Genomic DNA, 144179 nt, shown 5'->3' on the forward strand with positions numbered 1-144179 from the left:
AACATGATCATTTTGAGCTTTTATGAAATGAAAAAAGCTGAAGTCTTATGAGATTTCTTCCCTTTTATAAAGTGTGATTCCATCTGTGCAGGATTGTACTGTTCTTCCACAGCTACAGACTGCCCCCTGGTGGAAAGTTTGTCCATAGCATGTGTTTGCATTGTATTAATTTCCTGTATAGGAAGGTTTGTTCACGTTTTTTATTGTGTTGTAGTGAGGGTGACACTTTACAGCGGCTCCATCTCAGATCACATGTTGGTCTGGGTTAGGCAAAAAGCAGTAACTGTTAAAATCTCAGCAATTATGAGTCAGATAGATAATATTTCAGATATGTGATCCACGTCAGACCATAAGAGATGTTGTGTTTCTTTGATATCATAACCCATGCAATTTCTCTGTGGCTGTGCAGTCAAATATAATCATCCAATTGGACCCTCGCTGGGAATACCCATTCTAATATCCATCCTAATTTTAATTTCTAACCACAAGAGTAAACCCAAGGCTTCTTTCACTCCGCAGCAGCTGCAGCACTTCACAGTTCTATCAGTAATTATAACTGTTTCATTGCCAGTGTGTGTTGCTATCAGTATGTGAGGCACATTCCACTTCCATCAGCCCTCCTCCCTACCAATTTCTGTCATGCTGTGAATTGCAATAGATCCCGTCACTTCCATTTGGCTTGTTATGCCACCTTAATGACCAAAGAAATTGGTCGCGTAACATTCAAATGACTCAGACACAAAACAGACACATTAAAGGAAGATAATGCTGATTTTGCTTTGAAAAGCTTTATTTATAATAACATTTAAAAAGTCATCCAGGGGGCAAGCGAATAAACAATAATCAGATTAAGATAATTTGCTGCTCTTGGCTCGGAGGTGAATACAAATGAGTCAAACAGGAGTTGCTTTAGTGTTCCGTGGGTTTACATGTACTTGCTCCTAACAGCAAAGTATGCAAGCACAGAGTAGTAACAATGCACATCTCTATCTCTAGCTGTCTCTAGACCACTGACCACCAGACCACATCTACCAGCATTTCCTGTGAGCTGCAGCACATGGTGAGAACACGCCACCATGGTGCTGTTCACAGCCTTTCCCAAGTACACAAGTGTAAGACTTGTTCTCACAGGGGAGTTGCTGCCAAGAACGGGTCACTTATTATGCTCTGTGTTCTGCGTTCGAGGCAATGTGGATTTGGTGTAAATTGTTTGAACTGTATTGGAGGACATTTTGTGACAGTCCAATTATACTGCAACTATGGCTAATGGGCATCTGCCAGAGTAGAAGGGGCATAAAGCTGCAGGCTAGGTGAGATGAAGTCATGACATGTCAAATTAAACATTAAATTGACCAATAAGTTGGATCAAAACATGAGGGTACAATCATTCATTTTTTAAAAACATTTTTAGCATTTTATCATGTAAAATCGCACACTGGTGCACAAATTAATTTAAAGAGTAAACCAATACGATCCCGACTGCTGTGATCAACATATATCACCATGTTACTGAAAGTGACATCTTTACGTAATAAAAGAGACAGAAAAATGTGCATGATGTGAGGAAGAGAGAAAAATGTGACAAACTGCAGCTGAGCATCAGAAAACAAAAACACACACAAGTTATTTCACTGTTCAAAAATATTTTCTTCTCTGATAAGATGTCGACTAGGAAAGTGAAATTCAGCACAGTGGCTGTGGGCTCGTAGTCATGCGTTCACCACAAAGGCTTTTTGAGGCTGGTCTTTCAAAAAATTCTATGAGAATCTCAATCCCTTTTTATTTGCGAGTTAGCTTTAATCATGTCTGGTAGCAGCAAGAGACTGACCTTTATGATACACTAGCTTTGGAGACATGGTGTGATAACTGGCACATTTAAGTCTTTGACAACAGTTCCAGGCCCCGATGTCTTCAGAAACAACAGCATAATAACTGAAGTCGATTAACCCATTTTAAAAAATGGTAATAACAATGTTTCTTGCCCTCATTCAAAGTGTAAATTCCCAGGTCAAAGTTCAATGGTAAGCCAGTTTTTTAGGTAACCAATGCAGCTTCAGTATCCATCTGTCTGTCCACTGCTTCGCCCTTTAGTGGGACATTTTTGTGCGTATCAAGTCTCACAATTACCGCTTTTATTCTAAGCTGTATCTACAATATCACACTGGCAGCACAGCAGTTCTGTATCACACAAACTGTATCTATGAGTGTGTTTGCTGGACTAATTCTGATAGTTTAAAGCTGTAGTGCAGAACTTCTGTGCGAGAGTAATTACACAAACACTGTCAATGCGTGCTTATGATGTATGAGGATGAGTTCAGCCCCAGGAGTACTCTTTTTTATTTATTTTTTTTTTTACCTTAAATGTTCCAGTGTGTGGGATTCAGGTGCATCTATTGGCAGGGATGGAACACGTTATTCATAACTAATAGCTGTTGTGATTCTGTTACCTTAGAATGAGCTGTTTATATCTACATGCAGAGCAGGTCATCTCCCACAGAGTCCGCCATGTTGTTCTACAGTAGCCCAGAACAGACAAATCAAACATTGGCTCTAGATAGCGCCTTTTGCGTCTTTGCATCGGCCACCATAGTTTTCCTCTATGCTTCCATTGGTTGCAATCTGCAACCTCACCGCTAGGTGTCACTAAATGCTACACACTAGACCTTTAATCCCTCTTCTACACAAGTTTGTTTTTTATCAGGACCATCCATTCCAGAAACTTTTCTTGGATGTTACTTAGGATTTTCTGCCATACTCCTAGCCACTGCTCCACTGCGATGGTCCATCCCTCCCTTGATGTAAAACACATCACTTCTGGTTCACCAGTCCACACTGACATCAGACACTGAACTCTGGTATACTGCGAAATAAAGAAATCTTTCTCTGGCAGCGAAGGACTTAGTGTTGTGTGAACTTGTTTGGCAAGGATGTAAATGTAATATACTTTCATGTACATGTACAAATCCTGCACTCCAGCTTTAAAGTGATATGTTATATGTTGGCCGTGAGAAGGTGGTAGTTCAATGCCCACCATACAAAAGGCATGAGGCTTAAAGTCGGACTTCAGAGTCCATGATGTAGACAAACATAAACACAGTGACTACTTTGCAAACTATTCCTACAAAACACAGAAATATCATGGCACATTTATCAAAGTGAAAAAAAAAAGCTCTAACGTTTCACCCAGTTAAGCCCATATTTGTAAGTAAATTAACTTTAACATTGCAGCTTCAACATTCCATGGAATGTAGCACTATATCAATAAAAATCAATGGTAAAAAAAATGATCACACAATCCATCCTAAATGTGGCGTATAAGACTTGCAGGTCTCGTGGCGAGTTGGCCAAGGCACTCAAAGGCACCATGACTGGTGGTAGAGGGGCCAGACAGACCAGGAGACGCAGCAGGAGCCAGACAAAGGTGATGTGGCCTACACACACAGGCACCACGCGGGGACAAACCCCTAGTCAGACTCTCTGTCCCTGGACTGACGCTTCATCTATAACCACTGCACCTCGAGGGAGCGGACATGACAGTAGCTCTTATCAGTGCTGACACCACGCCATGTGGAATTTAAAACATAATGAAGATGGCAACTGAGAAAAATGACTTCATATTTACAGCTGACACACACACATACAGTGCTGCATCCACCACCATACATAATCACACAGGTTCACACTGTAAAACTAAGCTGGTACACCTCCCATCCACTGACCGCCTACGTCTCCTCATTGCCATAATTTCAGAGAAGATTCTTCCCACCAGATGATGACAAACAGCATCCAGAGAGACATCCAGCAGCCACATCGGCAGCTTGCATTCATTTAAAAAAAGATTCTCCAGTTGCTGCCACTATAAATTATTATTGCAATATTTAATACTAAATAGGGTTTTATTTTTCAAAGATTATTCATCAGTATAAAATGAGCCATTCTCAATGGCTGCCAAGGCCCATAGATGCAACTAACATGTAAGCATTACAACTAGTGCCCCTCAGCAATATCCATATAACCTCTGATGTGCATAGTCCTGAAAAATAGCCTACAAATCTCTACAAATTGTGTGTGCTATTAATGTTTATTCTCACTCCAAACTAAGCTTTGTTAATGCACAGAGTCTGATTGGAATAGGCCACACATGACAGTACAGTGTGCTGCACTGGCTCAGCTAATGCTGCATGTTCTTCATGTTTATAATAACTGGAGAGAAAACAGTGACATCTAGTGCTCATATTCAGCAATATTCTTCGAGCTGATTTAGTTGATCAACAAAAAACAATTTACCACTTTTGATGGACCTAAACAGGACATATCTTTGGTCAGTTTTGTAGTTCTTGTTGCAGCGGGTACAACATATATGCACAAACTACTCTGAACCCTTGAATTCCTGGGGAAGAAAATGGTGTAAGAAAGAGAACACATGCAAACTCAAACAGCAAAACCCCAACTCTGTACACTGTGTTTTCTAATAAAATCACTCTCTCTCTGCTAGTGAACGGCTTTGAGCTGTGACTTTAAGATTCAGAGTAGACCCAGCCCCAAACTCTGTGGTGTGAGTGCATTCATTGGTTTCACTCTCATGTGTCTGTGTGTGTGTGTGTGTGTGTGTGTGCAATAATCAACTCTCAGCTTGTTGTGGTCACAGCACCACTGAGCTGTGGGGTCTAGCTCTGAGAGAAGTACTCAAGGACGAGGCGGAGGTGTCCCAGGCGGTCTTTGAGTGATGTCAGGGACAGGACAGTTGTTTGATAGGCAGGGTCCAGCTGGAGGACAGACAGCAGCCACCAGCACCAGGCCGGACCATCAGACGAGGCCTAGAGGATGGTTACAAAGAATTAGAAAGATATATGTGTCTCATGAAAATGGATAAAGTACCACACCATCCCATTAGCCTGTTCAGTACGAATCACTTGACATTACTGCTTCCCATCTTTTCATGCATCTTGTCATCTTGTAATGTAATGGTTTGGATTTCTACATTATGCTTGTCTAACATGCTAGCCAATGTTTTCCATTCCTTCAACTGCAACTATCCCTATGAACATAATGTCTGTTTTTATTGTTGTTAAGTTAATGGTACCACTAAGCAGTAACGGCAGCCTGGGAACCAGACAAATCTGCAAGCTTATGCTTTATTTGCTTTGACAGATTTGCAATTTGGCCTGGCGATGTCAGGCTACAGTAATGGAGCTCTGAGTGCAGTTTGAAAGGAAAACACTGCATTAGCATAAAACAATAACAACTTTTATTTTCCCTGTGAAGAATTAAGGCTCGTCCACACTAAGAACGATAACTATAACAATAACCAAACATATATTGTTTTAAAAGTCATTCTAACTCAAGTGGATGGCGGAGTCCACACAAAAAGTATAACAACAACAGTGGCAAACGGTGTCATTGGGATGCCTTTCAGAGCGATGAGCGACTGACAGCTAATCAAAATCAATGTCATGTTCAACATGGCCGATGACATTACTGAGAGACTCTTCATTATAGTTCAATAATAACACCCCTGTTTGATAAACGAAACAGTCTTTATAAAGACGCTATCACCAAGGACATCTGGGAAGCAATCTGGCTCACCCTTAGAGACAGTAGTAAGCGTTTTATTACTATTATTAATGGAGATGAAGAGACAATTATGAATAGCTACGGGTCATCAATATCCATTTCCTAAGCTGCCAACGCAGCTGGGGCATACAGCGCGTGCTTGGTGCCATTTTTAGCAGCTCATATGGTTATTGTTACAGTTATCTTTCTTGGTGTGGATGGCTCTCTATTTATTAAAAGCTAGTTTTAAATACTTTTTTATTACTTCCTAACATTAACAGATGGATGATGCAGGGACAAAACAGAATTCAAAGCAAAACAAAAGAAAAAAATAGGCTTTTCTTGAGGAAATGTTTGGTAGGGCTGCCCCCTGAAAGTCAAAGAGTCGAATCATGAGCCAAAGACCCTGCAGTCAACTGAGATTCTACAAACCGTAGTGTAAAACTTTGTAGTGTGCTTCTGGGGACATTTTGGTCCCCAGCTGCAGAGTTTAGCTGCAGACTGAGCGCTCTTAGCTTGCACGCTGCTCTCTGGTACAGGGAGCTGCAGACCCAGACCCAGGGTGAGTCTAAGTGAGATGGAGACGGCTGCCCAGAGGAAGAGAGGCTTTGTCGGGTCAGGCTCAGAGTAAATATTATCTTCTGCCTTCTGCTTAGAAGTTATGAATTTACAGCTCACAGGAACTATCTAGTGTCAGAAAAAAAATGTTGTAGCACATTTGCAATAGTGTAGTTAGCATGTATTAGCTCAGAGCGCTAACTTGGCTTGTTTGCTGTACTACATGAATGTCGCTTTCACCCTTAACGTCCCACTGAACCCCGTTCTCAACCTCTTTAACCTCCCGAGACCCAGCATCCTCATATGTCGACATCACATTTGGGTTTACTTGACTTTATACTTAATTCTTCTTACCTCAGACCTGTTGTCCTCATTCATGGACACTCTTTTGTGCCATCTAGTGGTAGTAAAAGGACAATACACTAAGCCGATCCCGACTCAAAAGTGGACAAGGTTCAAAACCTGGTCACATTTTGGTTGAAATTTTATGGTGGTTTAGTTTTGTTTGTAGTTTGATATGGCAACAAATTTGACCAATTTTAGCAACAGTGACAAGCTAAGACTAATTAGAAGTACTCATTTGAGGACATTGGGACTTTACTGTTGTCTCGTTTGAGGTCAATGGGACTTAATTATTGTTGACAAAGTTTCGTGTTTTTTACTTATTGGGTCCTACTGATCCCAAATAGCTAGGAGAAATAAAAAATGCACACAAAACAAACAAAACACACTTCTGCTAAGACCCCTACCTGAATGTCTTCCTCCTTATCTGGCATGGTGCCATACTGTCTGTTGATCTGCTCGCGAATGCGGCTGCCGAGGCGCTGGTACCAGTCCTGAGCCTGCTGATACACACTGTCATGGAGATGCTCCAAAAGCTCCATCTCACTACCATCAACCTGAACGAGGGAGGACGCAAAGACAGGAAACGGGTCAAGAGAGAGAAGAGGTCCAGTGATCACATTGTCATATTTTCAGTGTGTATCTTCTTGAAGTGCTAGTGTAGTTAGTGATCTCTGCATACTGACCTTGAGGTCCTCCAGGTACTCGATATCAGCAGTGTGGTAGCCATCCCGCTGACCTCTCTTAAGCACCCTGAATCTGCTGCCACCCACTGTGTCCACAAAGGACCGCCCATCAGGCAGCAGCTCCAGACTGAGGATCTCCAGCATGCAGCCATAGTCTGCAAACCTGAGGGCCATTATTTCATACACATTTATTTACATCTTAATGTGATTGTTGCTGTATTAGTCAAAACAAAACTGAGTAGAATTTCTTATATTCATCGTAGTGCATGGACCAGGGATAGGCAACATGTGGCCCCGGAGCCACATGCTGCTCTTTAGCCCCTCTCCAATGGCTCTGACCAAATATTAGGCGACATGGAAATGAATGACGGATATTTTTGAACATTTTATTTGTCATTTATCATTGTTGTAGGCCTACAGTGATTCTTACATGATCAAATTGTAAAAATGTGTAACCTATAGGCCTCCAACAAATTTAAAAATTGTTTTACCTTTTTTTCAACTAAAATGTGAGCCATAGCTATGTCTACAGCCTGGCGCCTTTTCACTAAATTTTGCCAGACATCAAGAGTGGTGGCTTGTCTTGAGTCTCCTTAGCGAAGCTAGCTGTGGATTCCAAATCCAAACGGAAAAGTCTTGGAAGAAAATATTGATTTTAATAGTGCATACAGATTAGTTTACTTTCTTTTCAAAGATATTTTTTGGGCCATTTTGCTTTAAATAGACAGGATAGGTAGGCGTGAAGGGGGGAGAGAGAGAGGGGATGACATGCAGCAAAGGGCCACAGGCTGGACTCAACCCGGGCCGCTGCGGCAACAGTCTTATACATGGGGTGCCTGCTCTACCACTAACCGACACCCCAAGATTAGTTTACTTTCTCTGCAAGGTACCAAATATTCACAGATACTGCAGAGTAGCTACCTTATGATAAAACATATTAATGATTAGACCTATTAGTGGTGTTGATAAGCTAATTTAGATTTAATAAGCCTGGTATGCCTTTATTAAAAGGTTCAAATATATTTTGAGGGTTCAGACAGATTTAATTAATTTTTTGGACCAAAAATGGCTGTCTTCTGGTAGAAAATGTTGCCCCTGACATAAATACATTACTGTTGAGCCAAAAATGTATTCAAACTTTTTATATTTTGTACCTTTTTTTCTAGGGACCATCACATAAAATATGAAATAGTTCATGTACACACATTTTGTATCTAAAAATGGCATGGAAACTTATATAAAAACAAATTCAAACCTTAGGGATAGGGATAAAATGGCTTGGAAATCACTGAGGTCATCAAACTCTTACATCAACCACAGAGAGCTAGGCAGGCCTGCTACCTTTTATTCGCTGACTTTAAAAACATGTTAACAACTACTTTATCTACATTGTCAACAAGAAATGCCTCATCTTGGTGTAAGCTCAGCAAAGCATCTTCTCATTGCCATTTATGTCATTATGTGAGTGGGAAACAATAGTAAAGTTTTAATGAAGGATTTTTTTCTGCAATTTTTTCTGCAAAGCTTTATAAACTTGCACAATCAAAATAATGAGCTGCAGAAACAAAATGCTTTCCTAGAACATTATTCTGCAAAATATTAGCATATTTTAATATTAGTTTAGATAGATATTTATCAGTAATCATGTTAGGAACCATGACAACATAAAGTAAAACTAGGAGCAAATATCTGGTGGAGGATGGAACTGTCCAGCAGATCTCACACCAGATTGGTGACCATGCTGCTATTGCTCGCCCACTCAGGGTCACTTATGACTGGGTTAAACTTTGCCCACTGTGCTGACAATCCCGTCAGGCTCCACCTCGCCTGCTGTGAGCTTCACGGTTTGGGAAATGTCAAACACAGTCTCTCAATGCCAGTACAGTCGGGTCAAAATAACTGCCCACTTGCGTAGATGCACAGGGTCTTCGTCTCACCTGGCTTAAAACTGGCTATACTTTTATGCCACTTAAGTTTAATATCTACGCAAATCCAAATTTTCTGATTAAATAAGATGCTATGGATAATTAAAACAAAAAAAAAAGTAACTGCATACCCCTTGCCATGCTCATAGCTGCACATGCCAAACTTCTTGGTGCCAGTCTCCATGCAGCGACGCATCATCAGCCGGTATCGAGGCTCAAAGATGTGCAGGGGGCAGGGCACTCCAGGGTAGGCCACCGTGCAAACGAATATAGGGATGTCTTTAGTTAGACTACAAAGGAAAAGACAAGGTGGGAAAGAGAAGACACAAAAATAAGTTGGAGGCAGGGAGAAAAAGAGAACTGTGGGAATACTGTAAATTGCAATTAGAGTTGCCAGAATGAGTCACAAGTGTAGACTGTGTGAGGTGGGTGCTTACTTGGACAGTTCAGCCATCTCAGCTTCATGGACCTGTTTCCTCTCGGCCAGCTGTGAGGGAAAAAGGCGGGTCATGATGTCCTGAAGCAGAACTGTGGGGTTGTACTTCCTGTTTTTAAAGTACTGGGAAGAGAAATGTGAGAGCAATCAGCCATGATGCCAACATTATGACACTTATATGCAATGATACATAATACATGTTGCAGTAAAACAATTCAGCGGATTACAACAAATAAAGTATGTAATTAAGCCCTGCAATGCATCATGAAATATAGGTTTATTAATGAGGATCCTATTTTAATGTGGTCTCAGCTGTATGTGCATGAAGATAAATGCATACACATAGCTGGTATGACAATATTGTTATTACAGATCATTCATCACATCCAAAACACTGGAATGAGGAACCAGGAAGTTCTATTGTCCCATAGCTTTATGCGACAGGGTTCCCACACTTTCTAAAGATCAAATTCAAGGACTATTCAAAGACAATCCAGGCCTGATTCCCTTTAAAATTCAAGGACCCAACATGACATAGTTTTAAGTACTGTTACAACACTAAGAATTTTTATTATGAGAAGTAGCAGGTTGTACAGAAGCTCGCAGACAACAATTAAAAAGACAGAGAGGCTTGAATGTGTGAAGACGTCTCAGCTGTGCAGTGTGACAATATCAAAAGAACTTCAACTTGCATTCTTGCAACAAAAATATATATTCAAACGGTTTCAACAATTCGTATTTATGTCTGTTTTCAAAAACTTGCTTTCTTGCCTCAAGTTCACAAACTTCCAAGCGTTCCAAGCACCAGTGGGAACACTGATGTGAAATTGGTCGCAGATGAGGTGTATGAAAAGTCAAGTATGATTAGTAGAAAACTATTTGTTCCCACACTTCCACAAAGCTGCTGCTACATCTCAGCATGCCTCGGCTAAATTTGGTGTTACAGCCACAGAGCGGAGGCAATAACGAGGCATTAAAAATCAAGCATCTTTTAAAAGTGGTCAAAAACAGGATCTGGTGCCCATTTTCTCCCTATTAAGCTTAAAATAGATGTATCGGAGTGTCTGTAAGTGGTTACCTCTTGTAGTGGCTGTTTGCAGAGTGGACAGCGGAGGTTGTGATCCAGACTCCGCTCTATGCAGTTTTTACAGAAGGTGTGACCACAGGGAGTAGTGACTGGCTCGAAAAACAACCTTCAGAGGACAGAGGAAGATGCAAGTTAAAACTACAAGTTAAAACAGCTTAGCCGAGGATGGAGGTTGAAGCTATCTGTGCAGTAGTAGCTTTAAGTCTAGTTGGTGCTTTGCCAAACAGAAAGAGAGAGAATAGAATCAACCTGACATAGGACACTACAGCAGAACCAGCACAGACAGCAATGCATTATTGATTAGAGCGGATACTCCAGGACACTGACCTGATGCAGAGAGGGCACTCAAAGTCTGACACAGTAAGAACGCTCAGAGTTTTCTCTCTGCTGCGCCCACTTTCACCTAAGACACACAGAGAGAAGAGACTTTAAAGCTTTATGACGAGTTTGTCCCGCTGAGGAAGAAAAAGCAATTATTATGCAATTTCAAACCATCTGGTGGGTGTTTCAGTAAAAGCTGTTTGTAGTGACAGTGACAAAGATGATTCATGATGAGGACAATGATGATGAAGATGGCAGTCGATTTATAATAAACGTGTGTGTGCTGGTGTGTGCATACCCATGCCATGCCCATCTTCCTTCCTCATCATCATCTCCTCGTCCTCCTCGGCGGCAGGGAGGAAGGAAACAGCTTGGCAGAGGCTGAGGCAGCACTCAGTACCCGTGTCATGCTTCACCTTGGAGCCCTACAGACACACAGTTGCATCAGTTAGGATGTGCAGCGTGTTTACACTTCGAGCATTAAAGTGCACGTAAGAGCTGTTAACATTCTCCTCGCCTGCTGTGCAGAGCTCACCTGGTGTGACTCTCTCCTTCCTTTTCCATCTCCATCATCCCCACGATGTTTGAGGCCCTCTGGGTGAGTAGGCCCCTGGGAGCCGCTGAGGCTGGTGATGGGGCAGGGCCCTTTCAGGTACTCAGACACAACTTGCAAGATGCACGGCACCTCGTCCGGCACTGCCATGCCCTCCGCCTCCAGGATCTGCCATTTGAATCCAATCATAAAGGTATTTAGATAAATATATTTGTTTTCAGTGCTGCAAACTAAAATCCAATAAAAAAAGTTATTAAAGGCAGAAATTGGAAGTATGTAATGCATGTAATCTAAAAGTATCAATACATCTACTATTACTAACACCACTACTACTTATGATAATAATACCATTAATAATAAAATAATAAAATATAGGTAGGAAGAATAAATCCACAGTGTCAAAACTCCACACAGACTGAAACTTTACTTACAAGAAAAACTTTTTAAGCAAAGAAAAATTAAAATCTAATGGAAAAACTACATAATTTGGCTCCTCATATGAACTACAATGTGAAATGGAAAAATCACACACTCAGACCAGATTCCATCTTTTTAAAATTTATTTAAACTCATCATTTATCAAACTGAGTTAATCGATCACCTCACAGAGCTGTAGCTGATGTGCGCAGGTCAGTTGTGACCTCATGGAGAAATCTGTTTATACCGCGGCACTAACAAGGTGGCAGCAGCTCAGTCCATAAGGACTTGGGTTGGGAACTGAATCAAGTCCCTGTTGGGACCAAATACAGAGTGTGGACTGATAACTGGAGAGGTGCCAGTTTGCCTCTTGGGTTCAGTGCCTTTGAGCAAGGCACTGAACCCCAACTGCTCAGGACGCCTGTCCATGGGCAGCCCCCTCGCTCTGACATCTCTCCACTTAATGCATGTATAGGTCCTGCTTGTGCATGTGTGTGTATTTCGGGCCTGTGTGTATATGACAGCCAAATTGAAACATGTTATTTGTCAGTCTGTATCTCACAGCGCTGCTATTTTCTCAAAAAAAGAAAAGAAAAAAGGCAGATGCAACTGTATAATCCCACATCTTTCACTGAAATTCTCGGTGTAACTTTACACTAAATAATTAATGAGCGGTCATTGACAAACCTTCTTGATCTGGCTCTTTGCAGGAACAAAGTCAGCTTGAAGTTTTAGGCAACGATGGAACTGGATGAGGGCGTCTGTCTGCTGACCCATTTCCAGCAGTACATTCCCTTTACGAAAGAAGCCCTGCACAAACAGAGGAGTGACATCAGCACATCACTGCCCGCAGGAGCAAATGACACGTCTAAATCACTCACCACAGAGAACATAACAATCTGACACTATTAGTGTCACTAATCCGTTTATCTGAATTAAATTGTAGCATGATAGCACTTATTAATTCCTACTTTTGCTGTTGGCTAAATGTTAAATGGTGAAAATTTTAAGTGATATAACACATCTCTGGAAAATAATGAAGCAATATCAATGATTACATCAGTGTGGATTTCTGCATTTGCAGTGAGTGATGAAATGACGTCATGACATAAGTAGCTGTTTGCATAACTTTGTAAATGACATAACATCAATACAAGCAGAGAAAATCGCTCTCTAAAGGGGGTCAGCTTCGCACACTAGGTTAAAAACTAAAATAAAATAAAAATGCATGTTACAAAACCAACAAGTGGAGAACATGTTGGGTTTAATTCAGCACAGGAGTGAACTGACGTAGGAGCAGCTTTAAATCTGGCATTGTTAATAGAGAATTTTAACAGATTCGTTTGTGTTGAAAAAGTCTCTCACCTCAGTCCAGTTGGGACGAAGGCAGCAGAGGTAGTCGAGGTCCGTCAGAGCGTCAGAGAAACGCATCAGGCCCCAGTTAGCTTCAGCTCTGTACAGTTTCAAGCTCTGATCGTCTGGGACTAAGAATGCAAAAAAGGAGAGAGGCGAGAGAGTAAGAAAAAAAGAGAGGAGATATAATTTGCTCAGACTCTATTTAAACATGTTTCTACATAAAAACATTCACCATGTCATGACAGGCATGGAGCAACCTGCATAACAAGTGGTTCTGCTTGCTTTGAAACATAAAAGGAAAACCAAACAGTGCACAGCAAGGCGTTACTGATCTGCATTAAAATTTGCACAAGCCTGTAAGAGTGTTACAGGTCTCAGATTGGCACAAATATCAGTTAATGGTGAGTTCAGGTGACATGAGAGAAAACTGCAACAGTATCTAAAGACATATTTTTCTTCAATGAAGCATCAGGTTAGATTTGTACACAGAGAAGTTCAAACTCCTAAAGTTAACACTGAATTGCAATTGCATAAATGTCGTCCATTTCTGTTGATGTTTAACTGTGCTTCTGCGTCAGGTAAAATAAATGTTTCATTACACCCGTCGACACCAGTATGTGCACGTGTGCATTCAAGGTTCAAAGCGTTACCTAAAGCTGTTGCTCCAGTCAGGCCATGTTTATTGACAGTGTACAGGTCTTAATGATTACATAAAGTGTTTGACAATGCCCACATTATGATATAACAAATTAAAAAGTCAAAACACGACCTCAGACCTCCAATGACAAGAGAAAAACTGATGTAAACAAATCTGCCCGGAGATCATTACACAAGAACCGAGAGGGCGGGAGCAGCAGCGTTTAATTGGGTTGGCAGGGATGGCAAACATGTAGGTAATTCAACAGTATGCTGATTCACTGTAGCACAAACACTCCCACGATCCCCAGGACACCTACTGACTAGATAAACTCATCTAGGGCAGAAATTGTCCCTCTTACCTCCTTGCTGCTGCGTGAGGAAAATAAGGTCAAATGCACACACAGAGGCGAGTGCAGAGGATCAGTGACTGTACAGATAAGGTCGTAGAAAAGATTTGTTTGCAGGGGTGTTTCTAGGAAAATGTTACAACACACACTCTTAGCCCTTCCCTCCTTTTCCAACCATGATTTGACAACAGAAAGGTACAGAAAGCTTGCTCAAAAAACAGGAATTGCCTCAGCTTGTGTCCAGTATTATTTTCCAGTCAACAGCTGTTACAGCTGCTATCACTGCCCCTTACACTGTGTGTCACAGAGAGACGCATGTTAAACCAGACTAATGCAGGTTAACTTCATTTAAAGCGGCACAAAACATTAGTGTAAGTGTTTGCCCTCCTGCCTAAATGGTTAAATATGCAAAGTTCTTGCTGTAGAGGAAGGAAGGAGCATGTGGAGACTGTTTACTGACCCAGTTATAGGGGAGACTGGGGTTGGTTGGCACACTTTTCACTCTCTGCTGTGTTTCTCTGACATAATCTATGTTAGAATAGTCAAACCAGCAGCAAATGAAAGGTTAAAGTCTTGGCTTTAAAAATGTTTAATGTGCATAAATGGTTTTAAAAATTAAGTGATTTGTGATTAAAGTGAAGTTGTGCTTTTGTGCCAACCAGGCCTATCACAGGGTTGGCTGGCAGACATTATGGACGTTAAGGACACAGTCAATAGAAACAGTTTGAACATTTAATTCAAACAAGAACCAGAAAACATTAACATCCAACAGAATAAGTTTAAATTTAAGTTTATTTCCTTTATTAATCCCCCTGAGGAGAAATTCAATAATTCTTCCTTTCAAAAAAGTTAAGCAATCCATTAGTAGGCATATCTAATTACTTTTACCACTGACCATTCATAGTGATAAAAAAATCAATGCAAACATTGTTTTTAATCTTTAAAAATAGTTGTAGTCTCTAAAATACAGGCACAATTACAACTGTTGATTTTTTTTTTCAACCTAGACTCACAAGTCAGTCTTTAGATGCTTTGCTTAACTAAAGACTGACTTTCTCCCTGATTTTGTGTTTAGATGGGCGGATACAATTTCAGAGGTTAAAAATCTCCCTACGTTGCAGAACCAATAGTAAATCCACAGGGCGGTCCTGCGGTGGCTCGCTGAACTCTTGTGCTCGTAAACATAGTCCAACTGCGTTAAAAGTTTTAAACAAAGTTACTGTAAGACCTTCATTTCCACAATCTTGTGGACTGAGCACACGTTTGATAAAACGGAGGTAAATCTCTTGGCAACCATTTTCAAGCTCGGACGAGAAAAGGGGGAGTGCACATTTCCGGGAGGGCGTGTCCTTTTAGAAAATGCAAGAGGCGTTGCTTTGTTGCTGGCCGTTTTCTCGGGTGTGTTTTAAGCACACTTTAGAAAGGAGTGTCCCCAGACTATCAGAAGGTGGAGATATCTGATTGTCTGGTGGCAAGACTAGTGCCAACCAACCCTGCTCACATTGGACCCAAGTCTGTGATCAAATTATGTGAGTCAGCTGCCATCATTATCACAGACTTTCAAATCTTACATCAAAATAAAGCTGGTTCCTTTGTCTATTAACCAGGAGTAACACTTTTCCAATATCTCTGTCTAACACAGTTTTATAAAAAATTTAGTCCACAGACCACTTTTTCACTTTCAATACTATTTAACTAAAATGTCACTCTCACCAAAACGTTGACTTTCAGATGTTTCAACATAGTAGATGAGTGCAGGTGAAAAAAGAGAGAACATCTTTATGTTATTTTTTTGTGTCTGAGCTATGTGCCATCCAACCCCGGTCTCCCCTAGACTACATTCAGGTCATCAATAGCCTGAGACATTGGATATGTGCTGAAGACACCAACTTTCCTCTTGTATTTCTCATCACACCTCACTGCTGAGCACCTTATGAGCGGATCAGGATGCACCACCAGTCATCATCGCTGGGCACCAGTCCAAACTGTGTGCAGTGCGTAAAAGTGGGACTCCAAACTGCCTGCCTCCTTATCAAAGTATCATCTTAGGTAACTGTTCAAACAAGCACACCTGCGGGCATTCCCTTTAACACTGAACCTACATGCACACTGAACCTACATGCACACTAAACTAACCTGTGTATTGTTTCTGCTGTTGTAATGATGTTGTGCCGGTACCCCTTACCTAAATGCAGCCCCTCGTTCGCGATGCGTAAAGCTTCCGAGAACTCGTTGGCCTTGAGCTTCTCCAGTATATGGCACTTGGTCTTTGTCTCGTCGGGGCAGCACTTCTCCACCACGCTGATGAGCAAGACATTGTTCTTCATGCTTTTCACCTCTCGTTGTTTTAACCTCTCTTTGCACGACGGGCATTTGGACGGGAGGTAGCCCCCGACGCATCTCCGGCAGAACGTGTGGCCGCACGACATGGTCACCGGCTCGCACATCAGGAAGAGACAGAGCGGACACTCCAGCAGATCCATGGTGGATGGGTTATGTCACCAGAAACAACGTCCCGCGGGAAGATCTGTTGCTTTTGTCGTCAAAGCAATGCGGACGGAGAGGCTCGTCTGTGTAATAGTATTGCATGGACCATTTAAATAACACACTTGACAGCTAAGCAATACAGTAAACGTGTCCCTTCTTGTGATCACATCTGCCCGAACCCGACCGGTTTGTGTCTAGCTAGGCTACTGCTAATCTGAGCTGTCATATGCTCACTTTACAAATTCCCTTTGCAAATTAAAATGCGCCCATTGACACTATCTATTTCCAGCCCAAACTTAGTCTTTGGATTGGCACACATAACGCCTTCCCTTTACGAGCAGGTTAAATCAAACAAAACTCAGCTTCCAGTGAAACGCGCCGTTTTCCTCGCGCTCCTTAAAGTCCTTAAACGCAACACGAAGCACAGCAGAATATGTTCGCATTAATATTATTCTTTTTTAATACTCCGTGGCCGCTTTTAACCCCTTGCGACGTATCCACAGCCACAAAGCTGGGTTACTGTGTAACACCATTACATTACATAAATAAAGACCACGTGACGCAGCAGCGCGCCATCCGATTGGACGACAGGATGGCTTTCCGCCCTGTTGTGAAACCCAAGGATGCCGAGTTTCATAACATAATTCCTGCGACAAAAGTTGTTGGCATTTTTAATCGGTGTTACAAAAACATCTGGGCGGGACACGAGTTAATAGACATGTACTTCAAGTCACTGGAGTATTAATAATTCAACCCAAGACGGCAGGATATGGAAATGACCCTGTCGCTGTGTAGGGAATCCCAGCAGAGGATAATAACAGGCAGGGGGCGGGGTGGCAGGATCATGACATGAACCACGTCGTGCTCATCCTCGGTTTTATGCTTACATACCCGAAAGATTAAGCAACGTTTAAACATAGCAACATTTTGTTATGTTACAGAAGGAGCTAACAAGTCTCTGTGGACGTGCAAACTGCACACACAGGCGTCACTTGCTGTTGACGTTGTCTGTGGTGTTACACACACATGGCAGGACAATGCTGCAGAGCAGAGCAGTGGATAAAATAAACCTCTGAACATCTGTTACACAAGTCAGTGCATGTAAGGTGGAACCTGTCCCTGGGAAGCCATTCTGGGTCAGTGAAATGAGGCTGGAGTCTGCAGTCGGCCACACACAGACACTTCTTTGACTCACATTATTACAGCCTGCTGCCTGTGTAACAAACATCCTTTGTAGAGCATGTGCATAAGGGAACTGAACTTTGCTGTACGCAATGCACACGTGCCTACGTGAATCTGTCTTACATCACATTAGTCATAGAAGTATGTATATTTCAATATTAAAATACAACCCAAAACTTTGGCTCTGTGTTTCAATATGGAAATTAGGATCCCTCTAAGTAGATGCGTGCTTTGTCATCATTAAACAAGAGCTGCAGCTGCTGCTGCTGGAGGAAACTGTTACACAAACAAGGCCACAAAACACTGGTTATTATATTATATAAGCGCTTCCACAAAAAGCTGGAGTGAAAGGCTTTAGGGAGGGGTGACTGTAACTACGGTCTGTAAAAACTAACCTTTCCACTTTTACTACAACAGAAGTGTTCAAGGTGTGTGACAAGACTAAGATGCTTTGTGATCCTGATGAAATGTCTACATAAATAATGGATTCCCTTCAACACTGATGGTTTAATGAACACTTTCATCACAGCTGTACTGCAATAGGAATTTTCTTTATTGGATTTATTACAAAAAAAAAAACTGATCGGTGTCATATTTACATTCTCCAAATATCTTCACAGAAACTCTTAATAATATCTACATAATGGCTTTTAAAATAAAATACCATTCAACTCCAGGCCCAGTGAAAACACAGCAAACATTTTCATACTTAGACTCTTAAGTACAGCATACAAAAAAACAAAGAGAAACAGTGAAAAAAGAAACACAACTACGCATCAGAAAACTTAAGCAATTTCATCAATAATACTGCACATGGCAGCATCCTTGTCCCATATTTTGTCCCTCTTAGAAGCTGGGGCGCTCTTGTCCTGGTTACCTGCTGCCATACAGCTGGCACCTGCTTCCTCTACATCCATTGGTTCAGTTTTCAGTCTAGGGGCCTGCCCAGATGAGCAACCAACACTAGCCGCTGCAGGCACACTCCTTGTCCCATCGCTAGCACCATCCGAACCCTCCATCTGTGGTAAGTCATCAGGTAAGGACGCAAGGCACCCCTGGATCATCTCCACTACCCTCTCCAGATGTTTCTGGAACCTCTCAGCTGTCTCTAGCCTCTGTCTCTTCTGCACCTCCATCATCACCCTCAGTGTCTCCCTGGCTTGATGCGGCCTGTACTCATTTATCAGATGGTGCATATGAACAAACAGAAGCTTCAAGTCCTCAAGCTTCTCTTCACGCTTTATACTGCCGGGGCTTTTGATAAGGATGTCCAGAAGGTCCAGAAAGTTCACGAGAATGGACATGTTGAGCTTCTTAAGCTCCCTTTTGTGGTCAAACTGCATAGGATGGAGCCTCTCAATACCTTGGCTCTCTAGTGGCCGGATGATGAGGTCGTCACACTGGAACTGGTTACCAAACATCATGTAGTTGTCTCTGATGGGTGGAGGTGGCTTAGGAGCCAGACCTTTGCGGATGTTTTCATCTGTGTATTCTTTGATGTACTGCATAGGCGGAGGGGGCAGTGCACTGACCTGCTGTGGTTCACCCATGATGCTGATCTGAAACAGTAACAGTAAAATGTTAATCTACTTGCCAAGCAAAACAGTCCCTTTTTAAAATAAGAAATAAGTTAAAATGTGTGCACCAGTTGTGAGTTGAGGACCACTTAGGGTTTCCTCTGTACATGTTAAAAAGTAACACGCATAGTAATACGTTCATAGCTTACAGCAGTAACAGAGTCAGTCTAATGCTTTACAATAGGTGGTGATACTATCACACAAAAATACTGTATTAAAAGTATTTAAAAAGCTAGGTGCGTACCAGTTGTGCAACACTGGATTGCTTTAGTCAAGTCCAGCTATATGAATTAAGGGTATATGCACTAATTGTATTAAAGCAGTAATGTGTATGTAAACTTAACCTTTATAACTGTGGCCAGTCCAGTGTTTTTTCCATCTTTAAATACTCCTATACTGAATATTTTGATTTACTGTAATGCTATGTGTTTAATGAGATTCTCATGGTATTGTATGTAAAAGTATGGACATACAGATTAAGCTGTAACTGCAGCTTTCACAAAACAAAGAAGAAAAAAAACACATTTTTCACTTACTGTGTGATTCATTTTGCACAACTGGAATTATATATCTTATTCAGCTAATGTACCAGTAAAGTTACCTTAAAGACTGTGACCTATTTAAATGCAGTTATTATGTTCAGTTACTTCGTTAGTTTCCACCTCTGCAAATCGAGGCAACATTTGACTCCACCATCGGAAATCAACACCAATAGAGCAGTTGCCTCCATTGCTCCATCATAGTACACAGGGTTAAACATGCACTATCACTGCTACTGCCATTATTTCATTAATATTTTATTTTTTACTGACACTTTAACTGCGCTGACACCTTCTATTGCTGCTGCTTTTAACTTTTTATGTGTGTATGCATTTCTAATTGTTCTTACACCGAGGAAAGCAAACTGAATTTCATTGTACATTCTGTGTAATGACAGTAAAGACTGATTCATTGATTCATTCATTCAGAAGCGGCAAGATATTCCCCGTGTGAAGTATGAAAGAACAAAGTTAGCCTGCTAGCTGTCAGTACGGGTGAGGGCTAACATAACAAGCGAGCGATGCTAGTTACGTTAGCAACTGTTTGCCATATAACTTGTAATCAAATATCATCATTTACTATCTAAAACGTGTATTTACGTAAATGGATGCGTAGCTCCTCTCCTCCTCTTGTCTACAATCAGACGTACCGCTAGTCGTTAGCAGAACCACTGCGCTCTAGAGAAATACGCAGCTAACCAGCTATGTAGCTAGTGCTACATAGCAGTAACGTTACTTCTGCTAACCTCTGCTAACTAGTTACGTCGGAACCGCAAACTGTCTAACAAAATAAGCGCATTAAAATACAGCAAATGTACTTATACACACCTCTTAAATGGTTCCTCTGTTGGTAAATGTAGACTGTAGATATGAAATGTCACAGAGGTTTCTAACCGGACTATTAGCTCATGACTAGCTTAGCTCCTTCCATCCACTGACATGAACGTTTGTCTGTGTCCCATTTTCATTGGCTGAACTGTCCTCGTGACATTTGTTTGGCCGCGCGGATTGGACCGTACCGGAAGAGCGAACTAAAAGCTGATTGGTCGTAACAGTCGGAAGTATGATAAATGATTTGTTCGCTAATACAGCTAATATAAAAATAGTTTTGTAACGTTTGTTAAAGCAAGACTGTTCAAAAAATAGTGTTGTTAGAGATATAAAGTGAGAGGTAAGCTTCTTTTCACGGTATAATTTGTGGCTTGGTGATTAGAAATAATTTCTGTCCCTTATGATATCAAAAAGTGCATTTAACTAACCTACGTACCTACTGAAATAACTTCTGACGCAGGTTTTTAAACCTCATTCATACCAGTATTCTACGCCAAAGACTTTTCCAGCAAAATTGCCTTCTTATAAAAATGTAAAAACCATGATTTTAATAATAACCGGCAGAACACAACCATCATCAAAATTAAAACAGTTGCCTGAGGTAAGCAATTACACAACATAACTTTTAAAAAAGCCAACTGACATTAAACTAATCTAAAATGCAAAATTAGCTAAATCCATGTTACAATAAAATGTGAAAATGTATTAGCTGTCAAGAAAAGCCATTCTGTAAAAATGAATAGCCTATTAAGAGACAAAAACTAAAATTGTGTGTAGCAGTCCTGGTTTTACATAATGTATAGGTATTAAGGCCATTTCAGTTCACATTTAGAATCTAATTTATTTAATTTTCTGACTTTCTTTAAGCAGTCATTCATATGATACAGCTTAAAAGAGAGGGGGGATTTTTCAGATACTGCAGTCTAGTGGATATATGAAGTATAAAGTCCATCATTCTGATTCTGCCAATTTTCCAAAACAAAATTAAAACTTTGCACATTTTTAGAGCTATTGTTAATGATATTGTAGACTTTAAAATACTCAGACAGGACTACATTTATTAACATTCTGCAGTCCACATCAGACAGGCTCTCTCAATAAGAGGCTCATACGTTACTTGTACATTTAGTCAAATATTTGAATTTTGTTCTGATTTCATAATGGAATTCAATGAGTATATGTGATGTAAAAAATATTGCACAGTTTAAAATTCAGGGAAAATAATAAAAACCTTATATAAGCTAGAAATACTGAAACCACTGCTGAATGTATTAAAAAAAAATCCTCAACCCTGATTTTCTGACATTGTCTTCATGTTCTACATATTTTTTCTAACAAAAAAGCGCCCCTCAGTGAAAATTGATGCAGACCAGATAGTAGTCCATTCTCATCCAAAATTCTAATGCAGACTAAACTGTAGGAGTGCTTTTCCTGATGGTGGTGCTGTAGCATCCATATACTGTAAATCTCCCAGGTTTTGTGAGAATTGCTTCTTGAGGATTGCTTCAGTCTTTAAACTCTAACTTTGTAATAATAATAATACTAATAATAATAATAAACTTTATTTATAATGCACTTTACATTCCAAGGAATCTCAAAGTGCTATAAAACAAATAATAAAAACAACAGTGTAGTACAATCAACTACAATTAAAACAGAAAAGGGCACTCAAAAGTGATACAAAAGAAAAGAACACATGATCAAAGCATTACATGGGATATATAAGGATGAAAGTGACATGAAAAAAGTGGTCAACGGAAAGCTTATAAAATTATTAAATTATAAAGCTTGTAAAATTCTACTCTCTAACTCAAACTACTTTGTCTAAACAAGATCCCAGAACCACCTTTTTAATCTTCATGATTACTGGAACACAACTCTAACACTGCTTGAAGCTATAATCAGCATTATTTTTCTAACATAGTCTCAACATTCCCAGCATGATTACAATCTGTCTCTATGTGTCTGTGAGCATCATATGGGAGAGAATAAAAAAACACAAGGAAACTGAAACCATCTCACAAGTGCTGTATAAAAGCAGGGACAGGTGTGATGACAGTGGGGCTTTTTCAAAGATGCAATTTATACATATACACAGGCAACACAGTAAAACACCTCCCTAAAATCTTCATCATGGCTGTAACAATGTGAAAACCCAAAACCTCAGTCTTAGTACACAGTTGTTACGTAATTTTTGCCAAGTGTGTTTTAAAAGTTCAGCAGTTTTGATAGTGAAATTAATACCCTTATTTTTGTTAAATTAATACTCCTGTCTAATGTTTATAATTTTACCTAAACTTTGTGTCATTACCAGGATATATTGTCACCTTCAAGGTGTAAATTTGGTGTTAAATGTATAAAAGTGCAGAGATTAAATAATGACCCTCCCACTACTGCACAGCTCTCACTGACTTATTGCAACATAGTGAAAGTACATGTGAGCGCTTGTAGTGTGTGTGTGTGTGTGTGTGTGTGTGTGTGTGTGCTTGGGTGCCTGTGTGTGTGTGCATAAGCACAACCCATTTCATGCCGTAAGGATGTGGTTTACCGAGTGCAACAACTTTATGCCGGAAGCTCCACAGTTTCAGTCAAGTTATCATCCACTGTTTTCTTTTCTGTCACTGCGAAGTACTCAGTCTCTCTCCGTCAGCCAAAAGCCACCATTGTTTTTCATATTGTTGTTCATAGCTGTCACCATGTTCCCCAGGGTGATTTTGAAGGGAACTATGATTAAAAAATCTCAGCAAAAGAAGAGAACATCACCTTGCAACTACAAGGAGAGGTTTTTTGTATTGGACACCCAAGACCTGAAGTATTCTGAACGCAGACCGGGGGTAAGTACGCACCTTACACATTAATACACTAGATTTAAATTTGAAATGAAGCAATCTGGATGCTTGGTTTGTAAATATGGCGTATAAGGAAACAACTACAATATGAATCATATCAATGGTATGAGTAGCACACTGAAAGTAAAGATCTTGATCTTTCAGAAAAAGCCCATGCAGAAAGGCTGCATCGAGCTGTCCAGGATCAAGTGTGTGGAGATTGTGTGTACTGACGTCCCCATACCATGCAACTATAAGTACCCTTTTCAGGTGAGCTCATATACAAAGATGAAATATATTGTTATATATTTAGTAGTGTATAGTATAACCGTTAATGACATAACACAAGAATATAAGTAGCATTTTTCTGAAATGCAAATGTCTCTACAGGTTTTTCACAACAACCACTACCTCTACATTTTCGCCCCAGACAATGATTGCCGTCAGAGATGGGTCAGAGCTCTTAAAGAGGGTGAGCAATTTTAGAATATCATGCTTCAGACAATGATAGCAGCACAACATGTAAACTTGTAATTCATAGACTCGATTTCTGAAACTACATTTACATCATTCTGTCTGATACAGAGACAAAGCATAACGACTTGGTTACAAAATACCACCCGAACTTCTGGATGGATGGAAAATGGAGATGCTGCCAACAAACAGAGAAACTGGCAACAGGTTGTCATGTGTATGACCCCGTGGGATATGGTGTGTATTATTTCATCTTGTCTCCTTGTTTCATTTATATTTCCATAAGCGTATTTGATCCCGCCTGACATTGTCTCATCCATATGAACTTGTGGTAAAGACAAAACTTGATCTACATTTAGTAGTGTTTCATATTTTAGCATCCTACAAAATCTAGTGTTAAAGTGTTATTTGTACATTTGGATGCACCTAAACATTCTCCAATCGCATTTTTCTGACTCCACAGCTTCTAAAAAGCCGCTTCCTCAACTCCCGGAGCCAGAGGTATCCCTTTCTAAAGCATAAATAATGTGTGCTGTTGAAATATTATTGATGTGTTAGTCAATACTGCTCAAATTAGTGGGGGTAAACAAAATAACTTCTTGATATTCATTCTGTTGCTTGTACCATTGCACCTCATCACAGATGATTTTTAGCTCCGTTGGTTTGTTAAGTAAGGGCGTTTACATCTATTTCATATTTGTCTGCTCTGTGTCTTTTTAAAAGTAAATGTAAAGTTGAAAAACCCCTGCTGTCTTTATTTTCAGCCCCTTTGTGTGAAGATACACGGCTGTAAAGAATTTTAAATATAACACAGTAATTGCTCTTGTCACAAAATATGTTGCTCAAACAGAAGAGTTTGTGACTTTGAAATTCACAGATGGTTTTCTTTTCTTTTTCTCTGGTAGATGGCAGTGCATCATGCAGGACAGAGGATTGTCATCGCTCTGCAAGACTACACACCGCTTGGAGATGATGACCTGCCCCTACAGAAAGACCAGGAGTACACTCTGATCAACAGCTCCCACTCCGACTGGTGGGCTGTACAGGATGACAAGGGGTAAGGCACATAAAGATGCCCACCTCAGGCTTAGTAACAAAATTCACTTAACATAAAAGCACAAATGATAGCACTTTATCTATTGTAAGGATGAATATGAGTCTGCGATTAATGAATATTTTTTCCTGACCCCTCATCAGGAACACAGGCTTCGTACCCAGTACTTACGTGGCTGAAAAATCCGGCAGCAACTTTGAGAGATTTGAGTGAGTTTGATTTAATTGTGTTTCCCATTGTTAACATGTGGATATATGCAAATCCATTCTGCCCTCTATACAATTAATTTACTTGTCATTAATTTGTCGTCTCACAGATGGTACAACAAAAACATAACCAGAGGGGAAGCAGAGGATTTGTTAATGAAACAGGTAAAAACAATGTCAGTGTTTCAGGATCCAGGTGATTATTCCATTTCCATCTGTTTGTGCCTCCAGCCGAGTTTTGACAGAACAAAATAACTTCTGCAAATAATAATTGTGATGACAATTAACAGGATGTCGCTCCCACGTGACGCAGTGCACTTTTGCTGTGACTGTACCACCTACAGCAATCTCGCATTTGCAAAAATTAATGCAAATGCACCTGCATGCACGACAAGAATGTGACATGACATGGGACGTGAAAAATGCCTCACAACCACAGTGTTTCCTCCAATGCTGAATTTCCTGCTGTGAAGTTGCTAAGTTTTGCAAGTGGGAGGTCGAGAGCTATCCAGCATTTATTACCCAAAATGACTGTTGTAACTGCAGATTGAAAAAAAAAAAACAATGTCTGACACTACAAATGTATTATTTACCTTTGATGATTTTATCTGGTTTCCACTCTTTACTTTTAGGGGAAAGAAGGTGCATTCATGGTGCGTGACTCGAGGCAGGCAGGAGTCTACACAGTTTCAGTCTTCACCAAAGCACCCGGGTAATTTTATTTCCTTCTTACCCTTTTAGCTGGTAGAAATAAAATATGATTAGTAGATAATGTGGTGCTAAATATACATACATCTGATATACTTGATAGCATGTGACTGAGCCTTTGATTAAATAATAAGATGTTCCAGAGCCACAGCTTGACACGCTGGTGTATATTTAGAATGAACATGACCTGAAACCAGTGGCATTTTTTCCTCATCTTACACTATTTATTATAATTTACAGTGAATGTTTCACCCATGTTGCATAAGCATCTCTTTGTTTTCCTTTAGATCTAATGGGGAGAAGAATCCAAGAGTGAAACATTACCAAATCAGACAGACAGAAACGGGAGAGGCCACATTTTACCTGGCAGAGAAATACCTGTTCAGCACCATTCCTGAGCTCATTCATTACCACCAACACAACGCTGCTGGTAAGTGTGTCGACCTCTGGCACGGAGCAGTGTTAAAATGAAAAGACCAGGTGCCACAAGGAAGCTTGGTTCATTAAAAACTCCTGTCTCAAAAAACATTGTGACAAAGGGCAACAGAATGTGCTCAGATGCCTTATATAAGATTAGTAATTAAAGGGGAGCTCCACCTAAATTAAGAATGCCAATATGTTTTTTTCCATTGTCTACAAAGGTTCAATCAATATTTGTCTACTCTTCCTAAAAGGCAGAAACCAAAGACCTAAATCTAAAACTTGTGATGTCGTCAAGTATAAAGTCTGGAGCTGCTTCATAGACAATGAATGGGGGACCGATTTTGTGGCAGAGTAGAAACAAGTCTCCTCAGACCTCTGATGAACAACAGAAAGTCGCCATCTTAAGTACCCATGATGCCTATATGAGTCATGTGACATACTACACCAAATCCACATCAAATAATGGTAAAAAATACATTACATATTACTTGTATACACCACTACCATACCAAGACTACATGTATATAAGGTGCAAAAAGGCACATAAAGAAAATATTGGTATATACAAAAAGGAGACTATGTGTATACAAATCATGTATTCCCTGTAAGTTAACTACTCTAAGGTCTCTTGCTAAATAGAAATGGTATAGACATGCTAAATACATACAACAAACACCGCTGTGAATCATTTGTCAAAACACAGCAAGAAAATACATTAAAGTATTACTCATACTGTATACACAAATTCAGGCCACATATATATGAATAAAGGGTACATGAAGAAAATCAGTGAGCAGTATATACATATATACGAATGCTGTGCCCCCAATTATCCCAGCTGGCATTCTAATATTTATTCACTATTGAATCAACGTCATATACCATATTTGATTCATTGCTGAATTATGGTTTGATTTTGAAAGATGAATCAATGTTGATTTTGCAATGTTGTTTCAGTGTTGTGTCATAAATTTTAAACGTTGTTTTAAAATGGTTTCGACATTGAAATGGGTCTTTCTGAAATTTCAATGTTGATTTATGAGAATTTTGTTGACTTTTTTACAACCATTGGAATTTAATGTTGTTTCAGTGTTGTTTTAATGTTGAAACAGATCTTTCTGAAATTTCAATGTTGATTTACAGTATGAGAATTTTGTTAACTTTTTTTTTACAACCATTGGAATTAAATGCTGTTTCAGTGTTGTTTTAATGTTGAAACAACTGACCTAACCACATTTCAACATTGAAAGTCGGACGTGTGCCAGCTGGGAATTAGTATTACAAAAGGACTCTGACTTTAGCTGTTATACGTGTGCTACCTATCTAACATTATGAATTGTTCTTACCGAGTTACACTGATTTTGTGCACCCACAAAATGTTTATTTTAGCTTTATTCTTATTCATGAGCTTTATTCTATTGTAGTGTTCCCAGTTCTGACACTAAAAGTATACCCATATACACAGAACATTCACCTGGCTGCTCTCAGTGTCATCTCTAACATCTTTTCCAACTCATTGTCTTTGGAGCTTCTCTAGACTTTACACTTTATGACATCACAAATTTGAGTTTTAGCACTTATTTTTGGATTTGGTAGATAGTTGTTCATGTTTCCTATTATTTTGGACTGTCTTAGCATAATAATAACGTGTTTGAGTTTTGAAAATAGGTGTAGTTCTTCTTTAATATGTCTGTGTGTCATCTGTGCAGGTCTGATAACCCGTTTAAGACACCCTGTCTCTCAAGATGGAGGCTGCTGTCAGGAAATTGCCGATCCCTCGAAAGGTTAGAGGATGTACTGTTGTGTAAATGGGTCAGTTCAGCTGGTTGAACTGGATCTCACACACACACACACACACACACACACACACACACACACACACACACACAAAAACTTATTGCAGAAGAGCTTGTTTTTGCTGACCTCTAGTGGTTCTCACAGAGGCATACTCAGGGTGTGTTCAGTGCTCCCTGACAGTTATGTGACTGTTTGGTGTTGTGCAACAAACCGGGCACTTATATAACTCTTTGATTACAATCAATAAATCAATTTTTCTTATGTTATCTGAACTCAACTACATTATCAGTGTTGCTCACCACCTGTTTGCCGCTCGACAGATCAGTGGGAGGTGGACCCTGCGGAGCTGACACTGGGTCAGGAGTTAGGCAGTGGCCAGTTTGGGCTGGTGCTGGAAGGGAGATGGAGAGATAAGAAGGTGGCAGTGAAGATGATACGAGAAGAGTGCATGTCAGATGAGGAATTTAAAGAAGAGGCAAAGGTCATGATGTAAGTGCACTTCATAGAGTTGCTTCATATTGGTCAGGTGATCGAACCACTCAGCTTATGTGTGTGTCTGTGTGTGTTTTAACAGGAGGTTGTCCCATTGTAAGCTGGTTCAGCTGTACGGTGTGCGCACCCAGTGTACTCCCATGTGTCTGGTGTTTGAGTTCATGGAGAATGGTGCACTGTCAGACTACCTGCGAGCCAGGAAAGGGTGTCTATCCCAGGACACAATGTTGGGAATGTGTCTGGATGTCAGTGAGGGGATGGCTTACCTGGAGAGCTCCAACTTCATCCACAGAGATCTGGTAAATCAACAGATAGAGCTTTTTATGATGTGCTGGTGCTGTGTTAGCAGAGTTAATCCATCTGTTCCTCTTTCTTCCACAGGCTGCCAGGAACTGTCTGGTTTCAAAGAACAATGAGGTGAAAGTATCTGACTTCGGTATGACAAGGTATGCTATCCACTGTATTGTAAGGAACTTTTAAAGCACAAAATTTATTTTGTTTTTACTGTAGCTAAATGTCACTTTAGTGCTGTTTAAAGGTGAGTGTCTGCTCTCTGTGCTGTAGATTTGTGCTTGATGATCAGTACACAAGCTCCCAGTGCTCCAAGTTCCCTGTCAAGTGGTCGGCCCCAGAGGTCATCAAGTACTGCAAGTTCAGCAGCAAGTCCGACGTCTGGTCATTCGGTTTGTTCATCTGTCTATCTCTGTGCCTTTCAGTTGTTGACTTGCTGTCTTTGGAGTCAACATCCTTCATTTGTCTGGTTTTGAAGGGTAGGTTCACCCCAAAAATCAAGGTACATATTATTATATTCCTCATACCCATAGTGCTATTTGTTGATCTAGATTGTTTTGGTGTGCATTGCCAAGTGTTGGCGATGTCAGCCTCCTCTCCGACACAATGGAAATAGATGACACTCGGCTTGTGGTGCTCAAAGCACCAAAAAAATACTTTCAAAAAGTCAACAGCAATGTCTCTTTCCAGAAATCCTGGCCTGATTACTCAAGATAATCCACAGACTTTGTTGTGAGCAGTTTCATGTAGGAACTATTTTCTGTCTACTGAACTACACCCACCAACCGTATCACCATGCAGATGGAAGCGTGCATCTACTCATGGACGAGAGGCCCTTGCTCATGCCAGCATAAATATTAATGGCGTCGTCCTCAGCTGAGTTGTAGCATTAGCTAGCTCAGTGGTGCTAGGTGAGCTAACAGTAGATGCATGCTTCTGTCTGCACAGTGATTCGGTTGGTGGGTGTAGTTCATGAAACTGCTCACAACAAGGTCTGTAGATTATCTTTAGCAACTGGGTCATGATTTATGGAAAGACACATTGATGTTGAGTTTTTCAAATGTTTTTAGGTACCGTACGCACCAAAAGTCAAGTGCCATCTACTTCTATTATATTGGAGAGAAGGCCAACACTCGGCAACTCACACCAAAACAATGTTAATTGATAAATAGCACTACAGGTATGAGAGAAACTGTGTACTTTAGATTGCAGGGTGAACTGCCATTTAATCATTCATATTGTTTTCAGATTTTGTGTAGTTTTCACAGAAAAACAGCAGGTCTTGGGAGTTCTGCTGACTAGCTGACAACACACCACAATCATCTGTGTTTCCCTGATAGTACACTGACTCTGGTGTTCTGTGCTATAATGTACTAAACTGGAAACCTAATAAGACTACAGTAATTTGAAACCACTTTTAGAAACAAAAAGAAGACATTTCAATACACAGATGTTTGTAACTACTGAAGAAAAAAATGATGCAAGAGTAAAAAGCACTGGGCCTTCTTTTAATTGATCATAGTCATTGATTTAAATCCATGTGCATGTGTGTACAAGTGCCAAAAACTGTATTGGTAGCAATTTTCATGGAGCAATGCCAACTCTTGGATTTGCAGTGACCTCCAAGAAGTTAAATTTGTTGGGAAAATTGTGAAATAGGAGTTTAAACAGGCCAGCAACATATTGACCTGGCTTGGACAGTTGCCCAGGACAAGTGTTCTGAAGTTGTGACTTGCTTGTATCTAACAGATGCTGAAAATAAATAATATAGTAAGAAACTGTTTTTAAGAACCAAAGATGATTTTGCAAGACTGCATGTAGCTAAATAGTAGTGCTGAATGGATAAACACATGGCTCTAAAATCAGTTTATGATTAAATCACTTGAAGCTTGTCATAATCATTTAAAATACTGTGTGCAAAAGAGCTTGTATAGAACCACCACAACCATGCAAATGATTAACCAAACACACGGACAGATTAGAGGATTAACTGACCACCAGCCAGTCTCCCTATAGGTGTGTTTATTCAATAATAACTGTGAGTCTCCCTGTCCACCCCTGTTCAGGTGTGTTCATGTGGGAGGTGTATAACGAGGGCCGTCTTCCTTATGAGAACCGCACAAATGCCGAAGTGGTAGAGTCCCTGAATGCAGGCCTGAGGCTCCTGAAGCCACGCTTGGCCCCAGACGCTATTCACCTGCTCATGGAGTGGTGCTGGAAGGAGGTGGGGACAGGAATTTGAATGTAGTAAAAGAACTGCCGACATACAAAACACACAGACATCACAACTGTTTGCAATAATGCTTTTGTTGTCACGTTTTCATTCTCAGAAAGCAGAAGATCGTCCATCCTTTGCTCTCCTCCTGCACGAGCTGGCCTCCCTCGCAGACCTGTGAACCAAGATGTGATTTGAGATTGAAAATATGAAAATAGCTCTATTTATTTTATTTATTGATTTATGTCCAATTGCATGTCAAATGTTTTTGTTTTTTTTTAAAATTTCTTTAAAGTTATTTCATGTAAGGTAATTACAAAACACAAGACACTTTCATATTCCTAGATTTTGCAGTTTATCTGTTTCATGCTGTACCTGTATACCTCTGTAGACTGTCTACTCCTGAGAATCCTTACACAGTTCATTCAGACAACTTACTGCATGTTTATGATTATGTTTTAAATACTCCATAAGGTCTCTGTACATTAAATAGGTGAGACGGCTGTGTTGTTTAACTCACTGTTAGTTAAATGGATCCTTTGTCATTCTTGTCGTTTTAATTTTCAGGACTACAACAATGACAGCTTTCAAAATATGACCAAAAGTAGGTGTCACAAATTGTAGGATTTAATAATTCAGATTTTGAACACAGTTTGACCCCACATCTTTCCTTTGACAATTAGTCATTACCTGTAAGCTTAAAAGGCAGCTGTAAAAAGCCTGTTTGCCTCTATATGGAGAATAGCATCTATAGCCAACTTAAATTCAGGTCATTTGCAATGGATTCCAATTGTGTTTTCAGGCAGACATTATGAAAATGTCAAAAGAAACTGTTCAAACAACTGCTGCAACATAACCCATTCTGCTGCTGTTCAACTGTGTGCTCCAAAAGGTCATGGTTTTGGCATAATGTGGCTACAGATAGGTCAGCTTTCTTCAAAGTTACCACAAAAATGCAGTTTAGATGTGGTTACACATAACTGGAACTATTGCTATCAACAAACTATTATTACTGGTACCAGTGTAGCAAGTGTGTGGGATTACAGCGTACCAGTTGAATAATCTGTTTCAGTCCGTCAGTCAAACAAGCAGGCATTCTGCTGTGTGGGTGTAGTGGCCAAAGATGGAACTACAAGGCATGCAATGCTCTCTGGTCCAAATATACCTACAATACACACTGTCCCAAAATTTCTACAAGCACCAAGTCAGAGGTGGATTGAAATATCCATTACAAGAGAAAAAAATATGTTGAAGAAAATGTACTTATTCTAGCCTATTGTCATGAGGGCCAGCTGTCAGAAAAATTCAAAGCATAAGCCTGGTTCACAGGCGCATATGTAGTGGTAGGAAGATTTATAATTTTAGTCTTAAAGGGACAATTCACTCCAAAATTAAAATAAAAATACTTCTTTTTTAAAAATATCATGGTTGGGTTACTCAAGATAATTCACAGACCTTGCTGTGAGCAGTTTCATGTGGGAACTATTTTCTGTCTGCCGAACCACACCCGCCAACTGTATCACCATGCAGATCGAAGCGTGAATCTACTCATGAATGAGAGGCTAATGCTCATGACAGTGCAAGATGTAAATAGTAATGGCATCATCCTCGACTGAGCTGTAACATTAGCTAGCTTAGTGGTGCTGGGTGACTTAGCAGTAGATGCACGCTTCCTCTTGCGCCATGATACAGTTGGCGGGTGCAGTTCAGCAGAAAGAATATAGTTCCCACATGAAACTGCTCACGACAAGATCTGTGGATTATCTTGCTCATGATTTCTGGACAGAGACATTACAGCTATGTTTTCTTAATGGTTTTTTGTGCTTTGAGCACCACACGCTGAGGGTCATCTAAATTAGTTCTTTTATGGAGAATGTGAAGGTATTTCACTCTATGTTAACATTTAAGAACTCAGGGTTCCCTTTTCCCAAAGTCAATGGGTTGTTGGTTAGATGGCTCAAATAAGGTCTGCGGTTAACACAACCTTAAGATACTTTTATGTTTTGATCTATGATTTAAAATACATGGGTAAACACCTCACTTGTAAATTTTTAAGCGATTATGTGTTCTTAAAAAGGTGGTTGCTAATGGGTGGCTAAATGTGCCTACAGAGCGTCATCATACTAAACGCAGCCTCGTTGCGGTGGTGACGCTTAAGTCATGCGTTAGATTTTTACTTCTGGTGATTGTATTTACACTTCAAAAATCATAAAAGTGTTTTTAATCTGTCAAGATTGTCTTGCTAAACAAAACCTGTAAGTGTCATAAACTGGGAACCAGGGCGATGCTACATTACGCCTACAAGAAAACGTCATCCCTGCACCACTCTATTACCAAAGTGCATGTACTTAATCCAAATATCAGATAGTTTACAATGTCCAGCTATGTGAGTGGAGGTAGTGCATCAGGATCTGTATTCCAGCCTTGGGCTGTCAAGTCATGTGGGTCTTGATAATCATGCTTAGTTTGTCCAAATACCGTTCTTTGACCACAAAAGCAGGCACAAGTAAAAAAGTGCATCCCTCACAAAATGGCGCCCCTGTCCAAAAAAATATACATATTGTAACATCAACATTATCTTCTCTATATTCGAGACTAGGCAGACATCTTTATGCCACGTCTCTAGAACTCGTCAACTCACACCAAATGGTAAATGGATGGACCTGCACTTGTATTGCGCTTTTCTAGTCTTAGGACCAATCAAAGCGCTTTTTACTCTACAGGTCACATTCACACACATATTTAAACACTGATGACTGAGACTACCATACAAGGTGCCACTTGCTACTCAGTTTTTAACACACTCCCACATTGATGGAACAGCCATCGGGAGCAATTTGGAGTTCAGTATCTTGTTCAAGGATACTTTGACATGCTGGCTAGAGGAGCTGGGGATCGAACCACCAATATTCCAATACCACCGCAAAAACAATCTAGACTGACAAATAACACTGCACTTTGAAAATGAATTTGTTTTTTAAAATCTTGGTATTAAGCATTGTGTCGCCCACTTAAAGGAACAGTTTGACAATTTACTTTAGAAAGGAGAAACATTGTACAACCCCAATTCCAAAAAAGCTGGGACACTGTGTAAACTGTAAATAAAAACAAAATGCAATGACTTGCAGACATAAGACTAGAATGAAAATAAAACAGTCAGTCAGCCAGCCAGCCACTTAACAAACAATGAAAACATCTTAATAGTAGCCTAATAATTGAACATGTGGGTAGCAAATGGGCCTCCAGTGCATGCATGATATCATTATACATTATATATTTATTTCACACATTTGAAATGATCAAATATCTTTTTTTTAACAAACAAAATCACAAGCTTATTAAGAGTAAAATTTCAACTGGCCCTGTATGGCCCCAGACATCTTGCCACCAGGGGTCAGAGATGACTATTATTTAATTTTGCCTGGTTTCATAATACATTTGTTTTCTGTTTTAATTGTAACAGTATTATCTCTGACATATGGGCTATCTTAAAAAAAAAAAACATTTAAAGCATCAGACAAATAAACAAACAAGCAAAAGCAATACCACCATGAGCACCACAGATAGGCATTCACTATAGTTTCAGTGGCAGTAATATAAAGAGTATATTTTCACTTTCTTTCTGTCTTTTGAGGACAACACCCTTTGGGCTATTTCTTTCAAGTTCACTAGATGACACCTTCCCCTTATCTCTCTCTCTCTCTCTCACACACACACACACACACACACACACACACACACACACACACACACACACATAAACACACTACTTTTAATATTTGTAATAAAGTGAAAATAGTGTACATTCTCCACTGGCACAAACTGAAATATACATACATACATACATACATACATTTAAAAAACGTACTAGTGTGGGCTCAACATGTCGGGGCCCCTCATCATCACCCATCGCTCCGCTGTGACTGTCCCTTTAAGAAAATGCACTTGCAGCCATTTTCTGCTCTTTGTGTGGGGTGGATTAGCACTGGGTAGGTACGGGGCGAAACTAGAGCATCAATCGGCACAGAAGACGAGGGAAGAAAAAAGATCAGCAAACATTACATCGCCGTCGCACAACGCGACACCGGCCGCCCGCCTTTGGATATCGCCGGACGGGCATGCAATTGACAGGTATGTGGTAATGTAGCGATGGATGCAGCCGCAGCGCTAAAAATGAACGGGGCTGGTGATGTGCGCTGGGTAGTGATGATGGCTGGAGACTGGGGGGCTGTTTTTTTTTTTTTTCCTTCCTCCTCTCACTGTGCATCACTCCCGTCACTTCTCTGCCCGTGCATTAATGAGATAATAAGGTTGATGGTTGGGGAAATCGGCCACCGTGAGCCGGATGAAGCGTCCCGGTTTTTCCGCGTATTATTCTGACACATGAATGGGATCCCCGTTAGCTTGCATCGGCATCGTAGCTCTCACTGAGATGGGTGGGGTGAGGAGAGGGTTTCTGTGTAGCAAGTGCACTGATGAAAGATGGATCGCGGAGTAGCTGGGCGATTTTCTGACCTGATAACATCGTTTTCACCGTACAGAGAACAGAGATGTCTGCTGGGATAAGGAGGGGAGCGAATTCGATGCTCCAGCCGGCTCGATTTCACATCCCTGCTTTCACACTCTTTCATCATTTTGTGCCTTTTTCCTTCCCCTGTATCCCCCCCTTTGACCCATCCGACCAGCAGGGCACAGCATGTAAATGCATTAGAGACGTTTCCACAGCCATGATGGCAGACAGGCCTGTTACTGATGCACAAATGACAGGTTCACCTACTTCCGTTTCACACCAAGGTCTGAACACTGCTCTTTCATCTCATGCTCAACTCTCTATTTAGATTCCTTATCGATCCTGTGATTATTATCGGCCCATCTAGTGACTTGCAGTAGAAATCTGACTGTGCTACTGTTGCAGACTCACTGAGTTGTAAATCTGTATGCCAGACCCTCACCACCGAGCAGTGATGTAATGACAGGCTGTGGATGCTCTGCTGCTGCTAATACTGATCCACACTAAATGAAAAACCCTCAGTACATTTCTAGTCAAGCCACTTTTTATTCACACAGCACCAATTCACAATTATTTCTTAAAGGGTTTTACAATCTGTGCAACATATGACACCCTCTTTCTGTAGACCTTTGGTTTTTGGTTAAACCTTTGGTTAAACCTTCAGCAACAGAGGAGGGATTCATCTCCGAGAGCAGGACAGGCATGCAGTGAGGTGTTGTAGATGTGTAGATAACTGGTTGCTCATGGTGGAAGTTCTTCTCAATCTTTTTTCAGCCAAGGACCCCTTTACAAGCAAGAGTATACACGAGAGACCCCCAGTGTAGTATGTCTCTTAAAATAATTTGGTGTAGTCTATATTTATGCTTTTATAGTCTGAGTTATGTTAAAGAACAACATGAGAGAATAACTGTAGATTTGTTAGATTAGAATTAGAATGTAAGTAATCTATGAACTATTTTAGATTTAAAAATCAAATTATTCATGTAGTCTTGATAATCTGATGAATCAGAAAGCTTTTCATGGACCCCTCTGGCAGAGCACCACTTTGAGAATCACTGGTTTATGCCACTCAGCCTTGAGGTTATTTCCCGCAGTGATATCACTGTAATATCTGGTAGACTCATTCACTGATTAGTCGAGCGGTAGAAAATTATGAATCATAAACCAAGCAAACATGCCAAATAATCCCTTGTTTCCTGCTCCGTAATATGAGGATTTTCCTTCTTTCTCTGTTTTGTATCATTGTAAATGGAACGTCTTTAGGTTTTGGACAAAAAAAAGACATTTGAAGACTTCATGTTGAACTCTGACAAATCGTGACGGACATTTTGTGATAGTTTATAAATGATGGGAGGTTCGACTCCTTTAACTGACTTGAGTTTATGTGAGTCGCTCACTAAAGAGAGTCAGGTTGTCTAGTCAAGTAAGTAACCAGATCAGCTTGGTAAACACCCACTAGCCCCAGCACCCATAGAGCATGCACACCAGAGACCGGGCAAGCTGGCTAACTCATGGTTATCCCTCCACCAACTTGAATGGAGATAAAATAATTTAACCGTGCGGCTCTTCTAGACTTTGCAAATGTTATCGGACCAATGGATCAATTCTAATCGTGAAACGAGTCATTTCACTAGGTTTGTGGCACTTAAAAACTTGCATCCTCCATTTTACTGCTTCCATAATTTGTGCGAGACAAATTATTTTTTGGCCCCTGTTGGACCGGGAAGCTATCAGAGCTTACAGACTGTTGGATTTCATGACCAAGCAGAACTGAGGCTTCAGCGGGGTCAAGGTATAAGGATACTAGGATATTTAAAAATTCCAAAAGTATGATTTTCGACGCTGTCAAAAATACAGGCACTCCTCTTTCTTTTAAACTGAGGTCAGTCTCAGCTGGTGGAACATGGAGTTAAGCTGAGACAAATGGCGACTGCGAGTGGTGGGGATAAAGTTACAGGACTGGTAAGAAACCAGCCAGCAATGGCGGAGAGAGACAGCAGAGAAAAACAGCGGTAGAGACAGTTCGCACTTGCTAGAAGCAGGTTGGAGGGGTAAAGCCGTTAAAGAGTTAGTGAACATTAGGACTTGTCACTCCCGTGTCAGTAATAAGAGTCATTTGTTTCGAACAATTGATTCATGACTTGCATAGCACTACACTTTATATAGACAGTTATTCAATAATGAAAATAAGCAGTGTTATCAGCCCTTGTTATATCTCCATAATACTGCTATTGGAATTAGTTTTGTTGTAACATCTGTTAAGTATTTTTGGAGTTATATTGTACCATAATACAAAGTTTAGAATAGCTACTTCCTCATGAGCAGCCATTAGCAGCTGGTGGTATTGTTGCTGTTTTTGGTTGAGTAAATTCAGAGACAAAGCCAGAGAGACAAAGGCCTGTAGACATAAATAACCAAGCAGCCAAAGAAAAGAGAAGTAGAGGTAAACAGTGCAAGCTGAATTCTGCATGCTATCATAAGTACCACAAATCTATGAAGAAACTTTGATTAAAAACCTAAAAGAGTGTTTTGCGAATTCAAGGGTTGGTAATGTTAGTTTAGATTTTTGTTTACCATCTTCTCTACCTGTGTGAAGCTTGGTTATGTGAGCCATGCTTGTGTTCCCCCCCTCCATTGCATATTCATGTGACGGTCATTGTTGTTGGTCTAAAAGGAGAGTGTGACATCATTGGGATCATGAGACGACAGCAGTTTTGCGGCGCTGGTCTTTGAAATGACAATCAGTGTGTCGAATACCTCAGCTAGCCAGCATCCCGCACGTCATGACACACTGTAGACTGCACAGATGCTGCTGGAACACACATGTGACCGTTGTATGTGTTGGTCAGTGAACGTGTCGTAAGTGATCATGTGGGTGCCCGTGTCTAAACGCTCCTTTTTCCACGCTTATCGCATCTCATCTTATTGTGAGGATGAATATATATTACAAAGCTAGCCTTGGGGGGGAGATCCCATTGAGTGGTGTGACCCTGGAGTTGACACACTTTCTCTCTCTGTCTTTCTCTCAGGCAAGATGTATTACACACACGCCTAGCAGCACATACTAGTCATGCTTTTCTTCCACAAATGCTGCTTTTTTCGCCATTTTGGTACTTTTCCTACTCTGCTTCATTCCCATTCTTCTTTTTCGTTGCAACATTTTGAGCGCTTCCTCAAACCCCTTGGATCCTCGTGGTTAAGTGTTGTCATGAGGAGATCCGACCCAAGCTCATTATGTATAGTGGCTTTAGTTATAATGTCAGGAATAGCCAGGGGGAGTTTTGCTATGCATATCATAGACGTTCAAGTCCAACAACTGTATGGGATGTCTAAAAAGAAATGCCTTGTGTGGTCTCATTTGGTCGTTCCGGTGTAAAGCAGGCCTACAGCTAGGTTACTAAGTGTCCAGAAGGGAATGAAGGGGCCCTTTGCTTTGTAAAGATGCACACACACAGACACACCAACTGTTGAACAGAGTCGGGTACAGGGTGGGAAAGTTTATTCAGCCAACCCAGGCTTCAGTCCCCGTCTGTATTCCCAAGCACAGATGGGAGTTTAGTTGCACTGAGTATGTTTGTCTGCGTGACAGAACCCCTTGTAGCGAGCTGCATGTTTCATTTTCTATAAGATGAACAGTTAAAAATAACCGTGAATGTGTGTGAATCCAGGTTGTAAACACGGCAGTGGAAAGAATACAGGAAAAAAACGTTTTTCATTTTTAACTTAAACATCACGGTGTTGCAGCAGCACAGGGATTAAGTCTTCATCAGTGTACATTGGTATCATTTAAAATCTGCTGGTCCTCTTTTAATGTTTTAATGTTCGTACTTGCAGTGTATCAAAATTAGTCACGTCTTCATTGTTACACAGACTACTGAGGATTAAGGACTACAACTCCCAGCACGTCAGTGGTATTATGTCCTAAAGAATTTGACAGTATCAGTCAGGCTATGCACATAATGGCAGAACAGGAGACAGAACAACACACAGATTTGACAGAAGACTCCAGTAGACCTCACTATAAGGTCTACACTATCACTATGGGGCGGCAGTAGCTCAGTCTTGCGCCTGTCATGGGCAGCCCACGCTGACATCTCTCCACTGTGTGTAATTGACAACAGAGTGAAAAACTGAATTTCCCCTCGGGGATTAATAAAGTATATTAAAAATAAATATAAAAATAAACAAACCTTATTACCATCTATATGTCTGTGCCAGTACACTGAGGTGTCGTTCACTGATGCATCATTACAGGTTTGATGACTAAGCCATCTGTCTCAAGACTGGTGGTTTACCTCATGCAAATATAGCCTCTTGGTATGTTAACTATAACAGTTTGATGTGACAGGAAACTCCACCCTCCTTCTCTTCATGCCGTTTGTGATCGTATAGTTTCAGTGTACCTGCACATGTGCAGTGGGCATTATTAACAACGTGTCTCTTTGGCTGTAGGTGTTGGTCTACGTGTTTTATAACGTCTTTGTCATTGTGATTGCGATCAATTTTGTGTAAATATTTGAAAGTACATAATGATATTGCACACTGACTGCGTCAAAATACAGCTGCTTCGACATATACATGTGTTGACTGCCGCTTGAGTGTCATATTACTATGTAAGGAAGTAGATAGGTTGCCTATTTGTTTATTTGATCCTGTCTGTGGCTAACTTCCAGGACGAATAAAAAAAACTTTTTGACTATAAGATCTCACAACCCAGCTTTATTCTTATTGAATCTGAAATGACTGTATTCATTATCAATTTTACAACTTGATGCAGCACTTTACTTTCTTTTATTGCAAGCTCATTGTCTACCTTGAGAAGAGAGACAGCCACATTTAATTTTATCTGCCTCTTTTCTCTTTGTTGTTTGGCCCCTGGCCCTCTCAGCTCTGGCTGTGCTCTCTCTGGCTGTGAATATTAAGCTGATTATCGGTCCTGTCAGCCCTGTCTGCCAGGTCAGACGTAAAACACACATTTCTGAGAGGCACATGATACACGGGTGGGCGCATACACACTGCTTTGGCTGGGTTGGTGTTTTATAATAAGGAAGAGGGTACGGCAATGGCAGTATTGTTTCAAGGGGGTCTAGTCATTTATTCCAAGGTGAGATCAGACGGAAGACAGTCATAATAGCTGTGGATTTTTAAGCAGTATGCATGGAGTCTATGTACATTGTGTGTTCATGTATATCACTTAATCTCAATTTTATTTCAAATACAAAATATCAGCTAGCCTAAAGCTTCTGTGAAAACACATTTGCCAGTGGATCTATTGCCTGTGCAAGATAGCACATTTTGTGTTTGTCAAAAGTCATTCAGTGCTAGATCGTTCTGTGCCTCTCTCAGATCAATAAGATCTCTAGGTCTCAGCATTTCAAGAATGATATGCTTATATGCCTCTAGTTAAATGAAAAGGAAGCAGTGAGGGGCCCCTGCCCTTTGTCTCTCCTGAGCGTGAGTCTGGAGAGGATACAGGTGCAGGGTGAAAACACAGACATACTGCAGAGTGCACCGCAAGGCCAGACAGGGTTTCATAAGAGGAAGTGGAGTCTAAAACGCGTCAATAGAATAATGGGTGTATTTGCATCAATTGACTGTAGCAGATATAAATATTGATATGTCAACTTGTTACTCCTGCTTCCAGTGGAACATCACCCATTTGTCAATTACAATTTAGCAAACTATTTTAATAGATAATCCATGACTTTTAGGTATATATTTTAAATATTTATCCATTACTTTTAGGTAACTGTTTAGCTACCTGTTTTTAACACATTATTTATTACTTTTAGTTATTTATTTTAATTGTTTATCCTTGACTTAGAGCTAACAATTTAGCTAAATATTTCAACAGATTATCCATTGCTTTAAGTCATCTATTTTAAATATCTATCCATTATTTTTAGGTGTAACAATTGTTTTCCCATACTTTTTGCCCATTACTTTAATCTATTTCAATCACCCATAACTTTAAGTCATCTTTGACAGTTGGAATTTGACAGTTTTACCATTACTTTTAGCTAACGGTTTAGCTACCTGCTTTTAACTCATTTATTTTTAATTACTTATCCTTTACATTGAGCTAACAATTTAACTACTTCAGTCATTTCCCCGTAAATTTAAGTATTCTGACAGTTTTACCATTACTTTTAGCTGGCTAAGTTAACTATCTCAACCGTTTTCCTATACCTATAGCTAACGTTTTAGCTACCCATTTTAACATATTATCTATTGCAGTATTTTTAGTAAACTACTTAAACTGTTTATCCTTTACTTTGAGCTAACAATTTAGCTAACTATTTTAAGATTATCCATTTATTTTAGTCATCTATTTTTAAATATTTATCCGTTACTTTTAGCTACCACAACTGTTTTTCCATTACTTTAAGCTAACTATTTCAATCATTTTCCCATAACTTTTTATCCATTACTTTTAGCTAACGGTTTAGCTACCTGCTTTTAACTCATTATCTAGGCTATTTTTTGAAGTTATCTATTTTAATTGTTTATCCTCAACTTTGAGCTAACAATTTAGCTAACTATTTCAGTCATTTTCCTTTAACTTAAAGTCATCTACTTTTACAGTTTTACCATTATGTTTAGCTAACGTTTTAGCTACCTTTTTTAACACAGTATCTCTTACTTTTAGTTTCTCCCCCAACTATTTGTCCTTTACTTTAAGCTAATGATTTAGCTAACTCTTTCAAAATTATCCATTACTTTGAGTCATTAAAAATATTTATCCATTGCCTTTAGTTAGTTTGGTTAGTTTTAGCATTGCTTTTTACTTTTACTTTTCTATCAAAATGGTTTTTCCATTACTTTTCGCTAATTGTTTTAACCATTCATCCATTAACATTACTTTAAGCTAAATATTTCAGTCATTTCTCCGTAACTTTTAGTCATATATTTTGACAGTTTTACAATTACTTTTAGCTCGCTAAGTTAACTATCAAGACCATTTTCCCATTACTCTTTAGCTAATAATTTCAACTGTGTTCTGTTACTTTCAGCTAACGGTTTAGCTAACGATGTAAACAGATTATCCATTACCATACTTTTAGATATCTATTCCAGCTTCTCTGTTTGATTGATAATTATTTTAAATGCATTCTCAGTTGGTGTATAGTGTTCAGCTGTTCTGACTCACTCAAATTATATGTTTATTTAACCAAATCACATTCTCTATTTGATCAAATCTACTACACAATCTTTCCACATCCCCCTGAGCAACTGCAGAACAACCCCTTGGAGTACAAGTACCCCTGTTTGCATATTCAGCCCCATGTCGCATCCTCTGACATTCTCTAATAGAGTCTCTTTTGCGACCTTATCTCAGTCATACCCTCATTCTCTTTTTCTCTGTTTCTCTCAGACTGGGGTGTTGTGTGAGTGACGCCTTGTTACCATGACGACCCACGTGACCTTAGAGGATGCCCTGTCCAATGTGGACCTGCTGGAGGAGCTGCCCCTCCCGGACCAGCAGCCATGCATCGAACCCCCTCCCTCCTCTATTATGTACCAGGTACACACTTGCACCCACTGTCACCACCACCCACCATCATCCCCTGAGTTGTTCGGACATTTTCAATGTACCCCTTTGACCCTTTTCTCCTTCCTTCTGCAGGCTAATTTTGACACCAACTTTGAAGACAGGAATGCATTTGTGACAGGCATCGCCCGTTACATAGAGCAAGCTACAGTCCACTCCAGCATGGTGAGAAATGTGCTCTAGTTTAAAAAAAAAAAAAACACATGCCATGGCTTGCCATCGTATTGGTTTTTACATCTGATTGGTTGAATCAATTTTTGTTTTCGGTCTTGAATAGTTTCTGATCCCCTTTCAGTAAACACAAAGCCGACTGTGGGAAGCAGCGTTACTCCCTTAAAGAGAGCCTTGTTTTTTGTGAATTGATTATCATTTGGCTCTTTTGTTAGGATTTGGCTAGACCCGTGGCAGGGCACACACATACACATGCATACACACTCATATAAACACACTTCCCTCACACACTGGTGAATCAGGCACGCAATGGACCACTAAACCTCTTTCCCCTGATGGTGAATGAGTGGAGAGTGTGATTTGACTGGCAAAGAGGGGAAGTAGCGCTTTATTTAACCTCATTTAATCAGGAAGTCCCATTGAGGTTGAAGCCGGTCTATTTGAGGACTCTCCTCTCTTTAGCCAGAGTGATTGAGAAATATGTCTCACCTACTTCTGAATGGGAGAAATGTTCCCCTGCTAAAATATTTATCAAGCTCCATTCATCCTGGAATATGTGACTCGTCTGGGACGTTGGAAATATTTGTGATGTCTAGAGCCTTGGCAAAATTTCCATTTATAACACCCAGATATTTAAAAAGTACGAGACACAAGAAGTAAAGGCTTTTGCCAGCTGAATATTTGCTCTAACTGCATTAAGACTGTGCATTAAGAATTGTTGTATTTTGTCTATTTGTGCAGAATGAGATGCTGGAGGAGGGGCACGAGTATGCTGTGATGCTGTACACTTGGAGAAGCTGCTCCAGAGCCATTCCCCAGGTAACACAAATGCACCCACGCACACTTCTTCCTAATAAGATACTTATCTCTCAGTTTTTATTGCATCCCTGTCAAATTGTGTCGAAATGTTTGTGGCTTGAATTTCTGTTTAAGCTGTCACATTGTTTTTGACAACTGGGACGTTCAACCAGCAAGTTCCTCATTAATGGCACCCTGATAATGCAGACAAACCTCACTGAACCACGGCGGCGGTTTCTGCGCACGAAATGTGGCTGTTCTCTTACCAGACTTGACATTATTTGGCCAGTCAGCATTTTTTTCTGCACTTAAAATAAATCAGAAATCACTTTGGGTTGTGCAGTTGTCTTCATTATTGGAGATAATATGATTTCCACAAATTTGACAGCTTATACATACATGAAACGTCCGCTCACATACAATGAAAAAATGAACAATATAATGAGCAAGACTAAACACCTTATTAAAAACTAATTTTTGTATCATGTTTACCAAACACAAAGTACAATGCTGCATGATCCAGCTGAACATACACACTGTATTACTGCTGCAGAGTCAAGCTGTATGATGGCGCCCTCTTGTGTTTGCTAGGTGAAATGCAATGAGCAGCCCAACAGAGTGGAGATCTATGAGAAAACAGTGGAGGTGTTAGAACCAGAAGTGACCAAGCTCATGAAGTTCATGTACTTCCAGGTAAGTTCCAGCTGCATGACATTTACTGTTGTAATGATGAACTAAACCTGTAAATTCAAGAGACAAAACCCAACACTGTGCACTGCATTTCAGAGTTTGCATTTTCTGTGTCTTTTGGGATACTACTCACAAGAAACAATTCCATATGTCCTTTTTTTTTTTTGTCTTCACAGCGGAAAGCCATAGAGCGGTTCTGTAGCGAAGTCAAGCGTCTGTGTCACGCTGAGAGAAGGAAGGACTTTGTGTCTGAGGCCTACCTGCTCACTCTGGGCAAATTTATTAACATGTTTGCAGTGCTGGATGAACTGAAGAACATGAAGTGTAGCGTTAAGAATGATCACTCTGCCTACAAAAGGTAGTGAATCATAAGTCAAGGAATTCTGATCCTAATTTGTAGAATCGTGTAATCAGAGCCAAGTTAACATTTCTCTCCTGCTCTGCTCCTCCAGGGCAGCTCAGTTCTTGAGGAAGATGGCTGACCCTCAGTCCATCCAGGAATCCCAGAACCTCTCGATGTTTTTAGCCAACCACAACAGGATCACTCAGGTTGGTGTGCAGACTCTACGCTGTCTTTATAGTGTGCAGTGTGCATTTTACATCTGTTGTAATACAGAATGATGTTCTTCTCTCCAACGTACTACTCCAGGCAATGACTTGCAAACTGATGACTCATACTTAAACTCTTCACCTGTGACGTGGCAGATTGTGCAGTCAGAATGACAGTGTGTGATGGAACAATTTAGCAGTTAACCTCGGCATTAACATCTGACCTTCTAAAGAAGGAGTAGTCAATCTACACATTTGCTCTTTACAGTCAGATAATGATGGCAAAGACAGAAGACAAGAACTAGACTTAGTAAGATTGTTTTGTGTGTCAGTGTAAACCTGGCAGTTCATTTAAGCTTCAGTGAGTGCAGTCCAATGACAGACACTGAGTGATGTTAGGTGAATTAAAAGAGTGTATATTTTGCATTTTTAATGACTAAAATGCCCTTTGAAACCCATTCCACACATGATGAAAAACATTGCAGTTTCTCTTTAAAATATCATTTTTATGCCTCCACACTGGCAAAAGCTGTGGCTGGAGGCATTCTGTGTGTTCCAATACCCATACTACCAGACCAAAAGATTTAGTATATCCTAATACATAGCATGTCAAATGCAGTATGCCAAAAGTACCAGGATGTTCTATTGCATCTGGTCCTATTTTGCAGTATATAAGCCAGCATGCCTTTCTTGCTTTTCTGACCCACAATCCTTTGCGCAGGAGAAAATACATCACGTCGACTGACCTGCAAACAAATGACAGCCTGGCAGCTGATTGACAACTCTCAGAAGTCGCAATGACAGATGACAGCACATTCAAGTAACTGATGACCAGTCAAATAATAATGATATTAGGAATATTAATTGTTTAAAAAACAACAACAACAAAATAATTATAAAGATTACAAACAACGAAAGGACAAATGAGAGAAAGGAGAAATGCACATGTCATTTTATTCTTGTGAATATAATATGTTAGGATCTACAAAGTGTGCATTTATAACTTAAAAGTTAAAATTACATACATTGCAAAGTAACAACAGCAGTTGTCCGTCCGTCCATCCTTTCGTCCCATTATCGTAACTTTCAAGTACACCTGAAGATAATTTCCTCAGATTTGGCACAAACGTCCACTTGAACTCAAGGATGAATTGAATAGATTTCGGTGGTCAGAGGTCAAGGCCACTGTGACCTCATGCCCATCCCATTCCTATGAACTTGATATCTCAGGAAGGACTGGAGGGAATTTCTTTAGATTTGGCACAAACGTCCACTTCAACTCAAGCATCTTGATCTGGTGGTTAAAGGTCACTGTGACCTCACAAAACACTTTTTTGGCTATAACTCAAGAACTCATATGCTTATTATAACAAAATTTTACACAGATGTCTAACAGGATAAAATGACGAAGTGATGACATTTCAGATCCAAAAGGTCAAAGGTCAGCTTCACTATGATATCGTGATGTTCTGCAGAAACACTTTTCTGGCAGTTTTTCAGGAACAGAGGGAGAAACATTTGGTCAGATACTGAATTGGTGACACTAATCTTGGGTGCTGATTGTACAGATCTCCTGAGCTGCTGGGTAGAAGACATTTGTGAAGCTTCCATGTTTGAGAATTTGTAGCATCTTTGCAGCAACGTCCATATTTGAAGTATTGTCTACTGTCATGGCTACATATGAGTCTGGACAGACACGGATGTAGACTGAACGGTGAATGGTCGGCGGAGGTGGCAATTCTAGTTCTCTGTTTGCATTTAAGATTATCTTAAGTTTCAAGGTTTTCATGCACTGCTCATACTTATCTCTATATATGTCTATTTGCAGGTTAGACTGAGCCCTCTCTGGCTTTTGTCTATAAACGAATTTATGTGAAGGTGACCTGTTGTTCCTTCTCTGTTTCTGTGTAGTGCCTGCACCAACAGCTGGAGGTGATTCCTGGCTACGAGGAGCTTTTGGCAGACATTGTCAACATCTGTGTCGACTATTACGAGAACAAGATGTATTTAACACCCAGCGAGAAACACATGCTGCTTAAGGTACATGCATCCTCTTCTGCTGCCAGCCTATAACAGTCAATAGTGTGATCTTAAGCTGGCTAAATGTCCTTCGCTGGTGTAAAACAAATCGCCTCTGTGTGTGTGTGTCAGGTGATGGGCTTTGGTCTGTACCTGATGGATGGGAACGTGAGTAATATCTATAAACTCGATGCCAAAAAGAGGATCAACCTGAGCAAGATCGACAAGTTCTTCAAAGTGAGGCTTTTGCTTTTTCAGCGTCTCTTTTATCCAGTGTCATGTTTGTATGCATGACATGAGTGTGAGACATTTTTTTTTCTGTGGTTTTCAGCTTCAAGTGGTGCCACTATTTGGGGACATGCAAATAGAGCTGTCGCGCTACATCGAGACAAGTGCCCACTACGAAGAAAACAAGTCCAAGTAAGAGGACGTGTCTAGCCATTTGCATTGTGTACAGAAATGCTCTCAACTACAAAACCAGCATTTCTTGACCACCGTGCCATCTGCTCCCACCCGCCCACAACCCTCTGTCTTCTCCATTTTGTGCCCAGGTGGACATGCACCCAGAGCAGCATCTCGCCACAGTATAACCTGTGCGAGCAGATGGTACAGATCAGGGAGGACCACATCCGCTTCATCTCAGAGCTGGCGCGCTACAGCAACAGCGAAGTGGTGACGGGCTCGGGCCTGGACAGCCAGAAGTCCGACGAGGAGTACAGGGAGCTGTTCGACCTGGCTCTGAGGGGTCTGCAGCTGCTGTCCAAGTGGAGCACGCACGTCATGGAAGTTGTGAGTGAAGCAAGAAATTGATTGTATCTTTGTGTGTGGGCGGGGGAAAAAAATGCTTGTGCAGCAGCCAGTATGAGTGGGCTTGAGGCTTGAAAAGTTTTTGATACGTCATTGATTGTTGTAGCTTTGATCTATTTATGGCTCTCCTTGTCTCTTTCAGTACTCGTGGAAGCTGGTCCATCCCACGGATAAATTCTGTAACAAGGACTGTCCAGGCACAGCGGAGGAGTATGAGCGAGCCACGCGATACAATTACACCAGTGAGGAGAAGTTTGCCCTGGTGGAGGTCATTGCCATGATTAAAGGGCTGCAGGTAAAACAATGGTCACCCTGAGTAGCTCATCATGTCCTCAATATCTGATGGTCATTTTAAAACTTATGATATGAGATATGAGAACTTATGATATGATATATATGATACTGATATGAGAGTGGTTTGAGGCATCTCATCTAACGCTCTCCAAGGAAGCAAATAAGTGCATCAATGTCAAATTATTTCTTCAATACCGAGCTGAATTTTCATGGCCCATATGACCAAGATGATGATGATCATGGCGCTGTGTAATGACCTGTTTAGGTTCTGATGGGCCGAATGGAGTCAGTGTTTAACCAGGCCATCAGGAACACCATCTACGCAGCGCTGCAGGACTTTGCCCAGATGACCCTCCGAGAGCCTCTGCGCCAGGCTGTACGCAAGAAGAAGAACGTCCTCATTAGGTGTGTATACGCAGTGATGATCTCTAAGAAAACGACTTTAATCTCATGGCTCCTGTCCTAAATACCTGAGGCACTGTTATAATCCCGTTTTCTTTGCCTGTAGTGTTCTTCAGGCTATTCGAAAGACCGTCTGTGACTGGGAGGGGGCGAGGGAACCTCCAAATGACCCCTGTCTGAGGGGAGAGAAGGACCCGAAAGGTGGATTTGACATCAAAGTGCCCCGCAGGGCTGTCGGCCCCTCCAGCACACAGGTGGGACATGAAATATATCGTGGTGCGCAGGGAAAGAAGCCAAAACAGAATTGTGTTAGTACTGACTGTAAACAAAATGTTTCACTGAAACCATTCCCATCTGCACAATGTTCTAAGGCTCTAATGTTCACACATCTTCTGATGTACTCAATTTTTGTCCTCTGTTGCTTGCAACATTTTTAGCATTTGGAGTGTCTTTAAGAAGGCTTTTATTCTGAAGGTTAAAAATCTTTTATTTCGTTCCATTTCCTCCCAAAAGAGTGCACATTTTTCTCTTTAATTGACTTAGTGCTACATGCAAAGTATAATGAGAAAATGCAAGTCATGTTTAATAATGTGGTGGCAAATGATTAATTGTTTCATTTAATTTGCCTCCTGAAACTTGAGTAATGTTTTTATCTTTTTACCTCTGTCTTCCCTCGGCAGCTGTACATGGTGCGCACCATGCTGGAGTCATTGATAGCAGATAAGAGTGGGTCTAAGAAGACTCTCCGCAGCAGTCTGGATGGACCCATAGTGGTGGCCATAGAAGACTTCCACAAACAATCCTTCTTCTTCACACACCTGCTCAACTTCAGCGGTGAGTAGAAATTCTCAGCAGAGATTGCAAACGCCATGAGGAAAGATCATACTGAAGCCAAACGATCTGATCTGTGTTTTGTGTCCTTCCGTCTTCCAGAGGCCCTGCAGCAGTGCTGTGACCTGTCCCAGCTGTGGTTCAGAGAGTTCTTCCTGGAGCTGACCATGGGGCGCAGAATCCAGTTCCCCATTGAGATGTCCATGCCCTGGATCCTCACCGACCACATCCTGGAGACCAAGGAGCCCTCCATGATGGAGTAAGACAAACTTCCAGCCACAGACTCAGGTTGTGTTTGTACCTTGAGAAGACAGACTGCATTATAACTGCCATTCTCCCTCCTCCAGATATGTGCTGTATCCTCTAGACTTGTATAACGACAGTGGCTACTACGCTCTGACTAAGTTCAAGAAGCAGTTCCTTTATGATGAAATCGAGGCTGAGGTAAGGTCTTACAGCCATCGCTTGAATCATGCTTCATTTCCACTGCATGGTGCGATTCAAGGTCCTTTCTCAATTTCGTTTTCCACTGCCAATGGTCCTCAGGGTAGGCGGAATTCTCAGCTGATCAACTTGACATAATCTTCAATGTGACACTCGCTGGATCTTTTAATCGGCAGCTGATGAAAACCAAAAAAGAGCAAGTCAAACTGAGAGCTATGTCATAACATGCAGTGAAAATGCAGCATTAGTCTTATTTAAAAATCAACTGCAGTGATCTTTCCCTAAGTGTTGCTCTTTAAAAATATATTGTTGTCATATTGTTTTTCTTGTTCTCAGGTAAACCTCTGCTTTGACCAGTTTGTCTACAAGTTAGCAGACCAGATATTTGCCTACTACAAAGCAATGGCCGGAAGGTAGGAGAAATGACATCCTCTTTTTGGCGTTATTGGCAGATAATGTCTCTGCAAAATTCATCTAACTTAACCGTATGTGTTTCACAGCGTCCTTCTAGACAAGCGCTTCAGAGCGGAGTGTAAAAACTATGGCGTGATCATCCCGTACCCTCCATCAAACCGCTATGAGACGCTGCTCAAACAGAGACACGTACAGGTACTGGAAACATGAAAACAGTCTTCTGTGGCTCATTTAGAGTGTCTTTGTTTCTGTTCTGCTTCTCGTATATAAAGATACAAACCGTCAGCCTCATACTGTATGTCTTAACCATTTCTCATGTGTCTTGCAGCTGCTAGGTCGCTCCATTGACCTGAACCGTCTGATCACCCAGAGGATCTCAGCAGCGATGTACAAGTCTCTTGACCATGCCATCAGCCGCTTTGAGAGCGAGGACCTCACTTCCATAGTGGTAAGACAACATGTCAGGGGCACACACTCCAAACCTAACACATACCCTCATCAAACCAACTTTGTTTTCTCATACAAATCTTGCATCCCCCCTCAACAGGAGCTGGAGTGGCTGCTGGAGATCAACAGACTAACCCACCGGCTCCTGTCTAAACACATGACCCTGGACAGCTTCGATGCCATGTTCCGCGAGGCCAACCACAACGTCTCCGCTCCCTACGGACGAATCACGCTCCACGTCTTCTGGGAGCTCAACTTTGATTTCCTCCCCAACTACTGCTACAACGGATCCACAAACCGGTCAGTTTGTTGGTGTATATTTGCAGATACATGTATTTTGTCTAACCGCTTTTTTCTTAAGGTTTTAAACATTGTTTTCTCTTCAGCTTTGTACGCACAGCCATTCCCTTCACCCAGGAGCCTCAAAGAGACAAGCCAGCCAACGTGCAGCCTTACTACCTGTATGGGTCCAAGGTATAACAGCTTGAATTTAATTATTTTCCTAAAATCTTGTAGCAGTATGTGAAGAACAAACCCATCTTCTTTCTGTTCCAGATTAACACAGCTTCTGTTTCTCTGTTTCCTTCTCTCTTCTCAGCCTCTGAACATTGCCTACTCCCACATATACAGCTCCTACAGAAACTTTGTTGGCCCGCCCCACTTCAAGACCATCTGCCGTCTCCTTGGTTACCAAGGCATTGCCGTAGTGATGGAGGAGCTGCTTAAGATTGTCAAGAGCCTGGTATTTATCCACAATTCCCATTCATGTTCCCTTTCTCAGCTTGCTGGATTCTCACAGTGATTTTTTGTTTTCTCTCTTTGTGTCCTCTCTCCCCTTCTGTCTGCTGCATTGTATCTATCCTCCTTGTCACTGTGCAGTTACAGGGCACCATCCTGCAGTACGTAAAAACACTGATAGAAGTCATGCCCAAGATCTGCCGCCTACCGCGCCATGAGTATGGCTCCCCAGGTGAGCTTGCAGTCCCCACTGTTACAGTGAACAGAGAGCATGTGTGGTTATATCTGTAGAATATACAACACCAATTTTTTTGCCATCTAAAGCCCAGTTGAGACCAAAGGTTTGCGACAAGATGAGTTAAAACAGACAACTACTTTCATTGCTCTGTTCTGCCATGTTCTCACACCAATGCAACTAGAGGAGACAGTGTATCATCTCTATGCAGCAACTCTGTACTTCCATTCTGATTTCCAGCCTTTCAGGCGTATTATGTGGCTGAATATAATTTGTAGCTTCTTGAAATATGAATGAAAAGAGTGATAGCGAGATACTGGCTACAGCTGCATTTGTAGTAGTGATGAAACAGCGAAAAACACAAACAAAACAACCATCAAATGGACTGTATTCATAATGAATATGCCACAATAATATGAGTAACCAGCACCAATTAATCAGTCAGTAAGAATGTGTGTGTATGAGGGGGCATAAGCACATACAGCGAGAAACAGCAGCGACTTCCTGTCCAACACTGGCACACCGTCAGGACAGAAACAGAGCGCTCGGCGGAGACGGAGCACCTGCCGCAGCAAGCGTTCATGCCATCTGCAGTCATTTTGATGTGACCAGCAGACTAAAACCAGCTGCTGACAATTTAACCAGTAGAGTTGCAGGTGACACCATCAGCTTGAGTTGAGCTCAGACCGGCCTCTTCACACTGCTGCAACTTTTCTCTGCAACGTTTTAAAATGGTTTCGTCTGGGGCGCCGGTGGCTTAGTGGTAGAGCAGGCGCCCCATGTATGCATGTATGCATGCTTGTCTGTCTTATCCATTAAAGGATAAAAAAAAAGCCCCAAAAAAATATCTTTACAAAAATGGTTTTGTTTCATCACGAATCATTTGTCTAAGCTTGGCGTTATACTATTACATTTAGATCCATACAAGAGTGGTGGATACATTCAAGACAAAAATGCTTTTACAGATTTAGGGTTGAGTAGTATATTAATATATCAATCCTGTCATATGAGACTAGATATTGTCTTAGATTTTGATATCTATGTCTTTTCCTGGTTTTAAAGACTGCATTATGGTAAAGTGATGTAATTTTCTGAACTTACCAAACTTTACCCACTTGGCATTATATCCACACAACTGTCGATTACATAACAAAAATATTGTCTAATCAAGAATTGACAATTTGCACAAAACAAGATTTGAAGATCCAGACAGAGCCAGTTTCACTTGATGGTCATCGTGTTAAACTGTGGAAAATTTTAAATTCCAATATGAACTTCTCTGGAAATGCTGAGTATATTTTCTAGAGATGCTCACAGCAACTTTATCTTCTTCGGAAACTCAGTAGCCTCAGTGTTAGTCAGCAGATCTTAGAATTAGTGCACAAAACTATGGTTGAGAGTGTTTGAACTTTTCACCTTCCTGCCTGGTACGGCCACCTTAACTGCACATTTAAGAATAAACTCTGTAGGATTGTGACACTGGCAAGTAAAATAGTTGTCAGGAAGGACAAGAAAGAAAGGCGTATCTTGGAAGATAGTTCTCAAGCTCTCTTTGGCCAGTTTGAACTCTTGAGCTCTGGGAGGCGCTATTGTGTCCCTCTGGCAAACAAAAATGTATTCTTTCATCTTTCAATCTTTCATCCCGAGTGCCATCAGTATCATTAACTCAACCATGTGATTCTGTTCTATTCTAAATATGTTGCAAAAGCACTTAGAGTCATTGATGTATTTGGTCAGAAGTATTGTGATATGCGATTTTCTCCATATCATACTGTGCTGATTTTCAACTAGCTTTGTATCATAACACTGTGGGTAGTATGAGTAAATGAACAATGGTAAACTTGCCTCCATCTTACCAGCACACAGATTTTCTCGCTCATTTGCCAGGAAAAAGTTTCACTGGCTCTGGGGCTGTTGCTTGAACTACAGACTGGACTTCCTCATTTTTGTCAAGGAGGATAAGAAGAGGAGAAGTCAAGGCAACATATTGCCTCATATCACTGGTGAACAACGCATCCGCAGTAATTCTGGCTGGCGTGGTATCATAGAACATGGAGGTGATTGATTTGTTTCACTGTGGTGTCTGCGATCCAAAATATATTTTGGAAGATATAGATGAGAATTACAATTCAAAAACAGATGCTTTCTATAAAAAAAAAACAAAAAACATTCTACTGTCTATTGGCTGCCGTCCATTCGAACATATCCAAAAAGTTCTGTCAGTCTGAAAACATCCAAGGGGGCTAAAAATAGTGCACCTAAAGGAGCAGCTGGGTGGACACCGCCTTTTTATTTCTACTGCCGTCTGCTGTAACCCTCCAACATCACAGCTCCACTTACATTGTGCATGTGTCATACCCCGCAGCTTTCATGGGGTCAAGGAGCATGTCCCAGCCTCTTTTTAACAGCCTTGATTTTTGTATGCCTGCCACCATGGACAACGAGTATAGCTGAATCAAGAGAAAGACTCTCTCTCTCTCAAAATGAGACCAAAATCAGATCAGTAAAGCTAGATGGTGCTGATTAAACATAAAGCAAGATGCTGTTACTGTGTTGACTATTTCTCACCTAAAATGTTTTTATGAACATATTTTTAGTGCACTGTTTAGCTGTAATATGAGAGTTTGTAAACAGGAAGTATAAAAAAATGGAGGCTGAAGAACTGAGATCAAACAGTAAAGCTAGACAGTGCTGATCAAATATAAAACAAGATTCTGTTACTGTGTTGCCTATTTTCTTGCCTAAAATTATTGTGCACTGTTTAGCTGTAATATAAGATCACTGGTTACCAGCCAGCCCTATATTGTTTTCGGATGAGCAACTCCCATAACGTCACCGCGTGCCAAGAGTGTTTATTGATCCGGTACAGTGCATTCTGTAGATTCTTGTAGGTTTTCTACCTATTGAACAAAAGCAAATAACATAGCCCTTTTTTCTTTGTTCAAAAGTATATGCGTCTTTCTGCTGCATAGACACAGCCCTATTTTATGAAAATCTAGCCTGCAGTGCAATTCTTCTTTAAGTCAGACAAACAGTAATGCAGTAAGTAATAAATAGTAAGGCAGTTGGGTCTTTTTTTATTTGTTGCTACATTCAGTACATTTCGATGCATACCATGCAGTTCATTCCCATTAAGTACTCGCTCAGTCCTCCTCACTAACCACTCAAGCATTTTGTGCACGTGCTGCCTCTTTGCAGTCAGGGCTGGGAAACATTACTGGAATAAGATATTACTTGGAGCAGCAGTTAAAAATTTGCCGGACACAGCCAGCAGAAGAAAATGCTGACAACATATAAACCACTACATCAACAAGAATCAAACAGCCAGCACAGTTTGGGAAAGGTGGGGTAATACAATATAAATATAACACGCACGGAAAGAGTTATAAATGATCTATTTGTCACCATGTTATACAGAATAACATGTAGATCAAGCTGTTTTACTTTTTTGCCTCCTTACTTTTTATCTCCGTGTACTTCCTGACCTGGCCCTGTGCATTTTGGCCGGAGCTGTGTGTACAGATTAGAGTCCAGTCAGATGGGACATCCCTATGAGGAGGGCTTAGTAATCTGTAGATTACTGATGTTCTGTACCCTGAGTTCTGTACCTGGCTTACTGCCTGTGATCTTACTGTCAGCAGTTAATGACCCTCCCGTCCTCTGCTGTGAGGGCCTGATGCTTGGATTAAATGTGGGTCATGGCAGCCGGGCGGACCTGCTGACATCATCCTGATTCCTCCTGGTTGCGATAGATTATCAATGACATAATGAGGCATTAGCGGCTGCTTACTGCTTGGCTGCACATTTTGATTGCTGGAATTAAAATGGTGTTTCAATGATGGATTTTGTTAAAACAAGAATGTGGATTTAGGGAGGTATCTTGGCGATATTTTTCTCCATTTAAGATTCTGTTTTTAAAAGACAGCTCGGTATTATGAAAGCCATCCATTATGTGGTAGTTTTAAAGAGCTAAGAAGCTCATTCAGTGCGTGCCTTAAGGACGCCTCAGTGTTCTACTGAACGAATTTCAGATGTGACATTCAGCCGTTACCTATGTCTCAAATGGTTCGTCATGGTCTTATATATTAGTTGTACTGTATATTTGTATTTTGTGTGTACCGTGAATGCATTCTTTTATATTGTTGTTGTGTGTTTGAGTTTGTTTTGGTAGCACATGAGTTTCCCGATTGGGGATTAATGCAGCTTTCTAATCTAATCTAATCTAATTATTTCTCCCAGGTATCTTGGAGTTCTTCCACCATCAACTTAAGGATATCATTGAGTATGCTGAGTTGAAGACAGATGTCTTCCAGAGCTTAAGGGAGGTTGGAAATGCCATCCTCTTCTGCCTGCTCATCGAGCAAGCTCTGGTAAGATAATTTCTTTAGTTTCCATTTCAGACTTATATATTGCTGTATTATACCCCTCTTCCTGTCTTCCTCTTCTTGCTTTTCTGTGTTTACGAGTTGTTTATCTCTGTTCTTTCTTGCCATATTAGTCGTCTCCACTTATTCCACTCCCTTCCCGACCTTTCCACCATTAATTCCTTATCTGGACCCCGAGCATGCCCATTGCTCAGGGTCCACCAATGTGTAGCTGTATTATCTGCTATATTTTTGTGTGGGTGACCAATAACCTGGGTGCCTGAAGGTTTCTGCCCAATTTACGATTCACATCCTAAATCTAATATAACGGACAGAAACCGTCAGGACCCCAGTGCCCTCAAGTATGTGTGATCTTTGATGTTTTCTATTCTGAAATACAACTCTATTTCTCATTACACGCTGGCAACTACCACAGGTGGTAAGGATTTAGGTTTTATCTTTGGTACCAAAATAACACAGAAGCGGAATGCCTTTTTTTCTCTCTTTTATCTCTTGGTTGGTTTGGGCCGCTGTGTGTTTCTGTTTCTTCTTTTTCTGCTGTGTTAGTTTGGCATGGTTTCACCTCCAATCAGCCATGGAAGCAAAAGGGACGGAGACAATTTTTCTTTTTATTTTGGCAGGAAATAAAAAGAGAGTGAAAATACTGCTTTGAAACAAAAGCCTAAAAAAATATTTGTGTGGCAACTGAAAGAAAAAGAAAGCAGACATTTGGCTGCTATATTATAGAATCCTTATGTCCTTGTCTTCCATGGAAGAGGTGATAGTACATTTCTGGTTGGATGGTGGTACAGTTTTGTCTTTAAATCTGCACTTCTCCCTCCGTACTTTCTTCTGGTTCTGGGAGCTTGTGATGCCTGTCTACACAACACTGCTCAACTGTCACTCTTCTACCATATCTGTCTGACTGCACTGACCTGTGTGTGTGTATAGGGTGTTTGTGTGTATGTAGGTTTGGACTGCCTGTCCAGTGTGTGTGTGTCTTGTTGTTTTTTAAACATCATTGCATGGCTCTATTATCTTTGCATTTAGTTTGATTTATAGCTGCTTGTCCTGACTAACAATTACCATGACAACTACCTAAATAAATACGTGTAGAATACCTCTAGCATGCTGACATTCAGGGATAGAAGGGATAGAGTTTATTAAGATGGATGTAAACGTGACCTCTTGCTGCTAAACCAGATTAGATGGGATGTTGTTCTTAAAAGTGTGAGTAATGTATAATCCTGCCAATACTGGCCTGTCATCATGGCTTGATACACACAGCCTCGTGATAAACATAGACACACACTGGTTCACTTATCTTCTCTGCGTAAGCTGAAGATAGTGGAGAATTAATCCATCAGAATACTCATGGCATTTTTCTTGCGGGCGGTGGGGGTGGGTCCTTAAACATCTCCTCATCGTTACCTGCATGCCGTGTAAGGGTGTCCATAAAGCAAAGTGGGTGGTGTTCTTTGGATTTAAATGACCCTTTCTTGTGATGTGCTTGAATCTTAGTCTCAGGAGGAAGTGTGTGACCTGCTTCATGCCGCTCCCTTCCAGAACATTCTGCCCAGAGTCTACATCAAAGGTATACAAAAGGGTTAGAAGTACTAAATGTAAGGCAGATGGGTAAAAAAAAAAAAAAGACTTGTCCAGTCCAGTGCCCGCTGATTTATGTGTCATTTTTGTTCAGTATGTACATGTTCCTCCTTGTGTTTGTGTGTTATATAGAGGGAGAGCGTCTGGAGGTGAGGATGAAAAGGCTGGAAGCAAAGTACGCCCCTCTCCACCTTGTGCCTCTAATTGAGAGGTTGGGAACCCCACAGGTGAGTCGTATGCTGTAAAGCCCTGTGAGGCAAATTGTGATTTGTGATATTGGGCTGTATAAATAAAATTGATTGATTGAAATTGAGTTCAATGACACTCTGTCTTGTAGCATATAAAAATAATGGATGTAGCTGTTGTGACATCACCTATTGGTTTGTTGACTTGTTGAAGCCTTGAGGTTAGCACTTTAGCTATTGCCATTTTGGTGACTAAAGGAACCATATTTGGACAAGAGGGTGGAGCTAATCCTAGTAATAGCTGCGAGCTTGGTTAGCATACAGTCTGGTATTGCTAATTTTCGCTAGGGAGAAACAGGCTGAGAACCAAACCTGAACCAACCAAAAACAAAATGTACTCTCTGGAAAAACTGAACATCCGACTCCTTAGAGGGTCTTTCAGTAGAACCAAATGCTGAACACGACTTTTTTAGGCAACCACAATGTTACAATTTCATGAAATGAGAACGGCAACAGCTACGCCTATGCCTATACTCTGTGAATTGTGGTTATGCCATAGTTACATTCCGTAACCAGGGTTGTTGCTGTGGTAGCGTCTTGTCAACGAACGGCACCCGCCTGTCACTCAAAGCATCCATGCCTGTAATTATGTGTAACTTAAATTGGGCATTTTGACATGGGGGTCTATGGGAACTGACCTGGTTTTGGAGCCTCAAGTGGCCATTAGAGAAACTGCAGTGCTTGGCACTTCGCATTGGCTTCTTTTTTTCAGACCTGAAGGTTGCCGCTTGTCTTTGAGAGGTCTGACAGAAACAAAAGCAGACAGATGATCTTTTGTTTCTCCTCCATTATGATTTTGTATATGTAATGATTCTCCCTTAATATTGTAACACTTAATAATAAAGTATCATGGCTGTTCATTTTACCAGCAAATCGCCATTGCCCGTGAGGGGGACCTGCTGACCAAAGAGCGCCTGTGCTGCGGCCTTTCCATGTTTGAGGTCATCCTGACACGCATCCGCAGCTTCCTGCAGGATGGGGTGTGGCGCGGGCCTCCGCCCACCAACGGTGTGATGCATGTGGATGAGTGTATGGAGTTCCACCGCCTGTGGAGTGCCATGCAGTTTGTCTACTGCATCCCTGTGGGCACACACGAGTTCACAGCAGAGTAAGTGGCACCTGGCTGGTTTGTGTACTGTGGGAGTGCGTTTGTAAATGTGTACCGTTTTGTCTTTTTTAGCTGTCAACTACATCTGCAACCAAACATGATGGTTTTTTTGTGAGTTGGTTAACCAATATGGGTTACAAATACTTTGTACCAAAAAAAAAGAGGTTAGATTTTACCATGACTTTATTCCTAGAGGAATTTGTGTTTTTTTTTGTTTGTTTGTCTCTCAGTTTGAATGCTTGATTTGTTTATCCAAATGCCAGACATCTGTCAAAAATCCAAATCAAAACATTGTGAAAGTTTTTACTTGTGACTTTGATGGAAAAGTTTGGATGCGTAGAAAGAGAAAATATGATAAAGCTGAGGGGAAACAGACTTTTTCAGTACACCTTGATGTCCCCTCTGCTCTTTCTGCCATAAGCAAAGCATTTGTTTCATGCTGACATTTATGACGTGGCTCTGCTTCAGAAGGAGAAAAACTAAAGAAAGTTAAATAAGAAAAAGGAGGAGAGTTGTGGCACATTTAAGTCTAGACTGGGAACATTTTTACTTCTTACTTCCTTCTCTGTCACCATCAGCAGCAGATACACTTTGATCAGAGGAGATGATTTACTGTTACAGAGTAAATTATGAAATCTGATCACATCTTCTGGACTAATTGACTGAAACGTGCACTGAATGCCCCTCTTTAATGGAGACATAGCTCATGTGTTATACATGCCTTGCTTTGTAGGCAGTGCTTTGGAGATGGGCTGAACTGGGCCGGCTGCGCCATCATTGTGCTGTTGGGACAGCAGCGTCGCTTTGACCTCTTTGACTTCTGCTACCACCTTCTCAAAGTCCAAAGACAGGACGGCAAGGATGAGATCATCAAAAATGTGGTGGGTATACTTTTTTCAACTACGTTTACCCTCACCCATGAACACACCTCGTGATATTATCTGATTCATTCCTCTTCTATTGTTTTCCTTGGCAGCCCCTGAAGAAGATGGCAGACCGCATTAGGAAGTACCAGATCCTCAACAATGAGATCTTTGCCATCCTCAACAAGTACATGAAGGCAGTGGAGACGGACAGTTCCACTGTGGAGCACGTTCGCTGTTTCCAGCCTCCTATACACCAATCTCTGGCTACCACCTGTTGAAATAGACCCTTCACACATAGTGCACACACACACATACGCTCAAACACACATAGCTGTGATGCTAATTTCTGCCTCTCCCTGGTCTCGTAGAGGTATAGATTACCACGATGGCTTCACGCCGGCATTAAGAATCCAAAGACAAATCCTCTCAAACTGTTCCTCTATCTAAAATGTGACTGTCTTTGAATTCTTGAACCCCTAGAAGTGGACCAGGCCAGAGGCGGAAGTGTATATTCACACCTTGTCTTTTTTTTTTTATTTTACTACCTGTGTGGCTCTCACTCAGACTCATGCATGCCTTCTCTAACTCCTTCTGCTGCACACCTGTGGATCGGACCACTCACACAAATGCCAAAAGAGTATCTCTGTCCGATAGTCTGTCGCCACTTGTTTGAAGTCTCAGCCGTTGGGACACATAGACGCCTTTCAGAATTTGCCACCGAGAGCGGAGACAAAAGTAAATCTAACAAGGTTTAAACGAACGACTAAATAATGCAACAAGATAACTAATTTTCTAAGTTATATAAAGATCTATTAACATGGTGCTCTTAAGTGCTACTACAGCTACTAACCGTACTAGCACAGGCACCAGTACACCTGTGCTGCCGTTATGCGTGTCCTCTAATATGACCCCCCGACCTGTTTATCGTGACACATTTCAAACTCTTCACTCATTTGTATAATAATCTGGTCTGCCCTCGTTCATGATACATAGTGTCTGTCACGCATTTGAATACTTCCATCGGCTTGCTTTCAAAGGAATTGAGGCGCATCGCATTCTTGATTTGCTTTTATTTATCTCGCTCCCCTCATCCGGTTTTCTCGCTTCCTCCTGACACATTTTTATTCGGTACCAGTTCCACTGTAAATTTCACTGTTGAACTAAGTGAAGTGTTGAGTGTCGTAATTGTTCTTGTTTTTAATTCTTAATATTTTAATTTACACATCCTTGGTTTACTCGCCTCTCAAGTACTGGCTGGAAAACCTCATTGACAGTTTTTTTTTTCTCTTTCTCTCTTTTGTCCGTTGGAAAGATTTTTTATATTCTGTACATGATTACAGTGATATTATTTACAATTTGGAAAAGGCACATCTTCATCTGGGTAAATGTGTTTGCTTTTTCAAGAGTAAAAAACAAACAAACAAAAGAAACAAGATTAGAAAAATACCTCTAGGTTGTATAAAGACAGTGCTGTACTAGATTAACCTGTTCTGAGTGTGAATGGATGATGTTGGTCTAGCAGACCTCTGAAATACTCTGCACATAAAGGAGAAAAAAAATCATAACTAAAATGTCAGTTATAATTAAAGGGCAGTTTCCTAAATATAGTCAGTATTTACTATTGTTGGACTTTTGCTTTAGATTTAGCAGTGTTATCAAATATGCAAAATTTGTCCCTATTTTTTTTCATATGAAGAAAAACAAATGAATTATTGAGAACCCTCCCCAAACTGCCCTGTGATCTTTTCTGCTCTGTTTTGAATGAACAAACTTTCTTTTGTAACTCCAGTGTCTTTTTATCATATTTATTCAACTCCGACGTATTGTTCATTTAAAGGTTAATCTAGTAAAAATGACGGTACCAATGTATCATCTCAAAACCTTAGCATGGCAAGTGTAATTTATTGTCATCAATGGCTCCATTTGTGACATGAGGCTTTGTTTATGATATTGTTGTACAAGTGACCATGTTTTGAAGTACAAAAAAAGTGGAGAAAAAGAATATAAAATGTACAACAATGGTCCTGCAAAGGATTTGAAATTATGTTGTATTTCCATGAAATAAAAAATGTTTAACTGAAAAAATTAAATTGTGTTTACGTTCAATGGGTTCTACCTTTACATGCTCATCATAAACTCATTCTGAGTATTACAGGTGTCAACAGACTCGTTGCTGTCAGGTGCCTCTGGGCCTTTCTCCTTACAGGTAGATAATTAGGTGGCTGACTGACTGATACATGCAAACAAGGTCATTGTTAAATGACGAGCAGAATTTTTATGAAGTTGAATTCCATGATCAGGCTAAACATTCAGTATTTTACACATTTTGTTTTTTAGACAGACTTGGCTATTTTTAGACTAAATGTCTTAAGATCAGGTCCAAGAAATAAACAGAGAAGATTCAGTCAGTTATGTAGTGAAGAGGAGGTTTGAAAAAATGTTTTGACCATTATGTAGAAAGATATAAGGAATATGAATTTGAACTACTAAATAAGACAAAAGGTGTTGTATTCCTGATTCTTTTAATTACATCGAAAATTTCACAGTAAAATTTTAGGGGCATAAGAAATAGCCTGTTTGTTTTATTTCATTTTATTTTTAATTTATTTTATTTTATGTCATTTTATTTAATTAATTAAGTTCAATTCAATTCAATTTTATGTCATTGTATTTTATTTATTATTTTATTTAACAATTTAAGAAATAGCCTGTTTGTTTTATTTTATTTTATTTTTTATTTATTTTATTTTATGTCATTTTATATTATTTTATTTTATACTATTTATTTTTTTCAGGAATATATGAAGCTCTCACCCCCTGCACTCACAGTATGAATAATACAAATACTTTACAATACTTCCATACATGTATTTCACACACACTTTTTAAATCAGTGATTTCCTTGTTTACAGAAGCCTTTAGGCGAAGTGGGCGGGACGGCGTTATCCAGGACGAGATGCTGGACGCCTATTGGTCCAACCGACGCAAACGTACGTATGACGTTAATTTGAAATTTCAGCGGTGAAGCGTCAGTTGTTGTTAACGTGTGTAACCCGGTGCTGCGCTGCAGCTTTGTCGGTGCTGTTGGGAATTTAAAATTAGTCTCGTATAGTAGATTAAAAATGTCTTTTTCAAGAGCCCCCTTGAAAAGGTTCAACGAGAACGTAGGTAAGTGACGTACAATAACTAGTAGCATGTTGGCAAATTATCCTCTTTAGTTATTCAACGGTAACGTTAAGTGACGTTAGCTTATGTTACCGTCTGCTAACATACGTAACGTTAGGTAACGTTATGTGCTAACGTTAAGGGTTGTTGGTTACATCTGTTGAATTCATTGAAGCTAACAGAACCAAGTTAAAGCAAAGCAGGTCGACGGTAAAAAGCAACGTTAGCGTTAGCATCTGTAACTTGGCTAACATTGTGTCCGTAGGTTGTGCCCCTCCACCGGGGTCCTATGAAGTCAAATCTGGAGACCTGAAGGGAGCTGCTTCCTTTGACAAGTCTGATCGATTCAAACAAGTTAAGGCAGGTTGGTAAATTTGATAAGCACAATGCAAACAACGGAACAAAACTACGAGTTAATTTTATCTAAAACAACGCTTTGTGCCAACGATTTTTTCATTATCCTCTTTTCCAGCTGATCTGCCACCACCATCGCCCTCCAGAAGTGTCCTTGCGTCACCTGTCCGTAGGACTATGTCGGTTGATGGACTTGTAAGTTATATTTTATTTCAGCATGCAGTTTGCCACTGAGGTGGCTTGTAATTTACAGATCTGCTAGTCCAACAACTGCTTCTGTCATAAAACTAACCTGCTCTATCTTTATGTCTTGTGAAAACCTAGATTGATGGTTCAAGTGTAAAGAAAGAGAAGAATGGCATGACCATGGAGAGGAAGCAGCAGAAACTCTTGGAGAGAGAGGTATGCTTCATTAGAGGAACGTTTGTGCTATAGCTCTGCCACGTGAAATGTTATTATAAGCAAGTAGTGACTTGAGTCCTTACGTTACAGTTGAGCAACTACTTGCTACTACTGCAGGTAAAGTCATAGCCTTTGCTTTGTTTCCTTCCAGATAAGGTCCCTGGTTCAGCAGCGCGGGGAGCAGGACCGTCGTGTGCTGGCTCTGGAAGAGGAGCTTAAGAAGGTGGAGGCCAAGCTGCTGGCAGCAGTCAGGGAGAAGACAGGCCTTGCTGCCAACGTTACCACTCTTGAAAGACAGCGGGCTGAGCTCAAGAAAGTCAATGAGTTCCTAAAAAACAAGGTGTGCTTGGTTTTTAATTCTATTCATTTTTTAATTCTAAGCAGTGCCTCATGAAGTGTGCGACTGAGTACATGTCTTTTAGGTTTCTGCTGACACTACAAAAAAGAAAATCAACTCTCTCACAATGGAGCTGATGGAGGCCAGGAACACTTTGGATGCTAAAAACAAGGTATGGCATGAGTACACATATTTCCTGTATTATTTAGTTAAAAAAAAAATCTCCATTGGTTTAGTCACATCTAAAATGTTGAGTCAGAGTTTACGAGAATGTGTTCGGCCCCAGTAGATGCTGATTCAGTGTCTGTGTGTCCAGGAGTTAAACGTCTTGCAGATTAACACCGAAGGCCAAGTGAAGGCGCTAGAAACTGACCTGCAAGCTGCCAGGGCTGCTGTCACTGCCCTGAAGGACAGGAATAAAGACTTGGGTAAGATCTGACAGCAAAACATACTTACATGTTTGAGCAATACAACTGAAGTAACCAGGGCTGCACTGTGATTTTTATCTTTTACAGAGGACCTTTATCAAGTGACCAAAGCCCAGAATGAACAGCTGGAGAATGAGAATGCCAGATTGCACGGTGAGTTCTGTGCCACTGGCTTGCTTTTTCCTTTACTTGAGTTGTGTTGACCCATCACTTGAAATAATAATCTCTGGAGTGCTTGTGTTATTTTCCAGCTGTGATACGGGAGCTGAGGGAAGAGATCAGAGTCTTGCAGGGATATCTAGACACAGCCAATGAAGAGATCCAGGTATAAACTAGGCGTATAAAAACAAATCTTCCATTTCTTAATCATACTTTGTGAAAGATGTGCTTGATATGTTTGTTTGTTTGCAGGATCTCCGCTTGAAGCTCAGAGAGAAGACGCAGGAGAACACTGTGGCTGGTTCCCAGTTGGAGAAAGTAAAGTAAGCAAATGCCTCATGGTTCCTCCAAGTAAGTTAGATCAGAGCTTTATACCATGACACTCATTTGCCACTTCTCCACAGGCAGCTAGAGAGTGAATTGGAGCAGCGTACTACTGAACTAGAAACCATCCAGGATATGCTGAGACAGAAAGAGGAGGAGGCACAGAAACTCCAGCAAGATCTCCAAGTGTCAAAGGATGCTTTAGAGGAAGCAGAGAAGAGGTTGGAGAACCAAGAGGTGGAGCTGAAGTCTTTGCAAAGGTCAGTGAGTGACATGGAGAAGCAAATGGAGGCGGCGGACCAAGAAGTTCAAGACTCTCAAGCAACAGTTCGACAGCAGGAGGCAGAGCTTGCCAGACTGCGAGAGGTTCTCAGAAGGACGGAGAAGGAGCTGGACGAGAGAGTGGCGCATCTCGAACAGAGGTGCCTGTTCTCTGAGGAGGAGAGAAGTATGTTACCCAAGATCCTGTTATGATGTTGATTTAAATTGTGTTATGTGTTGCATGTATTGTGTATGTTTTAGCTATTAATGTGGGGATTATTTTCTTGATTAGTTGTTTGCTCTTGCATAACATTTAGAGAACAGTGAGAAAGCCTGTTACAATATCCTGGAGCCTAAAGTAGATATTAAATTAATTTTACAAAGTGGCAAATCCTCATATTTGAGAACCTGGAAATGTCATATTTTTGGCTTTGCTTTGCTTGTAAAATAATTGATTAAACGTTGAAGCTCTAATATTCTTTTGATTTTAGGCAAGACTCAGGAGGAGGGGATGAGGAGAGTGGAGGAGTTGAAAGCAGAGCTCACCGTGCTAAAGGAGGCTAAAAGAGACGAGAAAAAGAGACAGATTCAGCTCCAGGAAGAACACGCTGCTCTCACTGAGGAACTGTCAAGAGAAAAGGTTACACAAACATTTTTTGTCTCACGTGATACGTTGTTTTTGGATCGTAGTGCGGGATCACCTAAGCCGCAACTGGCTCTTTCTTCTGTTCTCCAGGCACTTGTGGACTCCCTGTCTGTGCTGGTGGAGCAGCAGAGGGAGGAGTCTGAGGAGCAATTCAGACAGCTTAAAGAGGAGATGGAGGAAGTGCTGGGAGACCTTGCTGCCTTGGAGGACCAGGAGCAGAAGAAGCAGGAGATGGCAGAGAGGAGTCAAGAGGCCCTCCAGAGGCTGCAGGAGGAAAACAGCGAACTGGACAGACAGCTGGGTGATACCAGGGCGCTGCTGGAGAGGTGAGGTACCGACCAGAGGTTGCAGTAGATCTTCTCTTTGTCAGGGTTGTAAAAATTCCATTATAATCTATTACCTGTCATTTAACTTTTTAATGATTATAATTTAGATTTAATAGCATTTTAATTTTCATGTTTTAATAATTAATATACAGAACAAGGTTATAGATTATACATTTATAATAATGAGAAGAGAAAAGATGAATTGAGACACTGACCGTGCAAAGAAACTTTGGACACTAAGCTGTCGTGACATTATACACATGGGAGAAGTTTTCTTTGTAGGCTTTCTCCCAGAAAACACCTTCAGACAGAAATCTATTCCTTTTCAGCCCAAACCAAGTCTTTTTTTTTTTTTTCTTAACCATAACCATGAAATCTCTTTCTGGTAGAAATCCTTTTTGGGGAACTTCTCCCAGCTGCTGACATTTTGCAATGGTATACAGTGATGAGGGGTGGGACAAAAAAATCATTTTTGCAATATATTGTTGTGCTCTCTCTCGCAATAAATAATCGATACACTGAAGGCAAATATCGATATTTTATTACAACACACACTCAATGGATTTCCCCCGTTGTCACCATCAGTACTTAATGTCTCCTGCCCTGTTTGAGGGGGCGCTAATCCCGTAAATGAGGGTGAAGACCGTAAAGTGGGCATAAGCAGTGGCCAGTGAAGAAGATGAGTCGAGCAGTTAGATGCAAAAACAGAAGAATGGAATAAATGCATAATTACAGACGTTTTCCTTTTTAGGGGTATTTTTTCTTTTTCAGTCACATATTTTGTGATATATTGTTGATGAAATTTCTTGCAATATATCGAATATCGCGGATATCGTATATTGTGATATTATCGTTATCAAGGGCCAAATATCATCACAATATCGAATCGTGAGTTACTTGTATCGTCCCACCCCTAGCAGTGATATAGGCTACCAATGCCATGGCTGAAGCCAGCTAGACAATGAGGTCATGCACATACGATCAAAGACAAGACTAGACTAGACAATTGATAGTTAATATGTGCACACACTACCAACTGGACAGGTTAAAGTTCCGGTAGATCGCCCTCAGTGTTCTAATCGGTGAAAATGAGCTCTTTTTTTGTTGTTGTTGTTGTCATTGATTTAAAAAAAAAAAAAAAAAAAGTTCAGGATGGAAAACATTCAGTTAAGGCGATCTCCGGTGTTGACAGACACGAAAAGATACAACTTGCACATCCAACCATTTTAATCACAAGTTTGAAAGTCATACTTACATGAAAGATGTCCTCCTCACTGCAGTTGCAAAACAGCACCTTTTTTGGATTTGTTGCCGCTGCCTGTTTGCTACTATTTAGAGTCACAGGCAGCTGGGAGCGTGTCCCAGCATACCCTGAGCATAAAGTAAAGAAAAATAATTGACAGGTTGCCAGTCTATCACAGAGTTGACACGGACGGTGGGTCACTGTCTATTTCTGTTTATGCCCAATTTCAAGTTTGCAAGTCACCGCACCACCTTATCTTAGGAATCTGAGGGGAACCAGGGTGCTTGGAGAGGCAAATTTGTTCCTTTCTTTTATTAGACAGTTGAAGGTGGAGACAGAGGGGACAGTAGTAGGCATGACCTTCAACATCTTGTGCTAAATTTGAACCAAGAATGACAGACTAATGATGTGCACCTTATAACTATGGCTGCAATTAAACAATTATTTTCATTATCAATGAATCTGTGTCCTTGATCTGTGACACACACCCCCACCCCACCCCATCCCCCCCAAAAAAACAAAACAAACAAAAAAAAAAATTCAACAGATTAATTGACAATGAAAATAATAATACTTGCACCACTAACTGAGAAGCTAGAAACTAGATCATTTGTGTAATTTTCTCTTGTAAAATGACGTCATGTGACAATTAATTGATTTCCAAAACAGCTGACTCTAGGTTGACTGTTTGATGAATCGGCTAGTTGGGTCAACTCTGCTCACAAAACCATTTTACCGTTGTGCAGTACGTCATTGACGTGTTTTGATTTATTGACAGAGCCAGTATTTAGGAAGTAAGGTACTTTCAGAAAATGTTTATTGTTTTAATGCACATTTCCACAAGTGTTAGAAGTCTGTCAACTTTAGAAAAAAAAGATTTAAAACGGTAATCTTATGACGATGCTTTTATCAGTAAAGTCAAGACACCTACTTAACATATAAAACTGTGCTTGTCATTTTTAGTAAGAGCAAAGATGTGGAAGCTTTAAAAGAGGAGCACTTAGCCGCCATGAGAGAACTCCAGGAGGCACACACAAACTCACTGAGCAAGATGGGAGACATTGTCACGGAGCTGGAGAGGTGAGCGCTCAAGTTGTCAGTATTCCTGGAATGCGAGTTGGAGTTGTGTTCATGTTTGGGTCAAAATTCTGTCAATGTGTGAGCTTGACAGACTGCTTGTCTTACTTTTCAGCGCCAAACAGGCTCTGCGGGGAGCAGAGGGAAGACAGAAAGAACTGGAGGCTGAGGTGGAGGGAGTGACGCAGCAGATGAAGGAAGAGATAGATAAAGCCGTTCAACAGAAAGAGGAGGAGGTCAACAGAGTGATGGAGGGGTTAGAGGAGCACCAGGAGAGGCAGTTAGCTGAAGCAAAAGCCAGGGAGGAGAATTCAAGGTATGCCTCGAATTCACTTTGAGTCTGCGTTGAAATAACTGTCACTTTTGCACCTTTTTTATATATATATATATATATATATATATATATATATATATATATATATATATATATATATTTCTCTTTTTCCTTGACTTGATAGAAAGTTGCTGGAGGTGCAGACTCGTCTTGCACAAAAAGATGAGGAGATAAAGGCCATGGAGGCGAGACACGCTGCCCTGATCAATCAGCTACAGCAGGAGCTACAGATGCAGACAAAGCAGAGAGAAGAGGCACTTGGGCAACTAGAGGAACAGAGAGGTCAGGGTGCAACTCAGCTCCAAAATGAGAAGGAAAAAGCCCAGAAAATGCTTGAGGAGGTCCGCCAGGAAAAAGGGGAAATAATGGAACAGCTCCAACGAGAAAGACAAGAGAAAGTTAAAATTCAGACAGCTCTTCAGGAGGAAAGGGGAGCGTTGGAGGCTGAAAGAGAAGACCACCAGCAGGTCAGGTCAGAGGTGCTCAGACTACAGACTGAGCTGGAGAGGATAGATGAGGAGAGGAACAGTCTTCTGTCTCAAGTAAAGCTCAAAGACCAGACCAGGCTTGTTCTTGAAAATCAACTTAACATGGCAGAGCAGGACAGAAATCAGCTTCAGTCTCGCCTGGATGAGGTCGAACAAGGGGGTTTGAGCTTTCAGACCCAATTAGACCTTATGGAGGAGAAAGCACAGGCTCTGCAGCATGAGTTGGAAGAACAACGACAAGACAGACGGGCTTTGCAGGAGCAGGTGGAAGTACTGACTCAGGAAAAGGTTACACTACAGTGGGAGATGGAGGAGCAGCGACAGGAGCTCCAAAGACAAATTACTGAGGCGCAGGAGAAAAGGTGAGCAAGACTGGATTTCTTTTGTGTTCGTGTAATTTTTGTTTGTTTTTTACAGTTTGTACATTTTAACTCATTGTTCCTTTCTTCTAAGCTCCCCAAGTTCAGAGATGGAGCACTGGAAGAAACAATATGAGGAGCTGTTTGCAAAAGTCAGGCCCTTCCAGGTCAGTCATTTCCAATAATATCCCAGATCAACTTTCATTAAAGCCACACTTACAAATGTGTCGCTACAAACGGTGGAAAAAAGTACTATGTGTAATGTGAGAGGTGTTGTAGTAATGAAACCACAGAGTTTTAAGAAGTATTTTAGTGTCTATTAGTTCATTCAGTCAATCAACCAGCCGTAGAGCTTTGATTTTGGGCCCGACCCACTGGGCTCTGACTGAGCCTCTTAACATTCCCCCGGGCCTGAATTGGATTGGATTGGGATTTACACTAACATCCCTATTTCTGTATGAATTAACGAACACTTTAGTTTCACTTTCACTGCCCAATATATTCCGACAGCGCTCAAAGAGTTACTATCTACTATAAATGTTACTATCTACAAATGCACCTTTGTTACTACACTGAACACTTGAGTTGACCTCAGCTTGTAAAACTTTTTTACAGTGGAAATTTGTGTTTTTAATTGGGCTCGAGCCCAAAACTGCTGCCATGACAGTAACTATGTGGGTCCATGTAGGATCAAGCTGGACTTTTTTGGTCCCAGTCAAAGCCCCAACCAGATACGTGTCTGTTGTGTTCACAAGTTGTTGCGCTGCCCCCAGGTGGCCAAAAAATTAAATTCATAAAGGTTTAAAGGTCCAGTGTATTAGATTTAGGGGACATCTATTGGTAGAAAGGGTTAATAATCACAACTACACTGTCATTAGTTTATAATCACCAGAAAATAAGAATCATTGTGTTTTACCTTATGACGACATGTTTATATCTACATATGGAGCTGGTCCTCTTCCATAGAGTCAGCCATGTTGTTCTACAGTAGCCCAGAATGGACAAACCAAACAGTGGCTCTAGATAGAGCCATTTGCATTACAGTGTTTTCACATCAGCCACCATAGTTCTCTCATAGTTTCACTTTTGTAACTTCACCGCTAGATGCCACTAAATCCTACACACTGGACCTTTAAGTTAAAATACATGGATGACCTAAATGCCCCTCTAAATGTCCATGCTGGTGTGTACCCACAGGAACAGCTCAATGCGTTTGCAGCCGAGCGAAATGCACTACTCAATGAGAACGGAGTAAATCAGGAGGAGCTGAACAAATTGGCTGATGCTTACGCTCGTCTGCTGGGCCACCAGAACCAGAAGCAGAAGATCAAACATGTGATGAAGCTGAAAGATGAGAATGTCACCCTAAAACAGGTGAATGCACAAGAGCAGTGCCGTCTGCATGTTTTGTTGTTTTGTTTTTGTTTTTTTTGGGGGGGTCAATCCGCACACACGTTTTGTCTGTACTTCATCCCCACTTTCTGCTGGCTGTGTGTGCAGGAAGTGTCGAAGCTTCGGTCCCAGGTGGCCCGGCAGAAGAGTGATCTGGAGCAGCTGAAGTCAAAGCTCCCTGGTGCTACTCGCCGCAGGTTTGATCCCAGCAAAGCTTTCCAACACGACAAGGAGAACAGGAGAAGTGAAGCTCTTCAAGAAGGTTAGTAACTAAACTGCAACAGCCTAAGCCTCGATAAGGGCAGAGCTTTGGAGATATAATGAGATGTGATGATAATTGAAACTTTAGCTGATGATTTTCACCTTGTCCAGTTGCTGAGATATTTGTGTGGACGCCTAATTGTTTGTTTGTTTTGTCAGGAAATCATTGTGTATAATGGAGCTCCCCTGCCAGATGAGACCTGACAACTGATTTCTGTGGTTGTATATTTTTTAATATGTATTAACCTTTTACTTGGATGCTTTTTCATCGGGATTTGTACAAATAATTCATTGTTAATGTTTTAGAAATGAAATACTTCTAAAAGTGTTAACCAGCTTATTACATGCTGCCATTTTACAGCCTTTTTGTTAATTCATGACAGAGTGAGGATGTATGTATCTGTTTTGATCTTAAAAGTAATGTTGGTAGCAGATGTGTGTGTGTGTGTGTGCAGGAGCAATGTGTTAAAATAATGAGGAAATAGATAGCTGCAGCTCTGCACACCATTTGGACAATTAAAATGTGGGATGTGGATTTCATCTTTTTAACTTCCTTAGCAGTTCTTAGGGTAGCAGAACCAGTAAGCATTTCATGTGGGATACCTGTTTATAAGTCTCTCTTATTTGTAAATAAAGACAGATTTTAATTCTCTTTTTAAATCAGTGTTCCTGAGATTATTTACCTCCCAGGTGCCAAGATGATATGTACAAAGCCTTTTTTGCTTGGATCTTCTCGGTCATGTCTGTCCTCTGCCAGTAGAGAGCACTCTAGGACTGCAGCCACAGGTTGGAGCGCAGCAAAAGGCTATTACAGCCCGTGTTTCATCCACACTTTATACCCGCTACAAACAACACAAATTCACATCTTTGCAGAGAGGAGCCCTGGGTTATGGATCATGAAGCTTTATTTCCTTCAGTTGATAAGACATGGCCAGCAAGTACTAGGCCAGAAATGGACTTCTGTTTTTTTTTTTTTTACAAGCTAGGAGTGGTGCTAGTTGTGGAGTGACGAGTCAGTCGCAGTAGCCCTCCAGGTGGTAAATGCTGCATGGCTTATGGCAGCACTGCTCCACGATGCCTCTCTTCACCTTGAGCTCTTTGCGGCCAGACAGAGCCCTCCACAGCCGCTGCTCCTGTCTGGCCCTTTTAGACAGGAACCCTTTGAAGTAGAGAAAGTTTCCATAGCACCGTGTTAAGTCCTGCTGCTGCTGCTGCAGTGCAAACCTCCAGTCCCTCAAACTACCATTTAAACGGTTCACACTTTAATGGAGACTTAATGGCTAGGTAATCTGATCTCCTCAATCCATTTAGTCTTGTTAGTCTCTACTTCAAGAGGAGATATGATGGAGCTCCAACAGAGGAATATCATAGCTTACAGCCATGAAGTTAATGTCAGAACATCAATAGAATATTTAAGGCGGAAGATTTAAATAATGTGTTTTGGGAATAATGTAATGAGGAATTTGCACATCTTGTAAGGTTTGTGGTCATTGGTTTTGTCACATCATAGATAACAATATTACACCAAAAGCCTGGCCACGCCACTGAATTCAAAGGCCAGAGACTGGCTTTGCACACTAATGATGGCTCGGTCAAATATAGATTTAGTTTCCAGCATGTTGTCTCTAAACATTTTTCCTCCAGCCTTGGATCCAAATTGGCATTCTCATTAGACTGAGTCTGAACTTTGAACATGGTGGGTAGTGGCTGCAGAGACACAAAGCTAGCCTGGCATGTCCAAGGCAATGTCTGAACTCCTACCATCAAAGAGGACAATTAGAACTTATTTTACACAACTCATTGTAGACCAGGTCAAACAAGGAAAGTAAAAAGTGTTCCCAAAGTTAACATGGTCTTACCGAGCAGATGCTCCAGATCCCGCTTGTGGGCTCGGTGCGGACCGGAGAAAAAGCCCCGTTCTCCACATACAAAGTACAGGGTATCCACCAGGTGGGAGCCACACAGGTGCTGGGCAGGGGTGGAGGTCACCCCAGGGGAGTAGAGCGCCAGCAGTAACAGCATGGACGCTGCACATGGTACCCTCGCCATAGGAGGCAGACCTCTTGGACAAAACACATAAAGAAAAGATCACATTTTTATTATGCTGGCTTTGAAAGACAAACAGAAGAACTGAATCCACCTATCAATACTTAATACCTTAAGGCCAGATGGTTGAAAGCTAGAGGATGAAGTGCTGTTCAAATTTGATCAGACCTTTCTCGATGACACAAGCATTACAAGACCACTTTCTTTTAATAACTTTTGATACAGATATTTTGCGATGTTCCTGTGAAATTCCACCAGATAGCTCCAAGCTTTGAGTGTATATACCTCAGAGACGAGACTGAAGGCACGCAGCAATACCCCAACTCAAAATAAGGTCTTTGAAGTGTGCAGAAAACTGAACAATTCATTATTTCATTGGAAATCAAAGGCCAAGGATGAAAAGCTGTGGTGAAACAAGGTCTGCAGAAAAGTCATTGGATGATATTTGACTCAAATCTCTAAATCTGAAAAATTAGCATGAGCCTGAGCGGGCAAAGTCAAAGATTAAGAAAAGTGATGAGTGCAAAAAATTCCATCTTGATGACCCAGGTTGGCATCAAGCTGTTATTTACTGGGGTGATTTGGTAATTATACATCCGAATTCCTGAAAGAACTGGGTGGTTAAAATTAACTCCAAGACTGTATGCTATCTTTCTGATGTTGGACATTTCATGGTTCGTATTTATAAACAGTGTTTTAGACATCAGCCGTCTAAGGTTATGTTCATAATGAAGTAAACAGAAAATTTATTTTGTTTCGATTCCTTTTATCCCCACGGGGAGTCTTATTTTATCAAAGCACCATCTATTACAAGCTAGAAAGACTGCCTATGCCCCAACATCATCACTGTGGATACTGTCAGTGTATCCTCAAGGTCAGCTCACACCTTGCCCTCCAGCTTAGCAACTATAATACTCAAGAGTAGGAATGATCTGTCCAAGAGTACAGATTTGTCATTAATGTTATTAGTCAAATCCCATTTGTGATGGATACTCTCCTGAGTTGGAAGTTCACCTCCTGTTTCAAGGTGAAAAACATATTTAGCAGTCATTTGGAAACTATATAGACCTTTTGTGGACATCTTATAGTGTACTGCAGATTATTGGATTGAAAATGAATCATTTTAACAGTGTCTTTAACAATGCACCTGTGCCAGGCATTACAGCATTGGCAGAGCGCTCTATCTGGCCCGCCACTCCTCTATCCCTCTTGGCAGTAGACCAGGCTCCTTGGCACGGTAGATTGGTTGAATTATAGATCCTGCCTGTGCTACTCTTTACTTTCATCCATGGTTATTATGTACATCAATTTTAAAAGTTGAAATCTTGAGGGAATACAGAGAAACTTGCTTACCTGTGTTTGAGGCCTGAGTGCAGCAGAGCAGCTGGTAGTTACAAATGAAAAGGGCCGAGGCCTACAGGACTATAAAGGTACAGAGAACATCTCCACCTGGCTACCTTTCCCCTTTATAACTCTCCACCTCCACCTGGCCTTTGCCAGCCTCAGCGGAAAACGCTAAGGTCCTCTCATTAACACCCTGACCTGTAAGCATGTTGATCTGCTTTTGAGTGGCACTAAGTCATTTAACGGAGTGTGGACCAGCAGCAGAGTTTGGATAAAGTTGAGAAGTTCAGTCACCCTCAGAGATACCGTATTTAACCCCTGCTGTGTGGTGGCCTGAGTTGCACCGCTTATACGCTGAAAGACAAACACCATATGTCACATTTTGATCACACAGTGTAGATTAGCGGACTTTGAGGCTTGCTGGTGACCGCTAGTGGTGAGTTTAAGGTAGAGCTGTGTGCATGACTCATGAGAATTAAGTTATTTATTACAGTCTACCTCTATATTACAAATCCAACAATGAACTCTGACAATAAGTTAGAAATGTTATTAAATAGAATAATAAAAACATGCAGTCTAAATTTCACCCTGGAATAAAAAATTCCATATTTCTCCTCTTAGTCTAGATTGTTTTGGTGTGATTGGTGTGAGTATTGGCGATAGTCGCCGTAAAGATGTCTGCCTTCTCTCAAATTTAATGTAACCAGATGGCACTTGGTTAATGGTGCTCAAATCACCGAAAATACACATTTGAAGAATTCAACAGCAATGTCTCTTTCCAGAAATCATAACCCAGTCACTCAAGATAATCCACAGACCCTGTTGGGAGAATTTTCATTTAGAAACTATTTTCTTTCTACTGAACTAAACCCACCAACCATGTCACCACAAAGAAGGAAGCGTGCATCGACTGCTAGCTCATCTGGAACTTCTGAGCTAGCTAACGTTACAGCTCAGCCAAGGAGTACGCCATTAATGTTTACATCTCCGGCTGTCAAACTGTCCAAGCCTCTTATACTTTAGTAGATGCACGCTTTCCTCTGCACAGTGATATGTTTGGTGTTGTGTAGTTTAGTAAAGAGAAAGTAGTTCCTACATGAAACTGTTCACAACAAGGTCTGTGGATTATTTTGAGTAATTGGGTCATGATTTCTGGAAAGAGACATTGCTGTTGAGTTTTTCAAATGCTTTTTTTTGGCAGTCCAAGCACTACAAACTGAGTGCCATCTACTTCCATTATATCAAAGAGGGGGCCGACATCTTTACGGCCAATATCTCCAACACTCAACAACTCACACCAAAACAGTCTGACAAATAGCACTACAGGTTAGAGGAAAAATATCTTTGATTTTGGGGTGAACTGTCCCTTTAAGTCAAACAAAATTCCATAAAAGCATCATTCAGATTCATCTGGTGAGTTTTCACTTTCCTGGGATGCACTGAGTATGTATGTTGGTCATTTGTGCATGATGGGGCATTGTTGTATTAATGTGGCAGTATGAACAGATAATGTGTGATGTGCCAGTACAAACTGGTTCTGTCCCACTTAAAACAACAATCTAAAAAAACTACTGTGCTGCAAAATATATGAATGCAGTTCTTCTGAGATAAAGTTATTTACTTTTATCTTCTGTCGAAGGCTTGTTTTATTGCACAGGTTTTGACTCGTCTCCTGTCGTGTGCAGCAGCTGTTCTTTTTAATTGTAGTGTGCCTACAGTATCCGAGGGTGGGCCAATTTTAGATGAGAGGTGACACGCTGTATAATTTTATGTCAAATGACGACTCAATTGTCAGGCCTCTTAGGAACCAGCACAGCTCTGTACTATCACCTCTTTATGTCAGTGGTTTAATTCAGCTTTTAACATTTATAATTGATAGTAGGTACCGTTCTGTGGATGTTGTGTGATGTAATGTAATGCCTTGTAAAAGAGCATTTACACTATAGAGCACTGGAGACAAGAAAGGAGGACAATATCAGTACTTACTGAACATATTGATATGAATAAGCTAGAATCAGTGATGCTGGGGTACACTGATTTTCTTTTTTCTATTGATTTCCATTGTCCATTTTTTGCCTTATCAAAATGAGGACATAGACAGGACATAGCAGGAGCAGGAATCATTTCTAAAAACGTGTCGCATTCCCCTTTTAGCTGTCATTGAATAAATGTATTCACCAGCTTGCTCACCTTGAAAAAGTCCACTGGTCAATAAATCCACGTCCATTTCAATAAGTGAGACAGATTATTGTAATTATATGTAACCTGAAGAACTTTTAAAACAACACTCTTGAGACTGATAGAGGTATCATTTGTAATAGCCCCACCACCAACTCCCGAAGCTCATGGATCATGCTACAAGTTTATTTGTGATATTCTTCATGTGACATATGCAGATTGAAAGTATAAATTAGTCTCAAACAGTCAGGCTTAGACATAACTGTGAGGGTCCCACAGGGGTCAGTATTAGGTCCCAAACTGTTTATTTTGTATATAAATGATTTGTTTTATTCGCAGATGACACCAATGCTTTTTGTTCTCAGGAAAATCTGCAGCAGCTTTTGGAGGAAGTCACAACAGAAATGAGAAAATTAAAACAATGGTTTAGCATAAATAAATTGTCTTTAATCTGAACAAAACTAAATGTATGTTGTTTGGAAACCGCATAAGACACAGAGGTACAGATGATTGATAATGTCAATGTGGAAAGAGTCTATGAAGCTAAATTTCTGGTTGTGATTTCAGATGGCAGAATCTGCTGGAAACCTCAGATCAATTATGTAAGAACAAAGCTGGCAAAGAGCATTGCAGCTCTGGGGAAAACAAAACACGTACTGGACCGTAAATCACTGAACATTCTGTATTCATCGCTTGTACTACCTTATTTGACTTACTGTGTCTGGGGCAACACTTACAAAAGCAACTTACAACCATTATACATCCTTCAAAAGAGCAATCAGGACAGGAGACAAAGTGGGGTACAGAGGAAACACGAACACACTTTTTAAAGTCACATGCATTGAAATTTTTTGATCTGGTCAAATTTAAAACTGCAATAATCATGTTTAAAGTGAGAATCTACAATCGGGCAAAAAGTGTTATGTGACAATTTAAAAAAAACAATGTGTTCGTACAACTAAGAAGAGTCTGTACTTCAGTATGCAGGGTGGACGTGTGAAATGGGCTGCGTGATGATTTGAAACGAAGCACAAATATAAATCAATGTAAAAACTACAAAACAAATATTTTTGGGAGATACACAGATGAGGAAAGGGTGTGTTAGGGGAGTGTATATTTATTTTGTAACACTGGGTGGTACTTTGTAATTAAACTAGGTTTCTTACGTATTTAATGGGGTGGTAAATAGACAGGGGAAATGTATGTTAGTTGTAAATAAATTTGGGAATAAGAGTTAAAAGAATGTAAGGAAGGGCTAGGGACACATAAGTTTTATTTCTACCTACTCCTTTTGGGACACTGTTATCTTTGTCTTGTTTGTTTTTTTATGTTTTTTTGGTTCCAAATAAAGTCATTCATTCATATATTTGTATGCTGCTGTTTTTGTCCTGTCTTTGTATTGCAAGGATCTCATAGACTGGGCAGCTTTATTATACAACTAAATATTGCAGTTTGCTGCTGGTTGTATCCTCTCTGTATATTTTTCATTGGAAGCTGTCCACTAACAACAAACATGCTCTACAAAATTTCTTTTACAGAAATGCCAGCAGGGGTTTGCATGCTTTTAGAAAGAGATGTTAAAAAATCACACTTCTGCTGTGTTTCACACAGTGGAGTGTACATACCCTTTGAAAGCCTGAAAATGCAATATACTGATACATCCTGATCTTAACAAGATTAATTTGCAATCCAGTCTAAACATTACAAATGTAAAAATGCAATATGAACAGCAGTTTAAATGTTACAGTCATGTAAAAACAGCTCCCACTGGCATTAGTACTTCTGGATAATGTCACTTGTTAATACAGAGCTCATGCTGGTGTTTTGATCCTGTAGATGCACTGTTTGATCAAAGATCTGGTTTTTGTGTGTGTTGTTTTTAGTCAAAAGGAGCTTCACACTGCTTCCCCCCAAATGGATGACACAGGGAGTCAAGCCCCATGATTTTATGGAAATTACAACAACCTTAAAGATGTTAATTTGTTATCTGATGTGTGTTAACGTATTAGTACCAGGGGGCTTTGCAGAGCCAACATACAGTCAAAACACCCACTTTGAATGTTATTGAATGGGTGCCATGAGCTGTTATCAGCCTCAGAAATGGGTTAGAAGACAGGAAACCTCCAAAACGTTTTAGTTATAGAAAAGTTGACATACATTTTGAAGGTCAAAGAGACTACATTTAGAAAGAGCTGGGAAAAAATTTAAAATCTACATGAGAAATGACACCAATGCCTATCTACAGCTATAAATATTTAAACATTTCCCCACAACCAATCATTGCAGCTGTACTTTTTATTTTATTTTTTATCTGTATTGTATTTTGTTTGTTTATTTTATTGTATTATTTATGTGTTGATGTTGTTGCGCTGGTCTATTTATATCTCTGTGAAAACTCAAGGAAAATTGAAGTGAGAAAGACATCCTTTTGGCCTGCTATATCTACTAGTGGGTGCAGAAGTTGCTATCACCCCATTAAATGGTCATATTTGTTGTTGGGTGACCTTGAGTGGGCGTAGTAATTTTGATGGGGGGAAAAGGAAGTCAGGTGAGGTAGTAGGAGCAAAACGGGAGGTCTTGTTGTTGGATGGGTCAAACACACAAAGGACCTTCATCCAGGAGACTGCTGTTCGTAACCTGTGTGACACCACAAGTTTAACACCATCCAAATTATGAATTCTAATATATTATTTTCATGGCCTAGGAAAGTTCAATCAATATTTGTGAACACGAACTACTCTCTTAAAGCCAGAAACCAGAAAGGAAGTCTCAAACTTTTGGTCCTCAAGTAAAAAGTCTGGAGCTGCTCCACAGACAATGAATGGGAGACTGATTTTTTGGACCCACAGTATGTTTGTTTTCTTTTTCATACCCAAATGAGCTTTATTCTATTGTAGTGTTCTGAGTTTGGAAACAGAAAGTGTACCCATATACTCAGAACATTCCCCTGGGTGCTCTCAGTGTCATCTCTAACATCTTTCCCAGTAGCGCTGCTGCATATGACATCATACATCGATGTGCTTTCCAGATGGAGGGCAGGAACTACCAACGCTGCACAAATGCCTATGATTTGTGCTGTTTACAGCTGTTTCAAGTGATCAAATTGGGAAAAACAAGAGCCACTTTAAGTCCTGAAAATAATAGGACATTGGAGGGAGAAGTTAAAATAAAAAAAAGTCACAGAGAAACAGTTGTAGGTATGGATCAAAAACCTCCATCTTTAGCCTAGAGGAGTAGAGTAGACTAATTTCAAATGTAAATCATGCTTCACGTTGGATGATTACAATGTGCTGTGACAACTTCTATGTGTTCTTAGCCACCCATCCATCCATTTTCATCTGGGGCCAGGTCGCAGGGGCAGCAGGCCAAGCAAAGTCCCCCTGCATCCCTCTTCCCAGCAACGCTTTCAAGTTCCTCCTGGGTGACCCCAAGGCATTCCCAGGCCAGATGAGATATGTAATCCCTCCAGCGTGTTCTGGGTCTGCCCCGGGGCCTCTTACTGGTGGGACGTGCCTGGAACACCTCCAGTGGGTGGCGCCCAGGAGTCATCCTGATCGGATGCCCGAACCACCTCAACTGACCCCTTTCAACGCGAAGGAGCAGCGGCTCTACTCCGAGCTGCCTCCAGATGTCCAAGCCCCTTACTCTATCTCTAAGACTGAGCCCAGCCACCCCATGGAGGAAACTCATTTTGGCTGCTTGTATGCGCGATCTCATTCTTTTGGTCACTACCCAGAGTTCATGACCATAGGTGAGGTTTTTAGCCACGACCCAGATTTTAACAGTGTTTCATCAGACCTCTGGAAGCAGTTGATGAAGTAGGTAGAAAAATAGTAGCTTAAGTTAGCTAATGTTATCTGGTAACGTTAACCTAACAGCAGTGCATTCATGTACACAGTTTAAATACAAATGACAGTTATACTCAAGCACATTTTCTCACCCAGCCAAAATCAGGCTAGTAGTCCTTTCATTCGTGGACCCAACTGTGCACAAAATAGTTATAGTCCACTTGACTCTTGTATGCTTTCATCTTCTCACGGTGTAATGTTAGTAACATATGGAGGTCTGGAGTTCATGTAAGACATGTAAGAATTTTGAAAATGGGCGTAGTTTCCTTTTAATATTAACTTTTTTTTCCTAACTGACATACGTTAGTTCATCATGTTACGTGACAAAGTTCTTATTTTAACGCAAACCATGATATCTTTTTTAAACCTAAGAGAATTGAAAGTGGACTTCATGTGGTGACTTTAATGTGGTGATAACGGCCTTTTGAACCTACAGTACTTGTACATGTATCAGGGACCTTCTAACCCTTATCTGTGAGGCTGATAACCACTGAGAACGCCCATTTGATCCAGTGATAACATTCTGAGTGGGTGGTAATGGGAGGTATACAGTAAAACAAGATGAATCAACTCAAAGGTTTAGTCTGATGTAATATATCTGACTGTAAATCTCCTTTTACAGTAAACCTACATTTACACTCTGGTCATGCATTGGTTACCCCTGGGTGCTGATTTAATCACTGGCCTCTCAGTATATTCTATATGTGGTAATTCGATGCAGAAAAAAAGCCAGAAAACCAGAGTGAAAGGTTTTCATGTGGAAATTTCCCCCAGCATCGTCAGAGACTAATTAACCCCAAGTTCAACTTGTTGTTGATTTATTTTCCACAAGGGGAACAGAAGCTGTTTCTAATGAGTTGACAGTAAAAATCTTGTAACTTTTTAGTGTTTCTGATGTATAATAATATTTTATCAAGCTGATGTGATCAAATACTCTTTTAATATACAAGACAAAGAACATCATATTAGGATCCATGTGTGTTAAAGCGGCTTTTTGGGCACTCCCAAAAATGATCTGATGTTAACGTCCCCCAAATGACAAGTTTTAGCTAAATGACAGGGGGAGGGAGGACAGGTCTTTCAAAACCTTGCAAATGAAAGGAGGGTCTTTGGAGGAATGATAAAAGGGAGAGGAAGAAAGACATCCAGAACCTTGGCACTGCGATTTGAGAAGGTGTTAAAATGTAGAACCAGGAAAGGTCCAACTTTGCCACGCTTTGAAACTCGTTCCTCCAGGGAACAGAGCACAGCGGCAAGAGCTGCAAACAACAGGCACATCCTTCTCGCCCCGGTCACATGGCTGCTTCAAACACGCACATCAAATAGCAGAGGACTGGCAGACGCCCTAGACATGCAGAGACAGACAGAAGTTGGGTGGAAAGTCGGCTGGGTCCCTAAGGTGGGAGTTGCGTAACTCGTCTTCTCTTCTACTGCGTTTGAGGAGATAAAAGGGAGTGAGGAGTTCAGCCCAGTGAGATGTTGTTAATCTGCTCTGATAGAGAGCCTTTTTACTCCCATAATTATCCCCGACTTTCTGAGGATGGAAACTGAAGAGACTTAGAACATCAAAAAAAAAAGAAAAAAAAAAAAGAAGATCGTTGACTTACGCAGCAGACAACAGAAACAGCTTGGATCATTATGTTTTTATGTGAGAGTTTGAACCGTAAGAAGGCAGAAGTAATGAGACAGATTTCCATAAGTCAACTCTGAGAACTGGATACTGATACAAAGGCTCCATGAAGATTCATCTGTGCTTAAAGGGAAGCAAATCTTTGAATACCGAACGGCTGCCATTAAAAATTATGGCGGGAGGAGAAGAGGAAGCATAAAAAAGTGTAAAAAAAACAACTTTTTTGAATCTTTGGCAAGGGCAAACAGTTTGGATTTTGGCAGGTCAAGCAGCCCTGTCATATGCAAACATAGAGTCATGCATGTGTGCGCATACTCACAAAAGACAGACTGGGCACAGCCGCCTGTTCCAGACACTGCCCTCCGTGTGTGTCACGGCCTGCTGGCTCAAATCCATGACAGAACGCCACAGAGTTTCAGAAATCGTTGCTGTGTCTGTGAGTGTGAGACTCTGAGTGTGTGAGACTGTGTGTGTGTGAGAGACTGTGAGTGAGAGGGAGAGGGCTGCCCTGGTGCATGCACTCTCCTGTCCTGCCAGTGACAGTCGCTAATCCAGTACTAACCTCTGTCATGACCTACTTTGCTGAGCCACCTCTGTCTGGACCCTCACAGAACACACACACACACAGTAATAACGAATAAAATGAATAAAATCTTGTAATTCCAGACATTTTTTAAAGCTGTACTTAATTCATAGTGAACACACACACGCGTGCATGACACACAGAGAGACATTCGAGCAGATTAGAATTAGAAGTTGACAGGTTGGGTTGGGGAACAGAGCTTGGTAAGAGCACGATTTGACAGCTGAGAAAATGACTACATGTTATAAATGTGACAAGTCCCCAAGAGAGAGGTGAGGCAGGACAGAATGATGGCCAGTTTGATTTTCAGGCCAGAAAATAGATTTCTATTTAAACCCTCATGTGACCGGCCTTTTCAAGTTGAGCTCAGCTCGAGACAAGAGAATTTAATTTAGAACTGGCATTTTTCTAGTTTGCGTGAGGCGTTCTTTAGTTTGATGGATTGATATGAGAGCGCCTTGCCTCCTCTCTGAGGGGATTTTTTTTTTCACACTACATCTGAAGGGAGAAGGATGTTGTGTCTCTTTGTATTGCCACCACCCCAACTGGGTATTATAACCCTTCGATGCACCAATAAGAAGTGGGATCAGCTTGAAATGTGCCTGATCGCTTACATTTCTCATTGGAAGAGGGTGTTGATTCACTTTAGCTTGGGATGACATGATGCAGTCTTTGTCTTGACAGCGATCAGAATAAGTCCTATGACTGCATCCATTTCAGATTTAAGAGATGGCAGCCATGTCAGTGAGGCTTTACATACACTGTATACAGACTACGAGTGACAAAGCAACAGGCTATAAGTAATAATAAATGGAAGCCGGTGACACGAAGCTATGAACTGATGCCCATCACTTCTTGCCACCATAGTTGTATTTAGAATACAAATGATCGGCACTGCTTCCGCACTGCATGGCCCATAGAGTAGGTGCACTAGAGGCATACAACGGCTGAGCAACCTGGTTCAGTGCTATGCTACCTTACATGGGGCTACAATCATTTAATTGTACAGCTTTACTTGAATTTTCAAATGTTATCTTTACTATATCATGACAAAAACTCTGTCTGTGGGTGTGTCTGTGTGTCTGTTCCACGTTTTTCTCATAGGAAGTTTGACCAATCTCCATGAAACTCGGTGAACATAATCTAGGGACCAATATCTAAAGTTCCCTCTTGGCAAAAGTTGGAAAACTTACTAACACTGAGCTTCTATAAGGCAATGAATATTGCGGAGGGCGTGGCTCATCACATAAAGGTGTATAACATCTCAAGGGTTTCACCCATCACCATGCAACTTTGTAGGCATATGACCACACATAATCTGAGGGGACCCCTCCATTATTGACCCCATCAAACAAAATGGGGGCGCTAGAGAGCTAATTTCTTATCTAGGCCTAACCGCCATATCGATTTTTACTAAACTTGGTAGATATGTAGAACAGGATGCCTCAAGGTGACTGGAGACATTTAACTCTAATTGGCAACTGGGTGGCGCTATAACAGAAAAATGCTTCAAAATGGCTAAAATGCCACCGATCGCTGTGGCTCCCCCTGTGGCCAAATGTTGTTGTTTTTTCTTCTAATTTTTGGTATGACTAAGTCATGGTATGGTATGCTGTACATAATCATGGAAACTGTCAGTGTGTCATTCTGTCAGTCAGTCATTCTGTCTGTCCCACGTTTTTCTACTCACTGACGTGGTCAATCTATGTGAAACTGCACATAGGCATTGAGGAGTGGCATAGGTAGAAGGTGACAAAGCTACCAATGGGTAAATGGGTAAATTAATCAAATCCAGATATTGAAATGAATCACTTCACGGGGGTTTTGATGCTCAAAAACATTTAGTCACTGATCTACATACTCTTTCACCATATACGTCAATGGGAAAAAGTACATGGCATCCTGTGATGGTGTAATGACACTGTTTGGCCACTACAAAAATTGACTTCAGAGCATGGCGTGCCTCCTGGGGGCCTGGCTGCTAGGGGTGGGCGGATCAATCCAAAAATATTGATACTCTTGATACTACGTTTTCATTGTGAAGATCAATTCTCGTGTCAGTAGGATCAATACCAAAAAAGGGATCTCTTTCTGTCTTCTATGTCGTACCTATTTGTATTTCAAGTGTAAAACTGTCAGTGCAAACAATGTTCCAATGTTTCACTTTCACCTGATGTCAGCAGTAGGACGATGGTAAGCTCTCCTCCCAGCCCTCCTGTTTACTACTGTGGGCTAAAGTGGACCCTAAATTGTACTATGAATCGAACCACGCATGTATCCGCGTGACCGTAGCTGAGCTCAGACACAAGAATTTTCTTTGTGACCAAATACAAACTTTTGATGATGTTGAGTTCCTTTGCTGGAAATAGACACACACAGGCCAAGGATGACATAACTTCATCAATGAGTGCTTGAGCAACATTTCAATGGCAACTCAGCAATAAGCAGGACACTGTGGCTTTGTTGCTTATAGTGTAAACAGGGCATTAGGCATTGTGGTGCTTTGAGCTAAATGCTAACATCCACATGCTAACATACTCACAGCATTAACTTGCTGATGTTTGGCAGACAATGTTTGCTAATTTCACCAACTTAGTTTGATGTGTTAGCATGCTAACTTTGCTAATTAGCACTAAACACAAAGTACAGTTGGGGCAGATGGGAATGCCATTACTGTGCAGGTGTTAGGTATTGGACAAAATGAAATTTTGACCTGATGATGGTGCAGGAAGAAATGTTATGGAATCACCAAAGTGATAAAAATCCATCCTGAGGGGAACACGATTGTCTGAACCTAATTTTCAGCAGCACCCTCAATAATTTTTCATAATGGTGGCCAGATGGGGCCACTGAAAATCTTAGGGTGGCACACACAAACCTAAAGCCATGAGTTTCAGAATTTCTATTGAGCTGCTTTAGCATATGCGCTAAAAAACTACATCCATATAAGAGTTGATAGTGATATACTTTGGTCTCTTATTTTACAATTTATGTTATCAATTATCTGATATACACGGTAGGCTACAGTTAACAGTTTGAGTTCCCTAGAAATCCTCTTTTAATGTTTTATGTATTTGTATATGTTAGGTGATTCATATTATGCACACAAGAAGGGGCCAGCAATTAGGGTGGCCTTGGCCCCTCCTATGCTCCCCTTGGGGGCACTATTGCAAATTTCATTATGATTCAATATATATATAAATCAATATTGAGATATTTCAGTCCAGGTCAAGGTGGTCGACCGACTGATTAGCAGATATTGCCATCTGCCATGCTGTTAACATGACTAAAATAGCAGCATCTTTCCAAATAAGAGTATGGCAGAGGACTGCTGGTTATTCTGCCGTCAGCGTGTATAATAAGAATTTTTTTTTATTTTTATCACGAATCACATTGTAGTTGTGGTGTAGGATAGATGGAGTTCAATCTTAAGGATTATAACAAGGCTGTGCACAGCCACACATAAGGCATGATTATGTGTGTGTGTGTGTGTGTGTGTGTGTGTGTGTGTGTGTCAGTGCAAGTTTGCACCAATCGATACGGCTGGTATCACCCCCCTGAGTCTGCCTCCCCCTTGCTCTTAGAGATAAAGTAGAGAAAGCAGACCTACAGCCAGACATATGAGTAGGATTAACAACAGGTGCTTATTTGGGAGAAAGAAAAGAGGCCAGAGCTAAAGATAGAGGGATTTCAACACTTTTCATTATTTTGTGGAGAATGTGTAGAGCAGGTACTGTCAGGTAAAAGGTCAGAATCAATCAATCCAATGTTCTCTGTCAAAATGCCTCAAATTGCATATTGACTCGGTGTAAGGGTCTCCAAACAGGTGGATTAGATGCATGTTGACAACTTAAATGCTACAGTGAAGCTCTTCTTGAGAGGTATCTATATGCTGTTACTGGGTATCTCAGGGAGTTTGAGTTGATCTTACTAAGCCTGAGCTGTTCATCTCTCTCCTCCTTGTGCTATCTCTTCCTCTAAAACTTTCTCTCATGCATTGTGCGGGTACATATGTGAGCGAGAGAGGCGCCGGTGGTTGTGGAGCAGAATGCCAAACATGGCCATGTTTGTGTGTACGGGCATGTATACCTGACACCTGAGACTTATCTCGATCTGTAACTGTCTGCTATCTGCAGGAGCTGTCAGCGCGATGTATATAAGTGGTGTGTAGTGTGCACAGTGAGGGGCTGTACTCGCTGTGCTGGCTTCCCCTGAATTCGCATATAGCATGTTGAACAGGAGGCACTACAGCTTTGATATGTTGATGAGAACCTTTTATGTTGTGTGTGTGTCTGAGAATGTGTGTGTGTCAGCGCATGTGTTTTACTCTTTTGCTCCAGAGGAGGAAAGAGATGCTTCAGATGTGTTGTCCTTTCATTCCAGAGTCCTCCTTTGAGGTAAGAGGATCCCATGGAAACTTAACATTTCATTGTGGCTTGCCGCAGATAAAGATTGAATTATCTGTGTTCTCCTTAAATCCCCATTCAATTTTTTTTAACAGGGATGAAAGATTTTGTCTGTGGCACCCGAGGAGCTGTGTACCCCGCTGTTTGGTAATATCTGAAATTAATTCCTCCAAGCGTCCCAGTTGTGCCTAAACAATTCAAGGGCAGTGTTAGATCCACAAATTGAGAATTTACTGAAAGGCCTTTGTACCACAGCCAGTGATAGCGTTTTTTTGTTAGGCATAATTCCATTTATCATTACTGTGTCCTAGCACAAACTGGTTTGTACTGCCCAAACAACAAACTATATGTGACGCTCAATCACAAGGGTTGTTACCCATTAATGGAAGTAGATTTAGGCCGAGTGTTAGAGAGAAAGAAAGGTTTAGATAATTCTCTGAAGTGAAAGCTGGGGACTACCCTTTGAGTCGCCACAAAGACAAATTTCAAGGAACAGAAGGCAGGGTGGGAATGAAGAAAGGTGAAAACAGAAGACTCTGAGGTTTCTTGATACCGTGCATGAATACTTCATTCTTCAAGGTAAGGTGTGCTCCATAATTCAACAGTATCTGGACCTGAGATTCACACAATATTTCCACCATACACACACGTGCACATTCCACCTGTGCACTGTGGGTTTGGCCTTTGCCCCGGCCCAGTAGATGGCTACCTTGGGATGTGATTCCTTCTGAATGCAGATTCTGCATCATGGTCTTCATTTAATCTGAAAATATAACTAAATGTAGACATGGTTAATAGAGTTTGGCAGTTTTGCCTTTGGATGAGGTTAAAGGGCTTCCTTCCCAACTCTATATTATATTTGATGGGTCTCTGGTGATTAAGCCGATGGTTCCTTGCTGGGTTTGTAGAAGGAAAAGTTTTTAACACATCCGAAATCAAAGTGATGCAGTGTGACCTTTGGTATCCTTTAAAAAAAGTTGTCGACACAAACAAAATCATTTTAAAGCTGACACTTTAGAGAAACCTTCATCAATATTTATTTAGTTCTTTCTTCTTTTGTCGCTCACTTGGGGGCAGCGCAACAAGCTGTAATCACAGCATTGACATATTAACACTTTAAAAAATTGGTATGGGAAACATGTTAGCAAGCAGGGGCTTATTTACACATCCACAAGACATGAGCAACATTAGCATTCGTTTGAAGTTGTGTTTGTGTCCAGCTGATGAATGTTAGTCCAATAATCAGCTCTGTTTCTGTGAGCTCCTGTGAAAAATATCTGACTCTTAAGCCACTAAACGCTCCACTATCTGCCACTGTATGCCACTAGCTTCTTCAGTCTAATGTTTGGTGCTGGTTAGATGGCGCACAGTGGATTTATCAGTTTTTCTGAACTTGTCAGGAAGGCGCTGGTGACGTCACTGCTGCTCCTTTTGCTACTGTATGGTACGTTATTCAGAAACTAAGACAAGAAAGACAGGGAAGTGTGGGAGCTTATCACCATACCCATTGTAAGCTTGTTGTTACCGGTGGAGTCAATCCTCTGTTAACGTAGCACCACGTTAGCTACCTAAGTAATGTTAGTGTCAAGATATTTTTGTCACATCTACATGTAGCACGTCATTTAAAAAAAGTGCTGGAGAGCTTTTTTATGAAGTGCTAAAAAAACCCAAAATGCTATATCGACACAGGCCCTTAAAGTGATACAAATACAGGAGTGACGAGCAATACTACAGCCATACTTTCGAACGATTTGGTGTCATCACAAAATTGTGACGCCTTGATGACATCTCACCACAGACAGTAGCCATGTTTCCGTTAGCCTGTTTAGATGCGCATTTAGAAGTATCGCATCGGAAAATTATGATGGAAACGCCAAAATTCAAATTAAAATCCCCTGATTCGCACAAGCTAAAATACACTCTCTTTAGCCGGGTTTAGGTTGATTCGAAAAAAAAACTTCGCAAAACGGGGGATGGAAACAGTTATGTTCGAATTAAGTCTAATGTAGAGCACCTCTCTCCATGGTGATATCCACACTCCGGGTCAGGAAGGCGGTAATGCATTTACAAGCTGGTTGCCAACCGCCAGAAAATGTAGAAGAAGAAGAATATGAGACTTGTTTTGTTTCTGGTTCTGTGGAAAACTCGCATGAGTTTGTAGTTTTCACCAAAGTCCGTACATTTAATGGAAACACACAGGATTCGTATTTCTTTTAATGCGCATTTCCCAATGATTCGAATCACTTTTGGATGGAAACATAGCTATTATGGTTTGTAACCCCTGCTGCGGGAGTGTGAGCTCCATGTCAGGGAGAGGTGTGAGAGTCTTCCTGGCCACACAAAAACAGTCACACAGCTAACTGTTAGCATCACATGGGCAATGTTACTAACAGGTTTAATGACAGAGTCGTTTCAATGTTGCTGTGAGTTTGTTGGGACTGTTAAAGGCTCAGTATTAGATGTTAGCCGCTGTTGCTGTGTTAGCTCATGCTATCCGGGCAGAAGTTGAACTGAGTGTTCACCGGAAGGGGAGCAGTTCCAGAGACAGCAACAACAGGAATATTGCTGATTCAACGGGGAGTCAAGGTGGTCTAGGATCAGACCCCTGGCAAAAAAAAGATTGAATGGAGGTATAGTTTGACTGGAGATGTTTCGATACAACTTGGTACTGGGTTACTTTAGGCTGATACCTTTAAGGTATCTACTGCCGACACCCAGCTTTGGGTGAGAGTGAACCAGAAAAGTTAGAGTGGGGGACCCAAACAGAAACAATTAGTTCAAAGATGTTATAAAGCTTTGTTTATCTGAGAACTGCAGGATTGGGGTTTAATTCACTGTTGGTTTGTCACTACAACTGACAACTTTCACATACACATAGTCATTAGATCCATTGTTAACATAAAAAAAATATTGATTAGAGCGGCTTTAAGTTTTCAGAAAATGCTGGTTTCATCATGATGGTGTTTTTGTGAACATTAAGACTGGCACATTTTCCATGTTTGGACTTGGTGCTCTCCGTGGGTGGTGACCTTTTTAGCTGACAACACTAATAAAGTGTCTTCAAACCCGAGAAAATTACACAGGAAGTGACTTTTGTAGTTTCACACACAATCAATCAACAGCTTAAAGTGACAGGAAAATAATACACTTTAGGGGCCTCGATGTATTTCAACATTTGCAGTAGCTACAGGATTCAACACATTCTGCTGCACTAGATGTAAACAAGAGAGAACATCTATTTAAGGTGAGCACAGAATCCCAAAAGTGAGAGAGACAGAGCTCACTCAAAGACGAGGGTAAATATTAGCTCAGGAGCCTTCAGACTTGCAACTGGCTAAAGGACGGGAGGGGATTGAAATATGACTCAAAGTTAAAGATTCCAGCTTTAAGCATTAAAACGGGCAAAAAAGAGCTTTAATAAAGCAAACAGCGCTGATGATTTAGTGTGGCCAACCTGACTTGTCACAGAGGCAATCCTTCTAATAGAACCCCACTGATTTATCACGGAGACTCTCTACAATGGAGACCGTAATGGGCTTTATTCATATTTTTATTTTATGAAACACGATGAAAGGGGTCATGGTGGCCATTAAGTGGATTAATGGTATGTGTTGGGTAAAGAAGATGCTATAAAGTCTTAAAAGTTAATGCTGTCATCTGTGGACTGCTGTCCTGATGGAGTGGGAGGGGCCACGCACAGCTAATAGACATAATTCAGCCAGGTAATGTCGGATCACTGGGGGACAAGATGGATATCACTTGGCAATGTTATGGGGCGTGTCGTGGTGTGCCGGCACATTTACGCAGGTTATTTATGCTCCATAATGAAGAGCATAATGAAAATTGGACACAACTATAAATATGAGCAGGGAAAGCGTAATGTGGGGGGATAATCATCGATGCAATTAAGGTGTCGTACACATGCAGTGTGAGCCTGGCCTCCCCTGACTTTCTCCTCTTCCTTCCACCAAGGCCGTATTTTATCTGGAAACATCACATTTAATCAGCCGGCGGATGTCAGTGTAAATCCCTTGGTCTTGCACAAGGAGGCTGGCATTTTAAATATGTTAATGCCAAAGCAATAAAGCCTTTGGGTAATCTATCTCAGAGGTTATTGACAACTACTGTTACATTGTTAGCGGTATTTCTTGGTCTTAATTGGTGGGTGGATGTGTCTTCGTGGATGCTGTTTCTCACTGCATGTATGCATATATGTGGGAGCATGAAAGAAAAGCAGCACTGACTGTATATTTTGGTGCTCTGTCAGAACTGTCATTCTATGAGAGAGAGGGAGAAGGGACGGAGGAAGGGAAAGTCAGGTCAGGGGATCTGGAAGGGAGAGAGATGGAGACGGATGAGAAAGGGAGTCCGGGAGCTGAAGTGACCCTGCGGACCAGATGCTGATAAACTGCCATCACTGAGCGCTCTGTCAGCTCCAACTCTCATCTGTCACTGTCATCCTGCTGCATTTCACCCTTTTCTCCTCCTCCTCCTCTTCTTCCTTCACCTCCTCTGCATCATTTTTTCCCGTGTGTATCGCCTTTACGTTTTCATGTTACTTACACGCATCTATACGTCAATATCATTCGCGTCTTCACATGCTTTCACACAGCGTCTTTCCTCCTGTAAGGATTTCTTCACTTATCTTCACTTCTGTTCCTTAAATACATCGGATGCTTCACAGTTAGCATGTCCAGCTCATTATTTTTGATGGACTCAGACAGGGCAGCAGACAGGGGATGGAGGCTTTTCACTGAATTTTTGGAATTGGTTGTTAGGTGTCAACCAGTAGTTGCTCTGTGTTTATATGAGAAAGAAGTCAAATGTTTCAGTTTCTTTTAAAATATGTTATGAGTAGTTACACAGGGTCATGTTAGGAGACAGACAAATACATACACTTTCAATACAAAGCTGTATTGAGTTGATTATATAAGGAACAGTAGTGGTACTCATCTGACGGCTGATGGGCTAAATCTGGCCTGTGATGTGGTATCTGTTAGCTCGCTGGCCATTTTTTAATTCACAATGAAAATAAATGGATCCACACTCGTTTTTTTGTACTTTGAATGTAAATAAAGGGCAGCATTGTGCAGTGGTTAGCATTGTTGCCTCACAGCGGGGTGGGGGAGCCCCTCTGTGTGCATGTTCTCCCCGTGTCAGCGTGGCTTTTGTTCAGGTACTCCGGCTTCCTCCCACCATCCAGGTTAGGTGAACTGATGACTCTAAATTGGCCGTAGGTGTGAGCGTGAATGGTTGTCTGTCTCTATGTATCAGCCCTGCGATAGTCTGTCAATCTGTCCAGGGTGTACCCTGCCTCTTGCCCAATGTCAGCTGGGATAGGCTCCGGCCCCCCCGCGACCCCCAACAGGATGAATAAAATAAGTTAATGAATGTAAATAAGGTGCCAGAGTGCATAAAAAAAAACCATATAGACAGACCCCTCTGAGGAGGTCCGGGCTAAGCCCCAAAAGAAATCCTTGAAATGCCCCTGCGTACACTTGCAACTGGATTTGCCTCTCGTCAAAGATGAGTGTGGACAGCAAACATCAACAGGTTATAAAGAGGTAATGCATTTATTATATATACTGATAAATATTAATATTTGTTTCTTAACTGGCCATCGGCCTCCTGTCATTTTGCAAAAGCGCCCCCGGGCAAAGCAAGTTGAGTTTCCCTGAGCTACAGAGATAACGAGTTATGATATTTATGTTCCGAGTCTTACTGCAGAGAGATCTGTGAGGTGAAGTTATCCAAGTGGGGATGTCCTGCACATACAGTGCTTTCACTTTCATCCCCTGACCCTTAACCTCTGGCATTAGTAGATTAATAGCGACTGGCTGGGGTGTCCTATGTGTACGCGGTGTATTTTTAATGCAAGCGTGAGGTGAATGCTTGAGTGTAAAGCAGCCTTATCCCCACATCTTTCTTTGAAGCAGCGATCTAATATTATGTGACAAAGATGATAGAGAGCAGAGGATTCCAGGTATTTCTTCTTGAACGTATAATGTAGTGTGGGGGTGTAGTGCAATTTTAAGATATTAAAAATCAAAGATTTGACATAACATCTGACAAAACTGTTATCTTTTCTCAGAGGTTTTTTCTTCCTTTTATAATAACGCAACAAAGGCACAAAACGCAAAGATCGTGAACTTGTAAATGAGCCCATTTTGCTCACATATTGGAGCCGTGTACCCGTCAGTCTGAAGCTAAAAAATGTAAAGGGACAGAGAATGCTGTGTCCTTGCTGTGCAGTAGGGGTTGGGGAGAAATCCCTCAGGTTAATCTGTCTAATAGCAACTATCCTGGCTGTCACAACCAGGCTGGGACAGCCACTTGCAGGCTCAGATGACTTTGTTTTGTCCCTGTCTGAGAAAGCCCAACTGATTGGGACTGTGTGTGTGTGTGTGTGTGTGTGTGTGTGTGTGTGTGTGTGTGTATTTGTGTGTCTTCATGTGTGTGTGTTTCGAAAATAGAGCCACATAGACATTGATTTGTGTTTGGTGGAACAGATCAAATTGTCCCCTCTTGCTTGTACCCACCTTCCATGGCACAGTGTGTATGTCTAGTCTGCGTGTGAGGATTTTGTGTGCGTGTGTGTGTGTATGTGTGTGTGCATACACAACATGGCATCCTGATTCCTGGGCCAAACCGTCATTTTGCGCCTGTCACATTCTGTTAAGTGTAGCTCACACTCCTTCCTTAATTCCCCACATTCCCTTGTCGCCTACAACGTCAATCCAGACGCTCATAAACAGCATTTCTCAAAATGGCATCTGATTCATTACACCCCACCACACACAAAAGGGGAGAATACAACCACCTCCTCCCACACACACACACACACACACACACACACACACACACACACACACACACACAGACGCCAGTTTCTGGTACAGTGCCAAATCTTAAGCTTAATTTCTCTCCCTGTCTTTCTAACACTTTGTTTTGCTGCTGTCTGCCAGGCGCTCAATGCTATTCGGTGGACATTTAAAATGTTATAAGTGTATAGATTTTACCACTGCTGATCCCATTAGTGTAAGGTGAACAACTTACCCTAAGTGTGATACATGTAGTAGTACTTGAAAATCAGTGGGCAGCACATTGTGATCAGAAACAATGGGTATATATTGAAACTCTGGTTCTAGTACCACAAAGGGAGACATATACAGGGGATCTACAGCCTTTGTTACGATATACTGTATATCTTTACACTGAGAATCTGTGAAGAAGCTTGGTAAAAACATTGAGTCTCCAATCTGCTCAAGGACTGCTGTCACTATGAAACAGCAGTAGCTACCCTCCACTGTCCTCAGTGACAAATGCAGACTTATTTGAGAGGTCTGTCCATGACTATAGCGTGCTTCAATTAACCACTGTAGTATTTCACCACAGCATGGTGGTTGGGACTGTAGGTTTAGAAAGCAAAGCCCCATCCTCTGTTTCACATTTAGACAACAACATAGCACCAAGACAAGTGACAGAGACAATGTTTAAAATGATAATTCTTGAGGTTGTCATAGAAAAATTTATGTTTGACATTGGCAATAGCCATTAAATGCAACCTATCCATCACAATTTAAGCCTGTATCCTGTTTTTCCATGTTTTTGTGTCAAAGTTACGAATAGCAACAACCATTTTTGAAATTGGTCCATTATTGGGAGAGAGCGCCAAAGCTAGCAGCTGCAAAACAGGTTGCAATGTAACCACTCTGGGCATTAGTGCACCGTCAATATATGTCCACTAAAAGTGCTTGTGTTTGCTGCTGACAGGCTCAGATTGTTGTCATGTGTGTCTGACAACAATGTGGAAAGAATGCCTGCAGAGAAATAAAACATTTATCTCTACCTTACACTTGATCTAGTTTCATTGTTAATGTCCTCCTGCAACAACTTAACTCGCAAGACTTACACGAGACCACGGCGTAAAGATAAATGTTTTATTCCTCTGTCAGGATCCTTTCCATAATGTTTTCATACACCTATAATAATAATCTGAGCCTGTCAGAGGCAAAAACAAACACTTTTAGTGGCCGTACACTGACCCGATTGGTTACATTGCAGCACATCTCATGGTTTCTGGATGCAACAACAGAATCATGGGAAAATAAGGTTCAGTTTAAAAATACTACAGTTGCATTTAAAGTAATATTAAGACATAACCTTTGTATGTTACACTCATGAAAATATAAACCTCTTCCCACTGAAAAAGCACAACTTACATCATGCATAATGATAAACCAACATCCAATGGCTTGAAGTCTCTGTGTGTAGGAATTGAAAATGTTTGACTACTTGTAGTTTAAAAAACGAAAGGTGGAAAACTTCAGTGTTAAAAGTTACATACAGTTCTTTTTTACTGCTGCGGACTGATGCATGAGCATGGACGAAACAATTAGTATGTATTATAATCAATTTTTAACCATAACTTTTCTAACTGACTATAAAACAAGATGCATGATTTTTTTGGCCATAAGAGGGCCAGAAAAACTTTAAGCGGAAAGCTGTCTCTTAACATATGTAGTCATGGTGGCTCAGAGTGATTACTGGCTCTGCTGCACCTACCCCTTTACTTCCATAATGGCTATCTGTCTGAACTCTAAAAGCCTGACCATAGCAGCTGTAAACACAGATACATGCAGCTCCTACTACCTGCTGCGGATGGTGCTCTTGTAGTTGATGTCCAACACCAACTGTGTCAGGTGCTGCGTTAACCGCACAATCAAGTCAAGAATGTTTTTATCCCTCCATCCATCCGTCCATCCATCAATCCATCCATCATCTATCCCCTGCTTATTCTTTGCAGCGTCCCAGGTGGCTGAAGTCTATCCCAGCTCAAATTGGGTGAGAGGGAAGGTCAGTTTTATATATATCACCTAAAATCACAAATCACACATTTGCCTTTGAGGGCTTTTCAATCTGTACAACATATGAGACTCTCTATTCTTAGATGTGGCCCACTCTTTGAACTGGGGCATGAGAATAAGGTTCTACGTACTTTTCAAAAGTGCAAGGATCTGGGGAATAGTTGATCAGTAGCCATGAAGGATTATTAGTAAAGCTGCCTCGCCGTCTGGAAATGTCATGAGCAAAGCATGAACTACTGATATTTTACCATCTTCTATTGCGGACACAAGAGAGATAAGATCGGTTTAAATAACAATGATATGTTACAATAACTTTAAATGCCAGGCTTGTGGAAAAAATACAAAAATAAAAAATGCAGTCCCACTTAGGCCCATAAAATGTCCACATGTACTCTTGCAGCGAGCGCTCATGCCCACCATTGTGAGCTGAGTGGCACTCAGCAGCCCTAAAAGAAGAAAGAATGTGATCACAAGTGACACCCCCCTCAATCAAAGTTTATCAGGACTCAGCCACCTCAACTAAAACCCCACTATACCCTATAAAAGTGTCAACAACTTACAGGCTTAAATGCAAGTCGTTTGGTTTGTTGCAGTAAATTTTGTTTTTTGTGTTTGGTTGTGCAGTCTGCAGGTTCACTCATACATATAATTTAGTTTATTTTGGGGGGAAAGCCAAGGTTGCAGTGTTTCTTCATTTTATTCAAACCCCTCCTGATTTTGTAATATAATTCAGCAATAACAACTTCAGTACACCAACGCCTCACTATATTGAAGTTTAAGAATTAAAGCTTGCGAGCATGTGCATGTGTACGCTTGGAAAGGCATTTCAATGAAAGGAAGGGTCGCTCTATTCATTCTCATGAGGAGGTGTCAGGCAGTGGCATCAGCTTCTTTCTGTATGCTAAATATTTGGCTGGCGTGACCTTTTGTGCATTCAAACGAGAACAGTAATTCTCACTCAAGTGGTGGCAAATTTCTTGCTTCTCGTGTCACTCACTGTGTTTCCTGACAAACAATATGTAAGAGGAAATGAGAAAAACTCACTTGTTATCACTCCCATGCTAAGCTATCGAAACAGGTGGTGTTTTCACCAATTAACCCTTGTTCGCACATACATGCAGACACACACGTGACAGAGACAAGCTAATAAGTCTGCTTGCCAGCGAAGCACTGTAAGGCAAGATGCAACTATTTTCTCAGCCACTCTCCAGACTTGAGTGGAAAAGCAGAGGGAGGCCATGAAGACACAATGAGTATTTTGGTCAGAGGAGACTCATCTCACTGCTGGGCAAAGATGTGAGACAAAACATTTATATACCACTTACACACCAGTGGCCTGAGCCAGAGGAAATGAAGAGGGAGGACTGGCCACGGGAGATCTGGCTAGACTCATACTTGAGAGTTTCTGTCTCACCCACAGGGAAGTGGGACAATGATTACTCTAAAAATCATGGCCATTGCTATACGACAAGAAGAATGTGCCAGTTCTCAAGTTGTTCTCACGACGGGCAGCGCTCGGCAGTCAATGTAGTGTAGTCGGTGCTAAAGTGGCTTTCACTGCTATTTAATCCATCACGAAGTCTGTGTGTAAAGTTTTCTGGTACTACAAGCAAGTTTTGTACAAGTGGTACACTAAATCAGGCTGAATCATTAAAACTTACGATATGATAACAGTGACCACCTTTCAAGGACAGATTGTGATTTGATCGGCCAAACCACCTCCAGAGGTGGTCAGGGACGCATTGTGATCACATTGAACACAAGTGTTAATGTAATGATGTTTTCAGTCCTCATACAGCAATTACATAGTCATTCATACCTAATCATGTGCAACTTCTCTAAACCAGCGAGGTGGCAGCCATTAGCCAGTTAGCAAACCAAGCTACAAGCAGGAAAGCTTATGGATATTCAAGGCACTCATGGATGGAGTCAAGACGAGATCAACTGTCTGCTTTCAGTTTGGTGTGACAAAAGTAAAACTTGTCAATTCATACCACAACCGAGCTATTTATGAAGTTGCTCAAGCAAAACTGGAGAACGGCTACAATGTCAATGAAACAAGCAAACAGATCTCAGTCAGTTGTCAGTGTGGACACAAAGACACATATTAATACCAGGTGTAAATGTAATTAAAGGTTAAAACATTTCCAGATATGAGACACATTTTTAGTGCTAGGTATAAAGGCGGTAAATGTCTTTAGCTCTGTCCACTCATTCATTCATTCACCACTTATCCTGTTGGGGGTCGCTAGTGGGCTGGAGCCTATCCCAGCTGACATCGGGCGAGAGGCAGGGTACACCCTGGACAGGTCACCAGACTATCACAGGGCTAACACATAGAGACAGACAACCATTCACACTCACAATCACACCTACGGACAATTTAAAGTCACCAATTAACCTGCATGTCTTTGGACTGTGGGAGGAAGCTGGAGTACCCCGAGAAAACCTATGCTGACACAGGGAGAGCATGGAAACTCCACACAGAAAGACTCCCCCACCCCAAGGTTCAATCCCCCTAGCCTGGGTTCAAACCAGTGAGGTGACAGTGCTAACCGGAAGTCACTCTAGCAAAACAGTTTTATACATATTTACATGGCGAGATCCTTGTGTCTTATAGATAGTAGTCACCCTACAGTTTACATTTGATGAACAGATGTGCAAACAGTTGCCTATTTATACATTCTAACATTCTAACCGATCAATATTTGTGCCCATCCTGCACAAAATTATAGTTTTCTCATTTTAAAACAGCCATATTGTACATATCTATTATGTTATAGTGTATTTTGTCAGTGTATTTTTCAGATTTTATAGTAATCTCCATGTTCTTTATTCCATATTTATGTCCTTTACTGTTGAGGTACTTGGCCTTAATTTTTATTTCCTCTTAATAGGTTTATTGTATGTTTATTATGTGCACCAAACACCAAGGCAAATTCCTTTGAAGTGAAAACCTACTTGGTAATGAATCTTGTTCTAAATTCTTATTCATTTGGAGTCATGTTTGTGTCCACCTTGTGAAAGCACTTTCAATTTTCACTCACCTCGTAGCTCTGTTTTGGTCTCCACCAGCTCCAGAGGGAAGTAACGGGCTCTTTAGCTGCTACATGCTCCACCAACGAGTTGCTTACTTCATCCTCTGTTTAAGTAGCACACAGTGGGTGGGTCAGAGCATAAAACAGCCACTTGCTTCAGCTGGAAATGAGGTTGATTAAAGTGATGAGACTGTATAAAAACAAGTTGGAGGTCATAAGGGCAAAAACTGTCTGCGAAAAACAGAATGATGAAACATGAAAGAAGAGCAATGTGAGAGCAAAGTTGTGCAGGAGAAGGACGATGTTGCGACTGCAGAATAAACAAATGAGTTAGCATACATTTTAAGCCATTTATAAGTATACGAGCTGATAAGGCAAGTGTCCTTGATTAATTAACTGAGAGTGACTTTCCATTTAATCACTGCTACAGATGCTGTAGGGCATAAACTCCTTCCAATGGCCTGTGTTTTATGATAGCGATACATGAACCTATGCCAGGACTGAGGATAAACTAAACATATTTTTGGGGTTTGTTAATATTATGATGACACACCGCTGTAAACATCAACAAATGCTTTGAGGATTTGGAGGTAATCATATCATTATTGTTGATAAAGATGCATGACATTTGCTGAAGTTCCCTCAAGCCTCAAGAGGCACACGAAGTACACATAAAGTTCCCACTGATCTTTAATCAATTTATCCTGCAATAAGCTGCAGAAATAGGTGGTGGATGGCGCTGCATTAAGATTCAAATTCATTTCACTTCAAAAGAGGTTTTTAATGTCTGACATATTTACCTTTGAAAATGGAGCTCTTTGAACGATTACTTTATTGGGATTTCCTGCTGTATGGTCCTTGGATATATGCATGTAAGAGAATACTGAGCAGTCACTACTGGAGCTTTGCTTTAACTTGCTCTCATGTTCTGTTTCGGATCCTATTGACCCCTGCCCCTCTCTAACAGCTGCTCTCAAATACATCCGTAGCAAAATTCATGACTTTCCCCAATTGGTAATAAATATGATTTTACACTCATGATGTGTCAAAAGTCCAGAAAATGACATATTTATTCCTGTGTAGGAGGACTCCAGCTGTAAATCAATCCCAAATAAGTGTATCTGAATTTCTCTTATTGGATTTTGACAGGAGGAGTTAGACCTCTCTGGGCAAAACATACTGCACTGTTATGTTCCTTTATCTGTGAATGACTTTTGGCAAACAAAAGGACTGTGTATGTAGAAGCATAGCACATGCAACATATAAAACAATAAAAAGAAGTGCAATTATAACGATGCTTTATGGTTATTTCTGTCTTTTGTCACTTCTTTTCAGATGTGATAGCGCAGTGTGTCAGGGACATCAGGGGATTGTTACCACTTCAGGGGAGACAATACAGGTGAAATTTAACTAGTGGATATCATGATTGCTACATTATATGACAAGGTTTCTGAAATATTATGTTTAAACATGCAAAATAGGCATTATTTAATTAAATATGCACACATTTGCATTCAATTCGTGAACATTGGATAAAGCCAGGTTCAATATTCTTATCTTATTTTGCTGACTTCATTCATATGATATGATATGGTATTATCACTCCATAAATCAGAACATGATGTCAATAGCCATAAAAGAAAATATCAATCTTTGACCTGTATTTAGAAAATAAAATATTACATAAATCGTGTTATAAATGATATATGAACAAACTCCTCCTCCAAAAACCTTCAGAATATAGACAGGAATAAAACTACCTTGGTGTATGTAAGTCCTATTGAAGCTGAGATTTGTGGCTCAGAGAATGAAAAAAAAACTCATTTTGAGGACATGATCTGTGAAATTCCATACATTTTTAGACAAAAAATAAGACACTACAGATTGTAAGGTAAAATTTTCAGCTAGATATCACCATAAAAACTTGCCATTGGACACCTTACATTAACACAATATTCTTTTATATTACAAGTTTTCTAATTTTTTATGTTTACACATGCCAGTGAGGCATGATCTAATTAAATATGCGTTTATTGAAAAGATTTCCAGAACAGAAATTAATTCAGACCTAAAATTAACACCAAAATGTGTATTTTTCATTTTTCATTTCAAAGAAGACACACTATTGAAGCAAAATCTCAAAATTGACCAGTGCATGAAAAATGTATTCACCTGCACCGTCTCCCCTCCAATACCTTTCATCATATACACACACACACACTGGGTTTGCACGAGGTCAGAGGAAGAGAAAATTTTCAAAGGACAAAAAACACAAATGGTTTGCAATTAGGTTGCAGTGATAAAGAATGCAGCTATGAAAGTATTAATATTAACAGCTATAAGAGAATATGATAATAACGCAAATAAATGGTACAGAACAATAAATTAGTGCACAGAAACCGGTTTTCTAGTGCATCTAGAAACTGACAAATGAGGATTAGCCTGTTCAGTGTTATGTCTGAAATGTATCTGTATGTTCAGCATCAGATTGGATTTCTATATTTTTTTCATGGGAAACGAAATCCGCCTAATTCTTAATTCCACTAACAGATTGCTGCAAAGGTTGCTGGCAATTGATTCCAACAGTAGCAACAACATTTAATCCATGTATCCTGCATAAATCATACACTAACCTTGAACGTGGCTTGAGCCAAACGCTCCATCTCTATTAAATCTGTGAATTTTAATTAACATTGCCGGCGAGTCCAGTATTAGTTACTGTGGCCATATGCTCATCTCCCTCAGCTTCACAACAGCTGAATCAGTGGTCGTCTCTTTTAACCAGAAAACACAATATGACAGCATTTGGCAAGGCCTGTTTCCTCATCTTAATGCTGCTGTTGGTGCCAAAGCCTTCTTTACTTTGTGATGAATTGGGGCGGAGCGGCAGCAGGTGGCAGTGTTGCTCTTCTGCAGTTCTTGGGCAGGTTTCTTGGCCTCTGCTAAAGGCCCAACATTGATTAATTAGTTTATAGAACGTTGTGTAGACTTTGGTGTATTGGCTCTCGTCTGCTTTGGCTCTCCACCTCTTGGTCGCAGACAGATTAACAGATAAATGGATCACCATAGAGTATTCCAATGTGTGGTGGAATCAATATCAATTGTCCAGTAATGGCCTCAGAAAAGAGACAAGACTCTCTCTTTCTCCTCTTTTCAAACCTCCACCCCCTCAAAAAACCTCAGACAGTCATGGTTTAACATGCCAAAGAATGGATCATTATAAGAAAAAAAAAGAGTTTTTATTCATGTTAATATCTAGAATAATGAGTCATTGTTCATCAAAACACTTTGGACAAATCAAGGCATATTCACTGCCAATAATATTCAATGAATATACTCTTTATTGTGAGGGGAAAAAAATCGAGCTTCAAAATAGTCATATGTGAGGTGATGGAAAACCTTTCAAGCTTTGCTAAATTGCCATTGGTTGTTAAGCATATTGTTAAATTCAATGAAAATTAATTTCCTTTCATTTCAATTTTGTAAGGTCAACTAACTTTGAATAGCTTAGTGACAGTCCACCATTATCATTAAATGTGTGCTGATTGGGACTGGCCTTGACTGAACAGTTTATATGCTTGAAATAGAACAGGAAATTGTGGGTGCAAACCTTCTGGGAAAACGATAAGGAGAATCCTCTCTTTTTAATGAATCAATTGTGTTTCCTGCAAAAGAAATTAATTACATACCTAAATATCACTCATTGAAATAGACAAAGAAGTTAAACACTCAGCAATCAGTGGTGATAGAAAGGCACTTAATTTGCTATATAAATGAAATGCTGAATGAAACATCATTAATTAGCAAGAACAATAAGAGTAGTTGTTTGAAGGATACAGCGAAGGGTAAAGGCATGTGCTCCTGATCAAAGCTCTTGAGTTGAATGAAACTTTCGCATCAAACGAAACACTTAAATTAACAGCTCCATCAATAATGGATAAACAGTACAGCTATTCCCGTGCACATGCAGATATGCAGTTGTCACGAAGACGGCAGAGAAGTTTACATGCTCGTAGATGTTAATCAAAGTTGTTTAAATCGTGTTGACTTGTAAAGGCATGAATAATTTCTTCATCGTTTCATTGGCAGCCCTGATGTTTACCAAAGTCTGTTTCTGTTTCACAAATGTGTTCTCTCCCTCCCTGTCAGGATGGGATGATATGAAGATGTTAAGATTCTGTGAGTAACATGGACTGCTGAGTTTATCCTTCCTTCTCTAAGGAGAAAAAAAAAATATTATGACAGATACCATGACTGTGTTTTCCTTCTTCCCCGACAACGTGTTATGCATTTTATGTATAAAACCTTCCTCAAGTGTAACAGCAGGACTGGAGATTCTACAAATCGGGCTCTTCCGCTGGATTGTTGAATAATTGCTGAAGCACCATTTGTATTAGTGGGGCAGAGTGCCCTCTTAGACCTATAGGCTCTGACTCTTAGACAGCCTCTTTAGGAGAGTCACGCCATGAAGGTCATCACTAATTCAACACTCTGCACCCTGACCAAGCAACAAAAATGTCCCCAAGAAAGAAAAAAGAAAGCCTCTGTTTAACATATTTAATACCAGCCGTGTGTGCGGATCTAATCATACCCATTCTCTTTGAAACCCAAGAAAATGGTAATTAATTTTTCATGGTGTGAATTAGAATCCTAATTTGGAAATGTGAGATCAAAAGAAACAATTTCAATAGCTGGCTAGTGGAAGTAATCCTTAGTGGCCAAGGACAAGAGGCTGTGGTGTTCAAGATATCCCCGGTGGCAGCTTCACAGCAGAAGGCAAGAGGGATTTACTAGTTTTTGCTGAATCACATTATGTACCCATTAAACCATAACAGCATTCATAGGAGGAATGAGTCGTGCTTATTTTTTTATATTCATTTTTATTTATTTTCTAAAAACTGCCCACTTTTTAAAATCACTTTTATAACTCTTTATAACATCCCCACACTGATGAGCGCACATACCCATAGGTTGCAGTACATGTTTGACTAGCTGCTAAATGAGCATTGCACGCATTCAGTACATTGCAACAAGAGCAATTGCATTAGGTCAGGATCAGTTCTGCAGACTGGATGGAAAGGTCGCCGAGGTTGTGAATCGCAGAAGAATCCTAATCAGGCCTTGTTGCAACTCTAATTAATTACAGCCCAGAGGGCAAGAGATCATACAAGCTAGCACACATGCAAACACTGCCTCACACACACACACACTCAGAAACACAGCCACGAAAAAGGAAAATTGCACCCATGGATTGTCTTACACTGCTGTACACATATCAGTCTGTGATGTTGAATGCTTTCCAAGGGTTAGTTGATGAAGTGTAACTTAACCTTATATTCTACCACTTTTCCTCAGCTTGCTGTCACAGTTAGAAATCTCCTATATGTTTCCAGATAATGACTTTTGACAATCTCCACAGCACTTGCCCGGACTTGTTGCATCCAGCTGTTTAAAAATGTGTGGGCAGCAGCGAGACAGCAAAAGTTTGCACTTGAGAAACCACGAGAGTAACGGCTTCTCTATATAGACAGGAATCAATTCAGAAATCAATGATCTGTCAGTGTGATTTTCATTGGGCGAAATAGTGAGTCCAGAGAGAGCATTTCTTATCAATTTTGAAAAACTGACACTAATACTCAACATTTTTTATATAGTCTTCTTGTATTAGGTTCCTGTCATGGCTGCCATGGAAAAATGTCAACATGATGTCACATCAGCTCCTAGCTGACGAATAAATACACCACGAATGGATCCAGAAAAGCACTGCTAACTGCAGCTATCTAAAGGAAAGTTCGACAGTTTGGGAAATACTTGTCAGCTTTCTTACTGAGAGTTAGATGAGGACATCAATGCCACACTAATGTTTAAGCAATAAATATAACCCTGGAGCCAGCAGCCGGTTAGCTTAGCTTAGCACTGGAAAAAGAGGGAAACGGCTAGATTGGCTCTGTCTCAACATACTGTAGCTCTCCCACCAGCACCTCTAAAGCTCACTTACATGTTGTCTCTCCTTTGCTCAATTTGTACCAAAACCAAAGTGTCAAGACGACAAATTTTGATTTTACAGGAGTTAGCACATGTACACAGGATTTTTAAACACGGATAAACCCACTAAAAAGTAGGTAATAGACTCCTTTCCCATTGTCAGCAGATCAGAGCTGTGTACACGGCTCTGTAGCAGACAAGTATGTCTTTCTGTGTGTGCTTTTCTTTTTTTTTTTTTGGTGTTCACGTTTGACATCATGGACAGGCCAGGTCAGTAAACAGTAGAGAGAAGAACGGTTACATCTTTTTATATATCTCTAACTTATTCAGTCTCTCTCGGATTCAGTCCAGATTAATTTGGATCAATGTTTGAATGCTGTTTGGGCAGAACCGGACGGTATTTCGTGGTGGTATTGTCATTGCATTTTGTCGATTAGGGAGCTAGAATTAGTGCATTCACTCGAGTTTTGTGTTCCAGTCAATGGCGATCGGAGGGATAAATACCATAACTACTGCAGAGTCGTTTGACCCGGGTGTGATTGCTGATTGCAACTTTTCCCACTGCATTAAAAAGCCAGATGTTAGCGGGTGCTAGTATTTTGTTTTGTGCAGTGGGAAGGAGATATAGTGATGCTACAACATCAGGATGGCTTTTGTGTGGATTAAACAAACAAGATAACATGTTAGTTAGTGAATGTAAGAGGTGCTTGTAATTTTGCTAACGTTGGACGGAATTAGGCTAGCTGTTTACCCTAGTTTCCTGTCTTTAAGCTAAGCTAAGCTAAGTCTCCTGGCTGCAGTTTGTTATTTACTGGACAGATATGACAGTGGGACCAACTTCTCATATGACTTTTGGTAAGAAAGTATTGCCTAAACAGTGGGGGTTTTATTTTACATGTCTCCTACTACCCACTGCACATATTCTATACCTGGATGAAATGGTCCACAAAGAGCGGAAACAGACAACTTTTCAACTCCTCCTCCTTCCATAGAGTTTACAGTTGGTGTTATTGTTGGTGTCGCTGTTGCAAAGAAAACTGGATCACTAACTACCACAGTTTCCACAGTTACTTCCGTTGTTCCACCATTTACCATTTCACCACTGGTAATAATAACTGCAAAGGACTTACATTGATGCTCCTTAGTAACAAGGGATTGCTACCAATAGTTACTTGGGCGAAGGCATGACCTGCCCTACTCTGCCGTACTCTGCCTCTGATTGACTTACCCTGACATTCTTACCCTAACCCTAACCAATCTCGTACCTCTTGCCTAAACCTAACCAATCCAACCAACGAAGGCAATAAGTACTAGCCAATCAGAGGGAGAGTAGGTGCGACATGCCTTTGCCATCCTAGGAATTGTAAATCTGCACAGGGGAAAATGAAAGTGCTATCCTCTTCCTGTTTTGGTTGCAAAATATTTTACGCACTTCCTTTGTGCTGTAAATCAAGCTTCCATTTCCCTGGGAGACTGGACCCGGTGGCAGCCAGACTTGCACAGTGAAAGCAAGGTTTATAGGGAACCAATCTAAATGCCGATGATGTCATTACTCTATAACCATTACACTGTGCAATTAACATTTACTTTGTAATTATAAGTTACAGCAAAATAAAAGAAAAAGGTCTATTTCCACTTTAACTCTAAAAGCACATTTTGACCACGTTTAAAATTCCTTTTCAGAAGGGTTATTGTCTGTTTCAATATTGGATTCTGCACTTGTGTTTGTGGCAGCAGCATTAGAAAGGCCAGTGTGTGGGAGCTCTGATTAGCAGTGCAGAGGCCAGCCAGAGGCTTCCAGGGCAGCTCTGTTTGCAAACAGTGAGAAGAGCAAGGGCAAGCCAAAGCAGGAGATCACAGGAGGGTGTGTGTGTGTGTGTGTGTGCGTGAGAGAGAGAGAGAGAGAGAGAGAGAGAGAGAGTGCGTGTGCATGCATAATGACAGTTTTTTTTAATAAATTAGACAGTGTTGAGTAAAACTTTGCTGACTCAAATTCTGGAAGTCACGTCCAGATCATCATTTGCCGTAAAATCGTGATCTCTGACAGGCCCCAGATCAAAATAGACTGATCAAAAAAAAATTACGGCGATAAATCATTGACTAACAAAAAGGATGGCCACTATGAATATGTTAACCTTGAGTTTAACATTTTTGCTAATGTGCTGAGTAGGTGAAAAACACTGACTTAACTTCAATAATGCCAAGTTCTCAAACTCATACTGATGCAGAGTACATATTTTCCTAATCGATTTGGGTGCAAATCCTCCACTGAAGGCAAACAGGACTTTAGTATTCATGGGGGCACGTATGCCTCTCACTATGTTAATAATGCTGTCTTCAGACAGGCTCAGGCTATAATGAGGATTTGCGAATTCAAATCACAGTCTGCTACATATGTCAATGCCATCAATATACCACAGCTTGAGCTCTACTGTTTCCTCTCCATTTCTGACACAGGCCGACTTCTTGACCCTTCCCACCCCAACAAGGAGGCAGTAAGGAAGTTATCGGTGCTCCCATCAGATAATGACAAGATGACGACAAGATGATGACTGGCCTCTGGCCCCGGCTTCATGGTTTACAGGAGAGCTGTTGGCGAGGAAAGGGCATAAAAGGAAAAAAATAGAGTGGGGGGGGGGGGGTCTGAGCACTACTGCTTGCTATCTACTACTTGTCAACACATCAGCAAGTGTGACGCAATCAGGTCGGCGGAATTCAATTCCCTCCGCTTTTCGAGGACACACTAGCAGTCTTTATTTTCTAAATGTCTGTTCCTGTTTCGCCGTACGGCTTTTTAACTGTTTTCTCACAATGAGACCCAATCTCTGCTTTAACTATGTTTAATAAATGTTTAATAGGATGGGTACATGAGAGTCAATCTACTTTAGCCTGCCTGCGCTCTGTGTATTGAACAGTAAGTGTTTATGTAAATGAGAGCTGGCTAGCAACTCTCCCTCTGGTCTGGTCTCAATGGATGCTATTTATTCGCATGAAAAAGAGGGAGTTTAAAAGGGGATTGTTTTTACATCAAGTCGGGTGTTGGCGTGAATTGTGATTCCTGAAGCTGTGGTGTTAGCATGTTAGGTAGACGAGCACCTGGGCAGCTTAAGTGCATTTTCCTCATATACTCCTTATCATCATTATACAAAGACACCGCGCTGCAGTGTTTATTTGCTACAATATCCCAAGGTCTCTCTTTCAGCTTCCCAAGCTACTCCTCTCTTTTACACTTTCCTTTCTAAATAGTTACTTTGAAGAATGAACTTCAGGTCATTATAGCCAAAGTACTTGATTAATTAAGTAGTTAAAAGAGAAAGCGCAGAGCAATGGTTTGCTGCCTTTTGGTCAACACTTGTTTGCTACTGTTTATTAAAAAGGATCCTTTGGGTGAGGAGACCTCTTAAATGGGGTTAGAGCTTGTTGAAAGCAGCATTTCGCGGTGAATAATTGGATTGCGGCTTTGAGCACGCGTGTGTTTAAATGTTGGGATCGAACAGCGCCTGGGGTGTGTTTACCTGAGAAGGCTCTATCCCCCCCTCCTATCCTTCTTTTCTCCCTCCCACCGTCCATCGCTTCTCTCCTCCTCTCTAATCAGTCTGATAAAGGATATCCTCTGCAGTCCCCCAGCCATAGCTCTGCAGCAACAGATTAGGCAGTCTGCACGTACGCACACACATCGTCTGCTGCGGGGAGACGCTGGGCCTCTGGAAATGGCCAGGCAGAGGCAGACAGAAATACAGATGGACAATGGTACAAGCAGCAGGCTGCAAATGTAAAGTGCACCCACACAGACACGCGGATTGGCGATTTTTTTTTTCCCTTTTCACATACAATAAAACACACATCCTCAGGTTGCATGCACATACAATAAAGGCACAGGCTTGCACACACATGTAAAGCTGGCATAGACACTAGAGTTAACAAACTCAGAGCTGAAGTACTCTGCTAACAAGCAGGAGTTGAGCGACTCTGACAAATTGGTGTGTGCTGATGAATTGGTGCGTGTGTACTTTGGCTAACAACACTTGGAGTAATGAGCAGGTTGCCCCTAAAGTAACCTCTGCATGCTGAGTTACAGAGATGGATGCTGCCTCGGACGGCTGTGGCGCAAGCACACATCTGGGTGTGTGAGTGTGTGTATGTGCATATTTGTAAGTTTGCAGAAGAGCTAGGAGGATGAAAGGGCTTTATATTTGAATGCATGACCAGAATCCTCTCGGGGTCATAACAAATGTCCCGGACTTTTATGTGATCACTCCAGCAACCAGGCTATTTGTGTGCCTATAAACACAGAGTAGGGCAGAAGAGCTCGTTCAATGGCTTTTACTATTCTAGGGATGTTCTATGGAGACTGTTTGCTCATCCACGAATGGTGCGCGAGATGCCAAGTCACAAACATTAGTAGATGGTGTTGCTGATTTCAGACACGTTTTTATTTACTCTAAGCATGAAATTACACCACTCAAGCTGTTTGTGGCACTAGAGCTTCTGATTTTGTAACCTCCTGGTGGCACTCGGAGGTCTCCAAACTCATTGTTCCCAAAATACACATGCCCACACTGCTGCCTCTGTGACAAACCTACCATGCTTTACTTGCAATGGCTTTTATAACTTCACGGAACAGGGCAGCGGAGAATACTTTACGGCGGCGTCTGTCTAAGGCTGTATGTTCATTAAACGCGCCAGCTTGCCGGTTTATGCGATTCTTTATCAAAACAATGAATGCAGGCATATTTTTTTTTGCGAGGTATTTATATTGGACAATGCTTGTTCACTCAAAATACACTCTCTCCGTGTTGGCTCCCAAGTGAGGCGACACTTGCTCTGTGAATCCTGCGTGTGCATCATTGTGCCCTCATTTAGCCTTCCCTGTTGCTGAATGGAAGCTGTTACAAGCCCAGATTCTCACAAGCAATCGGCTTAAATCACACACTTTTATGAGATGGCGTCCCACACTGACACACAAGACTGAGTTAGACGACATGCTTTATAATTGGAGAAATGCTGCACCTGAATCACCTCTCAGCAAAGTGTTGTGACTGCAGGTGGCTTTAGATTTACAGTTGACGGAGTTATTAAAATACAAGTCAGTGGTGCCTTTAATGCATATGGCTGTTTGAGGCTGCAGGAAGGACTAAACACACTGATTCACAGTGTTGGCAGTGACGGTCACGCCTCTCCTTGACCGCTGGTTTATTTAAGCTATAAAAATGTACCGCAACCGTTAGAGGTTGTCATATTTAGAGAGTTACCTTGAAACAAAGAGCAGGCAGGTTATTGGAGCTGGGACACAGAGTGAAACCAAGCGGAGAAAGAAAGTTTCTGTTGTCGATACGGGCAAAAAATTGGAAATGTACAATTACAGAATCCTGTGGAGAAAGGTTAAACCTTTGGAGGATCATGAGGTCGCTTTTCTCTTGTGAGTGCGCCTGCATTTACACACACATGCGAATTCGCTTTAATAAGGTCCTGAACTTCATCAAGACACGCAGCATGGTGCCATTATCTGCACCCAGAGAGCCACGCGGGGCCCCAGTGGCTGATGGGATTAAGCAACAAAGAGAATCATGGGATTAGTCGGGTACGGCAGAGGCACCGAAGTCTGGAAGGCAACCATTTTGTTTACCTTTGTCTTTATTCTTTTATTCCATTCCCTCTATGTTGTGTTGTGACTCCCTGTCGGGGGGCGGGCGAGAGTGATATCTTGTTTGGCTCCTGACAGCACCACTTGGAGAGGAAAATGAAAAGAGATGGTGATAACACGGAGACTCACGCATTCACACACACCTCCTGCCGGCCTGTCCACCCCACGCTGTTCATAGGGCAATTCAGGCCTGGCAATTTAGGGCCGAGTTAAAGTGGAGGGAAAAGCCTAAAATAGTGAGGCAAGGCGAAAGGGGAGAAAAAAAAGGAGGCCTGGGGAGTGATTGGTGGAATGGTGAGGGACAGATGTAATTTTCAGACAACGGCAGGGAAGTGATGTAATTTTCTGGATGCAATTTGTGTGTGCGCGTTTGCGTGCATGCATGTGTTTGTCTGCACGGTGTGTAATGCGGTACAATGCAGATGCTAAAGTAGCACTTGGATGGAGGACTCATCAACCGAGAGAAACAAACCATCTCATTTTGGCACTTAGATTTTTTTTGGGAGACAAAAATTGATGCAAGTTTTTGTGATATAATGGCCACCTTCAAAATAAAAGGAGAGTTTTCATCATGTCTGCAGGCTGAACTCGTTTGGTCACAGACATATTTGTCTCCAGACTTTAGTGAATGAGCTTTCACTGAAAGATTGATGATTGTCAAGTAACTAATAATTTCCTTTTTTTCTTCTTGCTTTTCATCTTAACAACCCTGTGATAAAACAACATGCACAGCAACTGTAATCTCCAGCAAATGAGCTTTAAATTTTGAGAAGGACACAATTGATATCGCTATCAATGTAAATTGTGACTTTTATTTTGCCTTCTCTGTTGGACTTGCCAAACTAATGTTGTGCCGAGACAACACTGTCTGATGCATTATGCTCCTGGCTGTCTTGGTATACAATTAGTCTGACAGATGAATTAAAGAATACGAGGCCATTTTCTGCAGGAGATGAATCCCTCCTGCCTAAGCACATATCCATTTATGGGGGGGGGGGGCTATTTCATATCATAGGAAGGAGAAATATTAAAATTTTAGCGTTTGGTAATTGAATGGTTTAATGGCAGCACTCTCAAAGTGAACCAAGGACATCTTTGTTTTTGAATTTGAACTTTGAGAGCAAACTTTGAATGCAATGACACTGGAAAAAAATCATTTTAAAAGGGACTTATTATGCTTGTCTGTGTTCTGTGTCTTATATATATATATTGTTACAGTGATGGATGTCCATGTTAAACATGACCAGGGTTTTTTCTATTTTATTTTTCATCTATTTATTTCGAACATGTACAAAAAAAGACATGAACGAACAACAAGCAGACCGACAGACAGAAAGTAATATTTACAAATAATGAAAAGTATATTGTAAGGCACATGTCAACGTCAGTGTATAGTTAGTTTGATTTACATATCTGAGAAGCGGGGAGAAGTATAAACTCATTAAATCCCACCCATCCTCCTTGAGTCACTGAGTGAAAAGAAACAGACATCTTCCAGATATTGATAAACCTATACCTTAGACTTCTCTAAATATACAGTTTTTATTACCATTTAACTTTATCACACAAAAATAACCCATGTAAATATATATATGTATATATATATATACAGTACAGGCCAAAAGTTTGGACACACCTTCTCATTCAATGCGTTTTCTTTATTTTCATGACTATTTACATTGTAGATTCTCACTGAAGGCATCAAAACTATCAATGAACACATGTGGAGTTATGTACTTAACAAAAAAAGGTGAAATAACTGAAAACATGTTTTATATTCTAGTTTCTTCAAAATAGCCACCCTTTGCTCTGATTACTGCTTTGCACACTCTTGGCATTCTCTCCATGAGCTTCAAGAGGTAGTCACCTGAAATGGTTTTCCAACAGTCTTGAAGGAGTTCCCAGAGGTGTTTAGCACTTGTTGGTCCCTTTGCCTTCACTCTGCGGTCCAGCTCACCCCAAACCATCTGGATTGGGTTCAGGTCCGGTGACTGTGGAGGCCAGGTCATCTGCCGCAGCACTCCATCACTCTCCTTCTTGGTCAAATAGCCTTACACAGCCTGGAGGTGTGTTTGGGGTCATTGTCCTGTTGAAAAATAAATGATCGTCCAACTAAACGCAAACCGGATGGGATGGCATGTCGCTGCAGGATGCTGTGGTAGCCATGCTGGTTCAGTGTGCCTTCAATTTTGAATAAATCTCCAACAGTGTCACCAGCAAAACACCCCACACCATCACACCTCCTCCTCCATGCTTCACAGTGGGAACCAGGCATGTGGAATCCATCCGTTCACCTTTTCTGCGTCTCACAAAGACACGGCGGTTGGAACCAAAGATCTCAAATTTGGACTCATCAGACCAAAGCACAGATTTCCACTGGTCTAATGTCCATTCCTTGTGTTTCTTGGCCCAAACAAATCTCTTCTGCTTGTTGCCTCTCCTTAGCAGTGGTTTCCTAGCAGCTATTTGACCATGAAGGCCTGATTCGCGCAGTCTCCTCTTAACAGTTGTTCTAGAGATGGGTCTGCTGCTAGAACTCTGTGTGGCATTCATCTGGTCTCTGATCTGAGCTGCTGTTAACTTGCGATTTCTGAGGCTGGTGACTTGGATGAACTTATCCTCAGAAGCAGAGGTGACTCTTGGTCTTCCTTTCCTGGGTCGGTCCTCATGTGTGCCAGTTTCGTTGTAGCACTTGATGGTTTTTGCGACTCCACTTGGGGACACATTTAAAGTTTTTGCAATTTTCCAGACTGACTGACCTTCATTTCTTAAAGTAATGATGGCCACTCGTTTTTCTTTAGTTAGCTGATTGGTTCTTGCCATAATATGAATTTTAACAGTTGTCCAATAGGGCTGTCGGCTGTGTATTAACCTGACTTCTGCACAACACAACTGATGGTCCCAACCCCATTGATAAAGCAAGAAATTCCACTAATTAACCCTGATAAGGCACACCTGTGAAGTGGAAACCATTTCAGGTGACTACCTCTTGAAGCTCATGGAGAGAATGCCAAGAGTGTGCAAAGCAGTAATCAGAGCAAAGGGTGGCTATTTTGAAGAAACTAGAATATAAAACATGTTTTCAGTTATTTCACCTTTTTTTTGTTAAGTACATAACTCCACATGTGTTCATTCATAGTTTTGATGCCTTCAGTGAGAATCTACAATGTAAATAGTCATGAAAATAAAGAAAACGCATTGAATGAGAAGGTGTGTCCAAACTTTTGGCCTGTACTGTATATGTTACCAATTATTTATGCTGTACAAAAAATAAATCTATATCTAAAATATCTAAAATATTGATATTACATATATCTTAATCAACTTGTCCTGCTAACTTTTTAAAGAAAATGATAATAACATATGTAAAAGCAAACCCTAGAAATCTCAGGCTTCAGACTGTACTGAATACTTTTTTCTACAATATGACATCATAAGCCCTTTTTAAAAAGGAATTGTGCAAATTTGCAGGAAAGCCCAAGTCTTCTTTCAGCATTGGCAGTATAAAAACAAAATCAGGGAGTGCGGCAAAATACCACCTATCTACTTTTGTTTATACAGAATGCGCCTTTTTCGGGGCAATGGGGGGCGTGAGCAAGTAACAAAACGTGTAGCTCAGCGTGTGATGTAAACAGTGACGTGGGGGGGAAGCCGCAGCTGGTCAGGCGGCAATTCTCGCGTAAATCGGCCTGTTCTTCACCGTCCCCGTCACTTGGTGGTTAATGGCCTCTTCGTTTGTAAGGACAAGGAAGGCTCGCAATTCCTTGTCTCCCCAGTTGCTCATCTTTACAGTGTCTGTCAGGTTTGTGTTTCCCTCTTGCTACTAGTACTAGCCGCTCATTCCTGCTACCAGCTGTTTCCTGTTTATCCACCCCCAGTGGGTCGCACGTACGGCGTCATCAACAGCTCCTTCCACAAGTCATCAACAGCCCCTCCCGTTGCAGAAGGCCGCCTTGGTTTGTTTAAATTAAAAGGGTTCCGCCAATATGTCTACCCTACGAGGTGGAAAATTTGGCTCCTCGGATCAACTCGCCAATCCGGCTCTGTGTGTCTAAACGCTCGCAGATTGACGCCAAAACGGCCCAACATTCGTGGAAAATCTGGCAGTGTAAAAGGGGCTTTTGTTGCCAAAATGAATTCCCGATTTTGGATCTTAGAAGCTATTATTGGTCATTTTTCACAGTTGAAAGTGACGCTATTGTTTGTTACAGTCTCGGCTGCAATGATAGTGCAGAGACACAGAGATACAGAAGACCTGGAAACACTGACTAGTCAGAGCAGACTGGGTTATTTTGGGAGGGGGGCTTAAAGAAACAAGCTCTAAACGGAGCGTTTCAGACTAAGCATAAATACAGGTCTTTCAGCACAGGCAGCGAGATGAGAATAAAGTGTTTTATTTTTACTTTTAAAGCATGTAACCATGTCCTTGTTGAAACCTTACATACAAGTATGAAATGGCTATGGTTTTCTGGAATTTCTCAATTGTGGGATCAATAAAGGTGTATCTTATCTTATCTTATCTTATCTTATCTTATCTTATCTTTAAATCCCATTAAGAGACTATTTCTGAATTTATTCGAACAAGTAGTACCTGTGTAGCTAAAATTAACTGCTTACACTTGACACTGAGTGACATTAGCATTGATTTTAAGTCACAAATTGAATTTAAGTGGAAAATTTTCCCTCTGTTTTGGTCTCCACCAACTACTGAGGGACATAAAGACACTAAAATGCTTTAACTGCAGAGCTGGGTGATACGTTTTTGTAGGTTTGTTACTAAGAGGAACACTTTTCTCATTACACATGCTAATTTCCATTGTAAGTATAAAATATTAATATGTGCAGCTGCAGTGTTTGCTATTACAGCTGTTTTTGGAAAAATAAAACTGAAACTTGTATATTGTGACCTATTGTGCCACAGACAGGCAAGTGAAGTCTGTATTTATGGATTGTTGTTGATTTGTTGACAAGTCACTGAATTTGTTTGCAGATACATTATAAACAACAACTTCATACGATACAGTTATTTATGTTTCTAATAATATATCCATTGCCATCAGTGATTTGTCGGATATTTAAACTTTCATCCTGCCTGGAGCCTCCTCTCCCTCTTGTCCACCCACTTCACTTTCAACCCCCACTTTAATTAAAATCAGGATTTAAGGTGAGTGTCACCTTTAATTCCTTCCTCTATAACTGTGACGGATGGTGTTGAATTAATCTAAATAAAACTAGTGATGTCATGTGGTCACCATAAACACGGCCGGGCCAGCTCCCGTTGTTAAACTGTCCTCTTACCTCATCCTTCTCTCATTATGCAGACAGCAGGGCAGCCATGAGGTCAGAGGGTGTCAGATGGAAAAGACAGATTCTGCTAGTTATACCTCCTGCTGGTCCGCAGATTAAATGGGCTTGATCAGCTTTATTGCGCTGTGTCATCATGTGACTGAGTAGTTGATTAAATAAATGCTGTAGACAGAGGTTACGGTGAAAGGCAGATATATTACAAAACGTCTCATAATCTGCTCAGATAATTGGGTACTTTAAAATAAGACCCTATAACCAATCAGGGATATAACCAATTTTTAAAGGTGTAAACACACAGGTCATGACCTCATGAAATCACAAAATCTATGCAGCCCAGCAGATTTTATTTGAGCATTCACCTAGAGATAAGACAGCGTTTATTGGCTCCTCTTGTGACCTGCTCGTCCTTGTGAATCTCAGCGGGACTGTTAGTGTCTTGATGGAAGGTTACCTTCCTAGTATAAAACACTCAGCCTCTGCAACAACAACTTTATAGAACACCTGTGGGAGCGGGATTTTATGAGCTCATCGGCTCCATGATTTTACATTTTCCAGTTGGCAAAGTGACATATGCTGCAGGAAACAAACAATGAGTCCTCGAGACACCCGCACCCCAACCTCATGAGCCGCATGCAGATGGCTTGAGTCAGTCATGTTGGTCCATACCAAAACGCTGTGACCTTTGTTGTCCTGCCGAGACATTACAACTATGATTTTAAAATGGAATACGCATTAAAATAGTTATCTCGAACCATGGGGTCGATTCGAGTCTGCATTTACCATGTGCGGATTACGAGACAATGGGCCCCTGGGGACAGACACACACCATCTCTCCTACACAGAAACAAGTCACACAGACTTTATGCTGGTTTTGACCCTTTTTGGTGTTGTTCTGCATCTTTTTGTAGTTTTAGGCATTTTTTGAGGTTTTGTCTCTCTTTGTGTCTTTGTGTTGTGTGTGTTTTTTGTAGATTGTTTTGTGTCTCTTTGTAGTCATGTGTTTATTTGTATTTCCTTTGCACGACTTCGTTGTTGTTTTACTTTGCTTTAAAGGTCAACGTGTGTCTTTGAGGTGTATTTGTTTTTTTTTTTGTCATTTTGAGTGTCTTTGTAGTTCCTTTGTATCTCTTCGAGGTCCTTTTTTGTGTCTTTTTGTATTTTTTTGCATGACTTTGTTGTTTTTTGTGTCTCTTAAAGGTCAATTTGTGTCTCTTTGAGGTTTTTTTTGTCATTTTGTGCCTCTTTGCTGTCATTCTGTGTGTCTTTGTAGTTCCTTTCTCATCTCTTTGAGGTCCTTTTTTGTGTCTCTTTGTAGTCATTTGTATTTCCTTTGCATGACTTTGTTGTAGCTTTGTGTCTCTTTAAAGGTCAATTTGTGTCCCTTTGAGGTATATATATATATATATATACATATTTTTTTTCCCCTTGTCATTTTGTGTCCCTTTTTAGTTCCTTTGCATCTCTTTATTGTCATTTTGTGTCTCTTTGTAGTCATGTGTCTTTTTGTATTTCTTTGCATGACCTTGCTGTTGTTTTGTGTCTCTCTAAAGGTCAATTAGTGTCTCTTTGTAGTCATGTGTCTCTTTGTAGTCATTCTGTGTGTCTTTGTAGTTTGTTTGCATCTCTTCAGTGTCATTTTGTGTCTTGTTGTAGTCGTATGTCTCTTTGTATTTCCTTGCATGACCTTGCTGTTTTTTTTGCGTCTCCCTTAAGGTCAGTTTTTATCAATTTGAGGTCTATTTGTTTTTTTTGTCATTTTGTGTCTCTTTGTAGTTCCTTTGCATCTCTTTGTTTTCATTTTGAGCCTCTTTCTGATCAACATGTTAAACTGAGTAACATTTTGCAGGTGAGGGCTCAGGGGGCCCTGACCCTTTCGGCCCCTGGGTCTATGCCTGGTAGGCCTGTTCAGGAATCCATCCATGGCATTAACCACAAATGTATTATGACATTTTGGCCTAATCAAAGTCAAAACGATGAGTCAACAACAGTTGTCGAAAGTATTAATACTCAATTAGCACTCTTTTTTAAGAGGCTCTAATAACTACTCCCATCTGCATACATTTTGCATAACCAAGTTGGCAGAGGCTGACGCAGAAGGTATAGCAGCGGTTATATATCTCCTGCCGGTGGAGCACCTCGATTCTTTTGGGGGCAGTTGAAATTCTGCAGAAGCCCAGTTTTCATTTTCATGGCTGCATTTACATGCTGTCCTACTGTCTGCCCCTTTGAGTTATATCAGGGGGCTTTATCACCTGAAATAAAGCAGAGATAAATGTTGCTGAGAAAGTGTAAAACATAGCCCCCCAACAGTATATATGTGTACTGTGTGTGTGTGTGTACGCGGGCGTGCGTGTGTACGCCTGTGTGTGTGTTATTTAATGCTCTAAATCTTGAGCCTGTATGTGTGTGTAAACTATGAGCATTCTGCAGACTCGGCTTCTCACACCGTTCTTGCGGTTCTGCTGAGGATGCGCTTTCAGCTCGGGGCTGCAGGAGGTCACCGTCTGACAGAGCGCACACACAAAAGCACACATGCACGGACAAACACGCATGCCTACGTTTGTACCTTCCCTGACATTTGACACACATATAGATCCAGCTGCCAGTAAAAGAAGTCCATTCCCCTGGTGACATTTACCAGGGGTTACCAGAAATCATTAGTTAAGGTCAGTTTTATAACTTCTGAATAGGGAGGGGGATAACGGACTTGACTTCATCTATATCACTCCAGCAGGCTGTATAGCTGTACTGTATAGCAATGTGGGTGGGTGCACTGAGCAAAACTGTCGTCTGAAATAGATCTGGCACATTTTGATGAACACTGTATGTGAAAAATATCTCTAGAAATACACCACTTATCCTGTAACAGAACCACGTGTATACAATTTAAAATATGAAAACAGTTTCTCACTGTGTTGCCTCTATTAAGGCCCTAGATTCTCTCTGCTTGCACCTATGGTGCCTCTGTTATCTTGTTTGTACTTAAACAGTCTTCTCAGACTTGAGCTCCTTTATTTGGGGATGCTTTGGTGAACTTCTGAATCCCTCCTGAGAGGCTGACTCCACTCCCTCTGAAAACACAACTCTAGAGAATAGCGGGGAGAAATCAAAGCGCTGTGCTCAGAAATCTATGGTAAATACAAACACTATTGTGTATGTGTTGTGTGTGTGCCTATATGTTTGCATCTGAGAGGTAATGAGTACCAGTGGAGGGATTTAGTTGAGGCTGATGCACAGAGGCCTTTCTGCATAATTATTTCTTGGACTAACTCACTGTATTCCTCATAGATGGGGGATAAAAAAACACTCTCCACTTTTTTATTCTATATACATAAGCTTGATTTCTCACAATATATCTCCTTACAGTAGAGCATCCACTGACTTGGGATTCAGTGATGCTATAGTGCATAGTAATAAGGAAGTGCATGCACAAAAGAAATCCCAGCCTTTACAGCTTACAGATGCAAATGGCTTCATCAGGAAGCAACCTTATTGGCTCACTTAGAATCAGTTGACAGGAAAGGGACAGAAATATTCTGATCATGTACCACTGGCGTAAGTTATTTCTTTCTCTCTCCCCCTTTTCTCAGTGATCCACGTCTCGACTGACCGCACTGGAGTGTTCCTGCAGACTCATAAGTGGTTAACTGAGGACTGCGGAGGATCACCAGTCATTTAATGACACGCCATGAAACAACACTAGGACATAACGCAATATCACAGCGCAATCCAATTTAATCATACCTGGGGGGTAATTGATGGGGTAGGCAGTGAAACAGCGACACAAGTAAAATCCAATAAAGAAAACAGAGCTGAAGTAATGATAAACTACCATTTTTAACAGCCTTGCCTAAAACAAATTTTCTTTATTGTGCTTTCTGCCCACACATATGCACACATGCCTGCACCTACAAGTAGCTACATGCAGGTGAGATCAAACTGCTACTACAGAAAACAAGAATTCTTGCTTCGTTCTTCTCATCTGATGCAAACATGCTGCATTGTGACCCAGCACTGGTGAGCACAAGATGCTGCCCGTTTGCCAAGCTGTGCAGAGCTGAGTAGACTGTGAACCCTTTGCCAAGCCACGCAAGACAGGATTGGACCAGACTGGACTGGATTTCCCTTGCTGTGTCGCTGGAAGTCCACATGTATTATTTGGGGAAGGAGGAATGGATACAGGCAGGTAGAACACTGGCTATGCAAGCTTTAGGCTGTGAAGAGAGGCTCCTTCTTCTTCTGTGCTCAGCACTTCTTGAGGCCCGTGGAAACAAACTTTGTTCCAGTCCAACACAAAAGAGATTTCCTTTCTGTCAGCACAATTCTCTGTTTTTGTTGGGTCTGAAATAGCCTTTCACTGGATACACACACACACACACACACACACACACACACACAGTGGAATTCTATTATCTATCATACTACCATATAGCGTACATTCTTGCTCATGTTATTGTAAGCGCACACAGAGAGTGATGTGAAGATGTGTTCCAGAAAATGAAACCGCATTCTCGATTGAGAAACAACAAGCAGTAAGATTCAGGGAGTGCTCTTTGGGTGGAGAAGAAACATTAGTAAGGGCTCAGGGAGGTGATGGAGAGGATGATTGAGGAATTTAAGGGGTTTTTCAGCCTGAGCCCTCCCTGCGGTGAGTGAAATAAAACACTTCAGAACGCTATATTTAAATGATTTGATAATTATACGGTAGGACTCCTAATTAAGGTAACAAACCCTGAATATTAATGTCAAAATTTAACTTCACATCCAGTTGAATATTAAATGCTGCAATGTAGCTACTTTCAATATGTAGTGAATTCCAATACTGCTGCCTGATATGTTTAGATTTTAAACAAGGGCCACTCATTTACTGTTATGCATCAAAATGATGCCAATAAATGGTGCTGTGATACTGATAAGGGTTGGTGATGGATGCACAGCATAAGCTGGATCATTCCTGTAACAGAGCAACATTTTGTCCCTGTGAAATGCTTACTCATATTTTCTTTAAACTGAGTCAAATATTTATGATAAACGTCTTAGTCACAGATTAAGGCCTTCTTTACCACATAAACACAGAATAATGCACATTTACTGAGCTATTTTGGTGCATGTGCTTGGTATTACCATGTCCCTGCAACGCAAAGTAATCAGCCTCTACAAAGGAATACTTCACTTGCATTACGACAATTTGTCTATTGCTCACTTTGTGTTACGTTGAAGTCGGGCAAGCCTCCAATGAACGAAGAATCCAAAAAAGATGAACCTTCTTCACAAATTAGAGTCACTGGGGGCCACGTTTAACGCCAGCAAAACACTATCAAAAATCTGTTCACAAACACCAACAATTTGCACTGCAAGCAAGGTCATATTTATCCATTTGTATGCTCAGCACTTCCCAAACACAAGCATTTTTGCTAAAAATGTTACAAAACATTTCTGCCTGCGAGTAGTGTGTTCTGAGCATGCCGTAGTATGCGTGCGTATGAGCTCAGCTTGAGCAGAGTTCATGTGCGTACCTTGGTGCACTTCTTGGCCATGCATGGGACTGTTTGTAATGACAGGTTTTAAATTGTGATGTTTTAGTGTAAATGCATGTGCTTGGGAAGTACTGAGCATGGATGGATAAATAAAACTTTTTTGGGGGCCTTTTTTGGATAGGACAGTGTGAAGGAGGGCGATAGAGGGATGATAAGCGTTGGAATTGAACCTGTGGCCGCTGCAGCATGGACAGAGCCTTTGCACATGGGGTACCTGCTCTACAGGGTGAGCTAGTGCGTGCCCTGATTGGATGAAAGTCGAATTATACTCCAGGAGTTGTTGGAGAAATATAGCTTTGCTGCTGTTAAACACAGTCCCTGTTAATTCCACTTCATGGAGATGGTATGTGGCAAAGATTAAGTTTTCTTCATGAATTCAAGGTAACGTGCGATGAGTAGCCTAAACAATCTACAAATGGCCATATGTCTCTCTTTCTATACACACCCACACCCACACTATATATAGTAGGGCTGTCAAACAATTAATTTTTAAAATTGTGATTAATAACTGAATTTCACTAGTTAAGCAGCCTTTTCAATTGCAGGTTTAAAATTCCATAATTTTGCATTTCAAAACAGTTTTGAAGTCTGTATAAACAAAGTCAAGCAGTTCTTATCAGGGTGTTTTGATTGGGAAACCAATGCAAAGAAATTTACTTTATGAGCTTGACTTTTGGATTTATTTTCTTCAGATCAGTGCAGCACTGCTACAACAGTGTGGTCGAAAAAGACAAAATAGCAGCACACAATCAACCCACAGAGACCCACTGTAGACTGATTTTTGTCTTTTTGGGGGGAGTGTACAGCGGATCTTTTCGAGGAGATAGCAGGTCAACAGTATATGCTACACAGAAGTGGTATATATCACCTGAAAGCTGGAAACCTGAAGGTTACGATGAGATGTATCTCACTGTGTGTCATAAATCTGTAATAAACATTGCATGCAAATAGTGCATTGTTTTTGCCCCAAACTTTATGGACTTACATAAAGTGGACATGTCTGTAAAGGGGAGACTTGTGGTTCCCACAGAATCCATTTTTATTCAGATGTCTTGAGGTGAGAGTTCAAGGGACCTCTGTGAAAATGGCCATGCTGTTTTTTCCTCGACAAAATTTAGCCTAACAAGCGTTATTTTCCCCTTCCTGAAAAAACTACCACTGGATTCCTTAGGTCTTAGTTTCATTTGTGATATATGATACCAGTATATACAGTACAGGCCAAAAGTTTGGACACACCTTCTCATTCAATGCGTTTTCTTTATTTTCATGACTATTTACATTGTAGATTCTCACTGAAGGCATCAAAACTATGAATGAACACATGTGGAGTTATGTACTTAAGAAAAAAAAGTGAAATAACTGAAAACATGTTTTATATTCTAGTTTCTTCAAAATAGCCACCCTTTGCTCTGATTACTGCTTTGCACACTCTTGGCATTCTCTCCATGAGCTTCAAGAGGTAGTCACCTGAAATGGTTTCCACTTCACAGGTGTGCCTTATCAGGGTTAATTAGTGGAATTTCTTGCTTTATCAATGGGGTTGGGACCATCAGTTGTGTTGTGCAGAAGTCAGGTTAATACACAGCCGACAGCCCTATTGGACAACTGTTAAAATTCATATTATGGCAAGAACCAATCAGCTAACTAAAGAAAAACGAGTGGTCATCATTACTTTAAGAAATGAAGGTCAGTCAGTCCGGAAAATTGCAAAAACTTTAAATGTGTCCCCAAGTGGAATCGCAAAAACCATCAAGCGCTACAACGAAACTGGCACATGAGGACCGACCCAGGAAAGGAAGACCAAGAGTCACCTCTGCTTCTGAGGATAAGTTCATCCGAGTCACCAGCCTCAGAAATCGCAAGTTAACAGCAGCTCAGATCAGAGACCAGATGAATGCCACACAGAGTTCTAGCAGCAGACCCATCTCTAGAACAACTGTTAAGAGGAGACTGCGCGAATCAGGCCTTCATGGTCAAATAGCTGCTAGGAAACCACTGCTAAGGAGAGGCAACAAGCAGAAGAGATTTGTTTGGGCCAAGAAACACAAGGAATGGACATTAGACCAGTGGAAATCTGTGCTTTGGTCTGATGAGTCCAAATTTGAGATCTTTGGTTCCAACCGCCGTGTCTTTGTGAGACGCAGAAAAGGTGAACGGATGGATTCCACCTGGTTCCCACTGTGAAGCATGGAGGAGGAGGTGTGATGGTGTGGGGTGTTTTGCTGGTGACACTGTTGGGGATTTATTCAAAATTGAAGGCACACTGAACCAGCATGGCTACCACAGCATCCTGCAGCGACATGCCATCCCATCCGGTTTGCGTTTAGTTGGACGATCATTTATTTTTCAACAGGACAATGACCCCAAACACACCTCCAGGCTGTGTAAGGGCTATTTGACCAAGAAGGAGAGTGATGGAGTGCTGCGGCAGATGACCTGGCCTCCACAGTCACCGGACCTGAACCCAGTCGAGATGGTTTGGGGTGAGCTGGACCGCAGAGTGAAGGCAAAGGGGCCGACAAGTGCTAAACACCTCTGGGAACTCCTTCAAGACTGTTGGAAAACCATTTCAGGTGACTACCTCTTGAAGCTCATGGAGAGAATGCCAAGAGTGTGCAAAGCAGTAATCAGAGCAAAGGGTGGCTATTTTGAAGAAACTAGAATATAAAACATGTTTTCAGTTATTTCACCTTTTTTTGTTAAGTACATAACTCCACATGTGTTCATTGATAGTTTTGATGCCTTCAGTGAGAATCTACAATGTAAATAGTCATGAAAATAAAGAAAACGCATTGAATGAGAAGGTGTGTCCAAACTTTTGGCCTGTACTGTATTTCATGTATGATACTAGTATTTTCACTCTAGCTTCAAAACTTAGCCATCTGTTGCTTCTAAAAGACAGGTGGTGAAAATGGCAGCATGCGTTTAATGCCATAAAAAAATGTGTTATGTGTTATATATATATATATACATGTATAGGAACAACCATAGTATTTGTTTTTATGCATTTTTACCATTTTCATTCATTTTCATTTTAATCATTACTGTGTGTGTCCCTGAAGTCATTTTCCGCTCTGTTCCTGTTTCCAAGGTAAGCTAGCTAAATCTGGGTCACTTACACTGGCAAGGCTAATTTAGCCTAAAATTACCCTGTTAAGCCTGGAGACCAATACACCAATTTAAACCAGTCCACCCACAAGGATTATTATTTGAGTGCCTGAGATGGCTAAAATCTTTTCCTGACAGTTTAACATATCACTATTCTTATATCATGCTACAAACATGAAAAATCCATCCTTTTTTTTCAGACGTTACGAAGGCTAAAATGTTGCTGCACAACAGGAATGACCCAGACAGAATGTACTCCATCAGGCTTTATTTTATTTAGTAATGCTAACCTTGACATTCTGTGCACACACACACACACACACACACACACACACACACACACACACACACACACAACCACAACCTGAGTAATATGCAAATGTAAAAACGAGGAAATGTCACTGAAATTTAAATAAAACAAGGCAAAGTGTGTTCAAACAGAGAGCAAAGCAAATTTCCTTCCTGCATCATTCATGTGAATTTGACTGCTGGACCATTTGTGCAGTCTGTGTTTATTCGCCCCAAACAGGCAATATACCAACTGTACAGACGTTAGCTGCAAGCTAGCTAGCGACACACTCACTAAGTATGTGTGTGGGAGTGTGTGTGCTTAGCTCAGCCTCTGACTGAACTCAACACTCACCAGAGACTCCACTTCTTTCTGTTATTTACCTTCAGTCTCTCTCCTTTCCCCTCTCTCCTCTGTTCGTTTATGAAGCAGACTCAAAAAGCCCTGGGATAGGTGGAACATTTTTTGATCAAACTGAAACACTTTGAACTTGTGCAGTCGCATCGTTCGCACCACCCTGGGCGACTTTGTCTAATCGTGTCGTTCCATTGACTTTATAAGGCAATGCAAGGCGAGTTTATTTATATAACGCATTTCAGCAACAGGGCAATCAAAGTGCTTTACATACAAAGCGCAAAATAAAGGACAATTAAAAGAGTCATTAAGGAGCCACGAGAATAGCAAATACAAACAGGTTGAAATAGAATAGGACAGGTATAAAATACAAGAATAAAAGTTACAGTGCAGTGTAAGAAATGAATTATTTGATTTAATAAAAGGCAGCAGCAAACAGAAAAGTTTTCAGCCTTGATTTAAAAGAAGTGAGAGTTGGAGCAGACCTGCAGCTTTCTGGGAGTTTGTTGTGGTATGTGGTGAATAAAAACTGAACGCTGCCTCACTATGTTTGTTTTTAAATCTGGGGATACAAAGCAGAATTGTCTCAGACTACCTGAGAGGTCTCGATGGTTCATAGTGTAGCAGAAGGTCAGAAATGTATTTGGGCCCTTAACCATTCAGTGCTTTGTAAACACCAATATTTTGAAATAAATTCTTTGACTGACAGGAAGTCAGTATAAAGACCTCAGAACCAGAATGAAGTGATCCACTCTTTTGGTCTTAGTGAAGACTCAAGCAACATTCTGAATTAGCTGCAGCTGTCTCATTGATTTTTAGGTAAAGACAGTATTCAAGTCTACTGAAGATAAATGCATGGACAAGTTTTTCAAAATCCTGCTGAGACGTAGGTCCTTTAACCCTTGGTATATTCATGAGGTGATAGTTGACTAGACTTTGTGATGGTCTTAATTTGGCTGTTGAAATTCAGCTCTGAGTTCGTGACTGCACCAAGATTTCTGTGGTTTTTAAACAGTTTAAACAACAACAGCTGAAGCTGAGCTCTGACTTTTAATCGTTACTCCCTGGCTCCAAAAGCAACTCAGGGCTGAATTCACAAAAGGATTGCGTGGCTTTTGTGGCCACTAAACCGGTAAAAATGGAGGAAAACAGATACCTTCTAATTCACAAAGCACATGCAAAGGGTGAAATGCTCCACTAACTGCACTGCCAAGCAGATTGCGTCTCGGTGCTCCGGTGTTATTTGCACGTATTTAAATAAGGTAATATGCATATATTTGGCGCAAAAATTGCCCCTTTCCCTTTGCAAATGAGCCTCATTGATAAACAACATCTAATTTACTAACACCAGCGCTAATAGCCACACGCAGTTTGAGTGAAGTAAATAATGTCTTTAGAAAGCTGGTGCAAACTGGGCACTCCTCTGTGGAAGCCTCTCGCCCAGACTTTCCAGTGATCGTGGCAGCAGTGACCGTCTGTTAAATCAGTCTGTAAATAATGTTTTGACATTATTATTATAATCATTATTACTTTAATGGCATCCGAAGATACTGATGTGTTGAACAGGTGACAGTCTACGGTTGTTCTCAAAACGCACTTCTGTCATGCACTTCAAAAGCAATTCTTTCAATAATTTATTTTACGAAACGGGGGAAACAAATGTGAACAAAAACGGTTCCATAATTCATATTAAATTCAAAAGATAACGAAAAAACGGCTACAAGTGAGAGGGAATAGTGATAAAGTGGTCAAACTTGGTCAAATCCACAGCCTCAACCCATCCGACACTGTTAGACTGACTCACCAGCAGACATCACTGCATGAGGGTATACAGTATTCATTACTTTGCCAAACACTTACCATGTCATGCCATGTGGCTAATTGCAATGCCATGGGGCAAACTGCACTCAGCTGCCAAACTTTGTGGGCGTGTTTGCGCTGGTATATCATTAGCGCAATATCCTTTGTGAATAGGACGCAATTCAAGGTGCTATCAGCGGCCGCAGTTCATTATTTGTGAATTCGGCCCTCAGTTTTGTTTTAGTTTAATTCAAGAAAATTTTGGCACATCCAATTGTTGTTTGTTCAGTGCACTTACTCGGTGTTTGTGTTGGAACATAGCATCCTGGCGATATGGCTACATAAATTTGTTTGTCATCTGCATAATTACGATAACCTATTTTTGTTATTTTCCATAATCTGAGCAAGTGGAAGCATGTAGATTTTAAACAGAGAAGGCCCCAGAATGGAGCCTTGGGGGACACCACTTGACATTTTTGCCTGCTTCGATGTACCTATAGATGCAAAGTAGGCTAGCCCCTATCCTTTAAGTAGAATGTAGAATTTAAACCAGTTTAGTATTGTGCCAGTCAGTCTAGTTATATCTTGTGGTCAACTGTGTTGAGTACAGCACTGAGGTCCAGTAATACTAAGACTGAAATTCTACCAATGTTTGTACTTAAGTGGATGCCATTAAAGACCTACTCAAGAGCAATCTCAGTTATGTAGTGCAGACTGGAAGTCATCAAAACAGTTGTTCAGTGCCAAGAAGTTGTTCAGCTGTTGAAACTCAGCATTTTCAATTATTTTACTCAAAAATCAGGAGGTTTGATATGGATAATTTTAAAAAAGACAAGTAGAACAGGAGGAGATTTTCAGATGTTGTAGGCTTTAATGTCCTCCAGGTTTTCATGGCTTATCGGCTTTGTATGCGTCCCCTCAAAAATTTGCCTCCTGAACACACAACCAGAGTCTGCAGCCATGCTAGCACTTGTGTCAGGTGGTAGTTAGGCCAGCGGTGTATTAAGCTAAATGCTAAAAAGTCAAAATGCTAACATGCTCACAGTGATAAAGCTGACATGTAATGTTAACCATGTAAGTTTAGCTTGTTTGCATGCTAACTTTTACTAATTAGCACTCAACATTAAAGCTGTTCTATAGCTGCTGTAAAGGAGCCTCCACCTGAGGCTGGTGGGAATGTCATTAGTTTTGCATTAAGATATTGACCTGATGATTGCACTAAATGAAAGGCTCGGGGATAAGACGCGTTATTGCAGTTCATCCTGAGGGGGACATGAATGTCTCTATAATTTCCTGGCATATGTGAGATACTTCAGTGTTGGACCCCATGACTGACATAACCATCCCTAAAGATCCATACGTATATACTCTGCAGTACACACACACACACACACACACACACACACTTGAAAGCATCATAAACAGATACCCAATGGACCATAGACACCACAGACATGAACTTTGAAGAAAAAAAAACAAGTGAATTCTCTCTAAAATTGATCCAAATAAAATGAAACAATTGAGCGGTTACTGTAAGGACACTGGTGAATTCAACGCTTTTTGTTGCTTTTAGTGTTTTATGTCAACTCTTGTACAGCTACCCCTGCAAGTAGTCTGTGTCCAGGGGAGTTCTCATATTTTATTCACATCAAGACAACATCAGCTGTTTTTTGTTTTCACAGGAAGGAAGAAATAAATATGTTGCAAACTATGTTTCAAGATATCTAGAGAATTGCAGTGCCCGCATGCATTTATCAAGTTTGTCAAACTTAACACAGCTCTCTGAGAGGGCAGTTTGCCTGGCGTTCGCACTGAGCTGCAATGTCACCCTGATAAATTAATTGTCTCCATTCCTTATGCAGAGACAGAGAGAAGGGGATGAATATAGTGAACAGTGGGGGATAGTAATTGAACACCAGAGTTATTGATTTAGCCAGAGTGTCACTATGGGAAACATACGGCCAAGATAAGTTGTCTGTAAAACTCTGATTAGCATTAACTGTGCTAATTGCAGGCTTACTGTAATCATGCTTTTGTTTCTCTTACTATCTCTTTGTGGTTTTATGCCCACTCTCCTTCCTTTCCTCTCAGTGCCTTCTCATATGACTTATTTCTACCAACGTAATGCACAGTAAGTACTTTTCTACTTCCTCTTCCTTGTCCACCTCCCACCTCACCTTTTCTCTTTGCCCTTTATCTTGCTGCCTTCAGCTGAAGCCAGCACCCCACAGAACCTTTCTGCTCTCCCACCCTGTGTGTCTAATTCCCTCAGGACTACTGAGAGCATATATATGCTTGTGAGGGTGCACACTTCTTCCAGCAGCAGTAAAGTCATGTTTCTCTCCCTGGGCCCGGAGCCAAAGGCCAGCGCCGGTGTTTTACAACGAACTACCGTTGAGGAGCGACTGGAACTGCAGCGACGGCACTTTCCCACCTCAGTCCCTGGCCTCCTCACCACTCCCCTCCAGCCCCGCAGCCCCCTGGGGATCCGTGAAGATAAGGATTGAACATCTCCGGATGCCACTTTGCATAAATGTTTAATAGCAGGGAAAACATTAGCATCAGTAATTAAAGCAGTAATTTAAGCCTAGACGCCATCAACAGGCGAGCGACTTCCACGCTGGAATAACACCACTGAAACACAGTAATTAGCTTTGCGTTGATTGGACGGGAGACTGGGTTCAGTGTGTGTGTGTGTGTGTGTGTGTGTGTGTGTGTGTGTGTGTGCGCGTGCACTTTTGTACATCTGCATGCACATTACAAAGGAGGACGTACTTTTCATGTTTGCCTACCTTCCTTGCAGGAGAGAGTTTTGCAAATAGCTCATGCTTGCACTTGATTCTCGATTGATCTGCTACTCCCCGCATGGCTGTGCTCAAGATTGATTGTGTGCGAATGTGTGCACATAGACCCAGTGTGTGCATGTGTGTGGAATGGCATTTGACATTGGTTTGGACAGTGTTTAACATTGGCCTGAGGAGGTCAAATATTGTCTAGGACTTCCCTAAGGAAGCTGATGTTGTCCTATGTCATCATCCATGTCCTGTGAGCCTCTCCCTCCCTCTAATTCCCCCTAAACTCTAGACTCTAACCTTTCTATCTGTCTGGGACCTCTGGGACAGTACCCTGCATTCTTTTTCATTAAAGTGCTATGATAGCAATATGGCTGTGAGGGGGGATGATATGTTTTGCTTTTTTCCACTGGCATCAAAAATCGTTAGGAGTGCAAGGAGGTCAGCCTGGCTCGTATCTGGCTTTTAATGGCTCCTTAAAGCTAGGCCCCAGGGATGGGTGTACACACACGCGCGCATACACACACACAAACTGCAGGGTGTCTGAAACCAAGCCAAGACCTTGCTCTCATCCCCCTCCTCTCTCTTTATTTCACTCTTTTTTTCTCATTCTCTCCCTTTCTCTAGCCAAATAGCTGCAGCCTTTGATGTATTGCAAAAGACTATTACTGGAGCATCAGCGCTATTGTATGATTCTAACTCATCCTTGGCTCGAGTTGAATCTCCACTCATGATTGTTTCTTTCTCAATTCCATTCAATCTTTTCTCTTGTCATTCCAAAGCATGCGTTTGTCTCATCCAAGGTGTATTTCTATCAGGCTGCTGTCAGACATCCTTATTCATGTATCAAAGGCAAAGTCAAACTCATGACCTCTGACCTTTCCAAAAAGAGTACTTTTTACTTATGGTGGCGCCCTGCTGCTTTTTCTCAGTATGCTGATAGAGTTTCTGTGCCGTTTAATTAAGCGTATTGAGTTTGCATCAGCAGCGGGGTGTTATATGGCCAGCTGGATACGCACACACTCACATAAACATGCGCACAGGCTCACAAACACACATTCCCGCGCTGCCATGCAAACTCCTATCCATCCCAGCTGACAGCTTGTTAATTGCCAGGGGGTTAACTGGAAGTGGTGGTGTAATTGCATCAGAGTTTTAATTTACCCTGGCCTCTTATTTATTTACCTAGCCGTAGATTTTAAAGCAGCATTAATCTTCTGGGTGCGTCAGGACAAAGTGGGGATCGACAGGCCGGATGTTAGTCCAGACTCCATCCAGACAACCTGTAGCTTGTTCAGTTCGACTTTGCTGGATGAAATTACCTGCACTGTGATGAAATCTAATACAGCGCTGCATACTTTTGAGGCAGAATATTTAAAGCTTATTGAAAAAGCAGATAATAATTGAGTCACTGTGATGTTCTTTAAGGCTTCAGGGTCTTTTCTTCCACAACTGCTACAGTGTTTTATAATCGATGGCAGTGATGAATGACTAGCCTCTGCATAGCTGTCTTATTATCAATGCTTTGCGCAGCTAGACTATTCTGAAAAATACCGAATATTGCGGCTTATGAGGCCTTGATGCTTGAATGCGTGGCATTTTATGACTGCATTGACTCTCTTTTTTTTCACTCCCTCGCCGCTTTTTTTCACATCTGACCTCGGGGAAACAGCAAAGCAGGAAGGCCTTGATAATCAAATTTATTTGACAGGGAAGAAACTTAAAAGCTGTGCTGCAGACTAGCCTTTAGTTCAAGGCTTTGAGATGGAAGAGGGGGAGACACTCGAATACCTATGAATCACACTTTAGAAAAATGTCATCTCCTTGATCTATCTGACCACATTGGCTTTGAAAATGACTAGATTAATTGGAAAATCATAAAATGTGTTTGAGTTAGGACTTCTTTTTTATGTTGAAGGGTTTCTTTGGCTCTCTCTCTCTTTTTGTGTGTGTGTGTGTGTGTGTGTGTATCTGTGTGTGTGTGTTTGTTCACATTGTACAGAATGACACTGGGTGAAGAACGTCGGGAAATGGGATAAATTCCCAGAAGCAATCCAAATCTGCAGCTTGATGCCTTTATCTATCCAACTCCCTACCAGACCCCGACACACACACACACACACACACACACACACACACACACACACACACACACACACACACACATTCCTATGCGCCCATCCATCCATCTCCTTGACATGATTGTTCCTCTCTTGTTACTTTATGTTCTAATCCATCAGCTATGAGTAAAACGGCAATTACACCCGGCCATCGATGCAGCCAGCAGACAGAGTCAGAATTATGGCATGGTGCATTACTGCAAATTGCTATTAAAGTTCCTTTTTTTTCCCACCAGAGCACGGGGAGCAAGTGGAGAGTAATGGATACTCATAATAAGGCACATCATTAGGATAGATTTAGTCATCTCGGGGTTTTAATTGCAGCCTGCAAATTTTCAATACATGCAAGAGTATCCTGCAGAGTTTGAGTTGTGGTTTTTCCTCTTTCTGCCCACTTTGCTCCGAAAGTCAAAGTTCTCCATTTGTCTCAACCGACTGTGCTGCTCCTGCCCGCTTTTATCACTGCTTTTTCTTTTTTCTTATGGTTTTAACCACATATTTTGTCTTGAAGTTATTTGTAGTCAACTACCGGTAGCTGGGGTGCATCGTTGCCAATTTACAAGCTGACTGTTCATGATCTCATCTGGACTAATGCACGCTAAAAGGTGAAACTGAAAACTTGAAATATGGCTTTAGGTCTTGATACATCAGAGTGATACATGAAACTCTGCAAGAACGGTTCTGAATTCAATTACTTAATGAGCAACCGAAGAACCTACTAGCGTCGAGCGTGGACGGGAATAGACGGTATACAGAGGGGAAAAAAAGGATGGAGGGGAGAGTGATAGAGGATAGATGGAGAGAAAGGTGAAGTGATGAGCGGTGTCCTGTAAGCCAGTGCTCGAGGAGATGGATGGTGTGTGTGTGGGTGGAGTTGTCCTTGGTGTAGTGCTGATTGTGTATGAGGTGGTGCTCAGCAGGACAGATGGTGCTAGTGGGCAGATGAGTGAATAATGATGTTTCACCACAGTGCAGTAATTACCCGCTCCTAGGCCCGCATGGCCGCATGCATGCGTGCATATGGATCCTTGCACACACATACATACATTCATGCATGCCCTCATGAATCTCCTCATACATATACACATAAATACTAACATATACAATACTGACAACGCCATTCCTCCGCTCTCGGGATTGATCAAGAGACATATCTGATGCAACCATCTACAATGTGCTCCATGATGGGAAGTGTGTGAGATTTAAGTGCATATTTTAAATCAGGCTAAATCTGTGCACCTGCATGTGAAATCACCTCACTGAAATACGAGCGTATGGTGATTTTTATGCCTACAGCACCATGTTGGGGTACTTAATGAATCCTACAGCTGGAATTTGGTGTCTGAAAAAAATCTGTAATGCAGCCATGTAAATCACACTCTTTACTCCCTTGGGGACTATATAATGTTATTGAAACAGACAGAAAGCAGTGAAGCCCCTGACATGAATCTGTGTTAGGTTCTATAAGGTTTTATTTGTGTTTACATTGCAGTGACTCTGGTCTCAATTGGATTGATGCAGTTTCTTAATTTCCTAAATTTATATTTTGGGTATTTGAGCATCACTGAGGGAAAAAAGTAAATGCTTTTGGCTTGATGCCCCGTCAAGCACAGTTGACAGTGTTTTGTGGTGGGAAGCCAGTGAGGGATCGTGTCCTAATTTCTGCATCTAGTGACTCTTACTGGTCAATCAGGGCAAAGTCCATCCATCCATTTTCATCCACTTATCCAGGGCCAAGGCCAAGCAAAGCACCCCAGCAATGCTTTTCAGCCCCTCCTGGGGGACCCCAAGGGGTTTTCAGGCCAGATGAGATATGTAATCATGACATGCCTGAAACCCTTCTTACAGGAGGCACCCAGGAGGTATTCTGATCAGATGCCCGAATCACCTCAACTGACCCCTTTCGAAGCAAAGAAGCAGCAGCTCTACTCCAAGCTCCCTCCGGATGTCCGAGCTCCTCACCTTATCTCTAAGGTAGAGCCCAGCCACCCCACAGAGGAAACTAATTTCAGCCACTTGTATCCGCAATCTCATTCATTCGGTCACTACCCAGAACTCATGACCATAAGTGAGGGTTGGGATGTAGATGGAGCAGTAAATCTTCACCACGACGGTCCGCTGCAGCACCCACATCACTGCAGAAGCTGGACCAAACCGCTGATCCAGCTCACGCTCCATTCTACCCTCACTCTTGAACAAGACCCCGAGATACTTGAACTCCCTCGCTTGAGGCAGTAACTCTCTCCCAACCTGAAGGAGTGACCTAACAAAATAAAGAGTGCATGGGTCTGTGCTATTTGCAATTAAAGAATTATTTCACTGCTGGAAAGAGTAGAGATGCACACTGGTGTTTATGACCAGAGAAAACAGAGACAGATAGTTGTTGCATTTGCCTTTGCTCAAGAGGTAGAAAACCTACAACTACCAGAATGCACTAAACTGTACTTAACCAGCGCTCCCCCTGGTGGGTGACGTAATCCGAGTCTGTTTTGACCCAGGAAACAATATGGTGGCTGGCTGGTAACAAATGCTCTCACATTACAATTAATCTCAAATAGTTTTCTGACAACTTTTTAGGTGAGGGAACAGGCACCACAGTGACAGAATCTTGGTTCATATGTGATCAGCACTGCTTAGTTTTACCGGTTGATCTGAGTGTGGTCTGCTTTTGAAAGAGGAACAGGTCTCTCTCTCTCAGCATACAAAAATGTAGGCGAACAAATTGTAGTTCAAGCAACAGCCTTAAAGGCAGCGGAAATCTGCTGGAATGATGCTGAGAAATGAGCAGGGAGATCTGGCTGCTGGTAAGATGAAGGGAAGTAACAGTGTAGATGACCTTACATGACTCCAGCCAGATGACCTGATATGACTGAAAAATTTGGGTATGGTGAGAAGAAGCAATAGCTCTCAGCATTGCTTATCTGAATACGAGGAAACAGCAGCTTAAGTGACAGGAAGCACCTTTTAATGTGTGTATTGGAAAGCTTGTAGGTGTGTCAACTGATACTGCTTGTTTGTGAGACTATAAATCATCATGATGTGCCAATTCTTTTGGCTTTCTGCCAAGTAAACCCTCAAATGTCCAGTCATGTGTTTTGAGTCTCTTTATTCCACAACAAAGTTTACCACAGTTCAGTTGTACATCCTGCCAACGTTGTTATGATACAAAGCTGGTTGAAAATTGGCAGTACATCCCATTTAGCCACATACAATAACTGTATGCATTGCAAACATTACCTAAACCACAATTACTGCAAATATTAAAAGCTCAGAATACAGACATATATTCTACATATAAAGGGAATTTCTACTCAACAGTGCTCTCAGGGACTGCAAATTTAATTCACCCACCAACCTAATTTTCACAATACTGACATATAAACAACAAGGTAAAACTGGAGACAAATATTTTTCTTTCCTTTTTAAAGCTTGTGTAATCAATATTTTTATGATCACACAACTGTCTGTCTATGAAAAAAGTGGCTTCGCAGTGATGAATCTACAGATAATTATCACCGGCTCTGCAGTTCCCCTCAGCATATGGAGCATTTCAAGTTCTAATAACTTTTTTTTTGGGTTTATGGGCGGCAACTTTAATGTTCTGATTCACTCTCAAAACTCTTATCAGAGTCATTTCCACCAGCAGCAGGCAGCTGTTTTCTGTGAAAAGCTCTAATAAATCTAATAAACCTGCTCAGCACTAACTGGCTGACAGACAAAGTTAGCAACTAGCTGCTGAACACAGTGGAGCATTTAGCGGCTAAAGAGCCAGATATTTCCCAAGTGAATATCACACTTGTGGCCGGACAACATGACTTTGAATGACTGCTAATGTTGCTCTGTCTCTGCTTGATTTGTAAATAAGTGATGGTGGGGAAACACTTGAAATGTATTTTAAAGTATAATAATAACAATAAAAAACATATCTTTTACCATTAATTCTTGAAAAAGTATCTAAACAGAGTACATGACCAACTTGAGCAGTTCATGTGCAGAACAGTATGAGAGTTAGAATGCGGAAAACTTGAGAAAGATACACACACAGTCTATGGCGAGACTGCTAAGCAGACCTTATTTTGTATTGCTGGACTCGTTGGGGAAAACTCCCGCTGCTTCAGATGGCCAGTCATGCCCTGCTCCTCAATAGTCCTCTCTGTGCCTTGTCCTGGGTACAAATCAGTACAGATTTTGTTTCATCAAGAATAAGCTTCAACTTTATTTATTTATTAACTTGTTTACTTACTTACTGGGCCACAACAAAATATTGCTGTTGCCCCAATAAATGGGGTCTAACAGCACCCTGGGCAAAGATGCACACACAGAAAGGGACGGATATTTCCCTGAATGATTAATGCTCAACCATTTGAACTTCACAAAACAGTTTTTTAAGAGGCACCAAAGTGTGTCAGACCACCACGGGTCACGCAGACTACAGACCATCATGACAACAAGGCAAACTGCAACATACCAGGCATCTTTTCAGCTGTAGATGCATTCTGTCCTTGAGGTGTAGAACTATTGTAAAATGCTGAAACAAGCTTAAATTATTTACCCTGGTGGTGCGCAGTCTGCACTAGTGGCTTCTTGTGGCTACTTTATATTTGATTTTGTTTGCATATTCTCTCTGAAACCTCAACTTCCTGTCAGATAATTTGCATAGAGTTAGAGTTAACAGCACAGCTTGGCACACTGGGGATTTGCCAGTGGTATATTCTTTTGACATGTAAAACACTGTTTATAGAATATTTCATAGCTGTACTATAGACTGGAAAAACACTAGCACACATGAGAGATGGTCCTTAAAAGTTTAGTTTGAGTTTTATTTTCATCTGCTGTGTGTTTCTTTTATGATCAATACTTTGGGCATACACATTACCAGACACCAGCTGACTGACTTTTATGGTTGATAAAATATTTAAGGTAGTTGCTGCAGCACTGGCTATTCCCAGGTGCTATTATGTGGAATATTTAATAAATCTCTTGGCTGAGCTGGATTTAAGAGTCACCCTTAATCCAACCCTGCACAGATTTTGCCTTTTTCATGTGATTGTGTTCAAATATCAGCTTTTCCACCCTTTGAAGACTACTCTGTCACTAAATTGAAAAGAAAAAAAGTTTGAATAAGCTCTAGAGCTTGAAGTGTCATGACCTCGTCCACTGGTGTGAAACACTACGTTAAAGAAATTGGGTGTAAGCTGGTGATTTAATATTTTTGATAAATTCTTAAAGCTACATTGAAATTCAGTTGATTCTTTAGTTTGAGGATATGTATTTATATATTGCACAACATCAAAAGTTAAAGCTGCACCAATCAATATTTTTATATTAACATAGATCCAATGACTTTGTGTAATATGAAAGATACTGCTCGTGGTGACGAACCAACAGAGGAATATCACTCAGGTTTGCGGTTCCCCTGGAGAGGTTTAGTGCCTTTTAGCTCATTGTTTTGGTTTTTGCCCCACAACTGGACAGTTTTGGTTTAGTCAGCCTCATTTCTAACAGGCAGCTATTTTCAGTGAAAAAGTTCAGTCAAACCCAACGCACAGTATCTTCCAATGGCTGAACAGTAGAAACAAATAGTTAGTATCCAGCTAAGGTACATAGTGCAGCATTTAGCAGCCAAAGGTCTGGGAACTATGAGTCCTGTGTGTCGATGGTCAGCTCTCAGCCCGCTCCCTGCTGTGTGGGGACAACTATCTTACTTGTTAATAGTGTTTAGTAAATAAAACAACTTGTTGGGAAATCAAAGTCCTTTGGTGCAAACAGAATGGGCATTTTTGATATTGTGGTCACCCACAATGATAATAATTGATTTGAAGAAATGCAATAGCTGTCACACAGACATGTCAATCTTGATTTTTCTCCCGGAAAAATAACAAGTACCTTTGAGTAGAACTAATATCTGTTTCCACTGCATTATTTGTGCTTTCCCGAATAAGATTCGGAGATGCCATCTATGCATTATACCCCATCATAAGCCCAGAACTGAACAACTTAAGACAGACAATTCCTCTTTGAAAATTGAATTAAATAAAGTAAACCTAAAACAAGCAGAGCAACAATTATTAACTATAAACACTCATAAAACAGGTGAGATGGATAATTTTAATGGGAAGCTCTTGAAATTGGTGGCCAGCTGTTTGGCTGGAACTGTCAGCCACATCTTTAACACCAGCATAGAAAATAATGTCTTCTCCTCAGCATGGTAGTGGCCAAAGTAATTTCTTTGCAAATAAAATGCAGCAGGGGATTTAGTGGTACAAACAGCCAACCAGTCTGCTACCAGTTCTTAGCAAACTGCTGGAAAAGATGGTTTGCAAACAAATACAGTTTATTTTAAAAAAAATAATTTAACTACTGATTTTCAGCATGGCTGTCGTGAGGGGCACTCAGCGGAAACAGCATTAACACAGATGACAGATGATTGCGTTAAATATAAAGTTAGTGGGAGCAGTGTTATTACATTTCAGTGCAACTTATGATATATTAGACAATAAATTGTTTTACAATAAAATAAAATGTTACAAATTTGCATCTCACACTATATGCTGGTTCAACAGTTATTTGTCTGATAGAAAACAGTTTGTTTTTAATAATGGTTCAAATGTGAGTTACAATGTGGTGCACCACAAGGAAGCTGTTTGGGTCCATTACTTTTCTCTATCTTCACCTTCTTCCTTTTATTCTAAATCAAGCAAGAGCATTTATGTATGCAAGTGATACAACACTGTATTACCAGCAGTATCAAATGAGAAATTATTGTGTTTGGATAACATTTTGCACTTAATCATAAACAACAGCTAAATGTGTCTATACAGGAAGTACCTGTGGAACAGGTAGAGGAAATCAAACATCTTGGGAAGCAGACTGAGGTAATCAAAACAGATAGAACCTAGAATTACCACCCTCCAACTTAATGCCTCCTCACACCAGTCAAGTTTCTCTTACAGTCTTAAAGCCATGTCTGTGAAAACATTGATGCTTCCCACACCAGTACAACAGATCTATACAATCAGCACAGTTTCAATATAAGTGTCACCAACTCAGTATCTGACCAAAAATCTCCCCTGCTGTTCCTGAAATATGGCACTGAATAATGGCCAGAGAAGTGTTTCAAGCAGAATATTATGATGTCACAGTGAAGTTGACCTTTAACCATTTTGATATAAAATGTCATCATTTAAAATTTTTTATCCTATTAGACATTTGTGTGAAGTTTTGTCATAATTAGAGTGAGAATTCTTGAATTATGGCCAAAACCATGTTTGTGAGGTCACACTGACCTTGACCTTCAGCCACCAAATTCTAACCAGTATATATTTCCATCCAAGTTAATGTTTGTGTCACATTTGAAGAAATTCCCTCAAGGTGTTCTTTAGATAGCACATTTATAAGAATGAGATGGTGTAAGGTCACAGCGACTTTGACCTTTGGCCATCAAAATCTAATCAGCTCATCCTTGAGTCCAGGTAGATGTTTGTGCCAGATTTGTAGAGGCTCCCTTAAGGTGTTCTTGAGATATCGTACAAGAATGGGATGGACAGACGGCCACAGCTGTCACTGGCACAGAGGCGTAAAAACTGTTGCAGTTCCAGGCAGACGTCTGACACTTATTAAGAGATGTGCTAAACTCTTACCACAACAGTGCATCACTCACATTGTTCAAACATTAGCTCTTATTCATTTGCATTACAGTTCAGTGATGTGGACAAGTGCCTCAAATAAAGACTTGGAAAAACTACAGTTAGTCCAGAATAGAGCGGCATGACTCAGCCTGAACTGTAAAAGAAGAACTAACATCATCAGAATGAATGTAACCTTAGGTTTATCACTGAAGGCCAGAGTGTTATTTCTCTGCTCTTTTTATGAGAATTATTTTACTGTCTAAAATTTTGAATATCCTACACCATCAATTTTCTTATCGTAGTAACAACCATTACATTAACACTAGGCATGCATCACGAGGTTGTTTGTTCACTTCTGTTTTCAAAAACTAATGCAAGGCAACATTTGAGGAATGAAAATATGAAATGGTTTGCCAACAGACGTTATATATTAACAGGTACAATAGTTTTTAAGAAGAGGTTTAAGAAATATCTGATGGCACAAAACAGCAGCCCCTCTCAAAAAATACATGTTTTGTGTGGAGCCTATCCCAGCTGACATTGGGTGAGAGGCGGCGTATACCCTGGGTAGGTCGCCAGACTGTCACAGGGCGGACACATAGAGACAGACAACCATTCACACTCACATTCACACCTATGGCCAATTTCGAGTCACCAATTAACCTGCATGTCTTTGGACTGTGGGAGGAAGCCGGAGCACCCGGAGAAAACCTTGAACCATGTTGTTTTGTTTTCTTTTGTTGATGTAATGTTTCCTTGCTCGGACCCCAGGAAGAGTGTTTGCTACCCTGGTAGTGGCTAATGGGGATCCAAATAAATAAATCAATTTTGAGGTCTATCCTTACATGCCATATTCAGGCTGTTCCCAACCACTGTTTGTTCATTGTCCTATTTTCGATATAGTGATGTGGTTGTAATATCTCTCATCCTTCAAAGTCAGCAACTACAACACCAGATCCCAGGACTGGTTAGTCTTAGATACTCTGCACATTAATTAGGAGCTGGTTTCCACAAATATGCACTCTACAGTATAGATGCGAGGCAGTGCATCACTCGCAGGTCACCAGCTAGCTATTCTACATTCTGCAGCTGTCGTCCCTGGGTCCAGACAGAAACCACTTCATCAAAATCAGCTGCTGGAAAGTCACACAAATTACCCACAGGAACCTACTACAGAGCTTGAAATAGCAATCAATTTCACTGCTATCACAGCTGATGTCATATGCGGTAAACACTGCTGTGCATAGCTTATGCTAATGACTGTGAGAGGGAGGAGGAGAGAGATGGTCCTTGGATGATAACGTCCTTTATTGTGGTTGGTTATGTGATGAGTGCTGGTGGGAGATGCCAAATAAATTTGCCCTTGGGACACAATAGTGGAGTCTCATCAGTAGATCACTTGTAATAGTGATCTATACCACTGCTTATAGATCATAGGATTATGGCTGTCTATTGTAACGCATAGAAAAGACCTCAGGGAGCTTTTCTTCAAAACATCTTAAAGACAGAGGGGATCATGTTAACACTTTAATATGCCTTTGTAGATTTCTAACACAAGCTGTAATTACCATCACGTCCCAAGAAAACCGTTGTTTTTTTTAATCTCTCATCATTATGATTAAATAGTACTGCAATCTCACATCATTAACGAGGTCTCTTGCTTTCATGGCTCTTTACAAGTTTGTTGGCTGCAGCGATTCTAATAGGATTTCCGAATCTTTGCTGGTTCAGGCTCAGCATCTGAGAAGAGGGAAGATAAAATGAAATTCAGGCTTTGTTTCTCTCACAAGATTTTTGGAAATGAGAAAATGAAATCTGGGCTGTCAGGATGTTTGTGATTAGGCTTAAATGGGGATGAAACAACGTGCAACTCTGAGCCTGCGGAGGCAATGACCTGTCAACAAGCTAGGCTGCGAAGCACAGCTGCAGCCTCCTCTGATCCTCCCCCATCTCCCTCCCTGTCTCCCTCTCAGTCTCAGGGGGGATGTATCCTCATCTCAAAGGCCACTGCGTCACTCACTCGACACATGCTATTTTCAGGAGGAAGAAAACTTGCGAGTTTGTTCCTCCCTCTGATTTCCGCCTCTTTTCATCTCCACTCTCTCATCCCCCCGTAGGCTATGCAGTGTCGGTGGACTTGTTGCAGATATACCATACTCTCTCGTCAACACAACAGACCAACTTATATCTTCTAGCAGCATCACACAAAGCTCCCAGGAAGATACCTCAAGGCAGTGCACCTCTGTAGCCGCTTAGCTGTTGTGAGCGAAGAGGTTTGTTGGATGAAAGTGAGTGTACCACCTGCGTTTAAGGCAAAAGCAGCAGCATACAATTTATCCACTCTTGACAGTATTTTTATTCCTATCCGTTCTTAACTATAAGTGCATGACTTAAGATACTTTTCTTCAGTCAGACATACAATAATTTGCGACAGATGTGAGGGAAAGAGCCCTAAGTGCTCTAACATTGATTTCTTTTGCAGATATTCCAAAGTACAGCTTTTGTTAATGCCTTAAATTCTTAAAGTGGACTTCCAGCTGCTCCTACAGGTTTATATTTGTCAGAAAGCTCCCAAGAGTATTTTTGCTTTGAAACAAACACACATGATCAGGAACATACACACTAACAGGTGGGACACACTTTGGAAAATAGAGAATGGAGGGATGCTGGTAAAGTGCGGTAGAGGTGTTTGTGACTGTGCCTCTTCCTGGACTGATCTGTAACTAAAGTGGCAGGTCTGATCTTGTAAAGGTCATCCATGACATCAGGACTGGGCTGCTTTTGGCTTGATGCGTATTGGTGCTGATAGCTGCACCACTGGTGAAAACCTCCCTTTCTCTCTCTCTCTCTCTCTCTCTCTCGTTCCTTTTCTTTCATTCTTCTACTCACACACACACACACACACACACACACACACACACACACACACACACACACACAGATACGGACATGAGCATGTGCATAAGCAAGCCTCAGGTATTTAGTGTATCTGAAAAGGTCAGTCGCACTCATTCACTCTCTTTAGTGCTGACCAGTGGGAGTGTGTGATAAAAGCTTTCATGATGTCCTGCCATGCAGGAGGAAGAGTGTGTGTTGGTTGTGTTTGTGATTATGGTTGTGTGTGTTTATGTGTGTGTGTGCCATTCAGGCTCCCTTCACTGGAACAAGAGTTAGGAGAAGGACAAGTCAGGACAAAGTCAACTCAACAAGCCCAGCTCTGCTAATAGAGACTTAGTCCCTCCATCTGCCACATCTTTCTTGTAGCTGACACTTTCACTTTCACATGCTCTTAAAGGGATAGTTGGACATTTTGGAAAAATACACGTTTTTGCTTTAATGCTGAGAGTTAGATGACAAGATTCTCAAATGATGGCTCTTTAATTACTTCAGTGCCAGAGAAAACCAGACCTTTATTTGGAAATGGTTCATATTAGAGACAGGGTTTTATTTCTAATTGCCTACATTTAATATTCCCTCTTGTGCATTTCCACAACACGGATTCCATCAATACAACAAAGTCATGGCATACTCACCCCTCGGCTGCTCCCAGTCTCTCCTCTCTAACAAAAATACATTTTTTCATTCACAAATTAATTAATCCAGTCCTTTCACTTTCTGTTTCTCCCAATCAGTAGCCCTTTTTACAAACAGGTCATGGTATTGGCTGCTACAAATTATCTTTTTCATGCTGCTTTTGCATTTTTTC

The 144179-nt window shown here is 40.9% G+C and overlaps 6 protein-coding genes across 8 annotated transcripts; 3 read left to right on the forward strand and 3 right to left on the reverse strand.

Annotated features, from left to right (window-relative positions):
* Positions 1-788: 788 nt before the first annotated feature.
* lonrf1 (LON peptidase N-terminal domain and ring finger 1) lies at positions 789-17237 on the reverse strand. Its single transcript, XM_049585611.1, has 12 exons — positions 16406-17237; positions 13244-13362; positions 12566-12688; positions 11444-11629; positions 11207-11333; positions 10915-10990; positions 10579-10693; positions 9502-9623; positions 9196-9354; positions 7140-7302; positions 6861-7010; positions 789-4817 (listed from the first exon to the last, which is right to left on the reverse strand). Exons 1-12 carry the CDS (start codon positions 16701-16703, stop codon positions 4668-4670), a joined length of 1788 nt encoding a protein of 595 aa, XP_049441568.1. The 5' UTR covers positions 16704-17237; the 3' UTR covers positions 789-4667.
* A 1192-nt stretch (positions 17238-18429) lies between these two features.
* On the reverse strand, positions 18430-20971 carry med7 (mediator complex subunit 7). The gene is made up of 2 exons (XM_049585661.1): positions 20834-20971; positions 18430-19448 (listed from the first exon to the last, which is right to left on the reverse strand). Exon 2 carries the CDS (start codon positions 19437-19439, stop codon positions 18675-18677), a length of 765 nt encoding a protein of 254 aa, XP_049441618.1. The 5' UTR covers positions 19440-19448; positions 20834-20971; the 3' UTR covers positions 18430-18674.
* A 2428-nt stretch (positions 20972-23399) lies between these two features.
* On the forward strand, positions 23400-31827 carry itk (IL2 inducible T cell kinase). Its single transcript, XM_049586494.1, has 17 exons — positions 23400-23670; positions 23830-23934; positions 24055-24136; positions 24250-24375; positions 24602-24639; positions 25044-25195; positions 25336-25401; positions 25509-25563; positions 26031-26110; positions 26394-26536; positions 28239-28313; positions 28647-28815; positions 28901-29117; positions 29200-29264; positions 29383-29501; positions 31176-31333; positions 31440-31827. Exons 1-17 carry the CDS (start codon positions 23401-23403, stop codon positions 31503-31505), a joined length of 1986 nt encoding a protein of 661 aa, XP_049442451.1. The 5' UTR covers position 23400; the 3' UTR covers positions 31506-31827.
* A 3395-nt stretch (positions 31828-35222) lies between these two features.
* cyfip2 (cytoplasmic FMR1 interacting protein 2) lies at positions 35223-62508 on the forward strand. The gene is made up of 30 exons (XM_049586089.1): positions 35223-35455; positions 43210-43359; positions 43462-43551; positions 44299-44376; positions 44947-45048; positions 45222-45403; positions 45498-45594; positions 47506-47634; positions 47746-47850; positions 47945-48033; positions 48165-48402; positions 48563-48715; positions 48980-49119; positions 49223-49370; positions 49797-49950; positions 50050-50206; positions 50295-50391; positions 50728-50804; positions 50892-51000; positions 51134-51253; positions 51353-51552; positions 51639-51726; positions 51851-51994; positions 52132-52222; positions 56465-56595; positions 58111-58183; positions 58327-58421; positions 59309-59547; positions 60281-60428; positions 60524-62508. Exons 2-30 carry the CDS (start codon positions 43243-43245, stop codon positions 60689-60691), a joined length of 3759 nt encoding a protein of 1252 aa, XP_049442046.1. The 5' UTR covers positions 35223-35455; positions 43210-43242; the 3' UTR covers positions 60692-62508.
* Positions 62509-63447: 939 nt separating this feature from the next.
* On the forward strand, positions 63448-72629 carry hmmr (hyaluronan-mediated motility receptor (RHAMM)). Of its 2 annotated transcripts, XM_049586614.1 has the most exons (20): positions 63448-63581; positions 63844-63942; positions 64051-64127; positions 64257-64334; positions 64486-64674; positions 64757-64843; positions 64988-65099; positions 65187-65252; positions 65351-65424; positions 65511-65581; positions 65663-66030; positions 66335-66483; positions 66580-66815; positions 69022-69138; positions 69251-69451; positions 69594-70319; positions 70411-70483; positions 71514-71690; positions 71817-71970; positions 72129-72629. In XM_049586614.1, exons 1-20 carry the CDS (start codon positions 63536-63538, stop codon positions 72143-72145), a joined length of 3117 nt encoding a protein of 1038 aa, XP_049442571.1. In that variant the 5' UTR covers positions 63448-63535; the 3' UTR covers positions 72146-72629. The 2 variants fall into 2 exon arrangements, with proteins under 2 accessions (XP_049442571.1, XP_049442572.1); XM_049586615.1 differs by lacking the exon at positions 72129-72629 and having other exon boundaries at positions 71817-71975.
* A 353-nt stretch (positions 72630-72982) lies between these two features.
* Positions 72983-83380, reverse strand: insb (preproinsulin b). 2 transcript variants are annotated; one of them, XM_049585872.1, is made up of 3 exons: positions 83335-83380; positions 73829-74031; positions 72983-73128 (listed from the first exon to the last, which is right to left on the reverse strand). In XM_049585872.1, the coding sequence occupies exons 2-3, from the start codon at positions 74016-74018 to the stop codon at positions 72983-72985; spliced, it is 336 nt and encodes a 111-aa protein (XP_049441829.1). In that variant the 5' UTR covers positions 74019-74031; positions 83335-83380. The 2 variants fall into 2 exon arrangements, with proteins under 2 accessions (XP_049441829.1, XP_049441830.1); XM_049585873.1 differs by lacking the exon at positions 83335-83380 and adding an exon at positions 75369-75414 and having other exon boundaries at positions 73829-74029.
* Between the last annotated feature and the right edge of the window lie 60799 nt (positions 83381-144179).

Source organism: Epinephelus fuscoguttatus, linkage group LG9 (assembly GCF_011397635.1).
Source record: "Epinephelus fuscoguttatus linkage group LG9, E.fuscoguttatus.final_Chr_v1".
NCBI lineage: Eukaryota > Metazoa > Chordata > Actinopteri > Perciformes > Serranidae > Epinephelus > Epinephelus fuscoguttatus.

Bases quoted from the DNA above. Each gene is read 5' to 3' on its own strand.
- lonrf1 (XM_049585611.1), bottom strand. From the start codon at position 16,703: ATGGATCTGCTGGAGTGTCCGCTCTGTCTCTTCCTGATGTGCGAGCCG. The intron at 9,624-10,578 runs GTAACCACTTAC...TTCTCTTCCCAG, and splicing joins GCAAACAGCCACTACAAGAG to TACTTTAAAAACAGGAAGTA. The intron at 4,818-6,860 runs GTAGGGGTCTTA...ACCATCCTCTAG, and splicing joins ATAAGGAGGAAGACATTCAG to GCCTCGTCTGATGGTCCGGC.
- med7 (XM_049585661.1), bottom strand. From the start codon at position 19,439: ATGGGTGAACCACAGCAGGTCAGTGCACTGCCCCCTCCGCCTATGCAG.
- itk (XM_049586494.1), top strand. From the start codon at position 23,401: ATGCCGGAAGCTCCACAGTTTCAGTCAAGTTATCATCCACTGTTTTCT. The intron at 25,402-25,508 runs GTGAGTTTGATT...GTCGTCTCACAG, and splicing joins AGCAACTTTGAGAGATTTGA to ATGGTACAACAAAAACATAA. The intron at 31,334-31,439 runs GTGGGGACAGGA...TTTCATTCTCAG, and splicing joins TGGAGTGGTGCTGGAAGGAG to AAAGCAGAAGATCGTCCATC.
- cyfip2 (XM_049586089.1), top strand. From the start codon at position 43,243: ATGACGACCCACGTGACCTTAGAGGATGCCCTGTCCAATGTGGACCTG. The intron at 45,404-45,497 runs GTAGTGAATCAT...CTGCTCCTCCAG, and splicing joins GATCACTCTGCCTACAAAAG to GGCAGCTCAGTTCTTGAGGA. The intron at 48,403-48,562 runs GTGAGTGAAGCA...TGTCTCTTTCAG, and splicing joins GCACGCACGTCATGGAAGTT to TACTCGTGGAAGCTGGTCCA.
- hmmr (XM_049586614.1), top strand. From the start codon at position 63,536: ATGTCTTTTTCAAGAGCCCCCTTGAAAAGGTTCAACGAGAACGTAG. The intron at 70,320-70,410 runs GTGAGCAAGACT...CTTTCTTCTAAG, and splicing joins ACTGAGGCGCAGGAGAAAAG to CTCCCCAAGTTCAGAGATGG. The intron at 70,484-71,513 runs GTCAGTCATTTC...GTGTACCCACAG, and splicing joins CAAAAGTCAGGCCCTTCCAG to GAACAGCTCAATGCGTTTGC.
- insb (XM_049585872.1), bottom strand. From the start codon at position 74,018: ATGGCGAGGGTACCATGTGCAGCGTCCATGCTGTTACTGCTGGCGCTC. The intron at 73,129-73,828 runs GTAAGACCATGT...TCTACTTCAAAG, and splicing joins GGATCTGGAGCATCTGCTCG to GGTTCCTGTCTAAAAGGGCC.